This window comes from Dipodomys spectabilis, unplaced genomic scaffold, assembly GCF_019054845.1.
Source record: "Dipodomys spectabilis isolate Male_0828 unplaced genomic scaffold, ASM1905484v1 ptg000163l, whole genome shotgun sequence".
Taxonomy (NCBI): domain Eukaryota; kingdom Metazoa; phylum Chordata; class Mammalia; order Rodentia; family Heteromyidae; genus Dipodomys; species Dipodomys spectabilis.
The window spans coordinates 6,657,981-6,791,616 of NW_024870840.1; the positions used below are offsets into that span (position 1 = coordinate 6,657,981).

At 42.1% G+C, this 133,636-nt stretch overlaps 3 protein-coding genes across 5 annotated transcripts; 2 read left to right on the forward strand and 1 right to left on the reverse strand.

The window, feature by feature from the left end:
* Positions 1 to 3,585: 3,585 nt before the first annotated feature.
* On the forward strand, positions 3,586 to 21,172 carry Nudt4 (nudix hydrolase 4). Of its 2 annotated transcripts, none has more exons than XM_042693059.1 (5): positions 3,586 to 3,849; positions 16,157 to 16,267; positions 16,560 to 16,604; positions 18,195 to 18,282; positions 18,540 to 21,172. In XM_042693059.1, the coding sequence occupies exons 1-5, from the start codon at positions 3,751 to 3,753 to the stop codon at positions 18,740 to 18,742; spliced, it is 546 nt and encodes a 181-aa protein (XP_042548993.1). In that variant the 5' UTR covers positions 3,586 to 3,750; the 3' UTR covers positions 18,743 to 21,172. The 2 variants fall into 2 exon arrangements, with proteins under 2 accessions (XP_042548993.1, XP_042548995.1); XM_042693061.1 differs by having other exon boundaries at positions 18,198 to 18,282.
* A 5,912-nt stretch (positions 21,173 to 27,084) lies between these two features.
* Ube2n (ubiquitin conjugating enzyme E2 N) lies at positions 27,085 to 60,716 on the reverse strand. The gene is made up of 4 exons (XM_042693159.1): positions 60,444 to 60,716; positions 29,731 to 29,977; positions 29,400 to 29,540; positions 27,085 to 28,148 (listed from the first exon to the last, which is right to left on the reverse strand). Exons 1-4 carry the CDS (start codon positions 60,471 to 60,473, stop codon positions 28,108 to 28,110), a joined length of 459 nt encoding a protein of 152 aa, XP_042549093.1. The 5' UTR covers positions 60,474 to 60,716; the 3' UTR covers positions 27,085 to 28,107.
* Positions 60,717 to 74,686: 13,970 nt separating this feature from the next.
* Positions 74,687 to 93,349, forward strand: Mrpl42 (mitochondrial ribosomal protein L42). Of its 2 annotated transcripts, none has more exons than XM_042693194.1 (6): positions 74,687 to 74,757; positions 77,736 to 77,894; positions 80,898 to 80,961; positions 83,157 to 83,241; positions 88,151 to 88,314; positions 93,165 to 93,349. In XM_042693194.1, exons 2-6 carry the CDS (start codon positions 77,828 to 77,830, stop codon positions 93,208 to 93,210), a joined length of 426 nt encoding a protein of 141 aa, XP_042549128.1. In that variant the 5' UTR covers positions 74,687 to 74,757; positions 77,736 to 77,827; the 3' UTR covers positions 93,211 to 93,349. The 2 variants fall into 2 exon arrangements, with proteins under 2 accessions (XP_042549128.1, XP_042549127.1); XM_042693193.1 differs by having other exon boundaries at positions 74,696 to 74,757; positions 77,733 to 77,894.
* The last annotated feature ends 40,287 nt before the right edge of the window (positions 93,350 to 133,636 follow it).

Here is a 133,636-nt window from a genome sequence, read left to right on the forward strand (position 1 = left end):
TATCACAGTTATCACATGATCACTAAGAGAAAGAATTTCATTTAGGGTGAACCTCTGACAGAGGGGAGGCTTAAGCCTCTGTACCCAAAGGCTCACACCTGTAAAAAAAAAACAAAAGTCTCTACATTGTTAAAAAGGACCTCTGAGGACCCTACACATTCCCTTTTGGAAAGGTGAGAAAATTTGAAGAGTGTAAGAAATGACTCTGGATACCAAGTTCCATGCAAGACAATCCAACAGTAAATGAACTAAACAGAGGTTAATCTGAAACTGGACTCTGATCCCCAAGTAAACCAGCCAGTGGAGCCCAGTCCTAACTGACTCTGCTGAAGAAAAACAAGCCTGGATCTATCTCAACTGTGATCTGGTGGGATAGGATCTAAGCTTGGAACAGAGCCTAACCTCATTTCACATGTATAATATGGATCAGATAATCCTGAGCAGGGACTGTTGAGCTGCGTCTACACCAGATACTCAGAAATTGTCATTGAAAAATGAAGATGCATAGCCTTTGTTCTACTCTCTCATTTTAGGCAAGTTTCCTTTTCTACTAGGTTTCTCTGAAATAATTACAAAAAAGAGGGGGAGGGAGGAATCAGCAAGGGAGGCGGGAGGGAAAGAGTACAGTGAAATGGTTATTTGTACTATCAAGGCATTCTTCAAAATTTTCACTCATTGCAACATTTCTTTTGAATTAAGACCCACAATGCTAAAATCCAAGCACCTTCTCCAACCACCTCTCCATTTTTTTTCTTTTACTTTGTTTAGTCTTTGAGGAAAGGAAAGGAAAAGTGAGATCTCTTAAGAAAAATTTCTGGGCTGGGAAGGTGGCTCAGTGGTAGAGCGCTTGCCTTGCATGCATGAGGCCCTGGGTTCCATTCCTCAGCACCACATAAGCAGAAAAAAAAAAAAAAAAAAGCGGGAAGTGGTGCTTTGGCTCAAGTGGTAGAGTGCTAGCCTTGAGCTGAAGAGCTGAGAGACAGTGCCCAGGCCCAGAGTTCAGGCCCCATGACCGGACCCCCCCAAAAAAAAAATTCTTGCAAGAGGGGTTGGTGGTATTTGCCTGTAATCCCAGGCTGCTGGAAGCTAAGCAGGAGGATTGAGAATTCAAAACCAGTTTGGACTACAAAGCAATACCCGGTCTGCCCCCACCCCCCAAAATAAAAACCAAACAACAAAAAAGAAATTCCTTATTAATAATATGGTATATTTATAGTTTCAAAGTACTTTCTTGAACTCTTAATTAAGCCTTGTGCAAGATGTTATAAATTATACTCATTTGAGAAGTGAGAAAAGATGAAGCTCACACTGACACATGGAAGAGCTGGCCTCCTGCTCACTCACACTCATTGGTGTTGGTGCTGTTACTTTTTCATTCTTCAGCAGTTTGAGTCCAGTCATCTTCCCCCTTCCTCTTCTATTAATTCTGATTAATGACTTGAGCAAAGCAACATTCATTCAACTTCTATTTACTAAGCACCAACTACCTACAAGGCAGATCTCTGAGGGGTTTAAGCAGAGAGACGCTGAATCTCCTTTGTCCATTTAAGATTTAAAACCAAAAAAAAAAAACAAACCCACAATGAGATTATGTTATCAATAGAAAACACTTATCTAAAAATAGTATTTGTATATTAGCCATGCTGGAGGTCCTAAATATCTAGGAGCCAGATAACCGCCTATGTTTTGTGTTTGTTTTAATTTTGGAAATAGCTGTCAAATGGTTTCAATAAGAAAAGGTTAGAAAATTACTCTATACAGACGATTTCTAATTGTGGTGAAGCATCACCCTTAAACCACTCATTCAACACATTAACTCACTCTACAAACTTGCAAGTGCTAACACTGCGGGAGAGATGAGCTGGTTGCAGCAAGTCTCCCAGAGAAAGGAGTCAGGGCCTCAATAAAGCCAAGACATAGCTTTCTGAGGATTCCCCAGCCCTCTGGGGTCAGACCTCCCTGCCCCCACTCAGCTTGAGATGGAACCAACTTCCTTCCTCCACCGCAGCCACGTAGGCCTTTTTTCTTTTATTCCCAGAGCTGCCCTTACTCCCACCCACCACTGGCCTTTGCATAAATTCCAGTTCCCTTTGCCTTCAAAGCTATCAGCTCGGCTCGGCTAAACTCCTCCTTCTCCTCCGTCCAGAACTCAGTGCCCCATAGCCCCAGGGAGCCTTTTCCGTCTTAGATCTGGTCAGATCTCCCAGTGAAGTCCATGACCCCACTGAAACTCAAGGCATTTATCATTTTCCTTGGACTCATGTGACTGATTAGTTTGCACCGTCTATTCTCAGGCCCTTATGTTCCTGAGGGGCAGGAGATGAATCGTTTTAGTAGATGCCCGGGCCGGGCAAAGGGGAGGCCTTCCAGGAATGAATAAAACAAACCAAAAAAACCCAACATGATATGTGCCCCAGATTCAAGAGGCCTAGGCCTAGACCATCTGCCCTAGGCAGATGGACTGGATTGGAGGATCTCTAGAGCGCCCTTGCTATGGGCCTCAGAGCTTCTACCTAACCCTTCTCTGTGACACTGGGCTCTGTCACATTGTCCCAAGTCCCCAAGAGACTAAGCCTTTGGATGGCAAGAACTTCCATTGTATTTAGTGGTTGTGACCCCAGCAGCCACTGTGCCTATTACTAGGACCTGAGACACAGACACACAGACACAGACAGACACACACACTCCAGAGGGTGAGACAAAATGGGGACAATTTCAAAGACATTTTTAAGCTTGAGCTGACTCTTTAAGAAAATACAAGGCATTCCCAACCACAGATGAGAAGAAAAAAAGAAAAAAGAGACAAAGGTTTTTTAAAAAGAGAGAGGAAGAAAGGGAAAACGGAGCGCGAAGCGAGGGGGAGCGCTCTAGGCCACTTGGGAGAAGCCGCTTCGGTAAGCTCAGCCTTCCCAGGCCTCAGGCCCGCTCTCCCCCGCTCCGGACCCCGAGGCGTCTGCACGGCCTCCGGGCACTCCCAGACCTGGGTGCAACTTTGTCGGGGCCGGGTGTCGTGAGATCCCGGCCCCGGGAGAGTACTGGGGTCTTCGTGGGGAAGGTCGCGGGACTGAGGGAGAGGAGCCAAGAACTCGTCTCAGTAATGGACATTTTTACCTAGGACCCGGCACTCCACGCCCGCACGAGCACCAGCCTCGAGGCCCAGCCGCACCCCCGCCGAGGGCGCCACGCAGGCCCCGCCCCCTGGACGCCCGAAGCTCCGCCCCCCTCCTCCCCGCCTCGTCCCAACGGTCCCGGCACGCAGGCGCGGTGGCGCGCGCGCGGGCCGGACTTAAGCCAGAGGCGGAGGAGGGGCGGCGCACATCCGCCGCGGCTCCGCTGCCCCTGCCGGCGCAGTCTCGGCAACTGCCTTGGCGCGGCGCGAGCCTGGGTCCCCCCGCTCTTCCCGCGGCGGCGGCAGCGGCAGCGGCAGCGGCAGCGGCAGCAGGGCGCGGCGGCCAGCGGTGGCGGGCTCCATGGAGAGCGGCGGGCGCCCCGGCAGAGGCGGCGCGGCCCCTGGGCTCTGGTGACCCGCCCTCGAGTCCAGCCCCGCGTCGGAGCGGCCGTCGGTCCCGGGACTGACCCGGCCTCGCTGCCTCTTCCCGCGCCGCCGCCTCGCCACCCTCCCCGCCCCGCCTCAACCCGCATCCCTCCGGAGCCCCGATTCGCTTGCGCCCCTACTCCTCGGCGGGGGTGGCGGCGGCCGGGCCCCCACGGCGTCGGTCGGAGCAGTCGCGGCCCCCGGAACACGCCTCTATGATGAAGTTCAAGCCCAACCAGACGCGGACCTACGACCGCGAGGGCTTCAAGAAGCGGGCGGCGTGCCTGTGCTTCCGGAGCGAGCAGGAGGACGAGGTGAGACGGCCGGCGCGCACGCCGCCTCGGCGGGGCTCGTGGCCGCGGGAGCCCGGGGCCCTGCGCCCCGACCCGGGCCCGCGGCTGGGCGGGGAGGGGCCGGGCCTCCCCCCCCCCCGGCCCCCATCCCCCTTTGTGTTCTCCTCCCTCACTCTCTTCCCTCTCCTCTCCCTTTTCCCTCCGCCCTCTTTCCTTCCTTCCTTTCCCTGGGCTGATAGGGTAGACAAAGGAGACCGGGGCGTTTGGGGTTCGCCTAGCGGCAGTCACCCCGATCTTGACTGGCATGGGGAACTTGGAAGCCGGGTAAAGCCAGGGTGGCCCACCGAGGGCAGCGAGGGCGAGATCCGAGCCGCGGCCGAGCCCCCTCGGCCTCCCCGGCCTCTTCCGGCCATGTCAGAGCCGTGTGCGCCGGCGGGGGGCGGGGGAGGGGGGTGGCCTTGTTTGGGGACTCGCGAACGGCCTTGGGCTGCAAAACGGGGAGACACACTCAGCAGAACGAAACACCTCTTGCACCCAGTCCGGGCGGTTTACCTTTTAAGTGGATCCATTAACTCACAAGCCCGTGGGCATAATGATAACTTGATTCAAGAAAGAAAAGTTTAAAAAAAAGGGGGGGGGCCCTCCTCTTGGAAAGTTCTTCCGACCACAGAAAGATGGGGGGCGAGGGGGAAGCATAGGGACCAGATGGGCCAGACTTGGACTTTCCGATCAGTAATCTCGGGTTCCCAGCGTCTTGACGGAGGCTGCCTGGCTTGGCATCTGGAAAGAGCAGCCTTTGTTCCAAGGGGAAGCCGCAGCCTTCTCTAACACCGGGTCGATAGATAGGCCCTAGGGGTTTTGGTTTGTGTCCCCCCCCCACACACACACACACAACGATTTTTACTAATTGCGGTACGTTTATCCAGTTTGAAAATTTGCTGAAGGCAGTCCTAAGTCCCTCGGTCGCCGATGAAAGGTCCTTTTTATAAAAAAAAAAAAAAAGCAATTGCTACTACTCAAATGGGGGGGTGGATAACGTTCTGAGTTCTTCTATAACCGTCTCCAATAAAGCACCCGGCCAGAGCTGGAGAGTGGGGGTTTAATGGCTTCCTCATGCTGGTGCAGAAGCGTGCACTCAGGTTTAGTTCTTGTTAAGAAAAATCACGTGCTTGAAAAACTGGCTCTTTCAGCTCCTTTTGCCTGATACGTTTTTGTTGTCTTTATTAGATAAACTAAGCTCATGGGGGGGGGGGGTATTACGTGTGAAACCTAAACCCTGAAGGACTGTGAAAAAAAGTGGTATCTTTGAGATGGGTCTATTTAGGAGAGTTGTTGAATATTTATAGAATGAACAGGCATTAAATGCATTCTGCAAAAAGGCTGGAAGACCTTTGAAGGAATAGCATGTTTGCGCAGAGCAAACTTGGCACTATAGAAGTACGGCCTCTAGAGAACTAGATAGAGCAGGATCTTGTCAGAATAGCTCACTGTTGTATAATACAATTCCGGAAATTAGCAGTGTGTCTAGGCTCGTCCAGAGGAAAGTTTGTTACATTTGATCCCTTTTAGCACTTGAGAGGTAGTGCTGGTTTTACCTGTTTTATAGGTGAGAAGACCATGCACAGCACTTTGACCAAACGACACAGTTAGGAAAGTGGTAGAGTCAGAATTGGGGGTCCAGTTCCAGCACCACACCACGTGTGTTGGGCTCTTGGCAAAGGATCTGGCCCATAGCAAGTGGAGAATATGCTGTGTTAGTGAGTGAATTTGGGACATCAAAAGCCTTTCTGGAAGTTTTATATTTGAAGTCTGGTCATATTATGAACTTGGAAGTTCAGGCTATGTGAAAAATGTTAGCCCCTAGGGGGAAGGGGGGGACTGGAATGATCCCTATTGTGGGTGTGGCAAAACTGACAAGAGTTTCAGGAATTTTGCTAGCAGATGGATTGTTTTTTGTGCTTGGAAATTGTTTCTACTGGGGAGACAGGGCTTAGTATAGTTAGTATATAGCTCAGTGGCTTGCCTAGCATTTGGAGGTTTTGAAGTGGGGGGACACCAGGAACTTAGGCCTGCTATAAAAAAATGATCAAATTCATAGTCTCTAGTTGAGTCCGCAAACTAGTGTCCTTAGATAAAGTGAAATAAGAAGCAAGGTTTGGAGGTGGTATGCCAGAGAACTCCATTATGTGAAACTGTAAATAAGTTTTTTTATTGTGAAAATACCAGACAGAGGGGTTACAATTACATGAGCAAGGTAATGAGTACATTTCTTATCAAGCATTGTTGCCTCCTCCTTTGTTTTCCCTTACCATCCCTGCCCTTCCACCTACCCCGCCCTCAAAAAAACTGTAAATCTTATAACCTTGTAGGATGAGGAGCCAAGTGAATCAGCTTGTTAGAGGATATGCTCTGAGGGAAGACTCTGGAATTCTCTTAAGTAAAATGTGCAGCCAACTTTTCACATCTGGTTTAGGTCTTCAGAATCTTCTTTCTGTGGGTGTGTAGAGTTGAATCTCTTTTTATTACATGATAATTACAGAGTAAACTTAGCAAAACAGTAAGATATCCAGGAAAGCATGAATTTGCTTCCACACTTGAAATTCTGTTGCTATCTTTACACCAATAGGATAAAAATGTTTCTGCTGGATTAAGAGCACCTGGGTCCTGACCAGGACATAAAATATGTTTTTATCATTTTTTTTCCTGGTAAGGTAAGCAAGTTTTATTTTATTTATTTGTATAAGAAGAAATTAAGGGCTGGGAATGTGGCTCAGGGGTAGAGAGCTTGCCTAGCTTTCATGAAGCCCTGGGTTCAAGTCCTCAGTACCACATAAACAGAAAAATCCAGAGTGGCGATGTGGCTCAAGTGGTAGAATGCTATAGACTTAAGCAAAAAGTAGCTCAGAGACAGTGTCCAGGCCCTGAGTTCAAACCCCAGGACTGGCAAAAAAGAAGAAATAGAAATTGGGGCTCCTGGCATGGTATTGGTACACAACCAGCATTTGAAGTTGAGGCTATCCTGAGCTACCGTAATGAAATTCTGTGGCAAAAATTCAAATAATAAATTAGGTGACAAAAGTAACTTGTTTTGCTAGGCACTAGTGGCTCACACCTGTAATTCTAGCTACTCAAGAGGCTAAGATCTAGGATCATGGTTCAAAGGTAGCCTAGGCAGGAAAGTCCATGAGATTCTTTATCTCCAATTAAGCACCAAAAAGCTGGAAGTGAAGCTTTGGCTCAAGTGGGAAAGTACTAGCTTTGAGGACAAAAACTCAGGAGCAGTGTCAAGGCCCTGAGTTCAAGCCCAGGACTGGTACCCCACCCCCCTCAAAGAAAAGTAACTTGTCCCAAGATGACAAGAGATTCTTGTCCCAAAGATCTTTTTTTGTTTCTAACTTAATTTTCATTTGGCAGCCTTTCTTTCAAGCTAGTTATTTCTGTGGGAAACCCTCACCTTCATGTTGGCTGGTGGAGCTTCCAGACAAGCCCACAGATAATTGCTCTATAGAGTAGCTGGAGTCCTTGTGCAATGAAAGATGGCAGTTCCTTTATAAATAGGTAACCAAAAGTGGATTCCGTTGAATACATTTGCATACATATTTGAACAGTGGTGGAGGCAAAGCTGAAGCTTTGGCTTCTAAGTAATATATTCTGTAGTGGGAGTTTAGACAAATGACTAATTGAAAAGGACATGTAATGAGCTGGAAGTGTAACTATCTCAAGGGGAAGGCTGAGAACATTCTAGGCAAGAAAAGGGACTCTTTGGTTCAAACATTTCAATTTTGGAGGCCTTCAGTCATAGCAATAGTCTGACAGCAGAGTAGGGAGTAGACTGCTAGGGGAGAGGTAGTAATGACTTGATCCCACAAGTAGAATGTAGGTGCTGTTACAAGTCTACATGTGGTAGACAGATTGCACTAATTAGCTCTCAAACTTTTGGAGCCCAAGACTACATCTTCTATCTATAGTCTGCTTTACGGCTGAAAGTACTAGGAAAGTCCAAGTTGTACAGAATCTTACATTAAAATCAAGACTTGGTGGGAAAAGGTCTCAAAACATAACTACCGCTGTCTTAATATAGTAACCACCCTAAAGAGAAATATTAGTAGAAATTCCATGTAGCATATGTATACTTAGAATTAGGTATATTTGTATTTACCTGGTATTTAAGTATTGAAGATACTTTCTTCAAATGGAGACCATTTTGTCATAATTAAATATTAGCCTTTTTTTTTTTTTTTTTTTTTTTTTTGCCTTTTTAATGGGGGTTCCCTCTCTTTGGGCTGGAGATCAAATTCAGACCCTTGTCCATGTAAGTACTAGACAAGTGTCTGACACTGAGATACTTCCCCAGCTCAAAGCAGACAGTGTCTCACCATGTCACCCTGGCTGGCCTCAAACATGAAATTCTTCTGCCTGAAGCCTTCTGAATGTTGGGGTTTGAAACATAGGGAATTGCACTCATGTGGGGTACAGCTCCTCTAGAGCTCAGGAAGGTCGTCTTAGACCACTAAATAATCCACTTGAAGGGAAGCCACTTCTATAAGGATTGGCATCTTGTCCCCCTACCTCCCTTGGGGATTTAGTATGTCAGGGTCTTAGTATATCATTGAGGCTTTCTCTAATTTTATAAAGGTTTGCCCCATCAATTCAAAACATGCATGTGCTGGGAGAAACTCTTACCAATCCAGCACACCCTACTTTGACTTAAGCAAATCTTTGTAGTACATTTTTTTTGGGGGGGGGGGGGGTCCGGTCATGGGGCCTGAACTCTGGGACTGGGCGCTGTCCTTCAGCTCAAGGCTAGCACTCTACCACTTGAGCCACGGCCCCACTTCCTGCTTTTTTCTTTTTGCTTATGTGGTGCTAAGGAATCAAACCCAGGGCCTCATGCATGCAAGGCAAGCAAGCGCTCTATCACTGAGTCACCTTCCCAGCCCATGTAGTACTTTTTTTTTTTTTAATCTTCTGTCTCTATAGTCCAAAAAATAGTGTTAATTTGCTATAGCTATTGCTAATAGCTATTAATATTTGTATATATGGATTAACGTGTGTGATACATGTTCATTTGTGTGTATACACACAACTGTTGCATAACCTCTAGTCTTTTTTTCCCCCCTCTTTGGCAGTACTGGATTTGAACTTAGGGTCTCAAGTTCAGATAAGGTTCATCTTGTTTGTTAAGATAGGAGTGCCACTTAACCTTTTCCTTGCTGGCCTCAAACTGAAATCTGCTTCATCTGCCTTGTAGCTGGAGTTTCAGATGTGAGCCATCTCCTTGCTCTGAACCTGCAGTCTTTCAACATGGCTGTTTGTAGATGTTCCTGATTTGCTGCTGGTCTGGTTTTGAGTAAATTCTTCTGAAATGTTTAGCTGTAGGGACCAGTAGGTTAACACATAGTTTTAACCATTTATGGTATCCTGATTCACTATAATGTGAGGAGGAATAGTAACCCAGAACTGCTTTTTCTAAGTAGCTTCAATTCACAAAATAATCACTTGGTTTACCTGCATTCTTTTCTCCCCCCTTACCCTTGAACAGAAATATCAATGTGTAGTGGTTGTTTCCAGAGGCTGACCATCACCATTAGGGGTGAAAGCTGAAGCAAAAATAGCAGTATATGGCCATTTGGTCCAACCTCTGCAAATATAATTGCAAACCTGGATCCTGAGCAGCATTCTTTTCTTTTTCTTTCCTTTTTTTTTCCTTTTTTTTCTTGCCAGTCCTGGGGTTTGAACGTTGGCGTGGGCACTCTCCCTGAGCTTCTTTATGCTCAGGGCCAGTGCTCTACCAGTTGAGCCACAGGACCACTTCCAGCTTTGAGTAGATTATTGGAGAAAAAGAGTCTCATGGACTTTCTTGCCTGGGCTGGCTTTGAAATGCAATCCTCAGATCTCAGCCTCCCCTGGCTCCTGGCTGAACAGCATTCTTTAGTTTACATGTTTCATTTATTTGTTTGAGATAGGGTGTCACTATATCACATAGGCAGACCTGAAACTCACAATCTCCCTGCCTCAGCCTCTTGAGTGCTAGGATCACAGGCATGTGCCACCGCATCTGGTCTAGTTGGCACACTTAAAACATCCCCAGTGAGGAGAACCTGTTAGAGGTGATAACAGGTTACAGAAGTATTATATTAGATGGTCACTGTCTCTGAGCTCTTTTGCACAAGTCTAGCGCTATACCACTTTCAGCTGCAGCACCACTTCTCGTTTTCTGGTGGGGACTTTTCTGCCCTGGCTGGCTTTGAACCACCACCCTCAGATCCAGCCTCCTAAGTAGCTAGGATTATAGGTATGACTGGCCAGTTAGTATGCTTTTAGTAATTTAAAAAGTATAATGAAACTAAGAATGAATTTATATCTAGCAAGAATAATCACTGTGCATAGTACTTATCCCAAAATTCATGTCACAGTTTCAGTTGACTATATCATATATATTTTCATCAAGCTCAAATTTGGGGATATAAGCTCAGTGGTAGAACAGTTACCTAGCATGTGCAAGGCTTGGGCTAGATTCCCAGTCCCACAAAAAAAAAAAAAAAGGAAAGGAAAAAGTTCTGAGAAACCATAGATGGCCAGTGGCTCACACCTGTAATCCTCGCTACTGAGGATCAAGGTTTAAAGCCAGCCCAGGCAGGAAAGTATATGAGACTCTTTACCTCCAGTTAACCACCAGTAAACCAAAAGTGCTGTGGCTCAAAGTGGTAGAGCAGTAGCCTTGAGTAAAAAAACTCAGGGCCACCACCAAAAAAAATTTTTTTGTAAGATTTTAAAGTATACCTTCTAAATAATAGTTTGGGCTTCTGGAAAACTACTTTTACAATTTTTTTTTTTTTTTTGCAGTACTAGAAATTGAATTTACTCTTGCTTGCTTTTGTTAGGCAAGCACTGTACTACTGAACTATTTTAGCTCACAAAGTTAGGATTATTAGTTTGAAATAAGATCTAAGTAGTCAGGCTGACCTCCAGATTTCAAACTTTGTCTCAGCCTCCTGAGTATTGACTGGGATTAAGGCACGTACTACTTACTACCTCTAGCTTTTCACCAAAGTGTTCTTAAAGCTGAGTTGCTTTCGTAGTTTTTTGTTTTGTTCTGTTTTAATAATAAAAAGTACTCCAGAAATATCTTCACAGTTTTTAACAAATTCCAAGTGACTTTAACAGAAAAGCTTTGCTTTTATTTTTTGCTGGTCCTGGGGCTGGAACTCAGGGCACTGTCTCTGAGCCTCTCTGTGCTCAAGGCCAGCACTCTACACTTGAGCCATTTCCAGCTTTTTCTGGGTAGTTTATTGGCGATCTCACAAGACTTTCCTGCCTGGGCTGGCTTTGAACTGTGACCCTCAGATCTCAGCCTCCTTAGTACCCTAGGATTACAGGCTTAGCCACTGGTGCCTCTCTCTCTCTCTCTCTCTCTCTCCCCTGTCCTAGGGCTTGAACTCAGGGCCTTGGTGTTAATCCCTGAGTTTTTGTGCTCAAGCTAGTGCTATACCACAGCTCTGCTGCAGCTTTTTTGGTAAGTAACTGGAGTCACCTGGATTTTCCTGTTTAGGCTCCCTTTGAACCACAATCCTTGTATCTGAGCCTCCTAAGTAGCTAGGATTACTAGTGTCCCTCCCAAAATGCTTTTATAATCCTGGGCTTTTTAATTTTCAAAGCCTTTTGTAGAAAGAAATGGTCTTACTCTAAAATGGGGTATAAGCATAAACTTGGCCTCCATATTTATACTCATATTCTTACAACAGTATTATGAAACAGACCAGGTATAATTTTATGGTTCCTTGAAAATACTGAGATTCAGGGCTAGAAATGTGGCTTTGTGGTAGAGTGCTTGCCTAACATGCATGAAGCCTGGGTTTGATCCCTCAGTACCACATAAAGAGAAAAAGCTGGAAGTGGCACTGTGGCTCAGGTGTTAAGAGTGCTAGCCTTGAGCAAAAGAAGCTTAGGGACAGTGCCCAGGCCCTGAGTTCAAGCCCTAGGACTGGCAAAAAAAAAAATGAAAAAATACTGAGATTCATGTGTGTGCATGTTCATCTCAACCTGCCTAAAAACAGTCATTTGTCCTGTTAACCACCTAATTACAATATACACACCTTTTAAGGATGATGTCAAGTTTTTTCGTCAGTGCTAAGGATGGTATGTGTGTCTTTTTTTGGGGGTGGAGGGGGGCCGGTTGTGGGCTTGAACTCTGGGCCTGGGCGCTGTCCCTCAGCTCTTCAGCTCAAGGCTAGCACTCTACCACTTGAGCCACAGCGCCACTCCCGGCTTTTTTTTTTTTCCCTGCTTATGTGGTGCTGAGGAATCGAACCCAGGGCCTCAGGCATGCAAGGCAAGCGCTCTACCACTGAGCCACCTTCCCAGCCCCTGTGTGTGTGTTCTAAATGCCTGTGACAGACCTCAGGGAATAGAACAGTTGCCTTACTGTGCCTTGAACTGCCTCAAATTAAAATTCTGGACATGCAAGATGTGTAGATGCATTTACTGACTTGGACTGTTTCTCATCTGCCTTGTAGAATTGGTATCAAACCTCATTTCTTAAGCTAATAGTGCACACACCATACTCATTTCTCTAGCATGGATCTTCGTTTTGGAAAGATAGGTTTGAATTCAATGATTTAGTCAAAGTTTGGAATATCAAAAGACTCTTGAACACTTAAGTTATTGGCTTAGGCTGTATCACATATCCAAGATATGTATAGGTCTCTTGTTAGTATAGATTTAGAGAGTTCTATTAGTATTTTCCATCACTTTATTCCTCTACCCCATCTCCAATGATAGGAGTGCTTTGAGGAAAAACACCTTGTTCAGTATCATAATGAGGACATAGAAAGCAAAATCAGTGCTAAAGTTGGAGAAACGATGCTGAATTATTGTTAGACAGAGGGTAGAGTAGATTATTTTTTATCCGAAGATTGTAAAGCAGAAGTTTTACTTGGGATGTCTTGTGAATGGGTTTTTCTTTTTGCTAGCTAGCCCATTTTCATTATTCTTGCTTTCTATTAAGAATCTTAAATTGTTTGAAGATTACATTTTGCTTCATTTGAAAGGAAAGTGCATTTAAGATGCTACGGGTCTATGTCATCCAATATGTAGTTCTTGAAATATAACTAAGTGGAACTGGCCTTTTATTTCTCTTAATTTAAGTGGTCATATGATGGTGATGGCAATTCTGGTTAACATTCAGCTGTAGAGCTTCAAAAGGCCTGAGAAAGTCTGAAAGCTGCAGGGTTCAGGACACTGCATTTAGTGGTAAAGAGAATATAAATATTCCAGTTGCAGGTTTGTTAAATCTATCATCACCAAATGATAAATACTAACAAGTCTTCTTAAGCTATTTTAGATGTTAATCTTTTTCTCTGTGACAAATGGTATTTTAATTAATAAAGGGTTTTTAAGATAGCTTTGAGCTTTTTGTTGCCCATTCTGGGGCTTGTACTCAGGGCCTGGATGCTGTCCCCGAGCTTTTTCAGTCACAGCTAGTGCTTTACCATTTGAGCCACAGCTGTACTTTCAGCTTTTTGGTAGTTAAGTGGAGATGAGTCTCATGGACTTTTCCTTCTGGAACTGGCTTTAAATCTCACTCAGTCCTCAGATCTCAGCCTCCTAAGTATAGCTAGGATTACAGGTGTGAGTTACCCCACCATATTTATTTTTAATGATAAATTATTGAAATAGCCCGTTACCATCTAAAAAAAATCTACTGGGGCTTTCTGTAACTTAATGAAAGGAAGATGTTGAACAATACAGAGGTGTTTTCTTACTGACTTTTGGAAGAAAACTTTAATCATTTGTTGATGTCCTAATAAAGATTTGGTTTTAAATCTGAGGCCTGAATGTTACAGATTACACTAATACTTTCCAACATCATTAACCTTAATGTAATTTGGCTCTTAAAGACTGTCTTTAGGAATTGGGACATAAGTACTGACCTCAGTAACCCTTAGAATTTAATTTTTTTAGAACTCACATTTTGAGTATGGATGATTTTGAAACTCCTTGGGAGAACAGAGCTGTTAATGGCCAGTAGTGAGTGACTGCCTAAGCCAGGATCCTGAGGTATTTACTCTTGTAAGGACAGTTATTTCTCGTTATAGACAAGGAAGCTGATGAACTGAAAGGTCACTTACAGCCCATTATTGTGGATCATGTGCAGGCTTTGTCCTCCAGTACTGCTGGATTTGTTTAATTCTTGCTCTTTTAGTTTCTGATTTTTGATACTGACTTCCTATTAACTGACAGAGTTGTGTGTCTTAATAGGTGTTTTTGGCTTCCAATTCAGCCTTTTGAGATTTTAGGAGGAAAGGTAGGAATTGCTGAACTCTAGTCTGCCTGCAGCTCTAGTTGAGGAAAGTTGGGTTCCACTTAATTGGCCTAAGGCAGGAGGAGAAACCTGTGCTGCCTATGAATTCTAGAGGTCCAGCAACTGCTCTGCTGGAAAGGAGCTGGGGAGATAGAACTGCTGTCATACCTGTCTAGAATCAGTCTCCACACCAGGGATTAACCTGTGGGTATGTAGCTAGTTCAGTGGTAGTGCACTTGCCTAATACGTGCAAGTCCCCAAGACCATAAGAAAAAAACCCCACCAAAACCATTACTGTAAACTTAGTGGGTTTGTTGGGTTTTTTGTTTGTTTTTGTTTTTGTCAGTCCTGGGGCTTGAACTGTAGGCTTGGGCACTGTAGGCTTGGGCACCTGAGCTGTTTTTGCTTAAGGCTAGGAAGCCACAACACCACTTCCTTTTTTTTTAGTAGTTATTGGAGATAAGTCTCCTGGGCTTTGATCTTTCATGCCCAAGCTAAGTCCTCAAATCTCAGCCTCCTGAGTAGCTAGGATTACAGGCCTGAAGCCACCTAGTACCTGGGGAGGTGTATGTTTGTTTTTTTAATCTAAAGTTTGTTCAAAGGCAGTAAACTACTGTAATTTTTTAAAAGCAGTTTTGTTCAAGTTGGTTAAGACTTCTGATAATTTCATATAAATATTTGATTTTTTTTTTTTTCTTTTTTGGTCGGTCTTGGGGCCTGAACTCTGGGCCTGGGTGTTGTCCCTCAGCTCTTCAGCTCAAGGCTAGCATTCTACCACTTTGAGCCAGTTTTCTGGTGGTTAATTGGAGATAAGAATTTCATGGACTTTCCTGCCCAGGCTGGCTTTGAACTGCCATCCTAAGATCTCAGCCTCCTGAGCAGCTAGAATTACAGGCGTGAGCCACTAGCGCCCAGCTTGGGGACTGAATTTTAAAGGCCTAGTTTTACTGGGTAAATGGCTTTACCACTTTTGTTGGTCGTGGGGCTTGAACTCTGGACTTGGGCACTGGAAATAAGAGTCTCACGGACTTTCCTGCACGGGCTGGCTTTGAACCTCGATCCTCAGATCTCAGCCTCCTGAGTAGTTAGGATTATAGGCGTGAGCCACCAGCGCCCAGCTTGCTTTACCACTTTTCACACTCAGCCCTACAATAATCATTTGTAAGGTGGGTATGTAACATTGAGGTGCTGTTAAATAGTTAAAATCTAGGATGCCTATGGTAATGCAGTGAAAATTTCAAGTATTTATATACTTCAGGCTTAATATGGTTCTTGGTCAGAGGTCTTGTAGACATCCTGTTAAAAGCCACAGCAGTATGGCTTTGCCAGTTACTGAACCTTAATAGTTTATGAACACTGAAATTGAATGCCATGTAATTGAAAAATGTAGAAACCTGTCCCAGACCAGTGGGGGCTGACTTTGCCAGCCATGTTCTAGGCAATAATTTACAGGCTGTCATCAACATGGAAGGACATTTGCTCATTCAATAAGGAATAGGATTTGAAGGATACCTTTCTCTACTATGAATCAGTCACTGGCTCTTTGTGCATTTTCCTCTTCCTTCCTCACAGCATTTGTCATCTTCCAAGTACTCTTAACATTTTATCAGTGACAAAGCCAAAGTGATCTACCTATAGTATCCATATGTCCTTATTTGGACTATATGTCCTTATTTAGACATGGACTAGAGTCCATGGCTAAAGGATTAACTGGTATGACCGCAAACCTCAGTGTATGTAAGGTAATTCTGGCTAATAAACCAAGCCTCTGCTTTTATTGGAAAGTGTTAGGACTTGACTCTGGTAGTTTAAACAGTTTCATTAGGAACAGCATGATTGGTAATGTGAATGCTGGATTCTGACTTCAGTGTGCTCCACGTTGTCAGCTGCTTTTTGTGCACTTACTCATTTCAATGAAATTTAACAATCTACAATCGAGTTACTAACTTTACAAAGATTTAGGAATTTTCCTTGTATTCATAGTGTTTCTCAAGCCATCAAGACAACATGGTTACTGTTTTGCAGGTACTGCTGGTGAGTAGCAGTCGCTACCCAGACCAGTGGATTGTCCCAGGAGGAGGGATGGAGCCAGAGGAGGAGCCTGGTGGTGCTGCTGTGAGGGAAGTTTATGAGGAGGTGAGATGCCTTTCACACACACTGGGGGCTTTACAAGCAGGCTTTTTGTTGTACAGGAAGGCACTTGCGAGGTAACCCTGAAGAGATGGTACAAAGACTGGTCACTAGAATGTGGTCTGATGCAGCATTTTCAAGTATAGCTGGCATTTCACTTATATACACAACTTTTTTTTTCTACCTGGAAAAATAGAGCTAAAATCAGCATAGAAGTTCCTAGAATTGTACTAACATGCATTTTGTCATTTTTTACTATTACGAGAAAATAAATATATCTCACCTTTTTTTTTAATAGGCTGGAGTCAAAGGAAAATTAGGCAGACTCCTGGGCATATTTGAGGTGAGTTATGAAAGTAGTCTTCATTTTACTGCTAATAGACTTCACAATTCCTTCCTAACTAGCTAAGTCTGTGGCAGCTTCCTGAACCATTCATTTCTCCAAAACTACCAGTAGCAAATTAGTCATGAGGATTAGGGCTTTTTCAGGTAACACCATGTTAATACAGCATTTTCCATTGCTTGACAGTATATATACATCACTATCCCTAAAGGATCTGTGAAGATACAAATGCAATTTCATAGAACAGGTGCTAAAAAGATAGAATTCATTTCTATATAATCTCATGCTGAGGCCAGATGGAATTTCTTGGGAGAGAATTTGAAAGTGCTGATACAACATGAAAAGGGTACAAGCAAAAGTCAGGTTCTAGACCCAAGCTTATTTTTAGACCTTAGGAATTCAGATATAGATCCTACTTGTGCAGTACTTGGTAGAATTGATGATGTTTACCAGAATATAGTAATTATTAAAGTTCTTAGTGTTATTCAGAAATCTAGAATGCAGTTATTTTAAACAGTTCCACAGCACCATCTCCTGGTTAAACTGAAAAGCACACCTTTTTCTGTGATTGAAAGGCCATGGTACAAGTGAAGTATTTTTTTTTAATATCCACACAGGGTCTTTGAAGAAAATTCACATTCTTGTACGAGAAAAAAATTTTTTTTTCCTTTTTTTTCGGGGGGGGGGGGGGGGTCTGGTCGTGGGGCCTGAACTCTGGGCCTGGGTACTGTCCCTCAACTCTTCAGCTCAAGGCTAGCGCTCTACCACTTGAGCCACAGTGCCACTTCTGGCTTTTTCTGCTTATGTGGTGCTGAGGAATGGAACCCAGGGCCTCATGCATGCAAGGCAAGCGCTCTACCACTGAGCCACCTTCCCAGCCCCCTGGAAGAAAATTTTAATTGCCTTAAAAATGCCTTTGTGGGGGGCATATTTCCATATATTGAAAAATTATAATTAGGTCAGTTCTCTTACATTGCATAATTGTGTGTGTGTTTAATGCCAGTGTTGGAGCCTCTTGCTTGTTGTTGAGCCACACATCCACCCAAAGGTTTTGGTGGTTAATTGGATAAAAGTCTGACTTTACTACCTGGACTGGCTTTGAACTTTGATCCTCAGATTTCACCCCCCTGAATAGTGGCTAAAACTACAGGTAAAAGCCACTGGCACCTAGCCTATTTTCTACTGGCTTGTTTGTTTTGATGTAGATGCCTGAGCTTGAATTCAGTCAGGGCCTTGGGAGCTGTCCCTGAGGCTAGCACAGCCATTTGAGCCATAAGTGCACTTCCTGCCTTTTTTTTTTTTTTTTCCTTTTTGGAGTTTGAGATAAGAGTCAGATACTTTCTTGTCCAGGCTGGCTTCAAACTGCAATCCTCAGCTCAAAGCCTCCTGAGTAGCTAGAATTACATGTGTGATCCACTGGCCCCTGGTCCTGGTTTAATGTTTTATATAAACTCATTTTGCTAGAGTCTAAGACTTCTTAGCCTGCATTGGGACATAGTATCCTAATCAACACTGATTTATTTCCTCTGAAATTTCAGACACTTGATTGCTAACTGCTGTAATTAAAATGCTTTTCTTTTTATATTCAAGCAGAACCAAGACCGAAAGCACAGAACATATGTTTATGTTCTTACAGTCACTGAAATATTAGAAGACTGGGAAGATTCTGTTAATATAGGTAAGTTTCCAATTCTTTGGCTATCTGAATTCTCTTCAGTGACTATCTACTTAGAGCCAATTTCCATCTTAAGTTACTTTTGGTGGCTTTTTAAGAGAAGGAATAACTATATGCACATTGATTATTGCCTTGAAATTCTTCCTCTTATTTCTTAAAACATTACTTTGGGGGTAGTGGGTTAGTGAAGGGAACAATGTTGATTGGATAAAGCTTCTTAAAATTGACTTTATAGTAACCAGTTTCATACTGTTCTCTAGGAAGGAAGAGAGAGTGGTTCAAAGTAGAAGATGCAATCAAAGTTCTACAGTGTCATAAACCCGTACATGCAGAGTATCTGGAAAAACTAAAGCTTGGCTGTTCCCCAACCAATGGAAACTCTACAGTCCCTTCCCTTCCAGATAATAATGCCTTGCTTGTGACTGCTGCACAGACTTCTGGGGTGCCACCCGGTATAAGATAGAAAGAATTTGGAGGCCTTCTCTACCACATGTGATCTCATGGGGAGAGGCTTCTTCACTTTCTTTGGAAAACATCTGAATGACGCAAACTGAATTTGCCGTGCAGGGATTTCAGACAGTTTTGCATGTATTTCAGATGCTTTCAAGTCTTTTAAAACAGAATAGTGTAAAAATATTTTAAGAAGCCAAAGCCATGTGGGACTTTTTTTTTTTTTTTTAAGATGCCTTAACTGTGCCCCACCCGTTATTTTGGTTGCTGTTTTTCACAGAATTTTTTCAGTTTTGTCATTAACACCAGTCTGGTTTGTCAGATCAATTTGCTTATAGGTATATTTTCCCCCTAAATTGTTGCCTTCGCTACACTGACATAAACAAACATCCATCCCCAAACTTCATAAGATCACATTCTTAATTTCTAAATTTAAGGCTTGATATTTCTGTATAGTCCAATAACTGAAAAAGGATTTTTGATTGGCTGTTTTCAGGAATTTACCAGCACCTTTGGCTGGATGTTCACAACTAGTATTATATCATACCAACCTAATAGTATAGCTATTTCCCCTGAACTACAATAGTAGTGTAACATGAAATGGAACTCTTAACGTTTTAGGGAAATATTTTTAAGCAAAATGCATGTAGTAAGTATACCCTATCATGAAAACTTACTCATGGAATCCATTTAGCATGGTCAGTTAATTGCCAGTTCCATTTAGCATGGTCAGTTAATTGCCAGTTCTTTATAATTCCTCGTTTATACAGTGCATATTTCCCTCAATGTAAATTCTTCTTAAAATGAATTTTCAGTTTTCTAGTTTAGTGCCACCTCTTCAGTTAAATTTCCATGTTTACCAATAATCACACAATTGGGAGTCTAACATTCAATGCCAGTCAGTGATGACCGCATCACAGCGAGTGGCCTTCCAGTCGTTCAGTTGTTACAGGCTGAAAATCAAGGGTCTCTCTCTTCTAGGTTGTCATTAAGTACTCTCTGTCACAGAACTTTTAGGGGTAGTGGAATATACCCAAATTAAGAATTACTTCATCTTACACTTGTCTTATACTCCCTTAAAATCAGGCGCCCCATGTAAATACCTACGTCCCTGAACTGAATCTCATGCTCTTCTCCAATGGGATCAAAAACAAGGGGAAGGAAAAAGCCTTTGACTAAGATATGGATGAGGAAGAGTGAAAGGTCATTTTTATGTAGACATTGTTAGCCTTTTGTAAATACTGTAACTGGCAAGTATGAAATAGAAAAGGTATAGCTAAAGCATTTGCCCTGTAAGTTGTTAACCTTTAAATATGATTGCTGCTAAAAATAGTCCTTAAAGGAAAATTGGTGCCATTTTGAAAAGGAGATCTTGTGCCATAAATGCAGCAGAACTAAACATAAACATTAGTTCACAAATTAGTGCTGTCAAATAAATGAATAAAGTAGAAAAACCTAACCAATAATGTTTCACTCTGAATTATGTAGTGTAATAAACTTGGATCATCCAGGATTTTTGTATTTTTCTTTGTACAGAGCTTACATATTCTGGGTGTTTGTGGTTTTTTTTTTTTTTTTAAAGGAGACCTTTTAAATCCCACAAATTGATGCTTTCTATCAATTACCAATGGATTTAAGATTTTTCTCTAATCTCAAGTTTCTTTAAATTACATACCTAACAACAGAGAAACTGGATTGCTTTTGTAAATAAGATTGCTTCAACCCGAAATGCTGTCACACATACTTAGGGAGGGATTTATCTTGTACATGATATTCTTAGAGGTAATAATGCATGGACTTATTTTATAAACTCTCGGACTGTGTATTGTCATGTAAAATATGTACAGTATTAGTGAACCATCTCTAAAAGTTAGTCTATAAATATTGTATAGTTTTCTTTGGTCAGAAATTTGGACAAACAGTGCCACTTGAGTCAGGATTTTCTCTAGTACTATTTAGAAAACCACATCTTTAGTCTATGCAGCTCACAAAGATTCCACAAGAGCTCCAAGGAAAATTCTATTAAAAGCTGACATTCTCAGGCTAGGTAGATGAATCTGTTCAAGATAGCAATGTCTATCTCAGTCCTCCAGAGTTAGCAGATGAGACCAACAGTTGTGCTTATTTGTGGGTTGGTTGGATGAAACTGGGCAGCTGAATTTCTCAGTTCCATATCCCTCATAAAATAAACAGGAAGGTAAATTGACTTCTGCCCCTTATGTTCTTGTTGTAAAGAGATGGGATTTCTCAAGCAAGCACATGCCAGCCAATTTCCTGTTGTACTATTCACTGTATATGGCAGCAAAACAAGGGGAGAAATGTTGTACACACATTCTGAATTATTTTGCATGGTCTCATTTTGAGATGGTCTCATTCTAACTGGTGTAAGAATCTTGACTTTTCTTTTTTACATTTGAAACATCAAATAAAAATTGGAACATGATCTTTGTGGGTTTTTTTTAAATATATCTGTAATGCAAAGAAACCATTTTAGCATTAAGGGACATGCTTTTTCACTTTGAAATGCATAAAAATGCACACATACATTCCAATGCAAAATGTATTGCTCAATATGGATAGGTTCATAACAGTGCTCAACCGGTCAACCTAACCACAGCCACTGTCCACATGAAAACCAGCCTCACGAGTCTGTCACTGGTCACATCACTCTACACTTCTGCACTTCATTTAACATGAGATTACTGGGTTAAAAGGACCTAAGGTGTTGGGCTGTGTTGTAGGCACCTGTGTTACCAGTTGTTTTGAAAGGCTAGTAAAGTGAACAATACCCCCATTACATTTCCAAACACATGCTGTTTACCTATTCAAATTCCATTGAGTTAATGTCAGTTTTGTTAAGGAAGGACTGTTTTGGGAAGAAGCAGCTTCGTACTTAGCTTTGTTTTCTCACCACAACTTTAGGATTCTCTACTGGTCTCTTCAAGCAGATTTTTGCACAAGAATACTAATATGCTTAACTACAACTTGGACTTAATGTTTTAACAAGTTAGTTACAGTGTTTGTGTAGTTTATTTATTAGTTACAGTGTTTGTGTAGTTTATTCTGCCACAGGTGAAATTCCCATAAATTTTAGGTGTACCAGAAGCTACACATCAGCATTCACTCATGGCCTACCACTGGGGACTACGTTAATGTTTACCTTCACATACAAAACTTCCAAAATTCTTTTAAGATTTTATATCATTTCATGTAAATGCAATACTATCTCCAAATATGTATCAGGTAATACAGAGCTATGCAGCAAAAGTTGCTACCTTACACTTAAAAAATATTTTGGGGCTGGATCTGGGACTTAACTGCACTCCATACTGTTTTAACTTGGTTTGCTTACAGCCAATGTTCTACCACTTGAGCAATGCCTCCAGCTGGGCCTTCATTGCTGGTTAACTTGGAGGTGCTAGGCTGGCTTTGGACTTCTGATCATCCAGACTAGGATTACAAGTGAATTTTATACTAACTAGCCAGTGGACATCCCATTTCTTGTCAAAGGGCACTATGACATAACATAGACAAAATCCTCTTCTGAAATTTTATTCCATAGCCAAATTACTGAAATATTTAATCACATTTATTTGGCTATCAATGTGTACCAACCCTAAAAACATGACTTTTGACCAAATAATTGCTAGTTGGGCATCTAACAAGTGGAGACAGATTTATGTACAAAAAGCAAGATAAAATACAATAAACCATGGGAATAAATGCAGAGCAACAGAAGGGTAATGGGCAACTTTCATTACATAATGGAGTATTAGACATCAAGTGATCCCAGTAAAAAATGTGTAAATGAATACACAGCTCTTTGTAATTGAGCATTAATTATTAACTATATTTAAAAAAAATATAAAACCTTTTCATCCAACATTTGCAGCTCTAGCAATCTTGTCAACAGAAATACATGGACAAGTTACACAACCAAAATACAATTAAAGATGTGTTGCAGAATTTATGAAACAATTGTTTCCATATAGTGAGACGTAACAAAGGGTTTAAAGGGTTTCTCTGTGATTTTAATGCTTTAACAACATTTTAACTTGGTCTTTTTACTACTTTGTACAACTTGAGCCATGCTTCCAGCCAGTATTACTTTAGTTATTACTATTTTGAATAGGTTCTGCCTGCAATCCTATTTCACCGCACCCAGCTTTCTGGCCTAGGCTGGCCAGAAACCTAGATCACAGCTCGTACTCCTGATAAGGATTTTATTTTTTTTTAAAAAACAGGTGTAAGGCACCACTATTGAGCTGAATTTCAGGTAATTTGGGAGGAGTGAGGGTGAGAAAGGGGCCAGTCCTGGAGCTTGAACTGTGCATGGGCACTGTCCCTGAGCTACTTTTGCTCAAGAGGAGCGCTCTACCACTTGAGCCACAGTCCACTTCCAGCTTTTTTTGAGTAATTTATTGGAGAGTCTCACAGTTTCCTGCCTAGGCTGACTTCAAACTGCAATCCTTAGATCTCAGACTCCTGAGTAGCTAGGATTACATGCGTGAGCCACTGGCACCAGGCTTTAATATTTTTATATGAAACAAAGGTCTTAAATGCTGCACCTGCACAGTTTAACAAAATACACAAATATTAACAAAAGAAAACAAAAACTTGGTCCTTATCTAAGAAACAATGTGCCAGCATAACAGATACATTGGGATTAGCCCAGCCTGCAGCCACACTAAGTTTGTGTGCTATACAAAACTTTAGGTGGTTGAAAGAAATCTTGGGGTGAAAATTACTGGGGGCCTGTTTTACCCGGTATCTATGAATGTTTTAACTACTGACTGACTAGAGATAGACTTATTTTTCACAAAGCCAATTAATATTACTATTAAATGGGAACTGCAAAAGCATGGCCTACTTCTATGGTTTAACCACACAGTCCTTACTGACAAAACAAGAAAAACAGCATCAAGTATAGCTGGTATAGCCAGGGAAGAGGGAAGAGCCTACAGATCAGTAGTGAAGCAAATGAAAGGCATAGCCCTGGATTCAACCCCAAGCATCACAAAAAAATGGCACAACCAATGTGTTTTCTGTCTTGAATTTTTGAGATGGGCTCTTGCTATATAGCCCAGGCTGGCCTCTAACTTGTGATTCTCCTACTTTGGATTGCAGCTGTGTTTGGTTATTTGTGAATTTAAACTAGACATATTGAACTTATGGGAGCATTTAAGAGCTGCTGAGATTTAATCTAGACATTTCAAAAGCAAACCTGTGGCAGGTCCGAATATACCCCAGAATGTTAAAAGGGAATTGTGCTAGACATTCTAGATGCTAAGCACTAAGTTACTAACCTCTGATTCTATAATTTTTGTTTCATACACAAGTGAATGGCTGACAGAAATGTTACAGCTCATTAATACCCTAAAAATGTTTTTTTTTTTTTTAATTCTGTAATGAAACAGGTCTAAATACTTTTCCACAAGAAACTGAAATTTTTACAAAAATGAACAGAAACTGGGTTTGGGACCAAGTGTTCATTATAAATGACACATCAACATGCACATATGAAATGAGATCAGCTCAAGGGTAGCAATTACAAAACAGGAGGAAAGGGAAAGAATTCAAACATGCAGAATGCCCCATTTCAGAAATTTTAATTCAGGTCTTTTTTGTAGCAATGGTAACTTGCCTGATTTGTACCATAAAGCTATAGCAAAGTCAACTTTTAGAATAGATACTATCCCCAGACTCAGTGATACAATGGAAAACAAAGGAGTGTACAGTTACAAAACAAAGTATCACCAGTCCAATTGGTGGATTACATATTTTTATTAAACTTCTTTCAGATTACATCCATTTGCTTTTGTTATTTAAAATATAAACCTCAATAAATTTCCTTAAGCATGCTAAATATGTTGCTGCCACACCCAATGCATTGTTGGATTAAATATTACATAAATTAGGTTCCCTATTTTTCATTGTTTTATTTTTGGATGGGTACTGCATTTAACAAAAATTAAAGTGGCAAGAGTAGCCAGAAAACATTCCTTAGCCATCAAATAGGAAAACATAAAGTCATATAGTTCCTATGATACCACTTAATTCTAAGTGAGTTTATTTTTTGAGAGGGTAGGGGTGGGTCCTTGGGCTTGAACACAGTCTGTGAGCTATCCCTGAGCTTTTTCTCTCAAGGTTAGTATTCTACTACTTGAGCCACAGCTCCACTTCTGGCTTTTTGGTGGTTAATTGGAAATAAAGTCTCATGGACTTTGCTACCCAAGCTGGCTTTGAACCTTGATCCTCAGATCTCAGTCTCCTGAATAGCTAGGACTACAGGTATGAGCCACCAGCGCTTAGCTTCTTATGTCTTATGTAGGATACACAATTTCCTTCCCTACTTTCCTTTAAAAAGTGCTAATTCATAGTACCTGTGGCTTTCATATACTTATTTGTACTTAATCTTTAAATGTTTCTGACATTTGTTTTACATGTACATTCCTTGTTTAGAATAAAGTTTAAATTCCATGTACATCAGCTTTAAGATCTTACCAGGCAGACTGTTGACAGGACCCAAGAGAACTGGAAGCAAATCATGGCAAAGTAGACTACAACTTAAAACATAAACTACAAAGCTCATATCAATACCTTAGCATTTCAGAAAAACTTGTACTGGACTGAAGTGATTTTCAAGAATCTATCAGTAGGCACAGATTCTTCTCCTCTCTCTCAGACCTTTTATATGATGTTCATCTAGCTTGATATCCAGAAGCAGCCTCTACAAGTACTTCGCTGCAAATATTTGTAAGGGGCCCTCCCTGTCTGCCTCATAGATTATAAAATCCTCAAGGGAAAGCCTCTTGCCACTCATTTACCATCCAGTTAGTAGGCAAAATAGTGAATACTTTTTTTTTTTGTCAATTCTTCCTTTAGCTGGAGCTACAAAATCAAGGGCTTACAGGGAAATATGAGCACATTAAGAAGCAAGTGGACCAACCAGAGGGAACATCAGCCAATTGGAGACCAAGAGAATGGCTATGTTCTTAGAGACTCTTCTCCTGAGCTCCCCACTTAGTAGGTACCAGGCACAAAGGTGGATCAGTTCAACTACTACTAGATTTTAAAATAATTTAAAAGTTACTAATTTTCATGTGCATTTCTAGTTTTAGGAATACTAGCATCAAATTCAAACTATTTTAGTCAACCAAGAAAATAGGCCCACAGGCCAGATATAGTTGCCAGTTTTCAATCTCTTCTTTGACCTCTCTTGATTCCCTTAAGTTCTATGGAAAGTTCAATCGTAACACTGGCTCTTACTTGTTCCCACTGGTTGGAGGAAGTCAGTCTTGTAAAAACAATGAAGAATCCTACCAAAATTACAAAGAAAAAAATGCCATAAAGTTAGGAATTCATGTATGTGAAATGAAAAGTAATAATTCCATTTCTGTACTTTTACAACTCAGTGGACACTGGAGTCCTACTTTAGGTAACTTGCAATGCTAGCTGCAATAAAATAATGCTGATCTCTAAACCTGTGGAGTTCATTTGTTTTTTTAAAATGAGTCAGTTTCTTTAGCTGTAGTTAATGATACCCTTAGCCAAAGAACTATTATGACAAATGCTGTTAATAAGTTTTAAAATTATTTAAATATTAGGGGATAATTAACAGTCTTATTCTGAATTTAATATGTTACCAAACAATACATTTATTTGGAAGGATACCAGTTACCACTCATCAAAAGCTCTTGTATGTTGAAAATGTAATTTTAATAGATAATTATTCATCTTACATAGGAGCACAATAAAATACACCACATTCTGAAGAAACTCCAAAAGTTATGGGAATAAGAGAGGGAAATTCAGATGGGCTACTACAACATCCATTACCTTAAACTGCAAGAGACAAAGGTTCCAACCTGAAGGTTAACATATTTTACATACTCATGGCTGACTACATTTATGACTTGAAAATAACAAGAATCAGGACTTAGATATGGAAAACAGTGGGAAGAAATAGGTAAGGGGAAAAAAATCTCTTGTCAATGAAGAAAAAAAATCACTAATATCAAATCAAGAATAAAAGGCGCTCCCATAGTAATTGCTACAAGGATGAAAACAAGACTTGTTACCTGAAGGTGTGATGTTATCAAGAAAGAACCCTTCTGATGATATTTGTACAAACTGGTTGCTTGGGATTTGCTCATTAGATCTCCAAGGAAGACTCACAAATGCTTCAGCAGGATTCACAAGCCTTAGCAAACCCCAAATGATGTTCAGACTGGTGTTTCCTAATAGTGCACACATGAACTTTTCAGATGAGAACCAAGAAAAAGGTCTAACCCACATTTGAGGCAAAAATGTGGCACAAGAAAGTAATACAGGTCAGTCAGGGACTGTCCTGTCAAACATTGTGGCAAGATGTCAATGATCACCTAGCTAATCAGACAAGACAAACACATACTTCTTTCAAATTTCTTGGAGGTAAAAAAAGGTCAGATACTGATGCTTTAATGCATGCTCAGGGCCAGTTTATAAATACTCCAGTAATACCTTAAAACAAATTTGCATCAGTGAAGAGACTGGCAAAATCCATCTGTCATCATTCAATTTGTCAGATGGTAAAGACTTGGTAAAGACTAAACCAGAATGTTCCATCAGTTTCAATTTTTAAATATGATTGTCACACTTTGGGAAAATGTAATAAACACCATAAAATAAACTGTACAAAGGCAAAGTAGAATAACAAAAAATATTTTACTAAAACATAAGATTTACAGAAGTTTCCAGACAAGCCATACAAAATGGTCACAAGCTTTTTCTGAAGGGAGAAAATCTACACTTGACAGCAAAGTCACAATGATATTAGTGAGGGCTGTGATGTTTGTTTAATATTCCCATGTTGGTTCAAATAATCGAGCTTGTCCATCTATGGTGTCTAAAGTTAGACTTGGCTAGAGAGTGTACTCTAAAGAACTGGTTAGCTGCTTTTAACCAATACAATTAGATTCCCATAAAGGGGGGAAAGGATTCCATAAAATTAAAACTACTTTCCCCCTAAAAAAAAAAAAAGAAAGAAAGAAAGAAAAACACCCAAACCCCTGCAGCTAACCCTGACAACTACCTTCATTCACAGTGCTTTATACTTAAACCATGATGGGGGAAATGAATAAAAGCAGAGAACCACTGCTTTTATACGTTTCGCAACAATCCAGATGATACTTCTAGCCTCTGCTCATGCTTTACAACAGTGAATCAGGACAAGACATAAATTTGCTAATGTGCATGTGCATTTAATCACCAAAGTACTGAAGATGTCTGGCTTTTATTCTGTAATGGTTCTAAGACTGTGTCCATTAAATGCAAACAAAAAAGGAAGAAGTCTTGGCAGAACAGGAGAAGTGATGCACATTTGATGATCGGATCGACTTAAATATTATTCATGGCATATAGCCTAGTCCATGCTCTAGCTGTAGACAAGAACAAACATGCAATTATTAATTTTACTTTAGCTCAATGGATTACATTCCCAATTCTATAAAAAGCAAGCACAATGAATTACAGAAATATCATGCTGTAATCTTTAAACTAAGTCTTGTGCTATAAACTGAATCAGGCCTGAAAGATTTTTTTATACGTCTAATTACCAAAACAGTGCAATGAAATTCTGTTTTATAAAGTTTAACAGGATGAAAAAAAGCTGTAAGCCTTCAAGATATATAATGTTCTTGACTAATTTTGGTGTTAACTAGCAGAAGCAGCCTATTGACTCTACTCTCTAGTTATAAATTGTTGCATACTTTAACCAAATGGATTACAAAACCAGCTCAACAGAGTTCAAAAGCTTTCCAGTATCTTTCCATATTGTTAGATGCATGATAGACAGCTGTTTGTTAAATCCAGAGTCAAAGAACCTCTTAACTATGGCCTATCTTTAAATTTGAGGGTCTTATAAACAGGCAATAAAGATGGATCTTAACTTCTTTTTTTTTCTGGTCCTAGGGCTACAACTCAGGGCCTGGTCACTGTCCCTGAGCCTCTTTGTACTCAAAGCTAGCACTTCAGCACTTAAGCCACAGTACCACTTCTGGCTTTTTTGAGTAGCTACTGGAGATGAGTCTCACAGACTTTTCTGCCTGTACTGGCTTCAAACCACGATCCTCAGATCTCAGCCTCCTGAGTAGCTACAATTACAGGCATGAGCCACTGGCCCCTGGCTGGATCTTGGAACATTTTTTTGTTTTGTCGGTCATGGGGCTTGAACTCTGGGCTTGGGCACTGTCCCTCAGCTCTTCAGCTCAAGGCGAGTGCTCTACCGCTTGAGCCACAGTGCCACTTCCAGTTTTGAAGTGGTTTATTGGAGATAAGAGTCTCACGGACTCTCCTGCCCAGGCTGGCTTTGAACCGCAACCCTCAGATCTCAGCCTCCTGAGTAGCTAGGATTACAGGCATGAGCCACTGGCGCCCAGCCTTGAACATTTTTTAAGAGGCATTTTTCAGAGATGGGACTGTAGGTAAGTGATGGAGTGTCTGCCTAGCATACATACAACCTTGGCATTTTGCCAGGCCCACAATTCAATTTCAAGTATGGGGGGGAGGATTTGCCTACAATAAGCAGCATCTAATTTAATTTTTGTTTTTCCTGCCAAGAGTGTTTTAAGAATGGTATTAATGATTTCTAAAAAGTAAAAGAACTGTGAAAGAGAATAAATGTTAAATACCTGTTTCTATGGCTTGGGCTTCGTTGGTCTTCCACTGCTCCGCTACATCATTTGCTAATGGATCATCTGGATTAGGAGCACTTAACAAAGCCTGGATCGATAGCAGAACTGTGCGGATCTGCAGTGCTGGGGACCACTTATCTATGAAGGCAACAGGCCCAATATGATACAGCATGAATTAAAAAAACAGGCCCAGAACTGCATTTCCCTCCCACAGACCTTTGTGGTTTTATTCTAAGACAGGATTATAATGTTTATATTTTAAAGATGGACTGCTTAAGAGAGAAAGGCGAAATCTTTAACAGCATACGATGACAAAGATAACACTTACCTTTCAAAATATCTAAACATATTCTTCCCAACTTGTCTACATTAGGATGATAAATTTTGGTCATGAAACGTACTTTAGGTGCTGCCATTGGGTATTCTTCTGGAAGGAATAGTTCAAGTTTAAAAGTCCCTCCCTCAAAGGGGGAATCCTGAGGGCCAGCAATAACCACATGAAAATAACGGGCGTTGCTCTCATCTGGTTCTGCTTTAATGCCAGGAACTGGTTCTGCCAGCAAGCGCTGGGTTTCCTACAACAGAAAAACAAACACATTGGTGAAACAAATGTCATTTCACTAGACATCAAAATTAATATTAGAAGGCTGGGAAGGTGGCTCAGTGGTAGAGCGCTTGCCTTGCATGCATGAGGCCCCGGGTTCGATTCCTCAGAACCACATAAGCAAAAAGAAAAAAGCCGAAAGTGGCGCTGTGGCTCAAGTGGTAGAGCGCTAGCCTTGAGCTGAAGAGCTGAGGGACAGCGCCCAGGCCCAGAGTTCAGGCCCCAGGACCAGACCCCCCCAAAAAACAACAACAACAAAAAAAAAAACAGAAAGCTCATCTCATGGCATTAAGCTCTTTTTCCAATATACTGATACATTTTTATTTAGTTCCTAACATGCAAAATTCATAGAAAAGACCATTCAAAGCCAGGTGCTGGTCACATCTGCAATCCTAGCTACTGAGGACCATGGCTCAAGTTCAAAGCCAGCCCAGGCAGGGAAAACATCACACAGCCAGGAGAGTGGTGGCTCAAGTGGCAGAAGACTAGCCTTGAGCAAAAAATCTTATGGACAGCGCCCAGGCCAAGTTCAAGCCCCAGTACAAAAAAAAAAAAAAAAAAAAAGATCAATCACAACTAGCCAAATTCCAACTACAAGAGAATACCAATGATTTACCACATTTTCTTTTTTTTTGGTTGTGGGGCTTGAACTCTGAGTCTGAGTGCTGTTCCTCAGCTCTTCAGCTCAAGGCGAGCGCTCTACCACTTGAGCTACAGCGCCACTTCCTACCACATTTTCTAGCAACATGTTTCTACAAATAAGATGATAATAAAATTAACAAAACTTACTTTATACTAAAAAAGAATGAAAAACAGGATTACCATAATAGGTAATGGAACATCCTTTACTTTTATTTAAACTCTACCCAAACTAAACCACTTACAAAATATTTTTAAAGCAACTGAAATCTCCCTCTGAAAAAGTCTTTACTTGATACTGGGTCTAGGATTCTCCAGTACCCTTTGATACAGAGAATCCTCGGATGCTCAAGGACTGATGGAATAGCAGGGGCCATGGATGCAGCTCAATGGCAGTGCGTGCCTGACACACACTCAGTCCCACATTCAATCCTCAACATCAAGGAAAAAAAGAAAGCCGGGTGCCGGTGGCTCACATCTGTAATCCTGGCTACTCAGGAGAGGCTGAGATCGCAGTTCAAAACCAGCCCACACAGGAAAGTCCATGAGACTCTCTCTCTCCTCTCTCTTTTTTTTTTTTTTGGTCAGTTGTGGGGCCTGAACTCTGGGCCTAGGCACTGTCCCTCAGCTCTTCAGCTCAAGGCTAGCGCTTTACTACTTGAGCCACAGCACCACTTCCGGCTTTTTCTGCTTATGTGGTGCTGAGGAATCGAACCCAGGGCCTCATGCATGCAAAGCAAGCGCTCTACCACTGAGCCACCTTCCCAGTCCTCCACGAGACTCTTAAATTAACCACTAGAAAACTGGAAGTGGCACTGTGGCTCAAGTGGTAGAGCACTAGCCTTGCATGGCTGAGGCCCTGGGTTTGATTCCTCAGCACTACATAAGCAAAAAGAAATAAGCCGGAAGTGGTGCTGTGGCTCACATGGTAGAGCACTAGCCTTGGGCTGAAGAGCTGAGGGACAGCGCCCAAGCCCAGAGTTCAGGCTCCAAGACCGGACCAAAAAAAAAAAAAAAAATGGCACAGTATTTGTATATATCCTATACACATCTTCTTGTATACTTTATCTAATAATCTGTAGACTGCTTATAGTGCCTAATACAATGTAAATGTTATATAGTTAGTTGTTATACTGCGTTGTTTAGAGAATGACAAGAACAGTTTTAATGTGTTCAACATACACAAGCTCCCCACTCCATCTTAATATTTTCCACCTGCAGTTGGTGGAATCTGTGGTTGTGGGGGATCAACTACAATGGAATGAAACAAGTTAGAGTTAAGAACAAGTATAGGTACCTGAACAAGGCTACAAAAATATATACATGCATTTATCCATTTATATATGTATGCTAAACTGACAACTTTATGTCCTCTAATAATCATACCATTAGTTTTTGTTTTCTGTCATCTCTCAACTCTCATTCTTTCTCCTGTTTCCAAACTTCCCAAATCTCCCTCCTTATCACTTCTGACTGATGCCTTCCTTCCTATTTCATAAGAAAACAGAAACTTCCCCACGTTTCTATGGCAGGCATCTGTGCATCTACCTTCATCTATACCGCTGTGTTATTCTTCCTTCTTTTTCCCACTACCATGAACAAACCTCCAGAACAACCCCTATTCTTGAGCACTAAATGCTCTCTCTTCACCTATCTAAGGGCACTATTCCAGTATTTCTCTTCTCTCTTGAATGATCAGTTTTCCTCTTTATTGGGTCTTCCTTCAAACCATACAAAACTGCAGTTGTTTTCTGAATAAGAAGAACTACTCTCTCCATACCTCTTCAATATAGTTCTGGAATCCTTAGCCAGAGCAATAAGGCAAGAAAAGGACATTAAAAGGATCCACATAGGGAAGGAAGAAATTAAACTATGCCTATTTGCAGATGACATGATCTTATAACTAAACAACCCCAAGAACTCCACTCCCAAACTCCTAGAACTAATAAACCACTTCTGTACACAAACAATGTACAAGCAGAAAGGGAAATCAGGAAACAACTCCATCTGCAATAACCTCAAAAAAAAAAAAAAAAACTAGAAATTAACCTAACCAAAGATGTAAAGGACCTATTTAGTGAAAACTACTGAAGTCTTAAAAAAAGCAATCAAGCCAGGAACTGACGGCTCACATCTGTAATCCTATTCCAGAGAGGCTGAGATCTGAGGATCACGGTTCAAAGCCAGCCTAGGCAGAAAAAGTCCGTGAAACTCTTATCTCCAATTAACCACCAGAAAACCGGAAGTAGCACTGTGGCTCAAGTGGTAGAGCACTGGCCTTAAGCTGAAGAGCTGAGGGACAGCGCCCAGGCCCAGAGTTAAAACACCACAAGAAAAAAAAAAGAAAAGAAAAAGAGAGAGAGAGGGAGAGAGAACGAAAGAAAGAAAGAAAGAAAGAAAGAAAGAAAGAAAGAAAGAAAGAAAGAAAGAAGAAAGAAAGAAAGAAAGAAAGAAAGAAAGAAAGAAAGAAAGAAAGAAAGAAAGAAAGAGAGAGAGAAAGAGAGAAAGAGAGAGAGAAAGAGAGAAAGAGAAAGAAAGAAGGAAAGAAAGAAAGAAAGAAAGAAGGAAAGAAAGAAAGAAAGAAAGAAAGAAAGAAAGAAAGAAAGAAAGGAAGGAAGGAAGGAAGGAAGGAAGGAAGGAAGGAAGGAAGAAAGAAAGAAAGAAAGAAAGAAAGAAAGAAAGAAAGAAAGAAAGAAAGAAAGAAAGAAAGGAAAAAAGAATACCTGGAAATGGAAGGACCTTTCCATGTTCATGGATCTGTAGAATCAACATTGTGAAAATGGCCATACTGCCAAAAATGATATATAAACTCAGTGCAATTCCCATCAAAATCCCAATGACATTCTTTACTGAAACAGAGAAAACAATCCAAAAATTCATGGAACGAGAGACTTAGAATAGCCAAAGCAATTCTAGGCAAAAGAAACAATGAAGGAGGTATCACAATACCAAATTTCAAGCTCTACTATAGAGCCATAATAACAAAAACAGCTTGGAATTGGCACAAAAATCCAGAAACAAAATCATATACTTACAGTCAGTTGATATTTGACAAAGGAGCCAAAGACAAACAGTGAAAAAAATATAGCCTCTTCAACTACCGGTTTGCTGGGAAAACTGAGCAGAAAGAGCATGCAGAAAACTAAAAGTGGACTCCAGCCTGCCACCATGCACTAACATCAACTCAAAATGGACTTAAGACCTCAACATCAAACCTGAAACTCTGAAACTACTGCAGGACTGAGAAGGAGAGACACTAGAACTTTTAGGCCAGGAATAAACTTCCTGAACAGAGTCCCAGAGTCACAACAAATTGAAGAGAGACTCAACAAATGGGACTATATATTAAAATAGAGTTGCTGTGCAGCTAAAGACATTGCTACCAAACTAGAAAGACACCAACCAACTGGAAAAAGATATTTAACAGCAATGTCTCAGACAAAGGCTAATATATATTATACACAGGGAACTCAAGAAAGTACACTCTCCCAAATCTAACAAACCAATCGTTAAATGGGCAAGGAAACTAAAGAGAGACTTCTCAGAACAGATAAAAATGGCAAAGAAACACATGAGCAAATGTTCATCATGCCTGGCCATAAATGAAATGAAAATAAAAACCCTGATACCACCTTACCCCAGTCAAAACGGCCTAAATTCCAAATTCAGCCAACAACAAACACTGGCAGGGATACAGAGAAAGAGGAACCATACTTCACTGCTGGTGGGAATGTAAACTAATACAACCACTCTGGAAAGAAGACTGGAGGTTCCTCAGAAAACAAAATACAGACCCAGCCATACCACTTATAGGCATCTACACTGACCAACAGGAACCAGGATACAAGGACACATGCAATGAACATCTATGTTCACTGCAGCAATGTTCACAATAGCCAAGATATGGAAACAACCCAGATGCCCCAAAGAGATGAATGGATCCAAAAACTGTGGTACCTACATACAATGGAATATTACACAGCCATTAGAAAGGACAAAATAATAGCATTCTCAGGGAAATGGATGGAACTAGAACAAATCATGCTGAGCTCAGTAAGCCAAGATCAGAGACAAATGGCACATCGTCTCCCTGATAATGTGGATGTTAAAATCAAAATGAAAGGAGATATGACAAAGTAAATAGGACCTCTTCTTAAGCTATTGCATCATTTTTGGATGACTCCATGTTCTTGACCATATGGGGTGTGTGTGTGTGTCTGTGTGTGTGTGTCTGTGTGTGCGCGCGCGCGTGCACATCTGAGGGAAGCTAGGAGGAGGGTACAGAATCGGAGGAAAACAGGTGAAAAAATACAACAGAGGGGCCCATCAGGTGCACTGGACATCGATTGATGAATGTGAACTAATCATCTCAAGGGCAGCGATGGGAGGGAGGGAATGAGAAAGAGTGAACAGCTTACACTAAGCAAAAGGAAATAAATACGTATCACCAGACACCTACAGTGTCAAAGTTTGTAGAGTCCATAAGCTTTTTTTTTTTGTCGGTTGTGGGGCTTGAACGCTGGGCTTGGGCGCTGTCCTTGTGCTTTTCAAGTTCAAGGCGAGCGCTCTACCACTTGAGCTTGGCAGAATTTTGTTGAAAAACACGATAAAAAGGGATTTGAAATATTGTTTATTGCTATATCCTCAGCATTTGGAACAACTCTTGACACCACAGATTACCAATAAATACGTGGACTATAAATGAACAAGCAGGAACTTAAGGACCAAAATTTCATCCCTCCTATCATGAAAGCAGGGGAAGAAAAAAGTATGCAGAACCAGGAGTCGATTCAAGCCCCACAAGCAAAACAAAAAAGATTTTCCCCCGAGGCCCTGAGCACAGTCATAGTCTAGCCATGTAGATACATAAAGTAATGCCTTTGGTATTTTAATTCAAGAGTAGTTTTTGTTCTGTATTCATTGTGACAATACAAAGACAAAGGAGAAACTGAAATGCGAACTGCTTTCAGAAAGATGTTCTTAGAGGTCCAAAGTAAAACATTTTCAGAGAATTAAAAAACTCAAGGGGAGCTGGGTGCTGGTGGCTCATGCCTGTAATCCTAGCTACTCCAGAGAGGCTGAGATCTGAGGATCAAGGTTCAAAGCCAACCTGGGCAGGAAAGTCCCTGAGACTCTTATCTCCAATTAACCACCAGAAAACTGGAAGTGATGCTGTGGCTCAAGTGGTAGAGTACTTGCCTTGAGCTGAAAAGCTGAGGGACAGCACCCAGGCCCAGAGTTCAAGCTCCATGACCAAAATAAACAAACACCTCAAGAGGCAATATCGGGAAGTATGCTATCATAGGACCAAGACATAAAGAGGCTGGTCTTCATATAAGAGGGGGATAGAAGGGAAGGAGCAAAGAAACTAAGGATAAACAGAAATAAGAGGAATGAGAAAAGTGGATGGCAAATTTTTTTCAATTTTGGTCTCTCTTCACATCCATCCTCTGTGTTTTACCCTAAGTTTCTAAGGAGAGACTAGAAAAAGAGAAAGGCAGGGTCCAAGAATTCCAAATCACCTATATAAAGTAACTGCCAAGCTGGGCGCCAGTAGCTCAGGCCTGTCATCCTAGCTACTCAGGAGGCTGAGATCTGAGGATCGCAGTTCAAAGCCAGCCGGGGCAGGAAAATCCGTGAAACTCTTATCTCCAATAAACTACCAGAAAATAGGAAGTAGCGCTGTAGCTCAAGTGGTAGAACGCTAGCCTTGAGCTGAAGAGCTGAGGGACAGTGCTCAGACCCAGAGTTCAAGCCCCACAACCAACCAACCAACCAACAAACAAACAAATAAATAGACTGCCAGGCACCAGTGGCTCACTCTTGTAATCCTACTTAGGCTGAGACCTAAGGATCATGGTTCAAAGCCAGCCTGAGCAGGAAAATCTGAGACTCTTAATTCCAATCAACTACCAAAAAGCCAGAAATGGAGCTGTGGTTCAAGTGGTAGAATGCAAACTAAGCATAAAAGCTCAGGAATGATGTCTAGGCTTTGAGAAGTTCAAACCTCAGGATTAGCATTAAAGTAAATAAATAATTTATTTATTAATTTTAAAAGCCAGACACCAGTGGCTCACACCTGTAATCCTAGCTACTCAGGAGGCTGAGATCTGAGGATTTCAGTTCAAAGCCAGCCCCAGTGAGCAGAAAAGTCAGTGAGATTCTTATCTTCAATTAGCCACCAGAAAACTAGAAATGGCTCTATGGCTCAACATGGTACAGCACAAGCCTTGAGCTGAAGAGCTCAAGGGTGCAGGCTCAGAGTTCAAGCCCTATGACTGCTGGGGGGGAAAAAAAAAAAGACCACAGAAGAGCTTCCAAAATCAAATCTCAAAATAGCTCCAAATCACTATGAGTTCACACTGGCGTAGAAGACAGCAAATTATGTGACCTCATCAATTGTAAGATTTAATTGAAACATATTCCAGAATAAGCTTTTAAGTGTACAAAAACATTCTGAAATAGACATTTCATTTTATTTTGTTTTCTAAGTGTTGGTACCAGGGCTTCAACTCTGGGCCTCAGTTTCTCAACTTGTTTACAGGTGGTACACTGACACTTAAGCCATATCTCCAGCCCTTGAAAGTTTTTACATACTGTTTCCCATGGATTTAACATAACAAACATGTAACTATGTGATTATACATTGTTGATTTCCCACAAACCCATAGCATAAATCATGGAAGGAATAAAGAATCCAAACCATACTGAACAATCTCAGAGAACAATATCTAAGACACTAACTCATAGTAGTTGATGTCAACCTTTTTCATAAAAAAGATAAAAACTAGTTAGGAAATTAAATCCTTCTTGATCCTATCAACATATGGCTAGATGGGAAATACTTTCAATTTTATACCATTCTTTGGCAGAAAGATAGTAAAGGGCAATGTGATTTTTTTTAATCTAGAAAAGGCTCAAATTCCACATTTACTTTTTCTATGAGCAAACTTGCTGAGCCAAAACTTCCCATATAGAATTACGGCAGTCTCCATTTGCAGTTTCTTTCCATAGTTCCAATTAATCTGTCAATTTCACTCAAATTTTTTTGTTTTTGTTTGTTTTTGTTTTTGTCAGTCGTGGGGCTTGAACTCTGGGCCTGGGCGCTGTCCCTCAGCTCTTCAGCTCAAGGCAAGTGCTTTACCACTTGAGCTACAGCGCCACTTCTAATTTTTTTTGTTCTTTGGTCGGTTATAGAGCTTGAACTCTCAGCCTGGGCGGTTCCTGAGCTCTTCAGCTCAAGGCAAGTGCTCTACTAGTTGAGCCACATAGCCACTTTGGGTTTCCTGGTAGTTCACTGGAAATAAGAGTCTCATAGACTTTCCTGCCCAGGCTGACTTTGATCCTCAAATCTCAGCCTCCTGAGTAAGTAGGATTGCAGGTGTGAGCCACTGGCACTCAGCTCAAAAAAATTTTAAGTGCAAAATTTTAGAAATAAACAATTCCTGAGTTTTATATTGTGTACCCTATGCACAATCCTAATGTAGCATCCAGTATGTAAGCATGATGAAGCCTTATTAGTCCCACTTGGATATGAGTAACCTCTGTCTATATATGAAGAATACACCACTGATCCCATTAGTCACTTTAGTGGCCATCTATTTGTAGTCTGATATCAGACTAATTGTAGCAGTAGCCCAGTACTTGTGTGTTCCAGTAACTCTTACATTACTTAGTAATTACCTCAAAGTACAATATACCATCTTATGCATTGTGCAAGGGAACAAATTGTCTATAATGAATTTTGAGACAATAAATAGTATTAGGAAAATGGTAATTTGTGTCAAGAAAAAATAAACTTGCCAGCTATTTGTGGCCCATGACTATAATCCTACCTATTTAAGCAGCTGAGATCTGGAGGACTATGGTTCAAGTAAGCATATGCAGAAAAGGTCAAGAGATTCCATCTCTTTACCAGTGTAAAGCCATGCTGAAGGCATGACTCAAGTGATAGAACCACCAGCCTGTAGTTAAAACCCAGTATTGCCCCCAAAGAAACAGAACAAAAATTAATCTAAATGAAACTACATGATAAAATAAGGGTTAAACAAGACATTTCCATTTTACAGTGCACACTACCCCCTAGTGGATGTAAGACATCTTGATTTCAAACTTTTCCCTTGCAAATGAAAACTGCCCTAAGAATTTATTATTCACCCCAATTTTCGTTTTTGTTTTTGCCAGTCCTGGGGTTTGAACTCAGGGCCTGGGCACTGTCTCTGAGCTTCTTTTTTTTTTGTTCAAAGCTAGCACACTTGAGCCACAGTGCCACTTTCGGCTTTTTTCTGTTTACCTTGAACGGAGGAATTGAACCCAGGGATTCATACATGCTAGGCAAGCACTCTACCACTAAGCCACATTCCCATTCCCTTGGCCCCCATTCTCTTGAATGATCACTACTACAAAACCAAAGCAAAGATTAGCACTCACCTGACATAAAAACACCTGTCCTAATCTGGTCACAAGTTTACTCTTCCTCCTCCCCACTCCCCCATACCTTTTATTTCCAGACAGACAGGAAAATACTTTTTGGTCATAGGGGCTTGAACTCAGAAGAGGCTGGGCACGTCCCTGAGCTCTTTTCCTCAAGGCTACTGCTTCTACCACTTAGTACACAGCACCACTTCTTGTTTTCTAGGATTAACTGGAGATAAGAGTCTCACACACTTTCCTACCCCATATGGATTTGAACAGCCATCCTCAGCCTCCTGAGTAGCAAAGCTTAAAGGCGTAATCATTATCTCAGAGTAATAGCCAAGATGAGCTGGGTTAAAATCCATGTCCTTAATTTTTCCAACACAAAATCAGACCAATACTTCTGTGAAGCTAAGAGAAAAGGAATGGAGACTGGGGAGCCAGAATAACTTCTGAAGGGTAAAGTATGTATCACAATTTAAATATGTCAGGAAGCATCTCCCTATGTACTTCCAGTTTCCTGTCTGTTACCAACACTCTACTTACTATAGAGTAAAGTAGCACAAAAATCATTGGCTTGTAGAGCCTAAATCATGAAGACAAGGAGCCCCATTAGCAAACAGTAAATGTAAAATAAATTATTACTTGTTCCATGAATAAACATATAAATGCATTAAGTACCACATAGAGGTTTTATTCTTCCTGTTAAATGATAACTTCTACCTCAGGAACTGATTAACCCACTGAGGCCAGACACTGGTGGCTCAGGCCTGTAGTCCTAGCTTCTCAGGAGGTTGAGATATGAGGATCATAGTTCAAAGCCACCAGGACAAGAAAGTCCATGAGACTTCTAGCTTCAATACCCCCCAAAAAGACAGAAGTGAAGCTGGAGTAGAATGTCAACCTTTAGCAAAAAAACTAAGGACACATGCAATACTGGCGCACAAGCACACATGTATGTATGCATGCGTGCACACATGCACAAACACATATACACAAAGACCCACTGACAACAAAAACAAAATCCTACTAACAAAGTATCCTCATGCCAGGCGCTGGTGGCTCACGCCTGTAATCCTAGCTACTCAGGAGGCTGAGATCTGAGGATCGCGGTTCAAAGCCAGCCCGGGCAGGAAAGACCGTGAGACTCCTATCTCCAATAAACCACCAGAAAACCGGAAGTGGCACTGTAGCTCAAGTGGTAGAGCGCTCGCCTTGAGCTGAAGAGCTGAGGGACAGCGCCCAGGCCCAGAGTTCAAGCCCCACGACCGACAAAAAAAAAAAAAAAAAGTATCCTGGTAATATCACTGATACGTTGATTTCCTTACATACTATCTTGATTCTTTTCCCCCACCCTAATCACACCTGCCAACACAGTATTTGTATTTGTAGTCTGTGTCCCCCCCCACACACACACATTTCCACACATGCATGCACCACTGTAAATTCCACAGGGTACTGTTCCTAGATAATCCAAAGAATTCAATAACAGGCACCAGTGGCTCACATCTATCTATGATCCTAGCTATTCAGGAGGCTGAGATCTGAGGATCACAGTCTGAAGCCAGCCCAGGTAGTAAAGTCCATGAGATTTATCTCCAATTAACCACCAAAAGCAAGAAGCACAGAGCTGTGGCTCAATGATATAGCACTAGCTATGAACAAAAAAGCTCAAGAGACAGTGACCCAGGCTTTGAGTTCAAGCCCCAGAACTGGAACACACAAAAATATTCAATACCTCAACAAATAGTGATTCAAATTTTTACCTGCAGGAACTCTTTCAATGCTCATACTCATTTGATAAATAGGGAACTAAAACTAATCAGTTATAACCAAAGCAAGAAAACAGGGTGACAGTTAAGATCCAAGCTTCAGTCTGCCTCTAGAACCGATATCTTCTCAACAGTATGTATTAAGACAACGTGAGGTGTAAATATATTTAATAGGGATAGTAATAGCACAAGACTGAAAGGACTATTTTAGCTTTTTTTTGGTTGGTTATGGGGCCTGAACTCTGGGCCTGGGCACTGTCCCTCAGCTCTTTAGCTCAAGGTTAGCATTCTACTACTTTGAGCCACAGCACCACTTCTGGCTTTTTCTGCCTATGTGGTGCTGAGGAATGGAATCCAGGGACTCATGCATGCAAGGCAAGCACTCTACCACTGAGCCACCTTTCTAGCCCTATTTCAGCATTTTTTTTGCTTATGTCATATACACACACCCCTTTTTGTACTAGTAAACAAAAAATACACAACCTTAAGATAAAGTAGAAAACATGATGATTGAAAAATTGATATGCATTATACTGACCTGAAATTATCTATGACATCTTCAAAAATAGGAAACCATTTTGTCCATCTTTGACATTCCATAAACCATGATGGCCTTTTGAAATGTTACAACTCTGAATTTACTAATAGATGCTTATTAATTTTATATTATAGCATCGTGATATCAACTAAGAGTACAACACAGTGTCCTCCACTCATCCACTGAAGCTTATTTCTTTTTCTTTCTTTTTTTAGGTCGGTAGTGGGGCTTGAACTCTGGGCTTGGGCGCTGTCCCTGCGCTCTTCAGCTCAAGGGCTCTTCAGCTCAAGGCGAGTGCTCTACCACTTGAGCCACAGCGCCACTTCCGGTTTTCTAGTGGTTTATTGGAGATAAGAGTCTCATGGACTTTCAAAACCCAGGCTGGCTTTGAACCTCGATCCTAAGATCTCAGCCTCCTGAGTAGCCAGGATCACAGGCGTGAGCCACCGGCACCCGGCTTGAAGCTTATTTCAAGTAGTAAGTATATGTAAAGTCTGTCTTAAGAAGCCTTTCACAATTTATATGTTTATAAAATATCTTGTCAGGGGCTGAGAAGGTGGCTCAGTGGTAGAGCACTTGCCTTGCATGCCTAAGGCCGTGGGTTTGATTCCTCAGTACCACATAAGCAAAAAAGAAAAAACCAGAAGTGGCACTGTGGTTCAAGTGGTAGAGCACTAGCCTTGAGCTGAAGAGCTGAGGGACAGCGTGCAGGCCCAGAGTTCAGGCCCCACGACAGGACCAAAAATATATATATATATATCTCCCATCATTTTTTTTTAATCTTCCAAATACTGGTATCATAATTAAACAGAATGTCAGTTACAACTTTATAAAACACTCATGAGCTAGGTGCAGATAGCTTGAAGGCTGAGATCTGAGGATCATGGTTCAAAGACAGCCTGGGCAGGAAAGTCTGTAAGACTCTTATCTCCAATTAACTACCAGAAAACTTGAAGTGGCACTGTGGCTCAAAGTGGTAGAGCAGTAGACTTGAGCAATAAAGCTCAGGGACAGCACCCAAGCCCTGAGTTCAAGCCCCAGAACCACCACCAACAACAACAACAAAAAAGTTAAAAAACACTCATGAAATTCTTGGTAGTAAAAATGTCATTTAAAGACTCACAGCAGCTAAGCAATTCCGTTTTCTCTAGTTCTTGATTTGATAATTAATATTAACTACATCACTGCCAGGCCATTGAAAAATAAAAGATTTAGTGATTTCAGTAATAGCTATCCTTCTTATTCATAAACTCTGTATCTCAGGAATGATTTGACCAATGCTGCTCTTTCAGAACTCACAATGAAAAAAAAGAACCTAGCCTAATAACACTTCACTGATACTACTTTATACCATGGTACTTAATAAGAAAGCCATCAAATGGTTTAAAAAACACTTGTATTATTTGAGATTCTAGGATGGAATAGTTAACTTTGGTTGAGAAAGAGGTTTTCTGCATTCACCCTGAATAAAACAGTAGGGAAGGGCTGGGAAGGTGCCTCAGTGGTAGAGCGCTTGCCTTGCATGCCTGAGGCCCTGGATTCGATTCCTCAGCACCCACATAAGCAAAAATAAAAAAGCCGGAAGTGGCGCTGTGGCTCAAGTGGTAGAACCCTAACCTTGGGCTAAAGAGCTGAGGGACAGCACCCAGGCCCAGAGTTCAGGTCCCACAACTGACCAAAATAACTTACACAAAAGGACTCCCAGGCAGTACACTACACAAGGCAAAATGAAGGTTGTGGTACACATTCATAGTTTCTTCTGGCTATTTCATGGCTCAAACATCCCTGTTTGAGAATTAGCACACACCCTTAGACACATACACATGTGCACCCATATACTCACATACTTTATAGATCCCCATTTCCCTCAACAGAAGCTGAAGATTTATTTCCTGTCTTTGCAACCAATTATGTGATCAAGGTTCAGTCAATATCTGTGCGCCAGAATCTAAGATATGAAAGAACCCACTGTAGAGAGAATACCAGTCACCAGCAGGGCAACATGGAAGAGTTCTACTGGTAGCACCCTGTACTTGGCATCAGCAACCATAGTGAATACACTGTGGAGTATATAGCACATAATGAAATGAAATGAATGCAGTGAAATCTTCACTGTGGTGCAATTCTATACTGTTACTGGCTTCCCCCACACTCCCATGCTGAGGAATGAACCTGACAAGTGTTCTACCATTTGAGCTATGCCCCAACCCCTTTTTCAGTTTTATTTTAAGACAAAGTCTTATGCTAACTTTGCCCAAAGTGGCTTGGAACTTGCCTCTACCTCACAGTAGTTAGTAAGCCACTACAACCAGGTTTGTTACTGGCTGTCTTTCTCTGGCTCTCCTGAAGATTGTTCAGGTATCGAATAACTTTTTCTTTTCTTTTCTTTTTTTTTTGGGGGGGGGGGGAGGAGCTTAAACTCAGGGCCTAAGCACTGTCCCTAAATCCTTTTGCTCAAGGCTAGCACTCTACCATTTTGAGCCACAGCTTGTTTTCAGGAGATAAGAATCTTACAGCTTATCCTGCCCTGGCTGGCTTGGAACCACAATCCTCAGATCTCAGCCTCCTATGTAGCTAGGATTACAGGCATGATCCACTGGCACCAGCTGACTTTTTCGTTTTAAATACTAATCTAAATCACAATTTCTGCTTAAACTAGTCAAAGCTGCTTCGTTGCCTGTTTAAGAGATACAGGCTAAGAGAAACAGTGAAGAAAAGAGTATTAATAGATGAGGTGGAAATGGGGAAAATGAAAGGGACTAAATGGGGTCAAAAGAGAACACTGGAGTCTGAAATTCCTTTATCAAAGACCTTCTACCTAATTTTAAGGCCTTTCAAGACACAACAGTTCTAATTTTTTTTTTTTTTTGGGTCCGGTCGTGGGCCCTGAATTCTGGGCCTGGGCACTGTCCCTCAGCTCTTCAGCTCAAGGCTAGCGCTCTACCACTTGAGCCACAGCGCCACTTCCAGCTTTTTTCTTTTTGCTTATGTGGTGCTGAGGAATCGAACCCAGGACCTCATGTATGCGCAAGGCAAGCGCTCTACCACTGAGCCACCTTCCCAGCAACAGTTCTAACTTCTAACTAGAGAGGACCTGAGCATAACGACATATTCCTGTCTTCCCAGCTACATGGAAAGCATAAATAGGAAGACTGTGCTGCAGGCTGGCCGGGGCAGAAAACAAGACTCTACTCAAAATATGAAAGAAAAAAGGGCTTGGAGGCATGGTTCAAATTCAAAGCCCTGAATTCAAACTCTCAATATTGTCCCCACCAAAACAAACAAGTAAACATCTCTCTCTCTCTCTCTCTCTCTCTCTCTCTCTCTCTCTCTCTCTCTCTCTCACACACACACACACACACACACACACACACACACACACAACCTTAATAAAAAAAAAAGTTCTGTGCATCTTGAGGATCTTAATTTGTTAAGAGTTGTTTGGATTTGGGGTGAGAAACTATACTAGTTAGGCATTCTGTTGAGAGAATCTGAACAATCCTAGAGGGGGAAAAGAAGAGGAGTGAAATTAGATGCCAGTGGCTCACACCTTTAATCCTAGCTACTCAGGAGGCAGAGATCTGAGGATGGAAGTCTAAGGACAGCCCAGTCTGGCTTTCATCTCCAATTAACTGTCATCTCCAATTAACCAGCAAAAAGCCAAACAGAAGTAGACCTGTGGCGCTAGAGTACTAGCCTTAAGAGGAAAAAAAAACTAAGAAACAGTACCCACACCTGGCACAAAGAGGAGGGGAGAAGAAAGGAGAGGGGATATAGAGAGAAAATGAACACACCAAGAACTAATGAGGTATGACTTTATGGCCACTTGCTATACTCTGTGCCAATGTCACACAATAAAGGATCATCAGGTATGCTTGAATGAAAAAGCCAAGGAACAGTGCCTACGCTCTGAGTTCAAGTCTTAGTACCAAAACTGGGGGGGGGGAGGGAGAGGGGGGTAAGTATTTACAAACCCCAGCACTCAGGTGAATGAAAGTCTAGACTATGCTTCCCCCCCCCAAAATAAAATAAAATAAAGATTAATGTTTACTACTGCTGAATACTTAAGAAGAAATGGCTGAGCTGAGCACAGAAGATTATGCTTGTAAATCTAACTGCTTAGGGTACAGAGACAGGAAGAATGAGGTTCAAAAGGACAGCCCAGGCAAAAATTAGAGATGCTTTCTCAAAGAACAAGCTAGGACTGGTATACATGCCTGTAATCCTACTAGTAAGTAGGCCAAGGTAAAGAGGATCACTATCCAAAAGTTGGCCCCAAGCAAAAAAGTGAGACTCTACTTGAAAAACTAAGAGCATAAAGGAGTGTGGTGGCTTAGGTTTGGGTAAGTTCAAACCCCAGTCCTGCCAAAAAGAAAAAAAAAAGTCCAAAGGGTTTTTCTTAATTGTTTTTCACAATTTAGACTTCAAATGTGACCAATTTTATGGCCACTAATAGAACAAATTTCCTAAAACTTGCTCTTTTCTTATTTCTGTCTTGCTTTCTTCCTCGCCTATTTCTATTCTTTCTTTTCCCAGGCAAATGCTTTATCCTCAGCCCCATCAATGACAATTCTTTAAAGTACTTACCAGTGGGCTGGGAATGTGGCTTAATGGTAGAATGCTTGCCTAGCATGCATGAAGCCCTGGGTTCAATTTCTCAGTACCACATAAACAGAAAAATCTAGAAGTAGCGCAGTGGCTCAAGTAGTGCTAGCCTTGAGCAAAAGAAGCTCAGGGACAGTGCCAAGACCCACAGTTCAAGCCCTAGGACTAGCCAAAAAACACTTTAATGTCACACCTTAAAAAAGCAACTCTATGGTATGTGAGTTACATCTTAAAAAATTTATATGGTGGGCCGGGAATGTGGCTCAGTGGTAGAATGCTTGCCTTGAACCAAAAGATGCTTAGAGACAGTATCCAGGCCAGGCCTGATGCTTAGAGACAGTATCAGGCCTGATTTCAAGCCCCATGATAGGCAAAAAAGAAAAAAGAAAATTACACACACACACACACACACACACACACACACAGGCCAGGCATGGTATTGCATACTTATAACCCAGCTACCTGAGAGGCAAAATCCCAGGTTGGTCCAGGCAAAAGTATGATGATACCTTAATTACTCAACCTCTCCACAAAAATAAATAAATAAATAAATAAAAAGAGTTGGGGGAAGGATGGGGGGGCACCACCACCTAAATGAAAGCAAAAAGGTCTGAAATCATGACTCAAGTAGAACACTTCCTGTGCTCTAGCAAACATGTCCTGAATTCAGCCAAAAATGTAAATGAATAAACAAAGTAGTTAAAGCATTTGACCTTTCCTTCAATATCCAGTGAGATTGTAGCATCTTACCTATGAACTAGAAACTGTTATAGCAAAAGAAAATAAAGCGTTGAAAAAATCTTTTCTGTTGGCTGCCAGTGGCTCATGCCTGTGATCCTACTCAGGAGGCTGAGATGTGAGGATCACAGTTCAAAGCCAGCCCAGGCAAGAAAGTCCATGAGACTCATCTCCAATTAACCACCAGAAAACCAGAAGTGGTGCTGTGGCTCAAGTGGTAGAGCACTTGTCTTGAGCTAAAGCGCTCAGAGCAGTGCCCAGGCCCAGAGTTCAAGCCCCACAACCCACAAAAAAAAAAAAAACTTTTCTATTTGATAGTATGTTAACATCTGCCACAATAACCGAATTTTTAGTAATGAATATGCATTCATGAAGTACATTTATGAAGGAAAGATTTCTAATTAAAACCTGAAGGTAAAGCTAGGTGTGGTGGCACACTCCTGTAATCCCTAGTACTGGGGAGGCTGAGAGAGGAGCACTGCATGCTACAGGGCAGCCTGGGTTACACATTGAGACTCTTTGTCAAAAACAGACCAACCAATTATCTGTGGTACAAATGTGTTGATTGTTGTTACAGGTTTGCATTGTTTGGAGGGCAGATTACTGAGGTCTGAACTCAAGACAACCTTGAGCTTGCTACGCAGGTGTTCCTACCACATGTTAAAAATTTTACTACTGCTCAAGTTTTTCCCTCAAGTTTGGTATGTCTAACTTATAACGATATCCTATAACCCACACTACTTTTCTACTTTCAAATTTCAGCTCAAATGCCACCCTCTAAAAAATCTGTTTCCCGGGGCTGGGAAGGTGGCTCAGTGGTAGAGTGACAAAAAAAGCTTTTGTATTCTATACAAGGTGGCACTGGCTGTATTTCTATCCATGCTTGTACTGAAGCCAAGTACTCACAAGACCAGTGTCTCTGCAAGATATACACTAAAATCATCGGGCAATCTTAAAAAAAAAAAACAGGTTGGAGGTACAACTGGCAAATTTACAAACACTCCCAAATAATTCTGATACACAGCATTAGTATCTTAATGGTTCCTACCATTCTCATCAATATATCAGTACACCTACCAACAAAATCGTAAGATTTTATAAGAAATAGGCAAGGTTTGGATCAGCATTCCTATTCTAAAATAGCAGCCACCTAAATGGAGCTCCAGTACTGTTTAACCCTTTATCTGAACCAGAACTAAAGCAATGAGGACACTACCTTTCATTTGAAAAAGTGTTATTTAATAGAGTAGCTCTGTTACAGTCAAAGATAAGAAGTAACAAGTTTCTGTTGTTGTTGGGATTTGGGGGGGGGGGGGGGGGTTGTTTCTGGTCCTGGGGCCTGGGCTCTGTCCCTGAGGCTCTCTATGCTCAAGACTAGCACTCTACCACTTGAGCCACAATACCACTTTTGGCTTTCCAGCCTTTTCTGAGTAGTTTTTATTGGAGATAAGAGTCTCACACACTTTCCTGCCCAAGTTGTCTTTGAACTGCAATAGTTAAATCTCAGTCTACCGAGAAGCTAGAAGTATGGGCTTGAGCCACTGGCACCTGGCAGAAAAGTTTTATAGTTGTAGATCACTGACTTCCAAAGCCAAAGTTTTATTTGTAAGCATGAAAGGCAATACTTTGAAAAATAACTTTTTCTTGCTCTCTCCAAACAAGAGTAAGGGAAATTAAGTCAGGTATAAATACCCTAAGTTGAAAGCACAAAATTCAACTTAATATATGTGAGTGCAAGATAATTTTAATCTATTTTTAGGCTTAATTTTAAAAGTCTCACTTAAAACTAACAGGACGGCTGCAGTTTGATCCAATGACATACTGGATATATTTAAAAAACATAGCAGAAAAGTGAGTGGGTGGCACATGCCTGTGATCTTGTCAGCACTGAGTAGGAAAATAGATCAGAATTCAGAAGGCTGAGGTAGGAAGATAGTAAGTTTGAGGTCAGCATAGTAAAAGAGAGAAAGAGAAAGAGAAAAAGAGAAAAAGAAAGAGAGAGAGAGAGAAGCAGAAAATATAGGAATTACTATTATATAGGTCCCTTGTCAGAGAAACAGAAATGTCCTCAAATCCAGGGAACCAGAAGCATTTCACCTTAAGGAAACTATATTACTAAAAAGAGCCTCAGACACAAAAGTTTTTAACTACAGTAAGGAAGCCTGGCACTGGCGGCCCATGTCTGTAACCCTAGCTACTTAGGAGACTGAAATCTGAGAATCATAGTTCAAAGAGCCAGCCAGGACAGATAAATTTAGACCTTTATGTCCCATCAACCATCAAAAAGCTGGAAGCAAGGCTCAAGTGGTAAAGCATCAGCCTAAAAAAGCCAATTAAGAATACCAGACACTGAGTTCAAGCCTCACTACCAGCACACACAAAAAATAAATAATGCCAGGAGCTGGTTGGCTAATGCCTGTAATCCTAGCTATCAGGAAGCTGAAATCTGAGTATTGAGGCTGAAACCAGCTGGGGATAGGGAAGTCTCTGAGACTCTTACCTCTAATTAACTACTAAAACTCAGAAGCAGAGGTATGGTTCAAGAGACAGAGCACTAGCCCTGAACCTCCCCCTCCCCCCAAAAAAGGAAGCTTAGGGAGTGCTCAGGCCCTGAGTCCAAGCCCCAAAGACTAGCTAGCCAGTGCGTGCTCGCGCGCACGCGCACGCACACACACGCCCAAAGTAAAGAATGAAAGAAAGAAAGAGAGAGAGAGAAAGAAAGAAAAGAAAGAAAGAAAATAAACTACAATCCTAACTACTCAGGAGGTTAAGATCTGAGGATCATGCTTTGAAGCCAGCCTTGGGCAGGAAAGTCCACGAGACTCTTAACACCAATCAACTACTCAAAAAAAAAAAAAAGCTGGAAACCAATGGCTCAGGCCTGTAATCCTAGCTATTCAGAAGGCTGAGATCTGAGGATCGCAGTTCAAAGCCAGCCCAGGTAGAAAGTCCATGAGACTCTTATCTCCAATAAACCACCAGAAGTGGCACAGTGGCTCAAGTGGCAGAGTGCTCACCTTGAACTGAAGAGCTCTAGGACACAGCCTGGCCCAGAGTTTAAGCCCCACAACTGACAAAAAAAAAAAAAAAAAAAAGCCAGAAGTGGCACTCTAGCTCAAGTAGTAGAGTACTAGCCTTCAGCAAAAAACTCAGAGACAGCACGCAGGCCGGGAGTTCAAGACCCAGGACCAAATAAACAAACAAACAAACAAAAATAAGGAGATTTATAATAAAAAGCTAAACATGGAGAGCTTGTACAGACATGTTTTCAATTCATTTGTCTAAATGATGTAATATAAAGATGCAGGACTTGGGGTCTTGGCTTACCTAACAAGCAGGAGTCCCTGAGGTTCAATTAGAAGAGCAAACCAAAAACACCAACAAAAAGCTTAATTCTAAAGTTATATATGTTCTGGTTGGTGCATTCTATCTTTAGTACCAACAGTCTAGAGTATAAAATTGCCTGGGTTCAAATCACAGCTGTAAGCTGGACACCGGTGGGCTCACGCCTGTAATCCTAGCTATTCAGGAAGCTGAGATCTGAGGACTGCAATTCAAAGCCTGCCCAGGCAGGAAAGTCCCCATTAGGCTCTTATCTCCTATTAACCACTCAAAAATCAGAAGTGGTGTTGTGGTTCAAGTGGTAGAGTACTAACCTTGAGTACAGACAGGCTTACAGACAGAGTCCAGGCCCTGAGTTCAAGGCCCATGACCAATCCAAAAAAAAAATTACAACTGTACAAATCAGAACTCTACAAATCTAACCCCTTTCTGTGCAGAATAACACAACTATAAGATATGGTACTTAAATATAAATATATATATATCATACAATTATTTTTAGAATTAACGCACTGGGCATTGGAGGTTCACACTTGAGGATCATGGTTTGAAGGCAGCGAGGTAGGAAAGTCCATGAGACTCTTATCTCTAATTGACCACCAAAAAGCCACAAGTTGAGCTGTGATTCAAGTGGTAAAGTGCTAGCCTTGAACACAAAGGTTCAGGGATAGCACTCTGGCCCTGATTTCAAGCACCAGGACAAGGATTTAAAAATGAAAACACAGGGCGACAGAGCGCTTGCCTTGCATGCATGAGGTCCTGGGTTCGATTCCTCAGCACCACATAAGCAAAAAGAAAAAAGCCGGAAGTGGCACTGTGGCTCAAGTGGTAGAGCACTAGCCTTGAGCTGAAGAGCTGAGGGACAGCGCTCAAGCCCAGAGTTCAGGCCCCACGACTAGACCCCCCCAAAAAAAAGAAATAAGAATTGGAAGCCAGTCAGATGCTTGGTGGCTCATGCCGGTAATCCTAGCTACTCAGAAGGCTAAGAACTGGAGCCTGCTAGCGCAGGCAAGAGTTCGTAAAACTTCAATTAAGCACCAAAAAGCTGGAAGTGGAGCTGTGGCTCAAGTGGTAGAACATTATCTTTGGACAATGCCCTGAGTTCAAGCTCTAGGACCAGCAAAAAAAAAAAAAAAAGAATAGAAGGCTAGTCTGGAAATAGTCAAAAGAGGTAAGAGGGCACTGGGAATGTGATTTAGTGGTAGTGTGTATGCCTAGCATGCATTAAGCCCTAGGTGTGATTCCCCAGTATAATGAAAAGCAGATAACAATTTGTTGATTTTTAAATTGTTAAATTCAGATTTGCTTTGTGGATCATTTTCACCAGAGTACAGGTGGTAAATTTTGAAGTGACATGGGTCATATATCTTTTTCATTATATCGAATACTGGGCATCTTTTGTTGGCATTATGTACTATGTTCTGTTCTAAGACTGTAACATACAGTTATTTATTTGTATTTATTCATTGTGTATATTTATTTGTTGATGTTGTTTTTGCCTGTCCTGGGGCTTTTCCCCTGGGCCTGGTAGCTGTCCCTGAGCTTCTTTCACTCAAGCTTAGCCCTCTACCACTTGAGCCACAGCACCATTTCCAGCTTTTTCTGAGTAGTTTATTGGAGATAAGTTGCATGAACTTTCCTGCCCCAGATGGTTTTGAACTGTGATCCTCAGATCTCAGTCTCCTGAGTAACTAGGATTATAGGCGTGAGCCACTGGTGGATGTCCTCCTGTGTGTTTTTATTTTATTTTATTTTAGCCAGTCCTGCGGCTTGAACTCAGGGCTTGAGCACTGTGCCTGAGCTTCTTTAGCTCAAGGCTAGCATTCTACCATTTGAGCCACAGCGCCCTGGCCTTTTCTGTTTAAGTGGTACGGAGGAATCTAAGTGGTATGGAGGAATCAAACCCAGGGCTTCATGCATGCTAGGCAAGCATTCTACCATTAAGCCACATTCCCAGCCCCATGTGTTGTTTTTTTTTTTTTTTTTTTGGGGGGGGAGGGAAATTGCAAAACTATTTTAATGCCATAGATGAGCAGGAGCAGTGAGAGCTTCATTCATTTTTTTGGGTCTGGTCGTGGGGCCTGAACTCTGGGCCTGGGCGCTGTCCCTTAGCTCTTCAGCTCAAGGCTAGCGCTCTACCACTTGAGCCACAGCGCCACAGGGCCTCAGGCATGCAAGGCAAGCGCTCTACCACTGAGCCAACTTCCCAGCCCGTGGCCTCCAATTCTTGACCCTCCTATCCAGCCATGAAAGTTCTTGATGTCAACTCTCTGAATTTGATCATTGAACAGTAACAGTTTACCAGAGGACTATAAAATTTATAAACTATTATCTATCACATCTGCTGGGTTTCTGAGAGATTCCAATGTCTCTCTGTCTCTAGGAGTTTACATTTTATTTGGCCCAAACACACACTTTTCCTCTTCCTTTCATATCCTGATAAAACTCCTAGTTTCAAGTTTAAAAACACCTCAACAGATAGATACCTTCCCCCTTGATCCTAAGACCATAGTAAACTTGCTGCATTACCTGTTGCATAACAAACTTAACAGTAATTTCTTATTTCACAACTATTTTCAATTAGTGATGCTTATCATATTTACCTGGCTTAATGCTAAACACATACTATGCAGTCAATAAATGTCCAAGTAAGCGGAACATCTTATGAGTAGAAGACAATTGGCAGACAAATCACAAAGTTAGCAAAGACAAATTCTGCTTTTAGATTTTTTTGTTTGTTTTGCCAGTCCTGGGGCTTTAACTCAGGACTTGAGCACTGTTCCTGAGCTTCTGTTGCTCAAGGCTACCACTCTACCACTCTAGCCACAGAACCACTTCTGGCCTTTTCTGTTTATGTGGTATTGAGGAATTGAACCCAGGGCTTCATGCTAGGCAAGCACTCTACCACTGAGCCACCTTCCCAGCCCACTACAATGACTTTCATCCCTAGATTTATAGATTATAAAGACTTTCAGAATACAAACTAAGTTGTCTAAAAGTAAGCAAATTGAGAAACAAGTAATGGTACTGAAAACTAGACTTTGTAAGTCTGAAGAAGAAATGGCCAACTTAAAAAAAAAAAAAAGGAGCCGGGCGCTGGTAGCTCACGCCTGTAATCCTAGCTACTCAGGAGGCTGAGATCTGAGGATCACGGTTCAAAGCCAGCCCAGGCAGGAACGACTGTGAGACTCCTATCTCCAATAAAACCACCAGAAAACCGGAAGTGGCGCTATAGCTCAAGTGGTAGAGTGCTCACCTTGAGCTGAAGAGCTGAAGGACAGTGCCCAGGCCCAGAGTTCAAGCCCCACGACCGACAAAAAAAAAAAAAAAAGGAATATTAACATTAAAATGTTGAAACCAATGTTTCAAAATACCTTAGGGCCTAGTGGTAGAAGTAGCTCAGTGGCAGCTTATGCTTAGCATGTGTGAAACACTGGGAAAAGACACTGAGAAAGGGGGCTGGGAATGTGGCACCTCAAGCCCCAGGACCGGCAAAAAAAAAAAGACACTGAGAAGAACATGGAAGAAGATTCAATTTCAGCATAATTCTAATTATGAAACATCCTAATTAAAAAAACTGGAAAAGGGGACTAGGAAGGTGGCTCAGTGGTAGAGCACTTGCCTTGCATGCATGAGGCCCTAGGTTCGATTCCTCAGCACCACATAAGCAAAAAGAAAAAAAGCTGGAAGTGGCGCTGTGGCTCAAGTGGTAGAGCGCTAGCCTTGAGCTGAAGAGCTGAGGGACAGCGCCCAGGCCCAGAGTTCAGGCCCACGACTGGACCCAAAAAACAAAAACAAAAACAAAAAACTGGAAAAATATACTTTTAATTCAAATCTGGAAAAATATACTTTTAAGAGAATTTTACAACAGTTTTATCCAGGATTTTAACAAAAATATTACCCTAATGGTGTCACGCATTCTTTCTTAAAACGGAGTAGCAATAAATATTTCTAAGACAGGTGCCAGTGGCTCACACCTGTGAAACTAGCCACTCAGGAGGCTAAGATCATGGTTTGATGCCAGCATGGGCAGAAAAGTCTGTAGGACTCTTCTCTCCAATAACCACTCAAAACCACCTGAAGTGATGCTGTGGTTTAAGCGGTAGAGTGCTCACCTTGAGTGAAAGAAGTTCACTCAGACCCACAGCGCAAGCCTCAGGACCAGCAAACAAACAATATTCCCATTGATTCTGAAGGCTTTTATTTTTTTATTTTTTTTATTTATTTATTTTTTTTTTTGGGTCCGGTCGTGGGGCCTGAACTCTGGGCCTGGGCACTGTCCCTCAGCTCTTCAGCTCAAGGCTAGCACTCTACCACTTGAGCCACAGCGCCACTTCCGGCTTTTTTTCTTTTTGCTTATGTGGTGCTGAGGAATCGAACCCAGGGCCTCGAGCATGCAAGGCAAGCACTCTACCACTGAGCCAACTTCCCAGCCCTCTGAAGGCTTTTAATTAGGGGTAATGGCCCTGAGTTTCTTGGACTACTATTATTGTTATTCAGATAAAAGATGACATCAATCTAAATCCTGGGGGGGAGGGGCAGTACCACTGCTTGAACTCAGGACCTCAAGTTGTCACTCAACTTGCTTGGTTACAGATAGCACTCTACCACTTGAGCTGAACTTCCTTCGAGTCCAGCATTTTGTGAGTTAATTGAAGATGAAATCTTGAGGACTTTTCTGCCAGGGCTGACTTTGAACCCATGGTCTCTGGTCTCAGCCTCTCAAGTACAGGTGTAAGCCACCAGAGCCTGGCAGAGTATTTTTTTAAAATATCACTTAAGAAATTTTAAAGCCGGGCACCAGAGGTTCACACCTATAATCCTACCTACTCAGGAGGCTGAGATCTGAGGATCATGGTTCAAAGCCAGCCCAGGCAGGAAAGTCCATTAGACTCTTATCTCCAATAAACTACTAGAAAACCAGAAGTGCCACTGTGGCTCAAGTGGTAGAGCGCTTGCCTTGAGCTGAAGAGCACAGGGACAGCGCCCAAGCCCAGAGTTCAAGCTCCATGACCAACCAAAAAAAAAAAAAAAAGAATATTTAAGTAAGTTTTAGCTGAATTTACTTAATTCCCAATTACCAGATCTCCTAATCTGTATTTTTATGACAATATTCATGTACTACACTGCAAAAAATTCTCAACTGTAGAACAGACCAACTCATTAATTTTACACACATGAAAAGTATCTCTTGATTTAACGTTATAACTACATGTAGTATTTCTTTTGGATTTATTTTTGCAAAGTAACAGTATATAATGTAATAATTAAGTAACATTAGAATTGTGGTAACTATAATGGTAATGTCCAAAGCCACTGCTGTTGTTTCTGGCATTTATTCCTATAGTGCATATGCATCATTATAACAGACAACCATCTTCTTCTTAAATCCAACTATTATTTTCTTCTTAAATCTATTCAGGTAAAGAAATCCTACAGAGGCTGGGAATGTGGCTTAGTGGTAGAGTGGTTGACTAGCATGCATGAAGGCCTGGGTTTGATTCCTCAGTACCACAAAAACAGAAAAAGCTGGAAGTGGCACTGTGGCATAAGTGGTAGAGTGCTAGCCTTGAGCAAAAGAAGCTCATGCACAGTGCCCAAGGCCTGAGTTAAAGCCCCAGGACTGGAAAGAGAGAGAGACAGAAAGACAGAGAGACACAGAGACACAGAGAGAGAGAGATCCTACAGAATATTGTGTGGGTGGGAAAGGGATTGAATCACAAGTCAGAAATCCTAGTCATTGAACAAACTATTTTTGCCCACAAATTTCTTACCAGAGGATAAAAAGTATAAAAATAATATTGTCTATTGTGGAAATCTCTTCAACTGTAACAAGTGGTCAAAAGGTAGGCGCCTAATCCTAGCTACTCAGGAGGCTGAGATCTAAGGTTTGAAGCCTGCCCAGGCAGAAATTTGGGGGATGGTACGGGGTGGTTGTTAATCTCCAATTAACCACCAAAAAGCCACAAGTGCAGCAAAAAAACGTAAGAGACAGTGCTCAGGCCCTGAGTTCAAGCCCAGGGACCAGCATTTAAAACAAAAAAGTCAGCTGGGTGCCAGTGGCTCATGCCTGTAATCCTAGCTACTCAGGAGGCTGAGATCTGAGGACTACAGTTCAAAGCCAGGCCCAGGCAGGAAAGTCAGGCAGTTAAGTCAGAAAGTCTGCAAGACTCAACTCCAATTAACCACCAGAAAACCAGAAGTAGCACTGTGGCTGAAGTGGTAGAATGCTCATCTTGAGCTGAATAGCTCAGGTACAGAGCCCAGGCCCAGAGTACAAGCCCCACAACCAAAAAAAAAAAAAAAAGGCACAATACATGTGGAAAAAATTTCAACAAAGCAAACGCGTAATGTTTCTGATGTCACTGTCATGTAGTATGGTGGACATTCAGAAAGTGCTTAATTTTACAAAACTAAACTTTCTAATGTGTGGGGGTTGGTCAATATGCTATACAAGAAGAATTAAATCTTTTTTTTTTGGGGGGGGGGTCCGGTCATGGGGCCTGAACTCTGGGCCTGGGCGCTGTCCCTCAGCTCTTCAGCTCAAGGCTAGCACTCTACCACTTGAGCCACAGCTCCACTTCCGGCTTTTTTCTTTTTCCTTATGTGGTGCTGAGGAATCAAACCCAGGGCCTCATGCATGCAAGGCAAGCACTCTACCACTGAGCCACCTTCCCAGCCTCTTAACTCATATATAATGGAAAATCTACAGGGTTTTTTTTGTTGTTTTTTTTGGGTCCAGTCATGGGGCCTGAACTCTGGGCCTGGGTGCTGTCCCCTCAGCTCTTCAGCTCAAGGCTAGCACTCTACCACTTGAGCCACAGCACCACTTCCAGCTTTGTTTCTGCTTATGTGGTGCTGAGGAATCGAACCCAGGGCCTCAAATATGCAAGGCAACGAACGCTCTACCACTGAGCCATCTTCCCAGCCCCTCTACAGTTTTTATCAGGGGGAGTAGCATGATCTGTAATTTTTTTTTCTTTAATAACACAACCTACTCGCTCCTTAGAAGCAGGCTACAGGGGCTGGGAAGGTGGCTCAGTGGTAGAGCGCTTGCCTTGCATGCATGAGGCCCTGGGTTTGATTCCTCAGCACCACATAAGCAAAAAGAAAAAAGCCGGAAGTGGAGCTGTGGCTCAAGTGGTAGAGTGCTAGCCTTGAGCTGAAGAGCTGAGGGACAGCACCCAGGCCCAAAGTTCAGGCCCCACAACCAGACCAAAAAAAAAAAAAAGAAGCAGGCTACAATATAAAATAGTAGGCCAGGCAACTTATGATAAAACTGAACAGGGAGCCGGGCACTGGTAGCTCACGCCTGTAATCCTAGCTACTCAGGAGGCTGAGATCTGAGGATCACAGTTCAAAGCCAGCCCGAGCAGGAGAGACCGTGAGACTCCTATCTCCAATAAACCACCAGAAAACCGGAAGTGGTGCTGTAGCTCAAGTGGTAGAGCGCTCGCCTTGAGCTGAAGAGCTGAAGAGCTGAGGGACAGCACCCAGGCCCAGAGTTCAAGCCCCACGACCGACAAAAAAAAAAAAAAAAAAACTGAACAGGGGTATCAGGGAAGTGGGCCAATGTACCTGAGTTAGAATATATTTTGAAAGTAGATCTTACAGAATTTGTTAGTGTACTGAACTTCAGAATTTAAGCAAGAATGCAACCTGGATGAACATTGAAGTTATCATGTCCCAGGTGCCAGTACTCATGCCTATAATCCTAGCTACTCAGGGGGCTGAGCTCTGAGGATAACAGTTCAAAACCAGCACTGGAAGGAAAGTTGATGAGTTTTTTATCTCCAATAAGCCATCACAATGCCGAAAGTGGGGTGTGACTCCAGTGGTAGAGCACCAGACTAGAGCACCAAAAGCTTAAGACAGTGCCCAGGCCCTGAGTTCAAGCCCCTTAACAGGCCAAAAAAAAAAAAAAAACACAGTACTTTCTGCTAGGGATGCAGCTTATATAGTAGGAAAGAATTCTGCCCTCAGCACAAGGTCCTCAGTCCAATCTCCAGCAATCCAGAAAAAAAAAATTCAGTGATTATAGAACAGCTTACATTATACAAGCATTTAAAAACTCATTTAATCCAGGGATTCCAAAAAATTGTTCTGTAAAGCTGTGATTTTAAACTAAAGCTAGCTAAATAAAAATCAAGGCATATTCATTAGATGCCCTCTCAAATATATACAGTAAGATACTGTAAAATCAAGATCATGTATCACAATGTATCATTCTGGTTTACACAGAATATTAATGCTTAGTATAAAAATTATTGTGTGCCAAATGAATTACAAGAATGTCAGCTTAATGTTTTAAATCATTTCTGTAAACCTGATAAAAGTTGGGCAAAAATTATTTTTCCATACAAGACTTTCATATTACTACAGAATATCTTTAGAGTTAGCAATAATGAAAAATACATGTAAAATGATTACCCTTCTATTCTGGAAAACTATCTGCAGTGTCAATTTGTACTATGTAATTCTGGATATTTTAGATAACTTCCTCAGATGCCAACTAACTGTAATTAGTCCATAATCTAAGCAATAGTAAACACTGGACAGTATTTAGGGGAAGCTTTTATTTTTCAAAAAGGACATGGATAGGGGCTGGGAAGGTGGCTCAGTGGTGGAGTGTTTGCCTTGCATGCATCAGGCCCTGGGTTTGATTCCTCGGCACCACATAAGCAGAAAAAGCCGGAAGTGGTGCTGTGGCTCAAGTGGTAGAGTGCTAGCCTTCAGCTGAAGAGCGGAGGGACAGCGCCCAGGCCCAGCTTTCAGGCCCCACGACCGACCAAAAAAAAAAAGGACATGGATAAACATGATCACTGGTACAATATGACACTGTAATGACACACTGTAATGACCTTCCAATACCTATGACAATGAACATCCTTTGAGAGAAAATCAGAGACTAATTGTTAATACAACAATAAAGGTTCGGACTGGGAAGGTGGCTCAGTGGTAGAGCGCTTGCCTTGCATACATGAGGCCCTGGGTTCGATTCCTTGGCACCACATAAGCAGAAAGACGCTGGAAGTGGCATTGTGGCTCAAGTGGAAGGGCGTTAGCCTTGAGCTGAAGAGCTGAGGGACAGTGCCCAGGCCCGGAGTTCAAGCCCCACAACCAGCAAAAAAAAAAAAAAAAGGTTCACTTAATTCTTCCCTCATTTCTAAGAACTTCCACCTTATGGAAGGTCATATTTCTCTAACCAAGCACCTTTCTGCCAGTGACATTCCCAATTTCAGATACATCCGTGATTGCATAAAGCACTACCCAAAATATATCGTCCTCTAAAAACCCTAGCAGGTCTTCTATTCAGTTTACATCTCTCTCGAAACTTTAAAGGAACAAACAAGAGTAAATACATGTTCGACTAGGTTATATCAAGTAGAATGAATTTGTAATTTAATTACTTTAAATGGTATTGAGGAGTGTGAATATAAAACTAATATTCATAAACAACTGACCCCCAAAATAAGTTTTCATTCGCATGCTTTGCAGGAAACCTATCATGTCTGAGGATTCAACCTGATGTAAACTACAAAACCAAGATAGCGAGTTTTCACGGTTCCAAACCTACTGGTCATGTATAAATCGACAAGGAAAAGGTTTCACAGCCCCAGCCCCACCTTCAACTGTGACCAACCTCAGAATTGGTATTATTTTCTCTGAACAGAGGCAGCTCTGAGAGTCTGTTAATCCGAGTAAAATCACTTGATGGACACGACGAGCTGAAATGTGTTGAGGCAAGGAGACCGCGGGCGAGGAGCACCCAGCAGCCAGGGCGAGCATGTGCCCACGACGGCGGCAGGACGCACAGCGCTCCAGGAGCCGCCTCCCGGGGCGCAGGGCCCCGCCCGGCCTCACTTGGCCGATTCATTCATTCTGCACTCTGGGCTGCCGCACCCCCACGCTCCTGCCCGCGGACCACAGGGGGCTCCTGGGCCGCGGGGCCGTACTGGGCCGTAACCCCTGAGCCCAGAGTCCGGGCTAGCCGAGATTCCTGCGCGCCCGCGGCCTCCGCCCCAGAGGTGGTCCGAGAGACCGCGGAGGGAGGCCCGCGCGCGACAGCCGAGCTCCCAAAGCCCCGCCGCCCCACCCTCTGCCCCGCGCGGGCCCGGCCTTCCCTCCCGAGCGGCGCGGTCGCCAGGAAGCCCCGCTTCCCCGCCGCCCAGTGGCCCCGCCGCGGCCGGAAGTCTCCCCAGCGCCCCCTCCCCAGCACCCGACGTCCCTCGCCACTACCGCCACAGCCCCCTCTCCGCGCTGCCTCGGGCCTCCCGTGGCGGGCCGCGGACCTGAGGAAACCCACCGAGGGCCGCAATGCCACGCCCCGCGTCGCCCCGCCGGCAAAGGTGTAGGGTGAGGGGCCGGAGGCCGGTTTAAGCGGTTACCTTAATGATCCTGCGGGGCAGCCCGGCCATCTTGTCAAATCCCAAGTTCGGCCTCAGCTCTCGTCTCCGGCTCCGCTCGCCTCACGCACGAGTGGAAGTTCCGAGCTCCACTTCCGGGGGACGTTGCCGCGCCCGCCGCCGCGCCTGCCGCCGCCGCTGCTGCTGCTGCTTCCGAGGCCCCTTGGGAAATGTAGTCCCTGCTTTGCGCGCGGGTTCGGATGGGTTTCCCTCAGACCTGGCCCCCTCCCCCGCGCTCCCCGCCCCCACCCCAGAGGAGGATTAGCGGAAGTGACGCGCCGCGGTGGGGCAGGGACTTGGAGGGGGGCGGGGTGGGGGGAGGGGGGAAGGGGAAAGGGAGGCGGCGCCGGGTGGAGCAAGCTCCGGCGCCCGCGGCCCAGCGTGCGCGCCAAGGTGCGACTGGCCAGCCCGCACTCGTTGGTCGCTTATTAAGTGAGGCCCCCACCCGCGTGATTGCGTGACGTCACAGAGGCCGAGCCAAAGAAGCTCGTTCATTGGTTGGTTTGTTCATTCAACTGAGCCTGCCGGGCGCGCGGACCAGACGGCCCTGCGAAACTCGCAGCTCGCTGCGGTCGCACGGGCTCTTACCTCCTAGCCGGGTGGAGATCGACCTCTGTGCAAAAGCTTCCAACTCCGGGTCTCGCTCGTTACCCAAAGCCTAGGCGAGGGAGTCCTAATGTTTAAATTGCACAGAAGTCGAGCTTCTCTGGCACACCCTAGACCTAGGGTAGGCTGAAGGAAAAGGATTTGGAGCGAGCCACGGTCCCCAACTTAGAAGCTGAGACGCAAGAGTTGCTGGCTGACCCTGCAGAAGATTAGAGAACGCAGAGTAATCTCTACAAGTGGGCTTACCCAGGGAGTGTGGGGGTGGAGAGGACTAAAGAAGGATTGAGTGGGGGTAGGGGGTGCCCAGTGATGAGACTGTTGGGAAAACATTTATCCTGAGTTGATTGTGAGACATTTTGCTTCTTACAGGCATTTTACTTCGTCTTCACAAGTGTTAAGGTGCTTACTATTAACATAATGCTTGAGAGTTCTAAGTCTTTCCAAGGTAGTAGCAGAAGAAAGGGGAGTGGTTTTGTTCCCAGACAGGTCTGCCAAGACCTAGGCCTTATCCATTTAACCACAGTATCCTAGTATAGTTATTCAGCTGACCTGTGAGTGAATGAATGGATGGATATATATCAAGGTGCCGTGTTAGGGAATAAGAAAAAAAAAAGCCCTGTCTTCCGGGCACTTACAATCCAGGATAGGAAGGAGACAATTATAAACCATTGTGTTAAGGACCATAATAGAGGCTCTTTCAAGGAGCTATTTGAACTCTGATAGGCACTAAACTGTTTTAGAATTCATTTTAAAAGAAATCCTAAGTGATAAAAGATTATTGATGGTAGAGGAGAGCCTACCAAGCATAAGAAATAGCCTGTGAAAAATGGAAAAAGTATATTAAAGAAAAAAACTAGGAACCAGAAGACAGTGTCTCACACCTATAATCCTAGCTACTCAGGAGGCTGAGATCTGAGGATCATGGTTTAAAACCAGACTCAACAGTCAAATCTTTGAGACTCTTAACTCCATATTGCTAGCAAAAGACAGAAGTGGGGCATGGCTCAAGAGGTTGAAGGCCAAATGGTAGACGCTCAAGTGGTGAGTGGATAAAGCTGAGAGTGGGAGGATCTGACTTAAGCCTCAAGAGGGGAGGCATGGAGAAACTAAGAACATGAATGTATGAATTCAGGAAACCTAAGAATAGTGAAAAACATCTGCTACTCTGCACATTACTAAAAGACTACACGGAGGGCTGGGAAGGTGGCTCAGTGGTAGAGCGCTTGCCTTGAGTGCCAGAGGCCCTGGGTTCGATTCCTCAGCACCACATAAGCAGAAAAAAAAAAAGGACTACATGGATTATCCAATTTAATTATAAGCATAAGCATTTATATCTATTATTCCCAGTTCCTTTAAAATTAAAAACTAAAGCTCAAATGTGATCGTGAAAATTTGAGAACAAGAACTGCAAACCACCAGAAGACTGCAATGAGTGGTTCAGTGACTAGAAGAACCTAAAAAGATAAATGAGCTGCACAAAGATATTTTCAGAATATTTAGGGGCCAGGTGAGAGAGTGACTGTTGGGTTAGAAGCATACAAACCAACAATTTGGGCAGGTCTTGACAATGAAGACTCCATGCCTTAGTCTGGGCTGCTTGACTCAGGCCAAAATGTCTCAAGTTGGTCTTGGCTATTATCTCCAAGCGGGTTTCACCCTGGGTCATGGCCTTCTCCACTGCATGATGTCTGGGTTCCAAGAGTGAGTGTTCTAATAGAAAAAGTAGGAGCTGAATTTGCCTCTTTTGATTGATGGAAGCCACATAGCATCACATTAAGACTCCACACCCAAACTCTGGGAATTATGTGTCTGTTCTTGCCACTTACTCCAACATGCCAAATAAAGATGCATGGTGAGAGATAGAGAAAGGACATTCAAAGGCCCAGGCATGCCATGGGCAAGACAGTACTTTAACCTTTCTTCAGACATGGTCAGCTGTCTTCTAAGATGTAGACATAAACTTTAGGTTTTATAGACAAACAAATGAGGGCAGGGAGCAAAAGGTATTCCTAATGACTAAGTATTTCCAGTCCCAGGTGTGGCCTAGTTGATCATAATTTTAGTCCTTGTTTTGGGAGGGGTTCTGGAGAACTTGTTATCCTGTCATCCCTGATCAGGAGTCACCATTATCTGGTAGATGTTCTGTCCTGAAGAAGCTCTATTGTTCCTTGGGAGTAGTCCTTAGTCATAAAGATGTTAGTAATGTTCTTGGAACCCAGGGTGATTGTCAGGTGGCTGCAGAGAATGACTTAGAGCAAAGACATACAAAATAAAGGGCAGAGGGCTGGGAATGTAGCTTAGTGGTAGAGTGCTTGCCTAGCATGCATAAAGCCTTGGGTTCAATTCCTCAGTACTACATAAACAGAAAAAGCTAGAAGTAGCGCTGTGGCTCAAGTGGTAGAGTGGTAGCCTTGAGTACAGAGAGGCTCAGGGACAGTACCCAGGCCTTGAGTTCAAGGCTCAGGAATGGCAATAAAGTAAAATAAAAATAAAGGCAGATAGGCCAAGCTTTTCTCCTGTTTTTAATTAATTCATGAGCTTAATAGTGCTGTTCAGAAAAAAACATCTTTTTAAGCACATGTGTGTATATGTGTTCCAGTACTGGGCTTTGTTTACTCATATCTGGCTGTCTATCACTTGAACCAAACCTCCAGTTCTGGCATTTTTCTGGTTGTTTGGAAATGAGGTCCTCTGAGTTGTCTGCTTGGACTGGCTTTAAACAATGATCCTAGAATCTCAGCCTCCTGAGTTAGAATTATATGCATGAACCACAGCAGTGCCCTGTTTTTTTTTAAACACAACATCATAATCTATTAGTCAGCCAGCCACAAAAGCTCACCCAGTTTCAAGTGTAAAGGTCATGGATGGAGTCAACCTCTTGAAACATGGCAACGTTCTCGAAACTAGCAGGGTGTATGATGAAAGTTTTGGTTGTGGCCAACTTCAGTAAATGCAAAACTGCCACATGTACAAAGTTTGTCCAAGTGCCACCTGCCTTCAAGTCACCTTGAGTGCTGGCTAAAAGAAGAACAAAACATTTCTGAAGCCCTTTCCCTAGAGATGCAAGCTAAATTGGTACTAGGACTTTGGAACCTGCATTTAAATGTCAACTTTTTTTTTTTTTTTGGTCGGTCGTGGAGCTTGAACTCTGGGCCTGGGTCCTGTTGCTCAGCTGTTCAGCCCAAAGCGAGTGCTCTACCACTTGAGCCGCAGCACCACTTCCTGTTTTCTGAGCGGTTTATTGGAGAGGAGTCTCACAGCCTTTCCTGTCCGGGCTGGTTTTGAACCAGGATCCTCAGATCTCAGCCTCCTGAGTAACTAGGATTACAGGCGTGAGCCACCAGAGCCCAATGTCAGCTAATTTTTTTATGAAATCTAATCTTTTAGAGCAAAAGATCCTGAAGAACAAGAATTTAAAAAGCATAAACAGAAGAGTTCAGCCTGGTGCGGGTGGCTCAGGAGACTGAGATCTGAGGATTGCTGTTCAAAGCCAGCCCGGGCAGGAAACTCCATGAGACTTTTTTTTTTTTTAATGTGTTTTTTTTTTTTTTTTTTTGGTGAAAATACTGTACAGAGGAGTTAAATTACATGGGCAAGATGAGTACATTTCTTATCAAGCATTGTTGCCTCCTCCTCTGTTTCCCCTTCCTACCCCTTCCCATCTTCCCTCCCCCCCCCCCCCCCCCTGCTCCCTGGGAGACTCTTATCTCCAATAAACCAAAAACCAAAAGCCAAAAAAAAACCAGAAGAGTTCTTGGTTGCTTTGTTTTAACTGTTGTCTGGGAACTAACCCCCCAGAGTTTTGCCCACAGGAGGTATAAACCTTCCCCAGTCCTTTGTTTTGCCTATTGATAATAAATACTAAAGGAGCAGATTTGAAGCTTACATTTTCCTTATCTTCTCTATTCATTGTCTCCACCTAAACAATACACTTACCTTTCTGTAATTATTGTGAAGTTTACATGACATAGTACATAAATTACTAAGAACAGTATCTGGCCCTTAATGTTTTTTGTTTTTTGTTTTTGTTTTTGTTTTTTTGTCACGGGGCCTGAACTCTGGGCCTGGACGCTGTCCCTCAGCTCAAGGCTAGCACTCTACCTACCACTTGCCACAGCACCACTTCTGGCTTTTTCTATTTATGTGGTGTTGAGGAATCGAACCCAGGGCTTCATGCATGCTAGACAAGCACTCTACCACTGAGCCACCTTCCCAGCCCTAGTGCCTTTATTTTTGTAAGTTGACAAGAGCAGGTATAGTTGTCTTTCAAAACAATCAGACTTTTAAAAACTAAGCAGAAACCTGGGCACCGGTGGCTTACTCCTATAATTCTAGCTACTCAGGAGGCTGAGATCTGAAGATCGAAGTTCAAAGCTAGCCCAGGCAGAAAGGTCCAGGAGACTCTCATCTCCAATTAACCACCAGAAAACTGACATGGTGCTGTGGCTCAAAGTGGTAGAGCACTAGCCTTGAGCTGAAGAGCTGAGGGATAGTGCCCAGACCTAGAGTTCAAGCCCCACAACCTACCAAAAAAAAAAATTAAGCCAGAAAAAAAAAAATCCACCAAAGCTATATAAATTTGTTTGGCAGAGGGGCTGGGAAGGTGGCTCAGTGGTAGAGCGCTTGCCTTGCATGCCTGAGGCCCTGGGTTCGATTCCTCAGTACCACATAAGCAAAAAGAAAAAGCCAGAAGTGGTGCTGTGGCTCAAGTTGTAGAGCGCTAGCCTTAAGCTGAAGAGCTGAGGGACAGCGTCCAGGCCCAGAGTTCAGGCCCCACGACCGGACCCAAAAAAAAAAATTTGTTTGGGAGAGATTGGTCTGATGGTGTGAAATTCTCTTAGAACATTAATCCTTTAAATGGTATTCTATTTGGACTGAGGGGAGGGTGAAATGTAGCTCAGTAGTACAACACTTAGCATATATGGGACCATACACTACAAAATTTAATATATTTAAAAATGTATCCCCTAATTGTTTTTTTCTAGTTTCTTCTTCCCATGAGAACAGACCACACTATCCTCACATGGAAAATAAAATCTAAATCTCTGATGATGGAAATCCTGTAGAACAGCTATAAATAGTCCAGAAGAATGGGTTGTCACAGAACTGAGATGGGGTTGGTTCTCCCTTGACCATGCTGGTACAGAATCTTATTTACTACATCTAATGAAGAAATGGAAAACAAAATGTGTGTGTGTGTGTGTGTGTGTGTGTGTGTATAGAAGGTCAGAGGAAATAAAGTAGTAGATATGTAGAAAAAGTCCTGAAACATGAGCTGGGAGCCTATGGCTCACATCTATAATTCTTGCTACTCAGGAGGCTGAGATCTGAGGATTATAATTCAAAGCCAGCTAGGGCAGGGAAGTCTGTGAGACTCCTTTCTCTAATTAACCATCAAAAAGCTGGCAGTGGAGGTGTGGCTGTAGTGATAGAGAACCAACCTTGAGTGGAAAAGCTAAGGGATAGCATCCTGGCTATAACGTCCAGCCCCAGGACTAGCCACAAAAAGAAAAGAAAAAAAAGGAAGAAAAGAAAAGAAAAAAAATGAGTCAGTGAATGGGGAGAGAGAATCTTTGAGAGTACTTGACACAGAGCTATTAAGTTGATGCTTACAGAAAGCACAGAACGCTTGCACATCCCTAATCTTTTTATCTTGACAACCTAGGGAACCAGACCAAAAAAATTTTTTGTTTGACTGAGAAAAGGTTTTGCTGATCCTCAGACTAACCTCAAACTCAAAAAATAAAATAAAATAAACCTCTGTGAAGGTCAAGAATCAAGATTACAAAAGTATAACTGCATGCTTGGCAATAACAGCCCTTTTCCACATACTGTCTCATACCTTGCAAAGATAAAATAGGGTAGATCTGAAACTAGGAATGGTAATACATCTCTGTAATCCCAGCACTCAGGCTGAGGCAGGAGGATTATGAGATTGAGGTCAGCCTGACTTAAAAAAAAAAAATATGGGGCTGGGAAGGTGGCTCAGTGGTAGAGTGCTTACCTTGCATGCATGAGGCCCTGGGTTCGATTCCTCAGCACCACATAAGCACAAAAAGCTGGAAGTGGTGCTGTGGCTCAAGAGGTAGAACACTAGCCTTGAGCTGAAGAGCTGAGGGACAGCGCCCAGGCCCAGAGTTCAGGCACCATGACTGGCAAAAAAAAAAAAAAAAAAATCTGTTTGGAAAACAGTATGTGTCACCTTTAATAGAGGCCCTGTTTCAATTCATAAGCAAGTCACCAGCAGAAGTATTTGTTTACCAGTTCCCTTTATTGTTTTCTTGCAGTATAGGGAAACTGTGTTGTGGGCGATCAAGACAGAAATATCTATGAGAGGAGGGTTCATGTACACTGACTCAGGCAGGCAGTGGGTGGGGAGAAAGAAAAAGGCTGAAGGCTGATTTAAACAAGAAAGAAACATTGCCTGTTGGCTTGCATTCATATTTCTATCACTCCTAGCTGAGCACTTAGAAACTGTTAACTATCACAGGTAAGTAACCCAGCTGTAAGAAGAACCTGATGGGTCATCCAGGGGCAGTTCCTAGGGGCATTATCTCAAGGTGAGAGGAAGAGATGAAATGAAACCAAGGAGATTCAAGAACTTAAGGCCTACCTTTGCAAGTACTATATACTTTCTAAACATTTTAAAATATCTCACCAAAGGAGAGTCTTTAAGTGTGCGTACCACTGGTGTGGGCCATAAAGCCCTTCATTGATTTTACAGTGTTTCAAAAAAAAAAAAAAACAAATGGATGGGGGGCCAAGTGCAGGTGTTCTCACCTGTAATCCTAGCTACTTAGGAGATTGACATCTGAGGATCAAAGTTCAAACTACCCCACGGTATTAAAAAACCCAAACACTCTTATCTCTTATTAACCAGCAGAAAGCCAAAAAACGGAGGCCAGGCCCTGAGCTCAAGCCTCATAGCTGACAAAAACAGAACAACAGCCTCTATTTTATTTGGAAAACATAAATGAACCATAGAGTTAATATATTTTAAAAACACTTGAGGCTAATAATACCATCTCCACTCTTCCTTGCAAGTTGGTCTTTTAAGTTTAAGCTACAACCATGTTCAAACACTATGATCCTATTTGCTCACTAGATTGAGACTGCAAGTTGGTGAGAAGGCCACACAGCAGGGATGAAGAAGCTACAGTTTGCTGAACTCCAGAAGTGGAATCTGGTGGATGCAGCTAGACATTTGATCTCTGCAAGGTCAGCTAGAACCAAAAGAGTTTCCTTCATGACAGGGGGCCTGTCCACATGATCAACTGAGATATTTATAGATTGAATTATGGGCTACTTGGAATTTGCTTCAAAATGAAACAGGAGGGGTTAAGGATTTAGCTCAGTGGAAGAGCAGTTGCCTACACCCTGAGTTTAATCCTTAGCTCTGAAGAAAAAGAAAAAAAAGAAAACAAGTTACTTGGATAAATCGAAAGTGGACATGAGTTAATGATTGTTAAAGCTGAATGAGAGCCACACACAGTATTTTATTTTATTTTTTTTTCCAGAAAAGTTCTTTGTGCCCACACTGGCTTCAAACTCATGAAGCCTCAGCTTCAGTGCTAGATTATAGGCATATCCAGGTGTACTATCCTTCTTTTCCTTTTTTTTCTTTCTCTCTCTTCCTACTGGTACTGAGGCTTGAACTCAGGGCCATGAAATCTTACTTGGCTTTTTTGCTCAGGGCTATGATTTATACCATTTGAGCCATGCCTCCAGTTCAGCATTTTTTCTTTTTTTTTACATTTATATTTATTCGTATTTTTATTTTTTATTGTTATTATAAAGCTGATATCCAGAGCGGTTACAGTTACATAAGTCAGATCATGAGTACATTTCCTTTTGGTCAATGTCACCTTCCTTCTCTCTCTCCCAGTTTTTTCCTCCCATCTCCACCCACAAGTTGTATAGTTCATTTTCAACATAATGACTAGTGAGTAGCACTGCTGCATTTGTTCACCCTGTGCCCCCCTTCCCCCTTACCCTTAACTTTCCAAAGACAGATAAATGAACAAAAAAAAGAAAAGAAAAAAAAAACCCTCTTGTTTCCATTTCCTGGAGTTCAGTTCAATAAATATTATTATTATTACTACTATTATTTCATTTTATTTTTGCCAGTCCTGGGGCTTGAACTCAGAGCCTGTGTGCTATCCTAAGCTTCTTTGAACTACAGCATCACTTCTGGCTTTCTGTGAGTAGTTTATTGGAGATAAGAGTCTCACGGACTTTCCTGCCCTGGCTGGCTTCTAACTGAGATACTCAGATCTCAGCCTCCTGAGTAGCTAGGATTATGGGCATGAGCCATCAGCATCCAGCTGATAAATATTATTTTATATGATCAGAGGCACATAGGCATTGCACCTTTGTGTTCCTCCCCTAAAAATATTCTCCTCTGGTCTCACTGTTTGTGAATGCCTGGAATCCTATAATTGATCATATCCTGATTTTTTTTTATCTAGCTTCTGTGTATAAGAGAAAACATGTTATACTTGATAATATAGGAGACCTTATATTTTAATCAGTATTTTTATTTTTTTTCTTTTTTTCTTTTTTTTTTGTCGGTCGTGGGGCTTGAACTCTGGGCCTGGGCGCTGTCCTTCAGCTCTTCAGCTCAAGGCGAGCACTCTACCACTTGAGCTACAGCGCCACTTCCGGTTTTCTGGTGGTTTATTGGAGATAGGAGTCTCACAGTCTCTCCTGCCCGGGCTGGCTTTGAACCGCGATCCTCAGATCTCAGCCTCCTGAGTAGCTAGGATTACAGGCGTGAGCCACCAGCGCCCGGCTTTTTTTTTCTTAAATCATATATAATTTGATTATTTTGATTCTGTCATTGCAATTAGGATTAGACTCCAAAGTTAGTAAAAACAAAAGTGGCTGAAGATAAAGGTATACATTTCTCATTTGTAAAAAATTTGCAATAGAAAATCCAGGACTTGGGGCTTGGTTTGTTCTACAATTTTGTGTGTTTTATCATTTTAGTAGCATGCATTTGGCATTTTTTTTTTCTCAGTATGAGAAATATTTGTAAGCGTATATTATCCAAAAGACAGGTTCCCCCCTTCCAACTAATATCTAGGATAGAAAAATGCAATGTGGGGGCTGGGAAGGTGGCTCAGTGGTAGAGCGCTTGCCTTGCATGCCTGAGGCCCTGGGTTCGATTCCCCAGCACCACATAACCAGAAGTGGTGCTGTGGTTCAAGTGGTAGAGTGCTAGCCTTGAGCTGAAGAGCTGAGGGACAGCGCCCAGGCCCAGAGTTCAGGCCCCATGACCGGACCCAAAAACAAAAAGAAAAATGCAATGTCATAATGCAGTGTTTGACAATTACAAAAGTGCTTTGGTAGAAGAAGCACCAGCATGAAAGTCTAACAGTAAATATCAGCCATGTGTCCTGGGAAGTCATTTTACACATATCATCTTTTTGACAGTGTGGGTATAGTATAGGACAGTGTAAATCATTCGCTGGTACTTTGAGTTTATATTTGAGTCACTTTAGAAAGGGAGCTGACCTTTTTGTGATTTCTAAATGTTAGACTTCCTGGGGACTAAGTTTGAAGCTCTTCTTTTTATCTACACATGCTACAAGGACTCACCATTTACTTAGCTTCATTAATTTTATTCTTTTGGGGGAGGAGGCGGTAGGTGGGCCAGGTACTGAGGTATGAACTCAGGGCTCCCAGCTTGCTAGGCAGTTACTCCACTTCTTGAGCCACACCTCCAGCCTTATTTCTTTTTGTCAGTCATGGGGCTTGAACTCTGGGCCTGGATGCTGTCCCTGAGCTCTTCAGCTCAACGCAAGTGCTCTACCACTGGAGCCACAGCACCACTTCCAGTTTTCCGAGTGGTTTATTGGAGATAAAAGTCTCACGGAGTTTCTTGACAGGGCTGGCTTTGAACCCTGATCCTCAGATTTCAGCCTCGTGAGTAGCTAGGATTACAGGTGTGAGCCACCAGCACCCGGCATCACCAACCTTATTTATTTTGTTGAGGTGCTAAAGATCAAACCCAGAACCCTGGGCATGTTAGGCAAGTACTCTACCACTGAGCTACATTTCCTTTATTCCCATGGTGCTCTCTCTCTCTCTCTCTCTCTCTCTATATATATGTATATATATATTTGCATTCATTTTTTGTTCTTAATATATATTTTTATTGTAAAGATACTGTACATAGGGGTTACAGTTACATGAGCAAGGTATTGAGTCCATTTCCTATCCAGCATTGTTATACCCTCCTTTATTTTTCCCTTACCATCCCTTTCCTCCCCACCTCCCCAACTCCTCCCTGTCTTCCCCCTGCCCCCTCCCCTGCAAAGTTGTAAAGTTCATTTTCCACATAGTGTCTTGTACATCTCATTGTTATAATTGTTATAATCCTATATCCTTATTTCAGCTTTTTGTTATTTCCCTTCCCCTCCCCAAATTAGAAAAATGTATATACAAGATGCAGGACACCAGAATCAAATACAGTGACAGCAGGGGTTATACCATGGGGGAATAACATACGAAAAAAAAAAATCACATAGTATATCATAAGTACACTAAAAACAACAGCAACAAAGATAAAACCTCTTGTGTCTCTATCTTGGGGTTCGTTTCACTTAGGATCAGGTTATATGGTCATATGTACATAGCTTTTGACCTCTTCTGCTTGTCCTAGACATATACTAGTTATTGCAGATAAGGAAAACCATGGGACCTATGTTTCTTTGAGTCTGGTTTATTTCACTTAATATTTTTTCCAAGTCTTTACATTTCCTAACAAATGGCATGGTGTCATTCTTTCTGATGGAGGCATAGAATTCCATTTTATATATGTGTACATATATATATATATATATATATATATATCTCACATTTTCTCGATCCATTCATCTACTGAGGGGCATCTGGGTTGGTTCCATATCTTAGCTATGGTGAATAATGCTGCCATAAACATAGTTATGCTGGCAGGTTTAGTATGGCCTTATTTGTGATTGTTTGGGTAAATGCCCAAAAGTGGGATTGTTGGATCATAAGGCAGATCTATGTGGAGTCTTCTGGGGAACCTCTATACTGCTTTCCAGAGTGAACAAGTTTACAGTTGAATAAGTTTACACTCCAACAATGCAGTAGGGTTCCTTTTTGGCCACATCCCCTCCAGCATCTGTTATTACATTTCTTTTTTTTTGGGTCCGGTCATGGGGCCTGAACTCTGGGCCTGGGCGCTGTCCCTCAGCTCTTCAGCTCAAGGCTAGCGCTCTACCACTTGAGCCACAGCACCACTTCTGGCTTTTTTTATTTTGCTTATGTGGTGCTGGGGAATCGAACCCAGGGCCTCATGCATGCAAGGCAAGCGCTCTACCACTGAGCCACCTTCCCAGCCCCTGTTGTTACATTTCTTGATTATAGCCATTCTAACTGGGGTGAGGTGGAATCTCAATTTTTTTTTTTTTCGTCCATTGTGGGGCCTGAACTCTGGGCCTGAGCACTGTCCCTCAGTTCTTCAGCCTTACAGTAGCACTCTATCACTTGAGCCTCAGCACCACTTCTGGCTTTTTCTGCTTATGTGGTGCTGAGTAATCAAACCAAGGGCCTCATGCATGCAAGGCAAGCACTCTACCACTGAGCCACCTTCCCAGCCCCCTCAATGCTGTTTTGATTTGCATTTCTTTTATGGCTAGAGAAGTTGAGCATTTCTTCATGTATCTATTGGCCATTCTTATTTCCTCTTCAGAGAAGTCTCTCTTTAAGTCTTTAGCCCACTTATTAATCAGGTGGTTGTTTCTTTGAAGATTTGTTGTTGGGGATTTAATTTTTTGAGTTCTAAGTATATTTTATTTGTTTATTTATTTTTTTTGGATCCGGTCATGGGGCTTGAATTCTGGGCCTGAGTGTTGTCCCACAGCTCTTCAGCTCAAGGCTAGCGCTCTACTGCTTGAGCCACAGTGCTACTTCTGGTTTTCTAGTGGTTTATAGGAAGTAAGAGTTTCATGGACTTTCCTGCCTGGACTGGCTCTGAACCCCAATCCTCAGATCTCAGCCTCCGGAGTAGCTAGGATTACAGGTATGAGCCCGGCCAGCCATTGATTTTTTGTTGTTGTTGTTGTTGTTGTTGTGGGGCCTGAACTCTGGACCTGGGCGCTGTCCCTAAGCTCTTCAGCTCAAGGCTAGCTCTGTACCACTTGAGCCATAGCACCACTTCCAGCCTTTTCTGCTTATGTGGTACTGAAGAATCGAACCCAGGGCCTCATGCTTGCGAGGCATTGATTTTTGAGGGTTAATTTTGTATCCTACTATTTTGCCAAAGTTTCTAATCATCTTGAGTAACTTGGGAGTGGAGTTCACAGGGTCTTTAAAGACAAGATCATGTCATCTGCAAAGAAAGTTTTACTTCATCTTTCCCTATTTAGATCCCTGTTATGTTTGCATCTTGTCTTATTGCTCTTGCTAGCCATTCTAGTACTAAATTGAAGAGAAGTGAAGAGAGTGGACATCCTTGTCTTGTTCCTGAATTTAAATGAAATGGCTTTAGCTTTTCACCATTAAGTATAATGCTGACTATAGGTTTGTCACACAAAGCCTTTATTATATTGATGAATGTTCCATGAATTCATAGTTTTTCCAGAGCTTTCATCATAAAGGGGTGTTAGATTTTGTCAAATGCTTTCTCTGCATCTATTGAGATAATAATGTGGTTCTTATCCTTGCTCTTGTTGATGTGATGAATTATATTAATTGATTTACGTATATTGAATCAGCTTTGCATCCCTGAAATGAATCCTGTTTGATCGTGGTGTATGATTTTTTTGATGAGTTGTTGGCCAAAATTTTGTTGAGACGTTTTGCATCATGTTCATCAAAGAAATGGGTCTATATATAGTTCTCTTTCTTTGATGAGTCCCTGCCTGGTTTTGGGATGAAGGTTAGGATGGCATCATAAGAGTTTGGTAGTGAACTCTCGCGTGGTGTTATATCTATATCTAGCCCAACCTCCAACCTTCCAACACATCTAAGGATTTACCTCATTTTATATAACCATTTGGATGTTCAGAGGTATCCTTGCCTTAATTTCCTAATACAAGAATTCGTTTCCACTTTTATATGAGGACCTCTTTCCCACCCTCCTCCCCCCAAGAAAAGCCCCAAAACAAGTTTTCTGTCAGTCTTCCCCAGCTCATAAATGGCTTGCTCAATCAAGCTACTTAAAGCCATTCCTGGAGTGTGTCCCTCTCATTTCCCACGTCCAATCAATTAATCAGCTTGGAAGATCTTTCCATTTCAAATCTCCAAATCCTAGCAATTGAGGGCTTTTCTAGGATATCTCTTTTCCTGGGAAAATTTAATTCATCCACCAAGAAATAATCTAGTATATGTCTGAATATTCACATAGGGAATGTGTGTGTGCCAATGTGTGTAAGTAGTACATGTGCTACTTCAAAAAGTACCTTTTTGGTAAGAAATGTGTATGAGTGGATGTAGGCGTGGAGCAGAAATTTTGTTTTCAAGGTACAGAACCTCTGATTAAGTGGAGGCCACGCTGCAGCCGCTGAAAGTGAGAGGGTAAAGCCAAGTCCCGCCTGCCTTCAGTCCCCGAACAGCTTTCCTGCGGAAACTACAATCCCCAGAGTGCTCTGCGAGACGAAAGAGCGGGCGGGGAGGTACCTTGTAGGACCCCGATCGAAGCAAGATGGCGAGTGCCATGGTGAGTAGCTTTTCCAGGTAACCGGGGCTCACTAAGTCTCCGACTAGGGAACTTCTAGAAGCTGGACAGACCCGGAGGGCTTCTCGGCCGAGTGCTGAGCTCTTTCTCTAGCCGTTGTTGCCCGCAGGGGAAGCTGCTGGAGCCTCCCAGCTCCACCCCTCCACTGACGGGTCCCGCGTGCGGCGGGCGCGCTCCCGGTAAGGCCATCCTCGGGCCCCAGCGGGCACCCGGCGGGGGCTTTGACTTCGTGACTCCAGGAACCCCACTGGTTGTTCCTCTCTCCGGCGCTTGCTTTGGCGTTGAAGTCCATGGCAGGGGTCTAAGGTCAGTAGTTTAACTACCAATAGGTGTGCTGGCCTTGGGAAGAAGAATCGTAGTGTCCTCCCCCCAAAACCCTTTTTGGGCTTGTGTTCTTCCATTCGTGCCACCTATTAAATGTAAGCCGGGGGACGAGGAACAAGTAAATCGTGTCACCACTGTGTGCTAGGGGCTTGGAGGTGCAGGGAGTTGAGCTTGAGGCCTGGGGCTGGCTGCGTTGGCGGCTCTGTGTACCCTGAGCCACGCCTCCAACCCTGAACATTTGTTTTCCATCAGTAAAGAAGGTGTTCCTTCACAGACTTAGTTCTAGAGCCCGTAATGCACTGGGAAGTGGGTCCTAAACCTGAAATAACACCACGTGTGAATTTGAGGTTAACAGTGCCAAGTTCAGCCTGCAAAGACAGCCTGTGTCTTTATTTCCTTTCATTAGTATTCATGGAAGGGCACAAGTAGTCATCAAGACAAAGTTAGGACAAGGGCAATGTAGTTATATGTGATTTATTCACAACATCCTTATGGAGATTGTGATTATTCATCCCATTTTACCTTGGAAGAAACAGAGGGTCATTTAATTATTTGCCCAAAGTTTACAGTTTGTATGTGACTGAGGCTCAAGTCCTTGGAAATAATTCCTTTAAGCAAGTTTCTTTTTCTTTTTTTTTTTTTTTTGTCGTGGGGCTTGACCTCTGGGCCTGGGCGCTGTCCCTCAGCTCTTCAGCTCAAGGCTAGCACGCTACCACTTGAACCACAGTGCCACTTCCGGCTTTTTTCTTTTTGTTTATGTGGTGCTGAGGAATCGAACCCAGGGCCTCAGGCATGCAATGCCACCTTCCCAGCCCCTTGTAAGTTTCTTATGAATCAAAATAAGGACAATTTACACGATTAACATGAAGGAAACGGTGGTAAAGTTTAGAACATAAGATGGTGAAGTTTATTTTTATTTTGTTTTTTAGACATGATCTCCCTGTGTAATCCAAGCTACCCTTTAACCATACTTTTTCTTTCTTTCTTTTTTTTTTTTTTTTTTCCCCTGTCAGTCGTGGGCTTGAACTCTGGGCCTGGGCACTGTCCCTCAGCTCTTCAGCTCAAGGCGAGTGCTCTACCACTTGAGACACAGCACCACATCCTGTTTTCTGGTGATTAATTGAAGATAAGAGTCTTTCACACTTTCTTTCCTGCCTGGGCTGGCTTTGAACTGTGATCCTCAGATCTCAGCCTCCTGAGTAGCTAGGATTATAGGCATGAGCCACCAGCACCCCACTAGCCATCCTTTTTCTTTAGCCTCCTAAAGAAGTTTATGTTTTCAGAGGAACTGACTAGACCTTCTTGTTTAATATTCCATTTAATCAGAAACATAATAAGTGGTGTAATCAATGTGTCTATGTGTATGCATGCATAAGCTAGTGCTGGAGCTGGAGCTGGAGCTTGAACTTAGGGCTTCTGGTTCTCACTTAGCTTTTTCCGCGCAAGGCTGGCTCACCACTTGAGCCACACCTCCACTTCTGGCTTTTTTTTTTTCCCCCTGGTGAATTGGAGATCAGAATCTCTCCAATTTGTCTTTCTAGGCTGTCTTTGAACTGGGATTCTCAAATCTCAGCCTTCTAAGTAGCTACAGTTACAGGCATGACCCACTAGTGTTCTGCTGTAATAAGGTATTTTATGTGTTAGCTGGACAGTTATACACACCAGCATTATAAGGTAGAGATGCTCTCATACTATTTCTGAGTGACTTTGTAAGAATAATTACATATTTACTGAGTACTCAGAACATAGAAAAAATTACACTGGATTCTAAGAATATTGCATTTAAGAGAAATAAGTAATGAACATAGTTCTGGGGTTTGTCATCTGACATTTTGATGTTACTACTCTGTAGTAACTACAAAGTAGTTTAAAAACCTTGTGCCGGGCGCTGGTGGCTCACGCCTGTAATCCTAGCTACTCAGGAGGCTGAGATCTGAGGATCGCGTTTGAAAGCCAGCCCGGGCAGGAGAGACCGTGAGACTCCTATCTCCAATAAACCACCAGAAAACCGGAAGTGGCGCTGTAGCTCAAGTGGTAGAGCGCTCGCCTTGAGCTGAAGAGCTGAGGGAAAGTGCCCAGGCCCAGAGTTCAAGCCCCACGACCGACAAAAAAAAAAAAAAATAGCTGTACCTGAACTTATTTATTTATTTTTATTTATTTATTTTTTTGGTCGGTCGTGGGGCTTGAACTCTGGGCCTGGGCGCTGTCCCTCAGCTCTTCAGCTCAAGGCGAGTGCTCTACCACTTGAGCTACAGCGCCACTTCCGGTTTTCTGGTGGTTTATTGGAGATAGGAGTCTCACGGTCTCTCCTGCCCGGGCTGGCTTTGAACCGCGATTCTCAGATCTCAGCCTCCTGAGTAGCTAGGATTACAGGAGTGAGCCACCAGTGCCGGCTTTATTTATTTTGGTCGTTAACTGGAGATAAGAGTCCCACAGACTTTCCTACTGGGGCTGGCTTCAAAGCTCAATCTTCAGATGTCAGCCTCCTGGATAATTAAAATTGTAGGTGTGAGCCACTGTTGCCCAACAAAAGACTTGTTTTAAATGGCTGATACTAGGTAGTGACTCCTATCTTGTTCTTGGAATGTTAAGTTTATCATAGGTAGCACTGATTTTTTTTTTTTTAATCTCAGCAGGAATGAAAATTGGTGTGCCTAGAAGCAGATTTTAAAGGAAGTTTCTTTTGAAATACCTTTTCTCATCTTGCCTGACAAACTCCTGTTATACCATGGCGGCAGCAGTAAAGTGGGTGATACCAAAGAGAACTATCTTAAAGTATTTACTTCCAGTCCAAAGTAAGTGAGTTTGTGTGTGTGTGTGTGTGTGTGTGTGTTTTTAATTAAATGTTTAAAAGAGTTTTCAGACAGGCTCTAGTGACACATGTCTGTGGATTTGAGGATCAAGATTTGATCAAGATTTCCTGGGCAGGAAAGTCTGTGAGACTCATCTCCAATTAACTATCTAAAAAGCCAGAAGTGGAGATGTGGCTCAAGTAGTAGAGTGCTAGCCTTGAGTAGAAAGCTCAGAGACAGCACCCAGCCTTGAGCTCAAGCCCCAGGATTGATGCAAAAAAAAAAAAAAGAAAGTTTTAAGCTGAGTACAGTGTCATATACCTGTAATCTTAGCTACTAAGAGCCTCAGATACTTGATCTCAGTTCATAGCCAGCCTGGGTAGACAAATCTTTTTTTTTTTTTGTCAGTCCTAGGGCTTGAACTCAGGGTCTGGGCACTATCTGTGGGCTTCTTTTTGCTTAAAGTTAGCACTCTACCACTTGAGCCACAGTACCACTTCTGTCCTTTTCTGTTTATGTGCTACTGAGGAATTGAACCCAGAGCTTCATGCCTGCTAGGCAAGCACTCTACCACTAAGCCACATTCCCAGCCAGGCAGACAAATCTTGTATACTCTTTTCTCCAGTTAACCAGCAGAAAGCTGGAAGTGAAGGCATGGCTCAAGTGGTAGAGTGCCAGCCATTAGCAAAAAATCAGAGTGAGTATAAGTCCTAGTACTAACACATACATACACACACGTTAGAAGTTTTTTCAAATATTATAGAATATAACATTTAATTATTCTGAGTACTTTTTATTTGCAGGGGTGCTTGCAATAATAAAAAGAGGACACAACCTAAATGTCAGTCAAAAGGAGAATGGAAGGCCAGGTGCTGGCAGCCTGTAATCCTAGCTACTCAAGAAGCTAAGGTTCAAAGCCAGTTTGGGTAGGGTAGTGTGTGAGACTTTTATCTCCATTTAACCACCAGAAAACAAGAAATGGGGCTGTAGCTCAAAGTGGTAGAGCACTAGCTTTGAGCAAAAGAGCTCAAGGACAGTGCTTAGGTCCCAAGTTCAAGCTTCATGACCATCCAAAAAAATGGGGGGCAGGGGAAGAATGCATAGACCTATGATTTAGGGACAAAATGCAGTGAACAAAAATAAAAAGACCTCCCTGAAGTTGGCACCAGTAATTCTGACTACTCAAGAGGCTGAGATCTGAGTATCAAGGTTTAAATCCAGTCCAGGCCAGAGAGTCTATGAGACTCTTTTCTCCAATTAACCTCCAGAAATGCTGAAGTGGAACTGTGTTTCAAGTGGTAGAGTGCTAGCCTTGAACAAAAGAGCCCCAGGACTGGTACCAAAGAAAAGAAAAGGGGGGCTGGAAAGGTGGCTCAGTGGTAGAGCGCTTGCCTTGCATTCCTGAGGCCCTGGGTTCGATTCCTCAGCACCACATAAGCAAAAAGGAAAAAAGCCGGAAGTGGCGCTGTGGCTCAAGTGGTAGAGTGCTAGCCTTGAGCTGAATTGCTGAGGGACAGCACCCAGGCCCAGAGTTCAGGCCCCATGACCAGACCCAAAAGAAAAAAGAAAAGGAAAAAAGAAGAGACTTCCACCTCTATGTGTTCTAGGAGAAACTCATATACTTAACTTACATTTAAGTATATGAGCTACCTCAAAAATTTTTTCCTTTTGATTAAAAAAAAATGTTCTTCCTTTAACATAAAATGACCTTTTGCAATTATTTTATTTTATTTTATTTTGTTGGTTGTGGGGCTTGAACTCTGGGCCTGGGCCCTGTTCCTCAGCTCTTTAGCTCAAGGCTAGTGCTCTACCACTTGAGCAACAGCGCCACTTCCAGTTTTCTGGTGGTTAATTGGAGATAGAATCTCACAGACTTTCCTGCCTGGGCTGGCTTTGAGCTGGGATCCTCAGATCTCAGCCTCTTGAGTAGCTAGGATTACAGGAGTTAGCCACCAGCATCCTTTTTTTTGTTGGTTGTGGGGCCTGAACTCTGGGCCTGGGTGCTGTCCCTCAGCTCTTCATCTCAAGGCTAGCGCTCTACTACTTGAGTCACAGAGCCACTTCCGGCTTTTTCTGCTTATGTGGTGCTGAGAATCAAACCCAGGACCTCATGCATGCAAGGCAAGCACTCTACCTCTGAGCCAACTTCCAGGCCCTGGTTGCAAGTTTTTCAAACAATTACAGATCTTGAATTTTTAACTATTAAAAAAATATGTTTTGAAGTGAGCATTTTGAATGAAAAAAGTTAATTTTGAACCAAATACTTTTAATTTTTTGGTGCCAGGCATGGAGTGTGAACTTAGGGCCTAGACAACATTCCCTACCACTGAGCCAGAATTCCACTTCTGGCTGTTTAGTAGTTTATTGGAGATAAGAGTTTCACTGACTTTTCTGCCTGGGCTGGCTTTGAACAGAGATTCTTGGTTCTCAGCCTTTTGAGGAGCTAGGATTACAGGCTTGAGCCACAAGCACCTGGCTAACAAGATAGTTTTAATTTCATCACTTAGCATGCCCTCTTTCTCAACTGCACCTTGGAATGCTAAACACTAAATGTTTTTTCTTGGAAAGATTGGAATACCCATATACTTCATTTTCTTTTCTTTTTTAATATCTACTCCTTACTTATTACTTTCTTTGCAAGGAACATTGCATTCACCCCTTATACTCAGTTTTTCATCTTTCAGAGCACCTTAGACATCTCCACTGAGAAGTCTTTTTTTGAACCTTCACAGTGTTATCTGATAGCCTGACTGTGTACCCTTCTCTCTCCAATTCTAATAGCATATATCTTCTTTAAAGGAATTATTTCTTAACTGTCTCTTGTACCAGTAGACTGTACCCCTTGAGGATAGGGACTTGATCTCATTTATGGTTGATTGCATAGACACACAGACCTGTTTTAGAGCAAACAGTAAACATTGGTTGTATGAATAAAATTAGTTTTAAATTTATGTGAGAACATGCTCACATTTACTAAATCTGTTTTATTCTCTTGGGTTTTTGCAGATGGAGCTTTATCTTGTGTTTGTTATAAATCTACCTATTCTTCTCTTCCAGATGACTATAATTGGTATGTATTAAAATTCAATTGGAAAGTAACAACCCTAACTACTTTTGAAATGATTTAATTTTATTTTCTCCTTGCTTTTAGATTATTGCTTGTTAATTTTGTTTTAAAAATGACTTTGATGGTTTTATTTACCCAGTATCTGGGATTATGAATGTTTTAAATAAAAATTTAAATGAAAATTATTACCATTGTGTTTCACTTAATGCTTAATCTGTTATAAGACATACAATTTAGTTAAAAGTCCTATCTTTTCTTTTTGAGGCTTTAGCTTTTTGGAAAAGTTAGTTTTTGTTTTTTTTTAGTTTTCTTTTAGGGTTCATATGTATCAGTTAAAGTAGTTAATTATCTTCTGTTTGATATTGAATTATTATAATTGACAAATACTGAATTCAACACCATTTGTTTGGAATTTTTATTCAGTTCTAGTCAGTATCCTAAGAACTAGGTATAACATATGATTGTTTTTCTTTGTAACAGAGTCAGTGTGCTTGAAACTGTAACATTTTCTCTCCTTTTCTCCTCTTTCTTTCTCTTTCTTTTTCTTTTTTCTTTCTTTTTTTTTTTTTTATTGGTCATGGGGCTTGAACTCTGGGCCTGGGTGCTGTACCTCAGCTCTTCAGCTCAAGGCTAGCGCTCTACCACTTGAGCCACAGTGCCACTTCCGTTTTCTGGTGGTTTATTGGAGATAAGAGTTTCACGGACTTTCCTGTCCTTGTTGGCTTTGAACCATGATTCTCAGATCTCAGCCTCCTGAGTAACTAGGATTATAGGCGTGAGCCTCTGGTGCCCGGCTTCTTTCTCTTCTTTCTTCCTGATCCTGGGGCTTAAACTCAGGGCCTGCGTGCTGTCCCCGAGCTTTTCTTTTTTGTTTTTTGTCGGTCATGGGGTTTGAACCCTGGGCCTGGGTGCTGTCCCTTAGCTCTTCAGCTCAAGGTGAGTGAGTGCTCTACTGCTTGAGCCACAGTGCCACTTCTGTTTTTCTGGTTGTTTATTGGAGATAAGTCTCACAGACTATGCTGCTCAGCATGGTTTTGAACCACGATCCTCACATCTCAGCCTCCTGAGTAGCTAGGATTACAGATGGGAGCCACCAGCACCCAGCTGTCCCTGAGCTTTTCTGCTTAAGCTAGTGCTCTACCACTTGAGTCACAGCTCTAGTTCTGGCTGGGTGTTTTTGGTAGTTTATTGAAGATAAGAGTCTCATGGACTTTCCTGCCAAGGATTGGCTTTGAACCTTTATCCTCAGATCTCAGCCTCTTGAGTAGCTAGGATTATAGGCATGATCCATAAGATATAACATATTTTCTTGAGCTATGTGATTTCTGTTGCAAATTGTAGTAAAATATACATTTTCTTCTGTTTGATATTGGTTTTAACTGTATATTTAATGAGTGCAAAAGTAAGTAGTTAGTGATGAATTAGACGAGGCATAATTGACTGAACCTGAACATGTTGAGTCATAGAAGTATTTTAAAAGCATTACATGGGGCTAGGAAGGTGGCTCAGTGGTAGAGCGCTTGCCTTGCATGCATGAGGCCCTGGGTTCGATTCCTCAGCACCACATAAGCACAAAAAGCTGGAAGTGGTGCTGTGGCTCAAGAGGTAGAGCACTAGCCTTGAGCTGAAGAGCTGAGGGACAGCGCCCAGGCCCAGAGTTCAGGCCCCATGACTGGATTCTCCCCCCCCCCCCCCAAAAAAAAAAAAAAAAAAGCATTATGTAAAACTTCATCCCTTATCAAAAAAACATTTGCAGTGGAAATAGTCATTGCAGTTATGATACAGTATTCAAATCATAAAATCATGGTGAAACAGTCTAAAGCTTTATTCTCTCAGACAAAATGCATTTTATAGTTTTACAGTTGTTTTGTATGGTAGTGAAGCTGACATACTCTGAGATTATTTTGACTTGTCTTCATCCTTACAAGTATCAGGTTTGCTGATTTAGTAATAGAGCATCTTTAAAAAAAAAAAGGAAGGTGGCTCTGAGGCCCTGGATTTGACTCCTCAGCACCACATAAGCAGAAAAAGCCAGAAGTAGTGCTGTGGCTCAAGTGGTAGAGTGTTTGCCTTGAGCTGAAGAGCTGAGGGACAGTGCTCAGGCCCTGAGTTCAAGCCCCAGGACTGGCAAAAAAAAAATTGTAAATTAATTTTAGCTATTTTGTCTTGAATAATATTTCTGGAACATTCTCTTTTAGCAAAGTGGAGCTTGCTTTGACCTCTGATGGCAGGACGATAGTATGTTACCACCCTTCTGTGGACATTCCATACGAACACACTAAAGTATGTAAAAAAAAATTCTCTTGTAGTTTTAAATTTGCTGTTAGAAATATTTATACTGCTAAGTAGTAGCATGTTGCCTATCAAGTTTGAAGTCCTCAGTTTAAATTCTATCCTCCAACTGTCCCCGCCCTACCAAAATAGGAAATGTTCATACTTCGTTATAGTATCCAAAAACAAACAAACAAATGGAATTATCTGGTTTGTGATCCTCAGATCTCAGCCTCCTGAGTAGCTAGGGTTATAGGCTTGGGGTTATAGGGTTATAGGCTAGGGTTATAGGCCACCCATGCTCAGCTGGTTTATGTCCTCTTGGCTTTTTTTTTTTTTGTGTGGGTCATGGGGCTTGTACTCTGGGTGTTGTCCCTCAGCTCTTCAGCTCAAGGCTAGCACTCTACCACTTGAGCCACAGCATTACTTCCAGTTTTCTGGTGGTTAATTAGAGATAAGAGTCTCACAGATTTTCCTGCCTGGCTTTGAACTGCAATTCTCAGATCTCGGCCTCCTGAGTAGGTAGGATTACAGGCATGAGCCATCGGCACCTGGCCACCTTTTTTTTTTTTTTTTTAATGTCAAGAAAACTTGGCAGAGCTTTATTGAGTAAGTAAGCAAGCATTCAAGCAGACAAGAAACAGACAGCCGGGTGCCGGTGACTCAAGCCTGTAATCCTGGCTACTCAGGAGGCTGCCTTTGAGCTGAAGAGCTGAGGGATAGCACCCAAGCCCAGAGTTCAAGACTGACAAAAAAAAAAAAAAAGAAAAGGAACAGACAAGAAGAAAGGCAGAGGCACACTCTTAACAGTGTAAGTACTTCCAAAGGGAAAGACCTACTTCCAGCTTTTTTGGTAGTTTATTGGATAAGAGTCTCATGGACTTTCTTGTCCTGGCTGGCTTTGACCTGCCATACTCAGATGACAGCCTCCTGAGTAGGTAGGAGTACAGGCATGAGCTACTGACACCTGGCGAAGTTTTTAAATTTAAAAAAAAAAAAAAGGACATCCAGGATGAGAATTGTGATTGTTTAACATAAACACTCAGTATTAACCAGGTGCTGGTGGCTCATGCCTATAATCCTGGCTACTCAGGAGGCTGAGATCTGAGGATCAAGGTTCAAAGCCAGTCCAGGCAGGAAAGTCTCTGAGACTTATTTCCAATAAACCACCAGAAAACCCGAAGTGGCACTCTGGCTGAAGTGGTAGAATGCTTGCCTTGAGCTGAAGAGCTGAGGGATAGCGCCCAGGCCCAGAGTTCAAGCCCCCTTACCAACAAAAAGACAAAACAAAAAAGCATTCAGTATTAATTTGGTTTTTCCATTTTATTGAAACACAAACACTTTCTTTGAAGTTTGATCGAAGAAAAACTTCTGAGTCTGTCATAGGCTCTTGAGATACACTTGAACAAGTCTATTAATTCCAATGTTTTGTGTGTGTGTGTGTGCGTGCATGTGTGTGCGTGTGTGTGCATGTGTGCGTGCTTCACACAAGTGTGTGTGAGTGTGTATGCATGCATATCAGTCTTGGGGTTTGAACTCAGGGCCAGGAAACTGTTTCTGAGCTTCAAGGCTAATGCTCTGTCCCTTGAGCCATACCTCCACTTTCTGCTGTTGGTAGTTAATTGGAGATAGGAATCTCTGGACTTTTCTGCTTGGGCTGGCTTCCTGCCAGATCTCAGGCTCTTGAGTAGGTAGGATTATAGGCTTGAGCCTCTGGTGCCCAGCTTCTTTTTATCTATAGGAAGAGGGGAGCTGGGAAGGTGGCTCAGTGGTAGAGTGCTTGCCTTGTATGCATGAGGCCCTGGATTCAGTTCCTCAGCACCACATAAGCAGAAAAAGCCGGAAGTGGTGCTGTGGCTCAAGTGGTAGAGTACTAGCCTTGAGCTAAAGAGCTGAGGGACAACCCAGGCCCAGAGTTCAGGCCCCAGGACCAACAACAACAACAAAAAAGAAAAGAAAAAAAAATAGGAAGAGGCAGCATTCATTAATATTTGCCATAATCTTTTGTTAATTAATACTGACAACTATAAAAATCTAAAAGTCAGCAAACTTGTTTATAGGCTTGAGCTTATAAACCAGGACTAGATTATTCAACGATATCTTATTCAGAAGTATAGCAGAGGATTGCAGTGGAAAAACTGAGTATATTCAAGAAATTAAGGCAAGAGGAAATTTCTCAAGGAAAAGTGAAGAGGACTACATAAGTTGTTTTGCAACAGCAGTCTTTGGCTACAAGAATCAATAAGTGTGACACTAGCTCAAGGTTGATCAGGTAGTTGTTGGGCTAACATAATGTAATTTTTGGTGTAAGGTTACAGTGGCCTTTGTGCAAGGTTCTGGCAGTCTCTGGCAGTCTCTTTGTGCAAGGTTACAGGCATATGTGTGTATGAAATTTCCTTTAGTACCTCCCAGCTTTACTTTTTGTTAATTAGTGACACAGTGACTCTATTATGATACTGACAACTTTTATAGTTCTAACCCCATGTTTGCTGGTACTTCTCAATGTATAATGGTAATGTATAATTGCAAAGATATTTACTAACATTTCACTTTTATTTTTTGTGCCAGTATTGGGGTTTGAACTCAGCACCTTATGCTGTCATTTGGCTTTTTTGTTCAAGGATGGCACTTTACCATTTCATCCACACCTTCATTTCCTGCTTTTTGCTGGCTAATTGGAGTCTCATAGACTTTTCTGCCTGTGCTTGGAACCTCAGTTTTCAGATCTCAGCCTCCTGAGTAGCTGGGATTACAGGTATAAGCCACCAGCATAGCTTAACATGTTACTTTCTATAAGATAATCTTTTTTTTTTTTAATTAAATGAGCTTTATTTATGATCAACTTCTTTTTTTTTGGGTCCGTTCTTGGGGCCTGAACTCTGGGCCTGGGCACTGTCCCTCAGCTCTTCAGCTCAAGGCTAGCACTCTACCACTTGAGCCATAGCGCCACATCCGGCTTTTTTCTTTTTGCTTATGTGGTGCTGGGGAATGGAACCCAGGGCCTCATGCATGCAAGGCAAGCGCTCTACCACTGAGCCACTTTCCCGGCTCATGATCAACTTCTAAACTTACTACTTGTCTTTGTCCTTTCATACTTATCCTTTGAGCACTTAGGTAGGATAAACATAGTGAATACATTCACAGGAATATCTAGATTTTTCTCTTTCTATAGCACTATGATTTGAACTCAGGACTTTATGCTTACTAGGCAGGTACTCTACTACTTCAGCCACACCAGGGGCTCAAGAGATGATCTTTTAAAATTATTTTAAATGTCTGAGGAACACTTCTTTTTTTTGTTTGTTTATTTTTTGGGGTCTGGTCGTGTGGCCTGAACTCTGGGCCTGGGTGCTGTCCCTCAGCTCTTCAGCTCAAGGCTAGCGCTCTACCACTTGAGCCACAGCACTACTTCCGGCTTTTTTCTTTTTGCTTATGTGGTGCTGAGGAATCGAACCCAGGGCCTCTGGCATGCAAGGCAAGCGCTCTACCACTGAGCCACCTTCCCAGCCCCTAAGGAACACTTCTTTAAAATACATTCATATCACTTTTTCCCTGTTTGGGGCCTTAAAAGAAGTGTAAGTAGCTACCTATTACTTAGGTAAACTTTTAAGTGTGTGATAGCAAGGCATATTAAATGTTATTATTTCACTTAATCTTCATCAAGCCCTATATTACCCCTTTGATTTGAAGCGGAGAGTTTAAATAACTTTCCCAAAGCTACAGAGCTACCAAGTCACTGAATCAGAGACCACAGTTCATGTTTCTCCCTCTTCATTATACTCCCTGCTTATTCTTTCCTCAACTAGGAGGGAGTCCTACTCTACTAATAAGTAAGTGCTTCCTTAACTGCTTATAGTATAAATTTAAAACTTTTCATTTCTGTGTTCTCCTGGATCTTTAAAAAAAATTCCTCATTATTGTTGTTTTTCCCTAAGTTATTTACATGTGTGTGTGTGTGTGTGTGTGTGTGTGTGTTTTCTTTTGGTAGTACTAGAATTTTGAACTCAGGGTTTTGTACTTGCTATTCAGTCACTCTACCACTAACCCACACTTGTATTTTATGCACTGGTTAAGTTTGAGATAGTAAGTTTGAGATCGTCACTTACTGCTCAGATGCAGGCCTAGACTGCCTGTATTCGGTTCCTGTCCTAGCTGCGATGATAGGCACCGCCATACCCAGTTTCTTCCACTGAAGTGGAGCCTCACATACTTTGCTGCTCAGACTGGCCTGAAACTTCTCTTTTCCCAAGCTCATTCTCCCTTGAAGCTCAGGAGTCTTTTAGGGGACTGGGAATGTGGCTTAGTGGTGGAGTGCCTGCCTAGCATACATGAAGCCCTGAGTTCGATTCCTCAGTGCCACATTCACAGAAAAAGCCAGAAGTGGCGCTGTGGCTTAAGTGACAGAGTACTATCCTTGAGCAAAAGAAGCTCAGGGGACAGTGCCCAGGCCCTGAGTTCAAGCCCCAGGATAGGCAACAAAACAGAAAATGAAACAAAAAGAGTCTTTTAGATTTATCTACCTACACTGGCTTTGAACCACTATTTTCAGATGTTAACCTCCTGAGTCACTAGGATTATAGGTATAATTAGTAGGATTACTAGCACTTGGCAACATAAACTTTTACGTTGAAGAATAATGGAATCAATTTATGCTTTTTTAATATACAATCTAAAGTTGCAATGACTTTAACATTGGGAAAATTATTGGAATAATTATTACTGGAAAAGAAACCTAAAATTGGTTGTGAGAAGAAAAATATTTCTGACTTTATTCAGTAATATAACTAAGTGAGACTGTTGGTGATAACTTACCCTGATGTACTATAATGAATTACTGCATCTGTTGTCTTAGTTCAGACCTAATCAAATCCTGGCTATTATTGTTACATTTCTGTGTTATTTATTATGGATTGTTTTGTAGCCCATCCCTCGACCAGATCCTGTGCATACTAATGAAGAAACACATGATCAAGTGCTGAAAACCAAATTGGGAGAAAAAAATCAACCTCTGGAACAAGGACCCATGATAGAACAACTTAGCAAAATGTTCTTTACTACTAAGCATCGCTGGTATCCTCATGGACAGTAAGTTTTATTTTATTTTTTTAAATTTATTTATTTTTGTTGCTCATGGGGTTTACACTCTGTGCCTGGGTGCTGTCCCTAAGCTCTTCAACTCAAGGTGAATGCTCTACCACTTGAGCCACAGCACCACTTCTACCACTTGAGCCACAGCACTACTTCTGTTTTTCTGGTGGTTTGTTGGAGATAGAATCTCATGGACTTTCCTGCCCGGGCTGGTTTTGAACTGCAGTCCTCAGATCTCAGACTCCTGAGTAGCTAGGATTACAGCCATTGGTGCCTGGCCAAGTTTTATTTTCTTTATTCAACTCCTAGTATACACACTCAAAGAATATACAGCTTTCCTTACACTAATAATGTCCATACTAGTATTGTGCATGCTAAAATTACCACAAGTACAATTACATTCTATAGTATATTTCTTTTCTTTCCTCCTTTCTTCCTTTCTTCCCTTCCTTCCTCCCTCCCTCCCTCCCTCCCTCTCTCCCTTCCTCTCCCTCTCTCTCTCTCTCTTTTTTTTTTTTTTTTGGGTCCAGTCGTGGGGCCTGAACTCTGGGCCTGGGCACTGTCCCTCAGCTCTTCAGCTCAAGGCTAGCACTCTACCACTTGAGCCACAGTGCCACTTCCGGCTCTTTTTTTTCCTGCTTATATGGTGCTGAGGAATCGAACCCAGGGCCTCATGCATGCAAGGCAAGCGCTCTACCACTGAGCCACCTTCCCAGCTCCTCTCTCTCTTTCTTTCTTTCTTCTTCTTATTTTTTTTTTTTTGTTTGGTCATGGGGCTTGAACTCTGGCCTGGGTGCTCTGTCCCTGCGCTCTTCAGCTCAAGGTGAGCACTCTACTGCTTGAGCCATAGTGCCACTTCCGGCTTTGTAGTGGTTTATTGGAGATAAGAGTCTCATGGAATTTCCTGCCAGGGCTGGCTTTGAACTGTGATCCTCAGATCTCAGCCTCCTGAGTAGCTAGGATTACAAACGTGGGCCACCAGCATCTGGCTACTGTAGTATATTTCTAATCTACATATACTGTACCTAAAATGAAATAATACTTAGTTTTCCCCTTATTTTAATTAGATTTAACTAAAGCTTTTAAAGAGTTCTATAAAGTTTCTTAAAAAATTATTGTATTTTGTAATAATGATTTACTATGTTTTTATTCATCTTTCTGATAAATAACTGATCATGTTATCAACTTTTTCTATTTAGTAAATTTTGAGTTGGGCTAGAGCAAGCAATTGAGCACTAATATTAACTATTCTTTCTTTTTTTTTTTGTACTGGTCCCTTGGCTTGAATTCAGGGTCTAGGTGTTGTCCCTGAGGTTTTTTTTTTTTTTTTTTTTTTTTTTTTTGGGTCCGGTCGTGGGGCCTGAACTCTGGGCCTGGGCACTGTCCCTCAGCTCTTCAGCTCAAGGCTAGCGCTCTACCACTTGAGCCACAGCGCCACTTCCGGCTTTTTTCTTTTTGCTTATGTGGTGCTGAGGAATCGAACCCAGGGCCTCAGTCATGCAAGGCAAGCGCTTTAACCACTGAGCCACCTTCTCAGCCCTGTCCCTGAGTTTTTTGCTCAAGGATAGCACTCTACTGCTTGAGCCACAGCTCCACTTCTGTTTTTGGTAGTTAATTGGAGATAAGAGTCCTATGGACTTTCCTCCCTGGGCTGGCTTTGAAGCCTAATCCTCAGATCTCAGCCTCCTGAGTAGCTAGGATTGCAGGCATACACTACTGGTACCTCTCTTATTCTGGTTTTCTTTAGAAACTATAACTGTCCTTGTATATAAGGCTTACATCATATTTCTTCAGTTTTTTAAAATATATTCTTTATCTTTTTTTTAATAATGAAAAGAGGTTTCTTTTTTTGTTTGTTTTGATTTTTGCCAGGCCTGAGGCTTGAACTCAGGGCCTGGGCACTGTCCCTGAGCTTTTTTTGCTCAAGGTTAGCATGCTACCACTTGAGCCACAGCACCACTTCCAGCTTTTTTCTGTTTATGTGGTACTGAGGAATTGAACCCAGGGCTTCATGCTTGCTAGGCTAGCACTCTACCACTAAGCCACATTCCCAGCCCTGGAAGGTGTTTTTTGTTGTTTATATTTGTTCTTACTTATATAATCTAATACCTGCCACTGGGCTGGCATGCTCATGACAGGTTATATTAATGGAACTAGTGAATAAACATTGGACTGCGAAGAGCTTTATTACTTTTGTTTCGAGTCAGCCTATGTTACATACTGAGATCCTGACTCAAGAAACTGAAAAAAAACAACAAAGAACTCCAGAACTAGGTGCAGTGAGTGGTTCATGTAATTCCAGCTATTCTTTTTTTTTTTTTTTTTTTTTGTCGGTCGTGGGGCTTGAACTCTGGGCCTGGGCGCTGTCCCTCAGCTCTTCAGCTCAAGGCGAGTGCTCTACCACTTGAGCTACAGCCCCACTTCCGGTTTTCTGGTGGTTTATTGGAGATAGGAGTCTCACGGTCTCTCCTGCCCGGGCTGGCTTTGAACCGCGATCCTCAGATCTCAGCCTCCTGAGTAGCTAGGATTACAGGCGTGAGCCACCAGCGCCCGGCAATTCCAGCTATTCTATGTGCAGAAATTAGAAGGATCATAGTTTGAGGCTAGCCTCAGCAAAAAGTTAGTGACTCCACATGATTGCACAAATAAGTTGTGCATGTTGGTTCATGCTTGTAACTTCAGCCTCAAGGAAGGGATAAGTAGGAAGATTGAGGTCTCATGCTACCCTGGGCAAAAACATAAGACCCTATGTGAACAATAACCAAAAGCAAAAAAGGTCTGGGGCATTGATCTAGTAATAGCACAAGGCCCTGTGTACAAATACTGGTGTTGCTTAAAAAATAACAAAAAAATAATCAGTGTCTTTGGTTTTTTGTTTTTTGTCAGTCTTGGGGCTTTAACTCAGAGCTCTTTTGCTCAAGGCTAGTGCTCTTCCAATTTGAGCCACAATGCCAATTCTGGTTTTCTGGTGGTTTATTGGAGATAAGAGTCTCATGGACTTGTCTTCCGGGGTTGGCTTTGAACTGTGATCCACAGAGCTCAGCCTCCTGAGTCGCTAGGATTACAGGCACTAGCACCCAGCCTCACAAAATATCTGCTGTTCCCTCCGTCTCTCCATTCCTTCCTTCCCATCTCCACACATGAGTTAAATAGTTCTCATGCATCTATGAGTACATTTCTTTTTGGCCAATGTCACCCCTTCCTTCACTGTCTCTCAGTTTTTCCTTCTCATCCCCACCCACAAGTTGTATTTTCAATATAGTGTCTAGTGAGTGCCACTGCTGGGTTTTGTTCACCCTTTGTCCCACCATTTCTGTGAAGGGAGGTATTCATTGGGACATGTCTATAAAAGTGCAAATGAACTCCAGTCACTTTCAATCTCTATTACTTTCTCTTCCCTTCCCTGCCTTGAAAAATTTCATAGAACAATTTTATCGTTCTATTTTCATATATATAAAGAAACTGCTTTAGCCAGGCACCTGTGACTCACACTAATACTGTTTATCCTCATTCACTCCCCTTGTTAGCCCAACCCTCTTGCACAAGTACACAGGCCTCAACAGCACTTGTTCTAGTTTCTTTTCCTTCCTTCCTTCCTTCCTTCCTTCCTTCCTTCCTCCCTCCCTCCCTCCCTCCCTCCCTCCCTCCCTCCCTTCCTTCCTCCCTCCCTCCCTTCCTTCCTCCCTCCCTCCCTTCCTTCCTCCCTCCCTCCCTCACTTCTTTCCTCCCTCCCTCCCTCTTCCTCTCTCTCTCTGTCTCTCTCTCTCTTTCTGTGTGCATTCAAATTGCACCAAGGGCTTAACTATGTTTCTAATCTCTTTTCTGATAGTCTTCTGCAAACCAGCTTCTGCAACCTTCACAATCTCAGTTAATACCAGCTTTATTCTTCTTACTGCATGTGCTAAACCTCCTGGTATCATTCATGACTTTTCATTTTGTCTCACTGTCAACATCTGGTCACCAAGCCTGTTAGCTCCAGCTCTAAATTTACCCAGATTTCACTACTTATTTCCGTTTCTTTTGCCATTGTTTTGCTCAAAGCCACCATCCTTTGTCTGGTTTATTGAAATGGTTTCTTTGCTTTTGCCTTGCTTCAGTTTATTGAAATGGTTTCTTTGCTTTTGCCTTGCTTCCTTGTATTCTGTTTATAGCAAAGTAACCTTGTTAAATCTGTTTATTAGTTCTTAGAATTTCTTTTTTCTTTTTTTTTTTTATCTTGCTCAGAAAAGCTGTAGGCCGGTAAGAACCTATGACTCTGCATCATCTTTCTATCTCATTTCCCACTGTTCTTAGCTGTGCTCATGCGCTGTTCTTTTACGTGTCATTCCTTTTACCTCAGTCATCCAGATTATTTTGGGGTCGTCATCACGACATAAAGAAAAATTTCCCGCCGGGCGCTGGTGGCTCACGCCTGTAATCCTAGCTACTCAGGAGGCTGAGATCTGAGGATCTCGGTTCAAAGCCAGCCCGGGCAGGAGAGACTGTGAGACTCTTATCTCCAATAAACCACCAGAAAACCGGAAGTGGCGCTGTAGCTCAAGTGGTAGAGCGCTCACCTTGAGCTGAAGAGCTGAGGGACAGCGCCCAGGCCCAGAGTTCAAGCCCCATGACAGACAAAAAAAAAAAAAGAAAAATTTCCCAAAAATTTAACTGATAAAAACAGTTTCCATAATGGGGAATGTGGCTTATTGTTAATAAGTATGTATGCTATCTATAATAGTATAGCTATAAAGTTTTAGTTTTTCAAGTAGTTCCAATCCAAACAGCAAGATAATCTTTGAAATTTAAGAATTATATCAAGAGTAACTTTGACCAAAATAATCTTATTTCAATATTTTCTTTTCAAGATATCACAGGCGTCGTAAGAAAGTGAATCCTCCAAAAGACAGATGATATCAAGGTTCTAAGAAGAATCAGAGCAAGGAGAGATTGTCCTGCTCTTTATTTGCCATTTGAAGAAATACAATCTTGTGTATTCACCAGAATGTAGGGTATATAGCAAAGTAATAAAAATTCTTTTCATAAACTGCAATATACATTTCTTTTTTTTTTTTTTTAACATTTTTTTTTTTTTTATTGTAAAGCTACTATACAGAGGGTTACAGTTACATGAGTGAGGTTATGAGTACACTTCCTCTTGAACATTGTTACCCCCTCCATTGTTTTCCCCCTACCATCCCCTCCCTCCCTCCCTTCCCCGAGGTTCTTTTTTTTTTTTTTGATTGTGATTAAATGATTACATAATTTCAAAGTCACAAGTTCATTCTAACTTCCCTGGAGCAAATTGTCTACCACAGTCTGTAATATATAACAGTGTTCACATGTTATATACCATATTTGTGATCAGCAGCATGGGGATATTTAGTAGTGGTTCAACCAGATGAGCGGGAGTTCTTTGTTTCTTAATGCAATATACATTTCTTTGTACATACTCTGACTTTCACAGTCTTACTTAGAAAAACCTAATTCACCCATCCCTCCCTCCTTCCTTTCCCCCTCCCTCTCTCCCTCCCTCCCTCCCTTCTTCCTTCCTTCCTTCCTTCTTTCCTTCCTTCTGGCGTGGGGCTTGGGCAAGCAACCCCAGCAACCAGAAGACTGTCCCTGTATATTTTGTTGTCGATTTTGTTTTTACTGGTCCGAGGGCTTGAACTCGGGTCTGGGTGCTGTCCTTAAGCTGTTTTTTGCTCAAGAGTAGCACTCTACCACTTGAGCCACAGCTCCACTTCCAGCTTTTTGGTGGTGGTTAATTGAGATAAGAGTCCATTAATTGAGCTAAGAGTCTCATGACTTTCCTACCAGGGCTGGCTTTGAACCAGATCCCCAGATCTCAGCCTCCTGAGTAGCTAAGATTACAGATATGATCTACCAGTGCCCAGCTTTTATCTATCTGTCCTATCTATCTATCTATCTATCTATCTATCTATCTATCTATCTATCTATCTATCTATCTATCTATCTATCTATCTAACTAACTAACTGTCTATCTATTTTTTTATGAAAGACTTTTCAATACAGCCCAGGTTGGACCTTGAACTGTAGATCCTCCTGCCTCAGACTCCTAAATAACACTCCTGATCTTAACTATTTTTGTGGGTGGGTGGGTGGGGGTGGGGGGCACTTGAACTCCGGGCCTGGGCACTGTCCCTGAGCTCTTCAATTCCAGGCAAGCTGCCTACCACTTGAGCCACAGTGTTACTTCTGGTTTTCTGATGGTTTATTGGAGAGGTCTCACAGACTTTCCTTCCTGGGCTGGCTTTGAACCATGATCCTCAGAACTCAGCCTCCTGAGTAGGATTACAGGTATGAGCCGTCAACACCTGGCTTTTTTTGGAGGAGGGCAATATTGGGGTTCGAACTCAAGACCTCATGTTTGGCTCAGTTTTGCCAGCTACCATTTGAGCCACACCTTATGTGTCCAGCGGCTTTGAACTATGATTTTCAAATCTCAGCCTCCTGAGTGGCTAGAGTTATAGGTGTGAGCCACCAGTGCCCGGCTTTCTATTACATATTTTTTTTTTCATTATTTAGAGAATACTTTATTAGTTTCTGTAATCAAACCCACGTAGATAAGACCTTACATATTTAATACAGTGCGTTTACCCCTGTACAAATGGAAAAAAATTAAGTTTAACATTTCTAGACCAATATGGCTATTAATTTCTGTACAGTGCCAACTCAACACGGTAAACTGGGATACTTTTTCCAAAGTTGACAGCACAGCTAAAGTTTCCAAAAATTCAAATTATATATATGTATATATATATATATATATATTTATATTTATATAAAAAGACTAATAATAGCAGTATGTTATGCATCAATAGCAGCAACAGCTTTTCCAGGTTCTGCAGTCATCTGAACAAGATTAGACATCCAGCACATCCATTAATAAAAAGAAAAAAAAAGATAAAAAACAAAACCCCACACATATTTTTTTTGTTTTGTTTTGTTTTGTTTTGGTCCAGTAGTGGGGGCTGAACTCTGGGTCTGGGCGCTGTCCCTCAGCTCTTCAGCTCAAGGCTAGCGCTCTACCACTTGAGCCACAGCGCCACTTCCGGCTTTTTTCTTTTTGCTTATGTGGTGCTGAGGAATCGAACCCAGGGCCTCATGCATGCAAGGCAAGCGCTCTACCACTGAGACACCTTCCCAGCCCTCTATTACATATTTTTATAACTAGGCAAACATTATTAATAATAAGTATGATTGATACGCATTTTCTCCTTGTGAAGGGATTTCACATTGCCTCTGAGAGCAAACTTAGAAGGTCTACCGGAAAATAGATGACATAGTGTTTCTATTGTCTTCTAGGAAATAATTATATTTTAATCAGTATTTACTATGTATGCCCTTTCTATACATTATTGAATTCTCATAATGATCCTTTTAAGGGGGGAGCATCATCCTCATTTTACAGAAAAGGAAAATTCGCTTAAACTCTTTCTTGAAAATGGAAGAGTAAGGATCCAAATTATTGGGTTTCAAACTCTTCCTGGTATGTTATAATGAAAAATAAAAACATCTTTTATGTAAGAATAAGTTCTTAGACTTTTTTTTTTTTTTTTGCCAGTCCTGGGGCTTGAACTCAGGGCTTGGGCACTGTTCTTGAGCTTCTTTTGCTTAAGGTTAGTACTCTACCACTTGAGAGCTACAGTGCCACTTCTGGCTTTTTCTGTTTTTGTGATACCAAGGAATTGAACTCAGGGGTTCATGAATGTTAGGCAAGCACTTTACCACTAAGCCACATTTCCAGTCCCCCTAGAAATTTTTTCTAGAAAAATTAAAAAAAAAGTTTAATTTCGCTGGGCACTGGTGATCACGCCTGTAATCCTAGTGACTCAGGAGGCTGAGATCTGATAATTGAGCTTCAAAGCCAGTCCCAGCAGGTAAGGCTGTGAGGCTCTCATTTCCAGTTAAACCACCAGAAAACCAGAAGTGGAGCTGTGGCTCAAAGCAATACAGTATTAGCATTGAGTGAAGAAGCTCAGGGACAGTGCCCAGGCTGAGTTCAAGCCCCACAACTGACAAAAGTTTAATTTGTTTTTATGTTTTTTTTTTTTCTTTACTGGTTGTATTAAAAATTCTGCTAGCTTAGGGGCTGGGAAGGTGGTTCAGTGGTAGAGCGCTTGCCATCCATGCATGAGGCCCTGGGTTCGATTTCTCAGCACCACATAAGCAAAAAGAAAAAAAGAAAAAAAAAGCCGAAGTGGAGCTGTGGCTCAAGTGGTAGAGCACTAGCCTTGAACTGAAGAGCTGAGGGACAGCGCCCAGGCCCAGAGTTCAGGCCCCATGACCGGACCCAAAAAAAAAAAAAAAAAAAAATTCTGCTAGCTTTATAACACTGGCAAACTGTTGCAGCTTTATAGGTATGTTTCACCAAATTAGTTTTATAGCTATGTTAATAGATTAGTAACATTGCTGTTGAGCTGGTGAAAAGCTGTCAAGAAGAGGGAAAGTGCTTTATTCAAGTTCAAATTGTAAAATATGCTGTTTATAAAACTTAAGTGAAAAACTTCTCATGTAATATCTTGTTTACATAGATTTTTTTTTTTTTTTTTTTTTTTTTTAGTTGTAGGTTTCAGCTTGGCCTGGTAGCTGCCCCTGAGCTCTTTTGTGCGAAGCTAGAACTCTACCACTATGAGCCATAAATCTACTTCTTAGTTTTCTGATGGTTAATAGGAGTTAAGAGTCTCATGGCCTTGCCTGCCTGGACTGGCTTCAAACCACAATCCTCAGATATCAACCTTGAGAGTAGATAGTATTACAGGCATGAGCCACCAGTGCCCAGCTCAATATCATTCTTTTAGAAAAGAAAATGCTGCTGAAGGTCCAAGTAAAATGGAAGATCAGTGGATAAGAGAAAATAAAGGTAAGAATAATGGTGGTGGTCCTCAGTTATTCAATGGAAGTGTTTTTTTTTTTTTTTTTTTTTTTTTTTGTCGGCCGTGGGGCTTGAACTCTGGGCCTGGGCGCTGTCCCTCAGCTCTTCAGCTCAAGGCGAGCACTCTACCACTTGAGCTACAGCGCCACTTCCGTTTTCTGGTGGTTTATTGGAGATAGGAGTCTCACGGTCTCTCCTGCCCGGGCTGGCTTTGAACCGCGATCCTCAGATCTCAGCCTCCTGAGTAGCTAGGATTACAGGCGTGAGCCACCAGCGCCCGGCAATGGAAGTGTTTTTAAGTGGTTTACTTTTAATTAATATATTATTAATCTTGTGGAAAGATCAAAGCAAGTTTGTATAAACTTGTTAAATATATATATATTTTTGGGTCCGGTCGTGGGGCCTGAACTCTGGGCCTGGGCGCTGTCCCTGAGCTCTTCAGCTCAAGAATAGCACGCTACCACTTGAGCCATAGCACCACTTCCAGCTTTTTTTTTTCTGCTTATGTGTTGCTGAGGAATCGAACCCAGGGCCTCAGGCATGCAAGGCAAGCGCTCTACCACTGAGCCACCTTCTCAGCCCTAAACTTGTTAAAATATTTACCAGCTTTTCTACTGATGTGTCTTTGAAAAATAGCTTTTTCTTCAGGCTGATTTATATAAACAAGTTACAAACCATCAGGCACAGGTGGCACTATGGCTCAAAGTGGTAGAGTGCTAGCCTTGAGTGAGAGAGCTCAGGGACAGCACCCAGGCCCTGAGTTCAAGCCCTATAAGAACAACAACAAATTACAAAGATCAGATACATTATTAATGCACAATTGGAAAAATGTAGCTACCAAAATAGCAAAAAATTTCCCCTGAGTACAAAGATCTACTGAACAGTATTCAACTCCAAGATGCCCAAACAACATACTATGACTTCTACTTTATTATTCTGGGCATACAGTTGACAGTAGCTCCTGGAATTTTTGTTTTCATGGGCTGTTGACCTTTTGCTAAGTATCATTACCAACATCATTTCTCCCTGCTCCTCCCAGCCTTCCCTCAAGGTTACTAATACTTTTAAGAAAATGTTCACTTGTTTTAGCAGTCATTTAAAATTATAAAGTGATTTGGGCCTTTGAAATCAATAAATTTAGCTTCATAAAAAACTTAGCAAGTTGGGTGCAGTGGCTCATGCCTGTAATCCTAGCTACTCAGGAGGCTGAGATCTGAAGATCACAATTCAAAGCCAGCCAGGCCAGGAAAGTCCATGAGACTTTTACCTCCAATTAACCACCAGAAAACCAGAAGTGGCTCTGTGCTCAGGTGTAGAACACTCACCTTGAGCTAAAATGCTGAGAGACAGGGCCCAGGCTCAGGCTGAGAGTTCAAGCCCCATGACTGACAAAAAACAAAAAATCATGGCCCCAACCCCTCCGCCAAAACTCAGTGGAGTTGGTAAAATGTATTATTGGTGAGGCCACCAGAGGGCACTCTCACATTGAGATTAATTTGAACATCCCTTATCCTAAGGTACTAGTGTTAAAGGAGTTCAATTAGCAGGAAATTTGAATATTTATTGTTTGAGAATGTGTAGTAGATTAAATGACAGTAGTGACATTAAGTGCTGGAATTTTTTTTTTAAATCATTGGTTGTGGGGCTTGAACTTTGGGCCTGGGCTCTGTTCCTCAGCTCTTCAGCTCAAGGCTAGCACTCTACCACTTGAGTCACAGCACCACTTCCAGGTTTCTGGTGGTTAACTGGATATAAGAGTCTCATGGACTTTCCTGCCCGGGCTGGCTTTGAACTGCGGTCCTCAGATCTCAGTCTCCTGAGTAGCTAGATTACAGGATTGAGCCACCAGTGCCCAACTAGTGCTAGGATATTTAGAGGCTGCTTTTCCATCAAACATTTATAAAACTACTAATTGGGAGAAACATACAAAAAACTTATTTTGTTGTCAAGTAGAAAAAAAAAAAAAGAATCTTTTGTAAAGATCATACCAACTGAGCTAATATTTACTTATCTACCTTCTTTTCTTTTCTTTTTTTTTTTTTTTTTGGTCTGGTCATGGGGCTTGAACTCTGGACCTGGGCACTGTCCCTTAGCTCTTCAGCTCAAGGCTAGCGCTCTACCACTTGAGCCACAGCCCCACTTCCGGCTTTTTTTCTTTTTGCTTATGTGGTGCTGAGGAATCGAACCCAGGGCCTCATGCATGCAAGGCAGGCACTCTACCACTGAGCCACCTTCCCAGCCCCTCTACCTTATTTTCTAATGATACTGTTTTCAACTAAGAACAACTCTTCCAACTTTTTAAAAGTTGGAAAGTTAACTAGGCCAAACATGACATTTTTGTATATCTTTTACTTCACTGCATAGGGTTTAGAAATAAAGAATGAAACTTATGAATCTTATAACAATCTCTTCATGTATGATTTTTTCCTTTAAATATTCTGATTGAGCATACATTATATAATCTAGACCATCGTATTTTAATTACCCTTCTAAACATTGATTTTTGTCTGCTCTTTATTCTAAATTTGCTGTTTTAATATCCTAGTCTGTCTCGCTTGAGTATTTCCTTAATACTGTAAATGTAACTATTAAAAGCATGAATTCTGACTTCCATGTATAAAATTTTTTTTATAAGTGTAGTAGGCAAGGAATGGAAAATGTTTTATTTTTGATCAAGCACTTTAAATTTAGAATGTTTCCTACTTGAAAGAATATCATGTGAGCTGTGCACCAGTCACTCAAGCTTGCAGTCTTCGCTATTCAGGACGCTGAGATTTAAGGATTGCTGTTTGAAGCCAGCCTGGGCAGAAATGGTACCATGTTAGCCTTGAGCCCAAAAGTTTAGGGACTGCATCTGGTTCTCAGTTCAAGCCCCAGGGCAGGCAGAAAAGAAGTGAAGTGTTTCAGATCCCAGCTTAAGTATCACCTCCAATAATACTGTTATTATCTCAATTTTCTCTGCAGCTTTTGCCTTTCCCAGCAGCTCTTTCCTTTACATGTCAGCTAAAATTTCAGTTCTTAGAGGGACTGAGTCAGTTTTCATTCTATGGAACATCATATATCTCTCCAGAGCACTTGAGATTGTTAGGCATCTTTTTGTGTGATCATTTGATAAATGTCTATTTCTCCTACCAGACTTCAAATTCCATGACACTGAAGATCTTGTCTGATCATGTGCATCACAATGCTCCCAGCAGCTAAACTTGCCTGGCACATTCATTTCTTCACAGGTTCTGAATACAGCTTTGAAAAAGAAACTTCCCGAGTACCAAGGATTTAACTCTAAGTATAGCTAAAGAATTTTAATCCATAAATTGGATTTGGGGTGGGAAATACAAAAATCCTGAACTTGTGTGTAATTTGAGATTTTTTTTTTGTGTTTTCCTGGCAATAAAGTCTGTTGTCTTTTAGCAGTTAAAGACGGTTTAATAACCTCCCTCATTCCTTATTAATAAAATATTGGCCCAGACCTTCCCTTCTTATTCCTGTGGTTATAATTAATCTATTTTTAAATTCAAAACATACTAAGTTACAGCTTTACCAATTATTTCAATTTGTCTTAAATTAGAGAGATATCAGTAATATGGTTAGTGTGGCATTATTTATTTTCTTTTGACAGTAATGGGGATGGAACTTGGGGCCTTGAACATTTTAATTTGTGGTTTTTTTAGACAATGTCTCACTATGTAGCTCAGGCTGGCCTTGAACTCATGATCCTACTGCCTCAGCCGACCAAGTTCTGGGGTTACAAGCATGTGCCAGCACACCATACTCTTTGAAAGACCTCTTGAAAGAACTAATGAATTAAAAATCTAGAAAAGTCACAGGTTCAGTTTTACATACATGAACATTGTTGCTTTGCAGGCTTTTTACAAAGTAAGCAACTTTAGGTTACTAAAGCAAATTATATAAATATATACACACATACAATTGTCAAGATACTACTGAAAAACTAAATTTAGCAGTTATTAATGGAATTTATAATTATGTAAAGTTTCATATCTGCAAAATTTTACTAAGCCATTATAGAATGCTTTGAACTTTGTTTTTTTATCAAAGGCATACACAATACCACATATAGCAAATTAATAGGTCTGGGATTCACTTAGTTTATCAAAAGATGATTTAAAATTTAACTTGGAAGTTACTTAGTTCGAACTAGCAATTAATAAAGGATTTAAAATGAATTTTGAGGGGCTAGGAGGATGGCTCAGTGGTACAGTGTTTGCCTCGCATGCATGAAGCCCTGGGTTCGATTCCTCAGCACCATATAAACCGAAAAAACTGAAGTGGTGCTGTGGCTCAAATGGTAGAGTGCTAGCCTTGAGCTGAAGGGCTGAGGAACAGTGCTCAGGCCCAGAGTTCAAGCCCCACGACTGACTAAATAAGTAAAATGAATTTTGAAAAAGTGAAAAAGGCATATTTTGAGCATGTTACAATTATTTTTTTAAGATTCTATGATTGTCCCTTTGTAAATCTGGTTTTGTTTTATATCAAACCAAACATAGAATCAGTTTAGATATATATTATTCCCTGAGTAGCATAATTGCCATTCTAACCTTGATTAGATACTTTAATAAGAAAAAAAGCTTGTTTATCACACTAAATTTTTTTTTTTCTCAATGTGGGGCTTGAACTCTGGGCCTAGACACTATCCTTCAGCTCCTCAGCTCAATGCTAGAGCTCTACCACTTGAGCCACAGCACCATTTCCAGTTTTCTGGTGGTTAATTGGAGATAAGAGTGTCATGACTTTCTTTCCTGGGCTGGCTTTGAACTGTGATCCTCAGATGTCAGCCTCCTGAGTAGCTAGGGTTACAGGTGTGAGCCACCGTGCCAGGCCACACTAAAATCTTGAAGTATTAATATACATAATATCTATTTAAGTGTCATATAAGGGCCTAATTAATCATGGAAATCACCACTTCACACATAATTTTCTTCAGTTATATTTAAAGAATAACAAAAAGTTTGAAATTCTATATATTAATTTTTTTTTTATTTATCTTATTTTTTTTGTTGGTCATGGGGCTTGAACTCTGGGCCTGGGGGCTGTCCCTCAGATCTTCAGCTCAAGGCAAGTGCTGTAGGACTTGAACCACAGTGTTACTTCTAGTTTTCTGGTGGTTAATTGGAGATCAGAGTCTCATGGACTTTCCTTCCCCAGCTGACTTTGTACTGTGATCTTCAGACCTCAGCCTCCTGACTAGCTAGGATTACAGGTGTGAGCCACCAGAGCCAGCTCTATATATTAATCTTTTTTTTTTTTTGGGGTCCGGTCGTGGGGCCTGAACTCTGGGCCTGGGCGCTGTCCCTCAACTCTTCAGCTCAAGGCTAGCGCTCTACCACTTGCCACAGCACCACTTCCGGCTTTTTTCTTTTTGCTTATGTAGTGCTGAGGAATCGAACCCAGGGCCTCATGCATGCAAGGCAAGCACTCTACCACTGAGCCACCTTCCCAGGCCCCTATATATTAATCTTAAATGCACATGTAAGCTACAGGTTAGTCTTTCTTTTCTATTTTTTCTATTGTAATTCTGTTTATAGAAATATATTGTTATGTTCGTTCAAAAAAGAGAGTAAACAAGCTGGGTGTCCAGTGGCTCACGCCTATAATACTAGCTACTCAGGAAGCTGAGATCTGAGGATCGAGGTTCAAAGCCAGCCCGGATAGGAAAGTCCATGAGACTCTTATCTCCAATAAGCCACTAGAAAACTGGAAGTAGGGCTGTAGCTCAAGTGGTAGAGCACTCGCCTTGAGCTGAACAGTGCATGGACAGCGCCCAAGCCCAGAGTTCAAGCCCCACGACCAACCAAAAAAAAAGAGTAAACATGTGTTAAACTAAAATTTTATATGTTTAAAAATGTATAAATCATATTTAAATTTTTTTCTTTTACTAATTTAAATATAATTTATAAGAGCATTAGGTCACAGGCTGGGAATGTGGCTTAGTTGTGAAATGCTTGCCTAGCATGTATGAAGCCCTGGGTTCAATTCCTCAGTACCACATAAATGAGAAAGCCAGAAGTGGCCCTGTGGCTTAAGTGGTACATTGCTAGCCTTGAGCAAGAGAAGCTCAAGGACGGTGCCCAGGCCATGAGTTCAAGCCCCAAGACTGGCAAATATATATATATACACACACATACACACACACACACACACACCAAATACACACACACACACACACACACACACACACAACAGCAGGAGGGCCAGGACCACCAGAGAGGGTGAATGAGGGTGAGTATGATCTATATACTTTATATGCATGTTTGAAAATAGAACAAGAAACTTAAATTTTTTAACAAGGAAAGGGAAATGAACATGTTATAACAACCTTCCCCCCTTGTACAACTAATATATGCTAATACAGAATCTTTTTTTGTGTGTGTGTGAGAATACCGTACAGAGGAGTTACAATTACATGGGCAAGATAATGAGTACATTTCTTATCAAGCATTGTTGCCTCCTCTTTGTTTCCCCTTCCCCTCCCATCCCATCTCTCCCCACTTCCCCCTACCTGATCCTCGCCCCCCCATGCCAAAGTTGTGAAGTTCATTTTTCAACATAACGACTTGTACATCTCATTGTTGCAATGGGTCCACCTCTATCCCTAGTTAAACTATTTGTTTTTGTCCTTCCCCTCCATAAATTATACCAACATCAAATAGAGTAAAAGCAGGGGTTATACCGTGGGGGATAATACAGAATCTTTACCTTTTTTTTTTTTTTGTCAGTCATGGGGCCTGAACTCTGGGCCTGGGTGCTGTCCCTCAGCTCTTCAGCTCAAGGCTAGCACTTGAGCCACAGCGCCACTTCCAGCTTTCCATCTCTTTTTGCTTATGTGGTGCTGAGGAATCGAACCCAGGGCCTCATGCATGCAAGGCAAGCACGCTACTACTGAGCCACCTTCCCAGCCCAGAATCTTTACCTTTTTAGCTGCCTCTCACTGAGTCATGTTTGTTTTTTTTTTTTTTTTTGCTAGTTCTGGGGCTTGAACTCAGGGCCTGGGCACTGTCCCTGAGCTTTTTTGCTCAAGGTTAGCACTCTACCACTTTGAGCAACAGCACTACTTCTGGTTTTCTGGTAGTTAATTGGAGATGAGAATCTCACAAACTTTCCTGCCCAGTCTGGGCTGGTGTTGAACTGAGATCCTCGGATCTCAGCTTCCTGAGTGCTTGGATTATAGGCATGAGCCACAGATGCTGGGCTAAATCAAAATTTTTTAAGGGGCTGGGAATGTAGCTCAGTGGTAGAGTGCTTGCCTTGCATGCATGAGGCTCTGGGTTCGATTCCTCAGCGCCACATAAGCAGAAAAAGCCAGAAGTGGCGCCGTGGCTCAAGAGGTAGAACACTAGGCTTAAGCTGAAGAGGTGAGGAACAGCACGCAGGCCCAGAGTTCAGGGCCCACGACCAACAACAACAACCACAAAAAATAATAATAATAAGAGGGAAACATTATCAAAATAGTCTGTAACGAACTGATTCTTGATGCAAATATACTCTTTATCCTTTTTGATTTCTTGTAGAGAGAAGGAAGTTTATTTTCATTACTAACTACATGGATTTTTAATTTTATCATTTAAATGTTAGCAACACAGCTGGTATTGTAACCACAGAAGATGTTTAACAGGAGATGATATATTTAGAAACTCCATCCTGGCTTGGATGGTGAAAAGAGGACAAGCAACTGAGGAGTAGGAGATGGAGTGGAGATGAATTGCTAGAAATATCTCCGACTGATGCAGTGTTGAGGATAACAAATAACAATAGCCTAGATTAAGGAAGTAGGAAGTAGATAAAGAGAAAGGGGTGGATTCCAGAGGTACAGGATAAAAAGAACTAAATGTGTGCTGGAATGACAAGGAGTGATGAATGAGTCAGGGAGGGAAAGGCAGCCAACATCTGAAGGCTGACCTGTCAGCCACAGTAAGGCCAGCTGCCTAAAAACCTGGTCAGACTATCAACCTCACACAAGACTCTCCTGAGATTCCACTGAAGTGAGACAAAACTAGTTCTTGTCAGAATTTTGTCTACACATAAGCAAAAACAGGATTATTGTGCTAACTACACAATATCAAACATCTCCCTTAGCAAAAATAAGGACTATAATACAATATACAATTTGGGCTTCGGTTTGCCCTCCCTGTAGATAAGATATATTAAGATACTCAGTCATAAAATCCTACTGCTCTCTGACTACATTGGGTCTGGAGCAAATCACTGATTCTTTTTTATTTTTATTGTTTTTGTCTGTCATGGGGCTTGAACTCTGGGCCTCAGCATTGTCCCTCAGCTCTTTAGCTCCAGGCTAGCACTCTACCACTTGAGCCACAGTGCCACTTCCAGTTTTCTGAGTGGTTTATTGGAGATAAGAGTCTCATGGACTTTCCTGCCCTGATGGCTTTGAACTTTGATCCTTATATCTCAGCCTCCTGAGTAGCTAGGATTACAGGCGTGAACCACCAGCACCTGGCTACTGATTCTTTTCAGTCTGTCCCAAATTGCCCAACCCACCCTCAAATCAAGTAATGGTTTCTTCCAAAGTATGTTCTCTTTCACTAGTATAACTAATAAACTACTTGTTCACCTCCAAGTATATTCCTGGTGGTTGTTGGTTGAAAGCCATTGACATAAAAAATAATTTCACAGCGGGGCACTGGTGGCTCACTCCTGTAATCCTAGCTACTCAGGAAGCTGAGATCTGAGTATCGAGGTTCAAAGACACCCTGGGCAGGAAAGTCTGTGAGACTCTTATCTCCAATAAACCACTGGAAAACAGGAAGTGGCGCTGTGGCTCAAGCAGTAGAGCGCTCGCCCTGAGCTGAGGGACAGCGCCCAGGCCTAGAGTTCAAGCCCCATGACTGACCAAAAAAATAATAATTTCAGTTTTCTGCCTTGATATATAAGTGTTGGGCTGGGAAGGTGGCTTAGTAGTAGAGTGCTTGCCTTGCATGCATGAGGCCCTGGGCTCGATTCCTTAGCACCACATAAGCAGAAAAAGCCGGAAGTCACTCTGTGGCTCAAGTGGTAGCCTTGAGCTGAATGAAATGCTGAGGGACAGTGCCTAGGCTCAGAGTTCAAGCCCCATGATCAACGCGCTCGCGCGCGTACACACACACACACACACACACACACACACACACACAAACACACACAAAGATAAGCAGGTGTTGGTAGTGCCAATTATAGAAATAAATAATACTAGAGAAGACTGAAATGTCTTCGATTTTTTTTTTAAAGTTACCTTTGAGATAGCAGTGAGTTAAACCAAGCGTAGATATTCAAAAAGCTATTGGATGGATGTTGGCTTTTGTTGTTTGTTCTGCTTTCTGAAGCAAGGTCTTGTTAAGTTGCCCAGTCTGGCCTCTAACTTGTAGTCCTCCTATGCTACCCGCCAGTGTGCTGAGATTTTGACTATATTTTGAGGGGATTCCCACCCGCTAGCCATAGTTGATTAAACTAGGGAGGAGTGACCATAGCAGATAGAGCTGATACAGGTTCTATGCTGAATGAGTATGTGGTCTAGACCAGGTCTTATTCAGCCCTTATTCAGGATTTGTAAAAAGTGGAGAAGGGCCAAGAGGTTCATTTCCTCTCTAAGACAGGGCATCAGATTGTTTGTTGCATCATTACTTGGAAGAAAGCGAGTGTAAGAGGAAGAAACGAAAAGAGAAACTTCCAGGTAATGTTTGCTTCTCTGATTTCTTGTCTGTGAAGTTCAGGTGTGCTCTTGCCATCTCTGACTCAGAGATGTCTCCAACAGAGATTTATTTTTTGCCTGAGCTAATTTGACATGGATTTCTGTCACATTTTTACCGAGAGAGAGAGAGAGAGAGAGAGAGAGAGAAAGAGATACAGATACAGACAGACAGGCAGAGATAGAGACAGAGAAAGAGAAACAGACAGAGACAGAGACAGACAGAGACAGAGACAAGAGAGAGAGAGAGACCTCATTGCTACAATGACTTTAAATAAGCCTGTGTTTTTTTTTGTTGTTGTTTTGTTTTTCTGGTTATGGGCTTTGAACTCTGGGCCTGGGCTCTGTCCCTGAGTTCTTCAGCTCAAGGCAAGCACTCTACCTTGTGAGCCACAGCACTACTTCTGTTTTTCTGGTGGTTAATTGGAGATAAGAGTTTCATGGACTTTCCTGTCCGGGCTGGCTTTGAACTGTGACCCTCAGATCTCAGCCTCTGGAGTAGCTAGGATTAAAGGTGTGTGTCACCAGCGCCTGGCTAATGAGCCTGGTTTTCATATACATGATCAAAAGCTACTATTATTTATACTGTCAGTAGTTAACTTCATTTTCATATGTATATACATCTCATCCAACGTAGTCTGAAATAAAGAGACCAGAAGTGACTTTCATATTTCCTAATAAAAGCAGTGGTTTTTCAAAATGATTTTTTCTACTTGTACCTAATATTAGACCATCTATAAAGGAAGTCCCCCAAGAAGCTGTTGTACAAACAATCCTAGTTTAAATTACATTTCCATTCCTCACTTCCCTACCCTCTTATGGCTCACAACATATATTATCTTGTCTTGTGATTCAAATAATGCTTCTCTTAAGCAACAGGAAATAAATCACTGGTCAGAAAAGTATATTTTTAAATTTTCTTCCTTCCCAGTTAATTTCCCATGTGCCTCTTCAAGCTTATACTAACTCTAACCAAAAATTTATGTTCATGATTTGACTGTTCTTATTTACTGCTAGCTACCCCAGTCCTTAAATTTGAGAAGAAATTTCCTCCTGTGTTTACCTAGATAAGCGATGATTTCAAGGGCAGTCGTCTAAGCTGATTAATGCTTTTGAGTCATCCAAAAACTGTGTGAGAGATTGCAAAAGAGAAAGCAAGACCTATTTACTTGAGTCTTTTGGTTCAAGTTAACTTTTGCTGACACTCATCTGAATTACAACCAAAATCTGGGTTCCAACCAAAGGAGTCTTAACTAATATCACAACAATTGTGAAATTCATTTGTGTAAGAAGAAATTTAGATGTTGATTTTCATTGATTTATTGATTTATTGTCAGTAGTGGGGCTTGAACTCTGGGCCTGGTTGCTGTACCTCAGCTCCTTAGCTCAAAGCAAGTGCTGTACCACTTGAGCCACAGCATCACTTCCAGTTTTCTGGCGGTTAGTTGCAGATAAGAGTCTCACGGACTTTCCTGCCCAAGCTGGCTTTGAACTGTGATCTTCAGATCTCAGCCTTCTGAGTAGCTAAGATTACAGGCATGAGCCACTAGTGCCTGGCTTCTTTTATATATTTATTTCTTTATTTTGTGGCCAGTCCTGGAGCTTGAACTCAGGGCCTGGGCACTGTCCCTGAACTTTTGCATAAGGCTAGCACTCTACCACTTGAGCGAGCCATAGCACCACTTTCAACTTTTTCTGAGGACTCAAACATAGGGCTTCATGAACGCTAGACAAACACTCTACCACTAAGCCACATCCCAGCCCTGTTGATTTTCTTTTATAAAGATCCAAAGCTGGATGTGGTAACTCATACCTATAATCCCAGTTACTTGGTGAGAGACCCAGTTACTTTGTGATAGAGTGAGAGACTTACAGGCTAGCCTAAACAAACAACAAACAACAATAACAAAAAGAAGTTATCAAGACTATCTGAAAACAAAATGAAAACAAAGGAACTGGAAGTACAGCACTTCCCTACCGCCCCCCCCCCCCAAGGCCGGAAGCTTAATCCCCATTACCACAACAAAACTGAACAAAAGAAATAAGATCTGAGATTCAAATGAAACTCAACTGTAGAACAACTAGTTGTTTGTCTGGAAAAGTCAATAATGCGTAAAGAATAAGATTCTGAGCATTTTCTTCTAAAAATCCAATAGTTATGGGATGGCCATAATCTGAATGTTGCAGTCTCTATGACAACATTCCATCACAACGAGACCTGGAAATACCACTAAAATTACATAATTGTCAGGGCTTTTCAAAGGGAAGAACTAATAGAATATATACATACACATATGTGCATACATATATATAATTATATATAATTATAAGGGGAGTTATTAGATTGGTTTACACGAGCCAGGGCTGCCTAGAGAACAAGGTAGATCTCAGTCCAAGAAGCTAGAAACCTCAGAGCAAAGGGGACTTAGAGGATAGTCCAAGTCTCACAGCTGCCTAGAGTCATTGTTTTAAGACCAGTATTCTAAGGCTGAAGAGTGGAGTGTGTTGTTTGTAGGAGCAGCACCAGCAGGAAAACCCCACACCTACTCAGGTCAATCTTTTTTTTTTTCCCCAGTTGTGGGGCTTGAACTCTGGGCCTGGGCGCTGTCCCTGAGCTCTTCAGCTCAAGGCAAGTGCTCTACCACTTGAGCCACAGTGCCACTTCCTAACCCACAGCTATTCAGGAAGGGTGGAACATCTAATGGTAAGAACTAATCCCTTCTGTTTGTCCTTCCACCACACCCCAGCCCTATTGGTTGGTGCCACCAACATTCAGGGTACATCTTCCCACTGCCTTTCTGATCCATATGGCCATCTTCTTATGCACATATCTGAAGGTATGCTTTTTACCGGTTTTCCAGGTATCACTCAATCCAACCAAGTTGCCATCAAAGGTTAACTATCATACCAATCACATGAAAAGACTCACATGCTCATGTCTCATACTGCTTAGAAACGGAGGAAAATAGATGTGCCATTCTCACTTTTTTTTTTTGCCAGTCCTGGGGCTTGAACTCAGGGCTTGAGCACTGCTGCTGAGCTTCTTTTGCTCAAGGCTAGCATTCTGCCATTGCACCACTTTCCAGCTTTTTCTGTTTATGTGGTACTGAGGAATCGAATCCAGGGCTTCATGTATGCTAGGCAAGCACACTACCACTAAGCCACATTCCCAGCCCATTCTCAACTTTTCTTTTTTCTTTTTTTTTGGTCAGTAGTGGGGCTTGAACTCGGCCTGGGCTGAGCTCTTCAGCTCAATGCTAGCACTCTACCACTTGAGCCACAGCACACTTCCGGTTTTCTGGTGGTTTATTGGAGATATGAGTCTCATGGACTTTCCTGCCTGGGCTGGCTTTGAACCATGATCCTCTGATCTCAGCCTCCTGAGTAGCTAGGATTACATGCATGAGCCCCTCCATTCTCAACTTTTTTATGGTTAATTGGGGAAGGAATCTCAAAGACATTTCAATCTGGACTGGCTTCAAACCTGATCATCTGGTCTCAGTCTTAGTAGCTAGGATAGCAGGTATGAGCCACTGATGCTAGATGAAATGAAGAAAATGTAGAGTTAGCTGCCCTTCATCTGGATAATAGCCCTGTCCCTAGCTGTAAGAACCATTAGCTGCAAGCTCCTAAGGGCACAGTGGTGGCATATCTTTATTTGTTGGTCATAGCCTATGCCAAGCACAATGTTTAATATATATAAAACTACTGAATAAATTCTTAGTAAATTAATATATGGACGTTTGCATGAGCAACTTGTCTTCTCTATCTTAGTTTAATTGCTACACAAACTACCCAAACCACAGTACCTTGACATAACTAATGTTTATTTCTGAGGCTTGGGGCTCAGAGCACTTGCTAGAAAGCACAGGTCTCGGTTCAGACTTCATTACGGCAAAAAAAAAAAAAAAAAAAAGTTTGTTTCTCACTCTGTTTATAGTCGTAACTTCACAGAATCATTCAAGAACACACTCTTTCCAAGTGGTGACTGTTGGCCCCTAGGGTCTCTGTCTCCCTCTACTGGATACCGTGCTTCTAGCAATAAGGTAAGGAAGATAAAATGTTGGAAAATGGATTGTTTATGCTAGTTTCTTCATGGCCAGTCCCACAGGAACCTCGTATTACTTTCTCCCACATTCCATTGCTCAGAAAAAAGTTTTAGGCCAGACTACCTTCTAAATGCTAAAAATCTAGGGACTCACATGTAGTGGTTTGCAATGGAACAGGAGAAACTCAAACTAATGTGCATTGGCTTTCTTGGCTTCACTTTCTGCGCCCCAGCTTCTTCTGAAAGAGTAATTAATAAATGCTACTTGGCAGCACTTTCAAAGGATTACATGAGGCAATAAACATGGAGGCACTTGTTAAAGTGCTAATCAAATGTTAGCTATGAATATTCCTTGGAAATTTGGTTCTTTACTAAATCCCATCATATGTAAATTGTGTAGGTTAAATGCTCTCTTCAGAATCCCCTCCAGCTCTAGAATACCTTAATTCTCTGATACTTTTAAACCTCCTTCAGCAACCATGTGCCTTTCTGACTTTGTGCCAGTGCCTAGAATAAACCCTTGAGCAGCCTGCACAAGATTGTACCACTCACTCTTCCTGTCCTCAAACATAATCTGACACCATCTTATCTCCTTTTAGTTGTTAATTCCTGTTAATTCCAACTATCAATAAAAGAGAATTTTTTTTTTTGCTAGTCCTGGGACTTGAACTCTGGGCATGGGTGCTGTCCCTGGGCTCTTTTGCTCAAGGCTATACTCTACTACTTGAGCCACAGAGCTACCTCTGGCCTTTTCTGAATAGCTTATTAGAGATAAGAGTCTCATGGACTTTCCTGCCCATGCTGGCTTTGAACCTCGATCCACAGATCTTAGTTCCCTGAGTAAGTAGGATTACAAGCATGAGACACCAGCACCTGGTTATCTTTGCTTTCTTGTTGCATCAATCAGTCCCCAGTTCTAGATTTCTTAATTTCAGAAGAAAACTGTAGTTGTGGGGAGAAGACCCTAAGAAAGCAGTCAAGAGAATTGAAATATTAAGAACAAACATAGTTATTTCAGTCCTGCTTGAAAGCTCCTATGCAGCAGAGGCTTACCTCAGTCTGTCTTCTGTGGTTTCTTTCATTTTCTTTTTTCCATCTTTCCAAGTTTTTTTCTTCTGCAGCAAAATTCCTTTTATGATCTACTGACAACTGTTTTGCACAATTCCCAGAAGAGGCCCAAATTCTTCTCTATGAAATGCCAGTGAGGAGCTGATGGTCGTCAATGTGCAAACACACTCTGGATCCCAGGTAATTCACACCGAAGGGGAGGAACCAGCCGCTGGGATGTTCTGGCTTCTTTTAATCCTTCTCCAGACCACAGCCAGGGGGCTCTTTATGCATTGTAGATCTTATGTCATTTTTGTTCTTAAATATGTATGCACTTGGGCTGGAAAGGTGGCTCAGTGGTAGAGTGCTTGCCTTGCATGCATGAGGCCCTGGGTTCAATTCCTCAGCACCACATAAACAGAAAAAGCCAGAAGTGATGCCATAGAGCACTAGCCTTGAGCTGAAGAGCTGAAGGACAGCGCCTAGGCCCAGAGTTCAGGCCCCACAACCGACCAAAAAAAAAAAATGTATACACTTAAATATGTATACTTGCTTTTTTTTTTTTTTTTTTTTTTTGTCAGTCATGGGGCTTGAACTCTGGGCCTGGGCACAGTTCCTCAGCTCTTTGGCTCAAGGTAAGTACTCTACCACTTGAGCCACAGTACCATTTCCATTTTCTGATGGTTTATTGGAGATAAGAGTCTCATGGACTTTCCTGCCCAGGCTGGCTTTGAACTGCAATCCTCAGATCTCAGCCTCCTGAGTGGCTAGGATTACAGGTGTGAGCCACCGGCACCTAGCTGTATACTTGCTCTTACAAACTTCGATTTACACAATTTGATGAGTTTTGTTTGCTTGTTTCAGTTTTGTTGTTGATTTGAGTTTTTGGTTTTTGAGATGGCATCTTGCTATGGCTGCCCAGACTAGTTTCATACTCATGAATTTTTGGTTTTTGAGATGGCATCTTGCTATGGTTGTCCAGACTAGTTTCATACTCATGAACTCAAGTGATTTTTTTGAGGATCACTGTCTCAGTCTAAATTTAGCTGGGATTATAGATGTATGCTACCAAACCTGGCTAATTTGTTGAGTTCTGATAGTTGGATATGCTTGTAAAACCATTAGCCCAAATAAGATAAAGAATATGTCACTAGCTAGAAAGTTCACTAGCTCTTCATTTTAAAAAATCATTTCATCCCACTGCTCCGATAGAGGCAACTACTTTATATTTATTTTGTTTATTTGTAAATTTCATGCAAGTATAGTCAATACAGAAAGGATTGATTTTACTTAACATAATACTTTTAAGATGCTTCTATGGTACTGTGCATCAGTAATATGTTCCTTTTAGTTTCTGAATGTGAACATTATGTGAAGATATGGTTAATTAACTGATTCTCTGCTGATTGACTTTGGGGTTGGTTCCCCTGCGGGAATTTTGAGGCCTTTATAAATATTTGTGTCCAGATCATTTTTTGTGTCAGTATGAAGGCTTGAACTCAGGGCCTGCAGTCTTGATGTTTTTTTTTTGCTTACTGCCACTGGAACCATACCACCAGTCTGGCATTTTGCTGATTAATTGGAGAGAAGAGTCTCTTGTACTTTTCTGCCCAGGCTGGCTTTGAACTGAGCCTCAGATCTTAGTCTTTGGAATGGCAGCATGAGTCACTAGCACCTTGACTATATCCAAGTCTTTTGTGGACATTAATTTTTTTCTTGCTTTTTTTTTTTTTTTGCCAGTCGTGGACCTGAACTCTGGGCCTGGGCACTGTCCCTCAGCTCTTCAGCTCAAGGCGAGCGCTCTACCACTTGAGCCACAGCGCCACTTCTGGCTTTTTCTGTTTATGTGGTGCTGAGGAATCGAACCCAGGGCCTCATGCATGCAAGGCAAGCACTCTACCACTGAGCCACCTTCCCAGCCCCTTTTTTCTTTCTTTTGAATATGAATGGAATTACTAGACCATAATGAGACAGATTGTAGGAATCCACCCTGCTTGGGGAATGGGACAGGATTTAAGCAGGGAGAGACTGCTATATCTGAGAGATCAGATACTGTTAGTGTTAATACTGGAACACTGTCAGTGCTATTGGTGTTAATGAAAGGCTTTATTGTATACGCCCCTTTTAACATTTATTGGTTAATTGGACATGAGTCTCATGGAGGGGCTGGGAAGGTGGCTCAGTGGGAGTGCTTGCTTTGCATGCATGAGGCCCTGGGTTAGATTCCTCAGCATCACACAAGCAGAAAAAGCTGGAAATGGAGCTGTGGCTCAAGTGGTAGAGCGCTAGCCTTGAGTTGAAGAGCTGAGGGACAGTGCCCAGGCCCAGAGTTCTAGCCCCACAACTGGAAAAAAAAAAAAAATCTGGGTACTGGTGGCTCACGCCTGAAATCCTAGCTACTCAGGAGGCTGAGACCTGAGGATCTTGGTTCAAAGCCAGACCAGGCAGGAAAGTCCATGAGACTCTTATCTCTGATAAACCACTAGAAAACCAGAAGTGGCACTGTAGCTCAAGAGGTAGAGCACGTGCCTTGAGCTGAAGAGCTGAGGGACAACGCCCAAGCCCAGAGTTCAAGCCCCATAACGACAAAAAAAAAAAAAAAAAAAAAAGAATCTCATGGACTTACTGTCTAGGCTGGCTTCAAAATGCAGTCCTCACATCTCAACCTCTTGGGTAGCTAGGATTACAAGTGTGAGCCACCAGCACCGTGCTAATAGCTCACTTTTTTTTTTTTAATCGTCTGAGAGACACCTTTCTGTGCTGCCCACTGGTACAATATTAGGTCAAATGAAGCCCCTCCCCTCACTTGAGCCATAGCACCACTTCCAGTTTTCTGGTGGTTAATTGGAGATCAGAGTCTCACAGACTTTCCTGCCCCAGCTGGCTTTGAACCATGATCTTCAGATCTCAGCCTCCTGAGTAGCTAGGATTATAGGCTTGAGCCACCAGTACACAGCAAACGAAGGCTTTTCTTGAGAAGTCTTTCTTGCCTACTTTTGATTTTCATCATTGATAGAGTAACTGAGCTGGTAAAAGGAGAAAGGAGAAAAAATAGTTGCAACAACAGTGGGTGTTTCCAAAGCCATGCTTACAGCATTGAAATTGACGCTAGCTGCCAATCAGAGTTGGCATCAGTGGGAACAAAGCCTACACTGGTGGCCAGTTGCAGAACAGACAGTGTCAATAATGATGGAGCAGCAACAGTGGCTACAGATGTTGCAGTAAAAGATGGTGGTGGAGCAGAAGTAGTAGAGATAATGAAAGATGGCAGAATCAGAGAGGAGGTGAGAGAGTTGAGTTGAAAAAGGCCAGAAGGCTGTGGAGAGCCAGAAATACAAAACCAGATTCTGGTCATGGGAAAAGGACTGCAATATTTGCCACTGTTACTGTTTTCAAGTTCCCTAAGGTGTGGGAACTATCACACTTGTTGCTGTAAAGCTAAAGGTCAATACCCAGGGCTTGTACAGGAGCTGAAACACTAGATTGTGCCATTTGCTGCTGTCTATTGTCAACTGCTACCACTTCTTCCTGGGGATTACAAAACTTCACTGAAGGCCTGGGATGACTGGAGGAGCTTCTCTCATACACAGGAGTCCGAGTTTTCCTCCTACTCATGAATCCTGTCCTCATAGAGCCAGCTGGTTGGTCACAATAGTTGATAGTCTGCAGACATGGGAACTCAAACCTAAAGTTCTGCATGTCTTTGACCATTTCTTTGGAGTTATCTGCACACTTGGCCCTTCCTAAGTCAAATTCAGCCTTTATGGACATTAAAAGAGGAAGATCCCACACATCTACCCCAGGGGACCACTCAGAGGCAGGCAGGCACAGGAGAAAGATTACTATAGGGTTTATTAGAGGAGCACATGGCCTCCATCCCCATCCAGGTAGCAGCAGGGTCTGGGGGATAGGAAGTGAGGTAGATGGGAGTTCAGGTGGGTCTTGGTGGAGAGAGGGAGGGGCCAGCTATATGGCGGGAACTCCAAGAATGGGAGGGGGCCCAGGTGTGGGTGGAGCTGAGGACCAAAGGTGAGCATAATACTAACAGACATGTTCCTTTAATATGTTTCCATCATTTCCTATTAACCATGATGGATCCTTCAGATTTGCTCATCAGCAACATTAAAGTGAAATCCTTACTATAACCCTGGGTATTAGGCAGCTACAGCTCTGTGTTCTTGAGATCCTAGTATTTAGCAAGACACTGGTTTTATATTGATATGTATAGTTATTGATTATCTGTTTGCTTCTCATATGCAACAGCACCATGAGGGAGGGTTGTGTGTCTTTTACTTACACAATGTCCACCTTAATTTCTGGCAAAACTGCCATAGGTCTAAAATTTTCTCCAAGAACCCGTGTACTAAATACTTGAACCTTTGCTTGGTGCTATTATGAGTAGTAGAAAGTGAGAGTTGAGCTTTAGTGGGAGGTGAGCAGATTATTATTGGGTGTGTGCCCTTATGCCTCTTTTTTCTTTCTTCCTCCTTTTAGATTCACAACGAGGAGGTGAAGCTTAGTGGGAGGTGAGCAGGTTATTGGGGGGGTGGTGTCCCTATGTCCCTTCTTCCTTTCTCCTTCTAGATTCACAGAGATGAATTGAGTGTTTTTTTCTCCATCGTGATCCCACCATGTTGTAATGTCTCAACAAACCCAAAGCAACACCTGACCAGGAACTTAAAACTTCAAAACACTGAACCAAAATAACTCATTTCTCTCTTTAGGTTGATTTATTTATTATTTGTTATAGAGATAGAAAGTTGACTAACACACATACTAAACACCCAACAAATAATTGTTGAATGAGTGAGTGATGATTTGATACTTCCTATAGATTCTGTTCTCTAAGGGAACTACTAATGGTGGTACCTGTCATTAATGTCAACTACTTGGGAGGTTAAGGTAAGAGGATGTTGGTCTGAGGCCAACCCTAGGCAAATAAACAAGACTGTATCTGAAAAATAACCAAAGTGAAAAGGCCTGGAGATATGTATCAAATGGTGTAATTGCCTAGCAAGTCCAAGGCTCTGGATTCAAACCATAGTGCCACCAATAACAAAGGAAAAAAATGAATTATTTCTGGTTATCCAAAAGGTGGAAAAATCCTCTGTACCCTCATCATGAATTTTTGCATGGCCTGGACTCAGGTGAGACAGAAAAAAAATCCAGCACTTGTGTTCAGGTAGCTTGGCTTTACAGAAAGAGAAAAGCTTGAATTTCATTTTCACGGTTCTTGTACTAAACATTATTTTGTAAAGAAAAATTCTGGTAAGTAGGTTTTGATTTAAATAATGAGGCAAGTCTGTTAGACAATAGTCTATCTTGAAATAGGGCAAGGGAACTTGTTCTTTGTTTTGTTTTTCTCTTTCCTTTGAAACACTGCACTAACAGCCTTCTCAAGTTAGCACTGGGTTTTGTTTTTTAGAAAGTTGAATTTTTTCTTAGAAGAGATTTGTTCCAGAAAAAATAAAATCAGAGGGTAAAATGCCATGCAGTAAAATTTGCTTCCATATTGAAAAGCATCACTGTGAGACACTTTTAGCATCTGACTGGCCAGAGTGAAGGTGCTGGTGAGGAAGAAAGCCTTGTTTACTCAGTGTGAGGATTTGAGAATATATTAATTATGTTCTCCCTCCAAAATTCCCAATACCTACAGTAATCATGATGCTTAAAATAATCTTATATACTTTCATATAAATCTTTGTTTCTTACAAATACATTCTCAGCTTGACTTTTGTTTTCCTAGAGTGATAATGAGCAGGCAAGTGTATGAACATTCTTCTTTCTTCAGCTGTTCTGTGTTTGCAAATATGTGATTCTATGCAGAGTGTGCTAGTACTGTCTGTAATCTCAGGAGTGGGGAGACTGAGACAGGAGGTTAGTGAATTCAAGGCCAGTCTGGGCTGTGTAGTGAGAAGACCAATGAAACAGGTTAGAAGACCCAGAAATAATTTAATGCACCTGGTCTTATTTTTGGCAAAGGAATCCAAAACATATGTTGGAGAAAAGATAGACACTTCAACAAATGGTTCTGGGAAAACTGGGTAACACCACAGAAGACTGAAACAAAGTCCCTATCTCTTGCCATGTACTATTATCAATTCAAAGTGGATGAAGAATCATTCTTTGTTTTTGTTGTTGGATGTGGGGCTTGAACTCTGGGCCTGGGTGCTGTCCCTCAGCTCTTCAGCTCAAGTCTAGCACTCTACCATTTGAGCCACAGTGCCACTTCCGGTTTTCTGGTGGTTAATTGGAGATAAGAGTCTTACAGACTTTCCTGCCTGGAGCTAACTTTGAACTGCAATCCTTAGATCTCAGCCTCCTGGATAGCTAGGATTACAGTTGTGAGCCACTGATGTTCGGAAGGATCAAGAATCTTAATGTAAAACCTAAGCATTTGAAATTCTGAAACAACTACAAGAAGGAGTAGTGAAAACACAGAACTTATTGCTATAGCATGGGCAGTAATGTAATAACCAGAAGGACCCCAAGGCCCCACAGTTCGGCCTGCTGGCGGGGGCAGGGCTGTCGAGAGCTATCAAGCACTGTCAAGAAGTGGTTGGACAGTGGTCGGACAGTGGTCAGCTTGGGTGAGTGGCAATTGAAACTGTTACGCAGTTGAAACCATTGGAGCCATTACAGTGGGGGAGGGACAGAGCCTATAAAAAGGCTGCATGTTCCAGGGGAGGGTAGTGGTGGAGAGCAAGACAGTGGGGAGAAAGAGAGCAAGAGGTGCCTACCGGAGCAGAGCAGGAAGGCCTGTGAAGAGGCCTGAGGCCTCTAGAGAGGCCTGTGGAGAGGCCTCTACTGGAGCAGAGAGGCCTGTGGAGAGTGGAGAGGCCTGCAGAGAAAGAGGAAGGAAAGAAAAGGAAAAGCATTCCCCTTTGGAGGTTGGAGTTTTTTTTTGTATGTGTGTGTGTGTCCGGTTGTGGGGCCTGAACTCTGGGCCTGGGCGCTGTCCCTCAGCTCTTCAGCTCAAGGATAACGCTCTACCACTTGAGCCACAGTGCCACTTCCGGCTTTTTTCTTTTTGCTTATGTGGTGCTGAGGAATCGAACCCAGGGCCTCAGGCATGCTAGGCAAGCGCTCTACCACTGAGCCACCTTCCCAGCCCCATGGAGTTTGTTTTTTTTGTCGGTCATGGGGCTTGAACTCTGGGCCTGGGCGCTGTCCCCATACTCTTCAGCTCAAGGCCAGCACTCTACCGCTTGAGCCACAGCACCATTTCCAGTTTTATAGTGGTTTACTGGAGATAAGAGTCTCACGGAGTTTCCTGCCCGGGCTGGCTTTGAATCCTCAGATCTCAGCCTCTTGAGTAGCTAGGATTACAGGTGTGAGCCACCGGCACCCGGCTTGGAGGTTTGGAGTTTTGGAGCTTGTAATGAGACCTGGGGTTTGGAGGTTTTCAGACCAAGTCTTGCAGACCAACTAATAAAGGTCAGGACTGCCCACTGGAGGCTTGGAAGTTTGTTGGTTGAGGTTGCTCCTGGTTCTGGGTAGCTAGCCCCTTTTCTGATGTAAACAGTGTAAATAAATTCTTTTGTCACCTTTAACTGTGCCTCGATGGATTGTCTCATTCTCAGGTCGTAATAGTAACTTCCTGACTAGAACTTAAGTAGCTTAGCAAATAGAAGGCAGGGTTGGTAAATGTAAATACATCAAACTAAAAAGTTCTATGAAGGAAATAGTTACTTGGCTGAAAAGGCAGCTTACAGAATGGGAGAAAAATCTTTGCCAATCCATCTGATAAAGGATTTTTTTTTTTTTTTTTGTCGATCGTGGTGCTTGAACTCTGGGCCTGGGCACTGTCCCTCAGCTCTTCAGCTCAAGGCTAGCGCTCTACCACTTGAGCTACAGTGCCACTTCCGGTTTTCTGGTGGTTTATTGGAGATAGGAGTCTCACGGTCTCTCCTGCCCGGGCTGGCTTTGAACCGCGATCCTCAGATCTCAGCCTCCTGAGTAGCTAGGATTACAGGCGTGAGCCACCAGCGCCTGGCGTTGATAAAGGATTTTTAACTAAAATATATAGGGAGTTCAAAAAAAAAACCCTAAACTCTCAGCCAGGTGCTGGTGGCTCACACCTGTAATCCTAGCTACTCAGGAGTCTGAGATCTGAGGATTGTGATTTAAAGCTTGTTCTGGCAGGAAAGTCCCTCTTTTCTCCAATTAACCAACAGAAAACCAGAGGTGGCACTGTGGCTTAGGTGGTAGAGCACTAGCCTTAAGCTGAAGAGCTGAGGGACAGCACCCAGGCCTAGAGTTCAAGCCCTGTGACTGACAAAAACAAAAATCAAAACTAAACTAAACCCTCAAAATAATCAACAACCTAATTGATAAATGGTTAAATAAACTGTTTCTCCAAAGAAGTACAAATGGCTAGTAAATACATGAAGAAATGTTCAACAATCCTGGCCATAAAGGAAACACAGGTCAAAACAACACTGAGATTTCATCTTACCCCAGTCAGCAAGACTGCACAGCAGAATCCCCAGGCTTGTGGAGATTCAGGGGGAAAATAACCTTATACATGGTTGGTAGACATGTAAATTAGTGCAACCACTATGGAAATCAGTATGGAGTTTCCTTAAAAAAAATTCAAAGTAGAACTTCTTTAAGATCTAGCAATACCACCGGGCACCGGTGGCTCACGCCTGTAATCCCAGATACTCAGGAGGCTGAGATCTGAGGATCGCAGTTCAAAGCCAGCCTGGGCAGGAAAGTCCTTGAAACGCTTATTTCCAATAAACCACCAGAAAACGAAGTGGCTCAAGCAGTAGAGCACTTGCCTTGAGCTGAAGAGCACAGGGTCAGCGCCCAGGCCCAGAGTTCAAGCCCCACGACCGACAAAAAAGATCTAGCAATACCACTTTTGCATCTATTTCAAGGAATGCAAGTCAAGAGATTTAATAACCAGCGGGGCCCCAATAATCAGACGGGCCTGATAATCAGCGTGGCCCGATGGCCCCTGCCACCAGAGGTGGCTGGGTGTGGCGAAGCTGATGTCACTGCCCCATGGGGTGTGTCACCGGAGGGGCGGGGCATGGTGCTGAAAGGAGGGGGTGGGACATTGAGCCCCACAGGGAGAGCTGTCAAGTAGGGATTGGACAGTGGGCAGCTTGGGGGAGGGACCAGAATGGCGGTTGGAAACGTTAGCCAGATGAAAGGGTTAGTCCTGCTGGCGTGGGGGAGGGGCACAGCCTATAGACAGGCTTCATGTTCCTGGGAGAGGAGAGAGAGACAGCAGGAGGGGAAAGCAGGCAGAGGCCCTGCCAGAGCCAGCAGGGCAGCCTGTGGGGGGCAGGGCAGGCCGCCTCCTGGGGCCCTCTGGGACCTCCTCCTTCCTCTAGAGAGGCCTGTGGAGAGTGGAGAGGCCTGCAGACAGGAGGAAGGGAGGAAAGGGAAAGCCTTCCCCTTTGGAGCTGTGGAGCTGTGGAGGTTTGCAGACCAGCTAATAAAGATCGGAGGCTTGGTGGTGGAGGCTGCTCTTGGTTCTGGGTATTGAGCCCAAGACAAGGTAGTTGCAGGCCCCCTTTCTGGTGTAAATACATTTTTTTTTGTCACCTTTAACCATGTCTGGATGGATTGTCTCACTCTTTAGAGGTCATAATTGATATAATAGAAAAGTCTAGCCTTATAATCTATCCTGTGTGTTTTTTCATCTTCTGTTATGTGTGCTAATTCCTTAAATTTCTCCTTATATATATTAATATAAATTGCACATATTTATACATTCTATATAAATTGTATAAAAATTATAGGTTATATACATGTATATAATATATACATATACACATATACATTTTTGGGGGTGGATTTTGGGTCTTGAACTCAGGGCCTGGGTGCTGTTCCCGAGCCTCTTTGTGTTCAAGGCTAGCATTCTCCTGTCTGAGCTATAGCAGCACTCTTGAGTGGGTAATTGGAGAAAATAGTGTCACTGGGACTTCTGCCCCTGACTGGCTTCAAACCATGATCTTCAGATCTCAGCCTCCTGAGTAGCTAGGATTACAGGCATGAGCCACTGGTATATTTACACATATACATTCATATGTCCACATATACATTTATATGTCATTGATAAGCTATTGATTCACATATACATTTATATGTCATTGATAAGCTATTGATTCACATATACATTTATATGTCATTGATAAGCTATTGATTCATTTCCTCTGGAAAACTCTTACATCACTCATGATGTAAGAGTCTTTCAAAGATGTATTTCAAATTCAAGATGTATTTCAACTGCTTATTGGCTATGTTTATATAACTCACTCTTTTCCTCCCTCTCTCCCTTCTTTCTTTCCTTACTTCCCCCTGCCCCATACCCTGCTCCCTCTGCCTTTTCTTCTTATTCTCATCCTTTGTCCTTCTGCTTATGCCTGAGATAAGGCAGCAGAAATTAGGACTGTGAAAGAAATAGTCAAAATGACAGGCTCTGACCTATACTTGTTAATTTTGCTTTGAATTTGATGTTTTTTACACTCATGACTTCAGAGTTAAGCACTTTATTCCAAGTATTGCAATTACCTTTCTCTTATTGCACATGAGATAGAACAAAATATAGTTTTGGTGCTTTACAGTATTTCTTTTTTTCTTTGAGAAAAGATAATTAATTGAATTGTAAGGAAAGGAGCCTTTCTGAGCAGGGACTTGTACTATAATGATATTATGCAAATAAATACATTAAAGACAAGTAATTGAGAATGTTGCTGAATTATGGGAACTTCCTTTGAATACTAGTTCCCTTTTTATTTATCAGTTAGCAGCTTAATGCAGAATTTCCTGTTTCTTTTTCTGCAAACTTCTTTCTTCAGAGCTAGTGATGCCATCAAGCTACCCAGAAGAACAATTTCCTTCATGATGTCATTGGGATTACAAAAGCTGGCAAGAAAAATTTGCTATCAGTACTTGTTGCCGGAGATTACAAAACATTTCAGATTTCTGGGAAAGGAACTGCTTGGTGAAACTAAAGACAATTTTGTCTATGTACCAATAAGAGGCTATCCCATAACCTCAAGATGTTAATTTTTTTTTTTTTTTTTGTCAGTCATGGGGCCTGAATTCTGGGCCTGGGCACTGTTCCTTAGTTCTTCAGCTCAAGGCTAGCGCTCTACCACTTGAACCACAGCACCATTTCTGGCTTTTTCTGCTTATTTGGTGCTGAGGAATCGAACCCAGGGTCTCATACATGCAAGGCAATTACTCTACCACTGAACCACCTTCCCAGCCTCAAATAATGTTTTAAGAACTATTTCTAGCTGGGCACCAGTGGCTCATGCCTGTAATTCAAGCTACTCAGGATGCTGAGATCTCAGGATCGAGGTTCAAAGTCAGTCTGGGCAGGAAAGTCTGTGAGCCTTTAATCTTCAATTAACCACCAGAAAAATGTAAGTGGTGTTGTAGCTCAAGTGGTAGAGTGTTCACCTTGAGCTGAAGAACTGAGGGACAGCACCCAGGCCCAGAGTTCAAGACCCATGACCAACAAAAAAATAAAAATTAAAAAAAAAAGAGCTATTTCTATTTGGGGGACACATAGAGGTCATTTGTGCTAAGATAGTAACTATTTTCACATTAGATAAGCAGTTGGCTGGACTACTTTACATGCAAACTACTTGGCTTTTTGACTTGTTGGAGGAAGCTTTGAAATTTCCTATACTCAGTATCTCTCTCTCTCTCTCTCTCTCTCTCTTTTTTTTTTTTTTTTGCTTGGTTGTGGGGCTTGAACTGGGCTGGGTACTGTCCCTCAGCTCTTCAGCTCAAGGCACATGCTTTACCACCTGAGCCACAGTGCCACTTCTGGTTTTCTTAGTGGTTTATTGGAGATAAGAGTCTCACAGGCTTTCCTGCCCCGGCTGGCTTTGAACCATGGTCCTCAGATCTCAGCCTCCTGAGTAGCCAGGATTACAAGCATGAGTCACCGGCACCCAGTCTATACTCTGTATCTCTTAAGGCAGAGTTTTCCCTTACTACAATGGAAACTGGAGGAGTCAGTTATCTGTGATTGTCAAAAGGAATTATCCACAAGCGAAAGGACTTACAACCACACAAATAGATCTTCTCATAGTTTTTTTTTTTTTTTTTGGTCCGGCCGTGCAAGGCATGCAAGGCATGCAAGGCAAGCGCTCTACCACTGAGCCACCTTCCCAGCCCAGACCTTCTCATAGTTTTAAAGGCCAAGGAGAAGATAGCCATTTTGTAGATGGAGAGAAACTGCAATAGAAATGACCCTGGTTTACAACTTGATCTAAGACTTGCAGCCTCCCACATGACGAGATTGTAAATTGCTGTTGTTTAACCCACAGTCAGTGGCACTTGGTTATGACAGTCCTTCAGAATGAGTACAAGTGCTAAGAATCTACTCTCTACCATGCTTTCCCAAGACAGAGTATGTCCTGGGTAGGCAGACTGAACGTAGTTATCACTTTAGCACATTTAACACTACCCCCAATTCCAAAGTAAAACTATCTGCCTCTTACTGGTGTCTTAAGGATATGGTTTGCTATTCTAAATATTTGAATGTAAAGATGTAAAAAGCTCCAGTAAATGCATAAATGGCTGATAGAGGGCTGGGTTGGAGCATGGGGCTTTGGGTACGTAAGGCAAGCGCTCTACACAGCTGTGTATTCAGAAAATGGCGGATTTTCGAAGGATAATGAAGTAATGTCAAAGGGAACTGGAGAACCTAATGTGGGGAAATACTTCTTCAAAGGGAAGGTAAACTGGGATTAAATGAGGAATCAACGTTAATTAAAGGTACATTATGAACCATAATTCTGGGCAGAGACAAGTCTAGAGGCTGAAGCTAGAAGGAGCTGGGAATGCAGGCCTGGGGTGCTGGTGACACAATGAAGGGTCTTCGGTAGAATTTATGTGTTTTCACTCAGTAGTCCTAGGATGGCTTTGAGTGCATTATGGACCAGGCCTGGAGCCAAAAGCCTGTTGAAGATACTATTCCAGGGACCCAGCAAAGGGTGATGGTCTGGATGAGAATGGTGGAGAAGCAGATGGAGAGAAAGGAATAGATAGATAAATAGAAAGAAGTTTGGAAAATAGCCCTTCTTATTAGTTCAGCGTAATAGGTTTGAGGTAGAGGAAAGAGTCAAACATGATTTGGGTAGCCTGGTGATATGTAATGAAGTGATTTATGTTTTTTTTTTTCTTTATTTTCTTTTTAGTCCGGTTATGGGGCCTGAACTCTGGGCCTGGGCGCTGTCCCTCAGCTCTTCAGCTCAAGGCTAGCGCTCTACCACTTGAGCCACAGCGCCACTTCCGGCTTTTTTCTTTTTGCTTATGTGGTGCTGAGGAATCGAACCCAGGGCCTCATGCATGCAAGGCAAGCTCTCTACCACTGAGCCACCTTCCCAGCTCGTGATTTATGTTTTGTGGAGGATAGGGGAAATACTATACTCATCACTACTTTCATACTTACAAGTAGCAAACTGAATTCAAATAGGACAAAAGGACTCAGAGGTAGAGGTAGAGTTAGTTCACTATATCATTTTCCTTTCCCTCTGTTATCCTTTCTTCCCTGGTGAGCTGGCCTCATTCTTTTCCACTAAAAACTTTTTTTTTTGTGGGTCATGGGACTTGAACACTGGGTCTGGGCACTGTCCTTGAGATTTTCAGCCCAAGTCGAATGCTCTACCACTTGAGCCACAGCACCACTTCTTGTTCTTCTGGTGGTTAATTAGAGATAAAAGTGTCATGGACTGTCCTGCCCAGGCTGGCTTTGACTCATTATCCTCAGATCTCAGCCTTCTGAGGATCTAGGATTACAGGTGTGAGCCACCAGTGCCTGGCTTTAAAGCAATTTTTAAAAATTATCTTTAAGTAGTTGTACAAAGGGGTTTGAATTCAATATGTCAGTTTGCGAGTATGATGGTTTCTGTTTTTGTTTTTGTTGGTCGTGGGGGCTGAACTCTGGGCCTAGGTGCTGTGTCCCTCAGCTCTTCAGCTCAAGCCAAGTGCCCTACCACTTGAGCCACAGCACCACTTCCAGCTTTTTTTCCCCTGCTTATGTGGTGCTGAGAAATCAAACCCAGGGCCTCATGTATGTGAGGCAAGCACTCTATCACTGAGCCAACTTCCCAGGCCCAGCATGATGTTTTTTGCATCTACTTTTTTGATGTTCTAATTGATAATATTATTTCTTAGTGACATACAAAATGATACTACTTATCACCAATAGTTTTATGCTTAATGAAGGGTTGATTGTTTGAAATGTCATTGGTTAAATAGGGATACAGGTGGACCCATTGCAACAATGAGACATACAAGTCGTTATGTCGAAAACAAACTTTACAACTTTGGTGGGGGGGGGAGGGTTCAGTGGGGGGGTGGGTGGGGGGGAGGATGGGAAGGGATGGGGAAACAAAGGAGGAGGCTACAATGCTTGATAAAAAAATGTATTCATTATCTAGCCCATGTAATTGTAACCCCTTTGTACAGTATTTTCACAATAAAAAGAATTTAAAAAAAAGGAATGTTATTGATTCTTCCTAGGCCACTGTTTGTGACCCAAAGCTGGGGTAATAAGGTTATCATACTGCAATACAGGCCCATTGCTATGTCCAATGGAATTGGATGATATCATTGGAAACCCCATTGAACTGTACTGAACTATAAGGAGGGACAGTGATGCAAATAGGAGAAATACTGTAGGGAACACATGAAGGCCAAGCCCAATAATGATACTGGATTACAGAGACAAAACCAATGAGCTCAATTTACACAGGCTATGATATGACATGACATGCTGGCAGGATACTGAGTAATGAGGTCCTTTATCCATTAAATTGGGAAGTGTGTCATTTTGAACTTCAGTGAGAATATTTTAGGTTTGCAGGTAGAGCAGCCAGGCTAACTGAATGGACTAGGAATGGAGACAAAGGTCAGAATGTGGTCAGAAGCCAAGAAAACTGGGTTTTGTTGGGGATCATTGTCTTTATGGAGAACAGTATAGATTTTCCTGCCTTTCAGGACCCAACACAATGCCCTAGTAGTTCTCAAACAGCGGGGCCCGCACTTGGAGTAGTAGCTACCATCTGGGAACCTGACAGAGCAAAGTACATTTTGGAACTCTGCCTAAAACCTACTGATGAATCAAGTGGCACTGGGCTCAAATAGTAGAGCACTCTCCTTGAGCTGAAGAGCTCAGGGACAGCCCAGACCCAGAGTTCAAGCTCCAGGACTGACCAACAAACAAACCTACTGAAGCAGAAACTCCATCATGAGGCCCTGAAGTCTGTAGTTTAACGTGCCCTCCAAATACTTTGGATGCAAGCTAACATTTGAGAAATAATCATGGTTACTAGTGGACCAAGCTTTTATACCACTGGACTGTGGTGCTATGTGTCTTGGGAAGCTTATGAGCATGTTGTTGGCATATTTACTCTACCAGGACTTGTTGGAAGCAAATATTTGGTTTGGGGTAGGTCTGGAGGAGCTAAGGGCATGACTTTCTATAAAGCAAGCAAATGAGAAAAAGAGCTGGTTTGTTACAGGGTAGGCTGGAGGATGAAGTAAACCCATTCTGACTCTTGAAGCACACGAGCAATTTGACATCTTTCCAGTCCTCTGAGCAGTGTAGCTGATAAGTGGCTCTCTTGAAGAATGTGCCTGGTCTTCACCTAAGCTGTCACAAAGTGACATGTCTCACAGTGTTTATAGAGCCCCTGGGAAATGTTAGCCAGAAACTCTGTTTGCTCTTTGACTTTACTCTTTATGGTTGAAAACCTTCCTAAAGTGGGCCTGTCTTTTTGCCACTTTACAGACTACTATAATATCTGAAGGAGCAAGGTTTGGGAAAGATTGATCCTCTTTGTGAATCAAAGTGCATTTAAGATTGGTTCTTGAACAGTGTCATTCTTGCTCAAATTCTGATTTGCTTTCGTGAGAGAAAAAGAGTAGAGTGAAAGGAGGTTGCTGGCTGCTGGGATTTTTATGGGTTCCCTAAGGCCCATTACCTTTGTCATATTCTAACATGAGTGTCTGTGGCTGATGTCCTATTAAGAGCTGGTACATAGAAATCATCTGTTGGGTGGGAAGATGCAGCAAGTGTGGCATGTTGTAAATTCTAGGAAGACACAGTTGATTGGTTTACTGCATTATCCTTAAAGTCTAGAATGATAATAGCATCCAAGGAACATGCTGAATGAATCAAAGATTATTCAGGAGCTTACAAATCTCAGGGTTGATATTCAGAGCATTAATTCTTACCATCTGTGACCTTATACATAGGTAGCCAGGCTACATAATTGCAGGGACCAGTGCAAAATGAAAATGCAGGAATCTATGTTCAAAAAATACTTTGAGGTGGAAGTAGGAGAGCATCGAATCAAGCAAGGGGCCTTTTTGTTTGTTTATCAGTTGTAAGGCTTGAACTCAGGGCCTAGGAGCTGTCCCTGAGCTCTTTTGCTCAAGACCAGCACTCTACCACTTTGAGCCACAGCTCCATTTCTGGTTTTGTGGTCATTAATTAAAGATAAGTGATGGGGACTTTTCAGTCTGAGCTGGTTTTGACTTGATCCTCAGATCTCAGCCCCTTGAGTAGTTAGGATTATAGGCAAGAGCCACTCGCACACAGCACAAAGGGCCTTTTTCAATGTGAAGCCATGGCCTTCTGAACAAGTTGTACTCATGAAGCCAGCCTTTGAGTATAAGAGATAGGACTAATTTTAATTTTAGTAACATTTTGGAAATAGCTTTTAAAATATTAAAAAAACCTTTTTTCACAGAAACTCTTGAAATAATCTTTTCTATGTATATCAGTCAGCTTTTCATTGCTATAATGAAATGCTTGAGGCAGGATTCTTATAGAAAAATGTTTTGGAGGCCAAAAGGTATGATGCTGGCTGGCATAAGCTCACTTCTGGGGAGGCACTCTTGGCTGTGTCCCATCATGGTAGATAGATGGATATATGTGTGTGAGCAAATGATTGTACCAACAATCCTCAAGTCAGAGTCCTTTACATAGAACTAACCAGATCCACATAAAAATAACTCATTACTTTCAAGGGCAAACCTCCAATTAAAGAACCTCCTACTAAACCTCATTTTGTCAAGGTTCTATCACCTCAATACTATCACACTGAGGCCCAAGCTTCCAAAATGTAGACCCTGGAGGGATAAACCACAATCAAACCAAGAAAAACTGCACATTAAAATGAAATGTGTGTGATAAGATTGGATCATTCAGTTCCTCTCTTCTTTGATCCAGAACTGGTACTTACCATGTTGCTCTACAGTGACTCCTACTGGTGAGATCAGAATAGAGTTTTCCACTCACTTGTGTATGTTTTTAGCTATAATTGTTCAAATGTTATTGTACTTGAGTAGCAACTTTACATTTGTTCATGTGGTTTGATTTAGCCTCTTGTTCTTCTGTTCCTCTACCCCAAGAAGAAGTGCCCTATGTAGCTGTTGGTCTCAAGGAAATGAAGGAAATATGGGGTAGACCAGATCCCAAACTGGAGCTCAAAGTAGAGTTTTCCCAGCTGACCAGCAGGCCAGTGAGGAGGGAAGAGAAATGCTTTTGATAGCCATTTGGGTTGGGAGTCATTTATCATGCAAAGTTTCCATAACAGAAACCTGACTGAGAAATGTCCTTCAGGTGGAGTCTAGGAAACATAGTTGGTGTTTTTGTAAACTTTGAGGATGCTGAGAAAGAATGAAAGGAAAACACTAGGGAAGAGTCAGAGTTAATGCTGAATATCAATGTAAAATCTTGATGTTAGAATTATGTCAAATACTAAATAAAATTGATTCTAAGCGTAAGAACGATGAAGACAATAAGTGTCTGATGCAGTTTTTCTGAGGAGTAAAGACATAAGTGCATATAAATAACTCAGAATCATTGCTTCCATAATACTTGTTAGGCTATTGTTACCAGGATTAATCTAAGTAATATGGTATAAACCTGGAGCAAGGGGACTTGTTACTTAGTTTAGGCAAGTTACGAAACATCTGCATAACCCTATTGTATTTGTGCTCAATATAGAGATGTGTGTGTGTGTGTGTGTGTGTGTGTGTGTGTGTGTATGTGTATGTGCGCATGCGCGCCAGTATTGGGGCTTGAACTCAGGCCTCTCACTCTCACTTGGCTTTTTTCCCTCAAGGCTGGAGTTCTACCAATTGAGCCATGCCTCCATTTCCAGATTTTTGCTGGTTGATCAGAGGTAAGAATCTTCATGGGCTGGCTTTGAATCTCCATCTTCATATCTCAGTCTTCTGAGTAACAAAGATTACAGGTGTGAGCCACTGTACCTGGCTATTAAATAGGGATTAAGGGTATTTACTTTGTAAGGTTATGATGAGGATTTTTAAATCAATACATGTGAAATCTAGAATAGTACTTGACATAAATTTATCATTCATTATCACCATTGTCATCATCATCATTTTTAGTATGAGGTAAACCTCACACTGAATAATTAATAGCTGAACAACCACTACTGTGATGATTTGGTGGCATGTTATGTGATTACCACAACCTTTTAGATTGGGAAGAACTATGGTTTCCACACTGTGAAGGTCACAGGAAACCGTACTATCTTTGTTCTTTCTAATCAGGAAACCAAACTATGGGAGCACCTGTTGACATACATATTTAATAGGTGAAAAGAAAGGAAAGTGAAGACTTGGTTATGAGAAACAGTGTTGGACTTGTAGTCTCCCTCCATTCTGCAGTTCTGCAGGATGTTGCCTGTGTATTGTTTTGAGTTAGTGCTTCTCTCATAGTGAGAACATTAGGTTAAGAAACTGTGCCATTTTTCCCTTCCAGAGCAGTCCTTTCAGCAATACCAAGAATTTATACTTTGATAGATAATGGCAAGAAATAGGACAGCCTATTAGTAAAGAGCCGAATCATTTGAAGTAGCAGCTGATTTAATCAAAACATTTTGGTTCTCCCACATCTGAACCCACACAAAGAATGCACCAATCCAATTGGAAAAAATATTTGTTTTATCTTTGCCACATTTATTTACTCTTGGGGACTGTTTAACTTGATCAGGCAGAAAAGTTGGAAAGAATGAAAATACTCAAGGCATGGAACAGCCTTCTTGGTCTCTGGCAATGAGCAAGCATGCCAGTCACCTGGCAGCATTTCTACAGGGGCCTGTTTTTGATGTTTCTGAAGCCCTCTGCCCTTACCCTTCTGACCTTGAGCCAGATTTTGGGGAAAGAGAGCACAAGAATAGAAATTGGAGCAGATAAGTCAGTAATTGAGCCCTGCCTAGCTATGAAAAGATGTCAAAATATGACATTCATTCCACATATTTACTGTGCCCAGTGTCACAGGAAAGCAAGAAAAAATTAGACATTGCTTAAATCTCAAGGAATTCCTAATCATGTAAGACACATAAAAAACACTCATGTGGGGAGTAGAAAGCTCTAAGACCGTTCAGGTCAGGCTCTCTGTCAGTTTGCTCACATACGGCTGCCTTAGTGAGAGAGGGTTCTTTGGTAAAACGTGGAAGTTTTTATTTTTTTTGGTCGGTTGTGGGACCTGAACTCTGGGCCTGGGTGTTGTCCCTCAGCTCTTCAGCTCAAGGCTATATTTTACCAATTGAGCCACAGCGCCACTTCCAGCTTTTCTGTTTATGTGGTACTGAGGAATCAAACTCAGGGCCTCATGCATGCAGGGCCTGTGCATGCAAAGCAAGCACTCTACCACTGAGCACCTTCCCAGCCCAAAATGTGGAAGTTTGCAAGTGAAGTAGAATACACAGAGAAGAAACTATACTACGAGAGGGGCCTCTGAATGCTGACAGATTACTGGTTCCTATAGTATGACAAAAATATAGGCCAATTGACAAACTAAGACCTTTGAAACAGTGAACCTCGTGTGTGTGTGTGTGTGTGTGTGTGTGTGTGTGTGTGATAGTACTAGGGTTTGAGCTTATGACATCATGTTACCTAGGCAAATACCCATTTGCTCTACACTCTCTGCCCTCTTCTTTTTTTTTTTTTTTTGTCGATCTGTACCTGGGCGCTGTCCCTCAGCTCTTCAGCTCAAGGCTAGTGCTCTACCACTTGAGCCGCATGCCACTTCTGGGTCTTTTTGCTTATGTGGTGCTAAGGAATCGAACCCAGGGCCTCATGCATGCAAGGCAAGCACTCTACCACTGAGCCACCTTCCCAGCCCTGCACTCCTCTTTTTAAGTTGATTTTCCCAAGTATTTTGTCACAGCACAGGAATCTCTGTTCCTGTGAGGCTGGGATGAACCACCCTTCTGGTCATGAGATGTTCACCATTCAGGAACTCTCCAAACTGTACTGTTTAGAGGATGAAGGCAGTGGTATATGTAGACATGACCGATCCACGCATTGCTCATTGTGTTGGCTTTCTTCTATTATGACAAAAATCCCTGCATGTAAAAACAAACACAAAAACAAAACAAAACCCACCTTGTAGTAGATGCTAGTGTGTCTTTCTTAGATGTTCCTTACCATGCTGGCAGGACCATCCACGGATGGCCTTGTTGGCTGCTACAGGCGAATTTTTCTCTAGTGTTGCCCTTGGCTCGTGAGAGCTGACTTGCTCTGAAACTGTGTGAGGTTATTCCATCCCCAGAGGCTGATTAGCTGTTACCAAGTACAAAAGCCCAAACCCCACAGCCATTCCCATCCCTATCATGGCTAAACAAACTTATCATTCCTCAGAATGCAGTCAACTTTACCAGGAACTGGAAGAAGCTGGCCAATGAGAATTCTGAAGAGTATCTGTGCATGTTCTATGTCAGTGTGACCTTGCATAAAGCTGCTAACTGGCTGAAGCCAAAGAGATCAGGTGTGACAGCTACCAGATGATCATTTGGACACTAAGGACTTTTAGTAACAGCATTATGGACTTCCATGTTGGGAAGGAGTTTAAAGAGGATCTCACAGGCATAGATGACCACAAATGCATGACTGTGGTGAGCTGAGATGGGTACAAGCTCCTGTGGGTGAAAGGGTAAGGTGGGGACTGGAAGGGTAAGGTGGGGACTGGGCATTTTAATTAAAGAACAAGTGGGTGTGTGGGCCAGGATCCCTGTTTTTTCATGGCATGAGGCAGAAACATCATGTCCAGGTACATTAGAAGAGTTTGCTTCATAGCTTTGTCTCTTCTTTTTTTTGTCGTTTGTGGGGCTTGAACTCTGGGCCTGAGTGCTGTCCCTCGGCTCTTCAGCTCAAAGCGAGCCACAGCGCCACTTCTAGTTTTCTGGTGGTTTATTGGAGATAAGAGTTTCATGGATTTTCCTGCCCTTTGAACCGTGATCCACAGATCTCAGCCTCCTCAGTAGCTAGGATCACAAGCTGAGCCACCGGCACCCGGCTGTCTCTTCTTTTTCTTAAAGCAAAGCCATCCTAATCAAAGACATCTCTGTTTGAAACAAACAGCCCATCTTTTGCCCCAAACTTAGACTACTTTGTGATGTAGCCAGGTGTTTTCTGATGCCACTTCTGATACCAGATGTGAGCTTTCCCTCACTTCTACCAGTTCTCTAATTTTCTTTCTTTTTTTTTTTTTTGGATCCGGTCGTGGGGCCTGAACTCTGGGCTTGGGCGTTGTCCCTCAGCTCTTCAGCTCAAGGCTAGCGCTCTACCACTTGAGCCACAGTGCCACTTCCGGCTTTTTTTTCTGCTTATGTGGTGCTGA

Bases quoted from the DNA above. Each gene is read 5' to 3' on its own strand.
- Ube2n (XM_042693159.1), bottom strand. From the start codon at position 60,473: ATGGCCGGGCTGCCCCGCAGGATCATTAAG. The intron at 29,541-29,730 runs GTAAGTGTTATC...TTGCCTTCATAG, and splicing joins ATGTTTAGATATTTTGAAAG to ATAAGTGGTCCCCAGCACTG. The intron at 28,149-29,399 runs GTATTTAACATT...TCTTGTCTACAG, and splicing joins AGCCCAAGCCATAGAAACAG to CTAGAGCATGGACTAGGCTA.
- Nudt4 (XM_042693059.1), top strand. From the start codon at position 3,751: ATGATGAAGTTCAAGCCCAACCAGACGCGGACCTACGACCGCGAGGGC. The intron at 3,850-16,156 runs GTGAGACGGCCG...ACTGTTTTGCAG, and splicing joins GGAGCGAGCAGGAGGACGAG to GTACTGCTGGTGAGTAGCAG. The intron at 16,268-16,559 runs GTGAGATGCCTT...TTTTTTTAATAG, and splicing joins TGAGGGAAGTTTATGAGGAG to GCTGGAGTCAAAGGAAAATT.
- Mrpl42 (XM_042693194.1), top strand. From the start codon at position 77,828: ATGGCGGCAGCAGTAAAGTGGGTGATACCAAAGAGAACTATCTTAAAG. The intron at 77,895-80,897 runs GTAAGTGAGTTT...GGGTTTTTGCAG, and splicing joins GTATTTACTTCCAGTCCAAA to ATGGAGCTTTATCTTGTGTT. The intron at 83,242-88,150 runs GTATGTAAAAAA...ATTGTTTTGTAG, and splicing joins TTCCATACGAACACACTAAA to CCCATCCCTCGACCAGATCC.